This window comes from Vigna unguiculata, chromosome 11 (assembly GCF_037176805.1).
Source record: "Vigna unguiculata cultivar grain cowpea cultivar isolate G323 ecotype 2 chromosome 11, ASM3717680v1, whole genome shotgun sequence".
In the NCBI taxonomy this organism is placed as follows: domain Eukaryota; kingdom Viridiplantae; phylum Streptophyta; class Magnoliopsida; order Fabales; family Fabaceae; genus Vigna; species Vigna unguiculata.
The window spans coordinates 43,938,375-44,079,951 of NC_140802.1; the positions used below are offsets into that span (position 1 = coordinate 43,938,375).

The following is a 141,577-nucleotide window of genomic DNA, read 5'->3' on the forward strand; positions in this document are numbered from 1 at the left end:
ATTTTAAAAATTCATGAATTTCAACCACACTCTTTGTTGAGTTAATTTGTTGAGATCTGTTATCAAAATTTCTAAAAACGCTATATCACAAAAGAAAAAGTATTACAAATAACTATGACACCAAAACCAAAAGAAGTTAAAAGAAAAGAAAAAATAATAATTTTAAAAAGATATTTAAAGAAAAAAAATAAAAAATGTACTAAGAACCAAATGAAAATGTGCTTAAAATTGTAAAAGCATCGTTCAACATAGTTTATAGATTTAACTAGGTTATGCATTGTTTGGGTTCTACGTCAGTCGTCCTTGTAATCATGGTTATTCAACATAGTAGGTTATGCATTATTTTATAGGATAAATAAAGTTCAAATAAATTCAAGTTTATATAAATCTAAATAATTATAAAAATAGATATAAAATAACATAATAAAAATTATTTAATTAATGTTTAAATTAATAAGTCGATTTTTTTCTGATTAATTTTTAAAAAGTAAATAAATAAAAAATCATTAACAATTTATATTGTAGTTTATTTTTGAATGAAATATTAAAGAAATTATTAACTTCATCCATATCTACAAATTGCAACATTGTACAAAGTTTTATGTTGTCCAATTTTAATCTAGAAGAGTCTGAAAACATAGGAAGTTCATTAAAATTTTCTAACAATTACTTAATTAAAATATTTAGGTAAAAATTTTAATTTCATTACCTTTCATGGTCCATAACCAGTCTTGGAGACACATTAATGCCCCTACAGTATTTAGAAGTAATTTATTGCCATGTGGGGTAAAAATCTGACCACCATTACTCAATGAAAACTCAGAATGTTTTTTACTAATATATATATATATATATATATATATATATATATATATATATATATATATATATGAGGATATTTTTGTGAATTAAAGTTTAGTGGGTATGGATATCCACAGATAAGGATACTATGATATCCATATCCATCCCGTTAACATAAATACAAGTAGCCGCGGATAAGAATTTCTTTTACATCTCTAATCTAGGTTCTGCATTATCGAAAACTCATATAGTTAATAGATTTAACTCGATTATCTCATATCCAATAGTTGATTTTTTCATTTATTTTCTTTATCTCATTATTGAAAAAAAAATTAATGTTTTTAATAGAACATAATATACAGATTACTTGAGTAAATCACCTACGGTAAGTGTGTGAAGACACAATATGTGTTGGGTCTCAGAGATTGTGTCCCGCCTGATAAAGGGTGTTACTGTGGGCCTAACAGTGACCACCACAACTGCTTCTACTGTTTCATAATTTGGTACTTTAAACATATTATAATTTCTGTAGAGTGATATAAACAATATTTTAAAAATATATCATTCAATTTTCTTTTTAAATTATTTAATAGTGTGAATCTTAGTAATATTTTTTATATTAATAAATGTATTAAAGTATGCAAATAATTTGTTTAATGAAGAGTTTATAACAGAAAATTTTTTAAAGGTTTAAATTTAGTTCTTAAAATCCATCTGTATCTAATCAAATACAATTAGTGGTCATTTTAGTAAATTTTATTAACATGCAGCAAGAAAATTTGCATATCTCCATACTTTTCATCGCATTAATAATAAATAACAATTAATAGAAAATATTCTTAGACACAAAAAGTACCCTGTAACACCTAATATACATGTACAGAAAAAATAAAAATAATAAATTATATAATATAATAAATAATAGAAAAAGATTAAAAATAAACATATCGAGATGTATATCTATCATTTTTCAATTAATATATGCATATATTACACTCTCTTCTAATGTGATAGGAGATGAATCTATTGACAAGTTTTCTAATTTTGTAAATATATATATATATATATATATATATATATATATATATATATATATATATATATATATATATATATATATATATATATATATATATATATATATATATGAACTTATTTTCTAGCAAAATTTTCTACATAATAAATTGGGTTTAGCTAGCAAATAATAAATAGATTCAACTCAAATACATATGGATCAAATGTACTAAATAAAAAATAAAAAAAACTAATGAGATTTTGATTTGTTAATTCTAAGACCATTTCATAATAGTTTTTTTTTATTGTGATTTTGAAAAGTTGTTTGAATTTGATTGAATTAATGTAGACTTAATTTATGAGACACTTCGAAATATGTAAATTGTTCATGTTAATAATTTATTAATTAGGTGTTTGTTTAAAATATATTAAATTATTGGGAGTGAAAGAAACACATCATTGATCACAAGAACGCATCATGGATTGTCCAATGTGTTTTATTATTGTTGTCGTCGTGATGCTCCTTTTTTCTTTCCTTTTATAGAAAAATATCTTCTTTAATCCGACAGGATCCAATAAATCTTGTCTTATTATTCATTGATGTACTTTTTGTCCCAAAGATAATATATTTAATTCGATGATTTGTTTTATATGTAAATATTATTCGCATCACCTACCATATAATTTTACAGAATAGTTATATCGATTAATAATAATATTTTAATTAATTTATTTTTAATTTATCACTTCAATCATTATTAAATTATTATATTATATGATAAAAAAATTAAAATAAATAATTTAATAGTGATTACAATACTGAATTAAAAATAAATCAAAAAAAATAAATTAAAATATCATTTCCTTCTATATATGATTTATTCCGGTCAGCAGTATCAAAAGAAAATCCTAAGATATAATTGAAAATTAAAGAACAAAAATGGTTTTGAAGCAACCTACGACGTACTATAGTATAATTAAAGGTTTAATGCGTCCCTTTATATTAAAGGGGTGGGTTCAAATCATTTTATATGAGGAGCCTCCAATCATCTTGGATCGTGAAACATATATCTGTTTTTTATGAGTAAATAACATTTATGGTGTGCTTAAAAGTGGATCTAATACTCCATAACATGAGTCTATAAGGTGACATCCTTCCTCTTATTTTGTACATAAAAAAAAAGGCGAAAAAGGGGAGACAAAGTCTAAAATATATTATTACTAATCGTGTTTTAAAAAATAAATAGAATTGAAACCCTTTTATCTTGCATTGTAATTTCATCATTTACATTTATTATAAAATGTTTAATATGAGGAAACTTTTTAGTTTTTTAGGGATCTAAAGTTAGCAAAGATTACTTTTCTTGTTTGGTTGATTTTTTTTTTTTTTAAATTAAGTGGAAAGGGTTCACAAGAGATAAAAACAGTTTATGAAAATATTGCTGTTATCAGCTTGAAAAATTAAGGTTAGGTTGAATAAACGTATTGACAAATACTTGTAAATCTAAGAAAATATGAGATCAAATGAATTAGATTTCTTTCGATATTAAACAATTAGATTATCAAGAAATTAAACGAAAATTTTCATAATGTGATTTATTTATTCTTTTTTCCCACGTGAATACTTATTGTATTAGAGTTAAGTACAAACAAGAAGTTTATAATTAGAGGCACTTTTTTTACCTTTAATTCTAAGAATTGTGTGAGAAATCTTATAACTGAATCCTCTCCAAAGAAGTTATAAGTAAGAAGACAATGAATGATTGTCTTCATTCTGGTGGACCAATTATATGCTCTTTCTCAATAATTTTCTAGCTATTGTTGAGTTTGAGCATTAATTAATTGAAATATGAATATGGCATAATATGACATGGTGGCTATAAATAGCAAGTTGATATCTTCCGACAGTCATAAAAACAACAAACAAAGAGGTTTTCTATAGTATCACACAATGAGGTCTTCTCTTGCTATGTTTTCTCTTCTATTTGCTTTCTTGGTATGTTCACCTTCTTTCACACTTTTTTATTATTCTCTTGCTTTATATTCCACATCCTATTCACCAGTCTAAATCAAAGTGGCTAATCAACAATAAATCATTACTTCATCTTTTTCATACCATTGTTGCATGATTAAAATTTTTTAATTCTTTTATTTTAAATATGTATTATATATAGAGAGATTTATCAGAATCATAGAATAAATATAACTATTCAAAATCATATATTCAAATAATTTGGAGTGAATGAATTAAAACAAGCGTGATAAAATATGAGGAAAATTTGGAATGCCAAAATGATTTGTTTACTGTGTTGAACTATGCAAACGTAGTCCAAGGTTATTTTTAACATATATGTCGTAAAATAGCAATATCTATTTATCTAATGTTTTCGCCATGTTTATAAAGTATAGCTTTATTTTTGTTCTTAAAAACCTGATTTCATACTAATTAGTGACGTAAGTTAATTATATTAAATTTTATTTTCCTCTTAATATTATTTTTAGGGTTAAGTATGTTTTTAGTCCCCGAACTTTGACTCAAAATTGGAATTTGTCCCTATCTGAAACTTCGATACATTTTGATAGTCTCCGAACTTTGACTCTAGCATTTATTCTTGTCTGAAACTTCCATATATTTTGGTCCCTAAACTTTAAAAATGAAAGAATATAGTTCTTTTAACCCAATTATGTTAAGTTTTTTTGACGTGTCAAACACTTTTTATATTAGTATGGGAGTTTTTTACATTGTTTGACACATCCTTGGTTCAATATCTACTGAGAAATATGTTCGACACTTCAAAAAAAAAAAGTTAACGTAACTGAGTTAAAAAGACTATATTGATTCATTTTTAAAGTTTAGGGACCAAAATATATTAAAGTTTTGGACATGCACGAATTTCAATTTTAAGTCAAAGTTCAAAGACTAAAAACATACTTAACCTTTATTTTTAACACATTTCCTTAAAAGAATTACAAAATATAAAAGTGCAATAATTATAAGTTAAACATTAATTAAAAGTGCTGTTAAATAAAGTGCATTTCAAAAGTTATCTGCATTTGAGAGAAAAAGGGTGTGTGTTTTTATTGTTTATGAATGAGAGAAGATAAAGTATAAGAAAAATGTACAAGTCATGATCGAATTATATAAATTATATTGTGATTCGATATATTGAGTTGGGGATTTACACAACTTTTTGACAACTTTTTTTCTCTCTAATGGATAATTTGTGTGGAGAAGTTAAGTGGCACCATAGAAGCAAGGAAAGATCCTGAGGAGTATTGGAAAGAGATAATGAAAGACCAACAAATGCCAGAAGGACTTCAAGGCCTTCTTCCATTCCAATCTGAAAACAATCCCAAGACTCAAGAGCAACTTGTTAAAGATTCCAAGCATGAATGTGAAGACCCTCTTGATACAAATGTTGTTTCACAATATGGTGATTTTGAACTCAAATTAAGTGCTAAGAAGGATAATATTGAACCCAGACCAAGTGCTAGTAATTATGGTGATTTTGAACTCAAGTTAAGTGCTAGCAAGAAGGGTGATATTGAACCAAGACCAAGTGCTACTAACTATGGTGATTTTGAACTCAAGTTAAATGCTGGCAAGAAGGATGATATTGAACCAAGACCAAGTGCTACTAACTATGGTGATTTTGAACTCAAGTTAAGTGCTAGCAAGAAGGATGATATTGAACCAAGACCAAGTGCTACTAACTATGGTGATTTTGAACTCAAGTTAAGTGCTGGCAAGAAGGATGATATTGAACCAAGACCAAGTGCTACTAACTATGGTGATTTTGAACTCAAGTTAAGTGCTAGCAAGAAGGATGATATTGAACCAAGACCAAGTGCTACTAACTATGGTGATTTTGAACTCAAGTCAAGAGCTAGCAAGAAGGATGATATTGAACCAAAACCAAGTGCTACTAAGTATGGTGAATTTGAACCACGACCAAGTGCTACAAAGTATGACGATTTTTAACCAAGACAACGTACCAAAAAGTATAATGATTTTGAACTAAGACCAAATATTTCCAAGTATGATAATTAGCTCCTAAAATAAGAAAGTCGATTGAAAAATATCGCACTCTTATCTTTGTATCAAAAGATAAGGTTGTAGAAAAATGATTCCATGTTGCTTGTTTAGAGTAAAAATATATTTTAAATTTGTAATAAAAAAAATTATGTTTATCGTTGTGTCGGTGTAGATGTTCAACTTTATTTATTTTATTTCAATAATATTATTATTTTTAATTAAATTTCAAGTTTATTATAAATTTTGGTATTTTTAATTTAATTTTTGTGATTAATTAATTATTCAAAAAAGTTATATTCTTTAATTAAGTCACTATTTTTTTCTCTTAGATTGATAATGTGACTTTCACTTTCACTTGTTCAAAAATGTGAGATTATAATTATTGTGAATAATGTAAATCAACCGGAAACTTTTATTGATTAATTGAAATATGTTGAATAATAAGACGTTGTTTGTAATTCCTCGACTATTACATAAATAATTGTTATTTGATTGAAATTTATAATTATTATTTTTTAATAAGATTTTTTTAAGAACATTAATCATAACATAATTATATATATATATATATATAATACCTTTGCATAATATATCACAAAAACATTAGAGATGACAATGTGGGATGAGCCATGCGAACAAGATGGTCTGTAGCCCCGCAAGAAAAAGTGTGGATGGATTGAGTATTTTTATGCTTAGAATTTAAGTATGATAGAGTATATAATGAAGCATATGTTTTGAATGTATTGTATTGAAATTTTTTTCTAAAAAGGATTCATGAAACATGTTTTGTTATGGTGTTAGAAATTATTATTATTGTTGGAAGTCTCACATCGACTAGAGTTAAAGTCAATTCACAATATATAAATGCATGCAAATTTTATCTTATAAGCCAGTTTTGTGGGATTGAGTTAGGCTTAAAGCTCATTTCTTAAAATGGATTCAGAGTCATGTCTTTAAGCCTCTATCATAGCAAAATTTATTGTTTGTTAGGTGTATTATTTCATTCGTTATCGTGTCGCTATCAAACCACCTATTAATATATATCTCAACACAAGGAAAGTTTGTTGGAAGTCTCACATCGAAGAGAGCTAAGGCTAATTCATAACATATAAGTGCGTGCAAACTTTATCTTATAAATTTTTCAGGGTTGAGTTAAACTTAAGGTTCACATTTTAACAATTATTGTGATTATTGTGATTATTGTGATACTTGTGGTTAAGAAATATTTTTGCCTAAAAAAATGGGTCAATATAAAAGGGACTCATATTTGATGAAAATATCATTAGTGTTCGAATAACGAGTTGGAAAGAAAAAATATTTTACAATTAAAATGAGAATAAGTAAGCAACAACTATGGATTCTTGACCCTTTAGGTTTAACATCTTTTAATGTGTTTACATTTTTTAATTATTGGTTGGGTTGGGATTTGTTTCTCTAATGTGTGCATATGAAAAACTCCTTAACTTATGGTATGTCCATCTAAGCTAAGTGTGTGAATAATTGTCATTCACTTTTTTGGTTGGTATATATTTATTGGTCACGTCCTTATTTCTTTGAAGAGTGAATCTACCACCTTGAGTTTTTAAATTTGAGTTTGAATATAAGATTATGCTCCTTACAAGTTTTGATCTTAGTTGACTTCATATATTATTGAAAAGATTTAGGTTTCCTCGACACAAGCTACTATTCTTGACATCGATAATAGTAGCATTATTCAACCTATTACCAATCTTGTGTTCATGACGAAGGTAACAAATACATTAAAGTTGATTTTCACCATATTCTTGAAGTCCAAAATGCATGTCTCATTAGTCTTTCTTGTGTATCCATTTGTTTTTCATATTATTAATATATTTATTAGAACTTTATCCTAATATTACCATATTTTTTGGTTGAATGGTAAATTAAAAAGGTTAAAAGGTGATTTAATAAAAAGAAAATTCAAGTTATATTTAGTCAATTGACAAGTTATGTTTAATGAATTGAAATGTCTAAAAGAAATTTAACAATAAATATAATATAAATGAATCAAAACTAAATAAATCATAATATTGCATACGCTTTTTTAATTAATTGATAAAAGTTGTATGGATAGGAATTAATTGCCAGTATTAAACTCATTTTCATATATTTTAATGTAATTTTCACATTTCTTTTTATTTAAATATTTCAAATATTTTTCAAAATGTTTTTTTAAGTTTCGTAGAATATACTGATAAGTAGCATACTAGTGAGGAGTCAATTGTACTGTTAGTGAAAATTTATACGAGGACTAACGTATTTTTTTTCTTTAAATAATGTAATTATATTATTTTAATAAAGATGTATGAATTTTGATAGAAAGTTTAGTATTTTTATGGAGAATTTTTTAAAGTTTTGAGTTATAAGAACTTAAATTTGATCTTATCATTATGATATATGATAATAAACTCCATAATTTATCACTTATTTTCACATCTTTGTTATAATTCTTTAAATTGAATATTAGAATATCTTCTATTTTCTCCCTCTTATTTTCTCACCAATTGATACTAAAGCTTCGAGTGATATTTCTTTTTGACTTTCAATTTTTATTTTGGACTTATGCATATATAAGTCCTAAAGTTTACTTCTCGATTTAATGGATATCATAAATATTTTATTAACGAGTTTCACATATAAAAAGGAAAAGAGAAATTCGAGAAGAGAAAAAATAAATAAAAGAAGGACTAGAGGTATTAAGATAAATTGAAAAATCTTTGTTGAGTATTGAACAAATTGAAAGAAAAAGTAGTGAAGAAAACAAAATTAAAGAGAAAGAGGTGAGAGAAAAAAAAATTAAAAAAATGATTTAAAAGAAAAAGATTAAAGTGAGTGAGTTCTTTGAAAAAGAAAATGAAGAAAAATAGTTTAGAGAAAAAGAAATTAAAGAAAAAGTATAGAAGAATAAAGAGCATAAAAACTCTCACATTTGATTTTCTTTTTAAATTCTTTATTTCAATATTATTTATATATTTACTAATCCTCTAAATTAACTTTAAGATTTTTTTCTGTAAGCGAATATTTTTCGCTATTTCTCCTTGAAATTCATAGCTTTCTCAATAAAAAATAATAGTCTCACCCTAGAAAACATCATAATCCACTTCAGATACATCTCAACCAAATTTGTTAAAAATAACAACATTTTAAATTTATTATATAAATATATATATAATAATAATTTACTTTAATAATTATCAACTTTGAACTAATTTTCCAATTATTAATTATTGATTATTAGTTTAAGTTTCAACTAATTTTTAACAAACATAAGTTAAAAGTTTTTAAGAGAAATGTAAAACAATAGATTCATAAATATAATACAACAAATTTATCGAAATAGAATATCATGAGAAAAAGGGTACGTGATCATAAGTCTATCGAAACCACTGTTATATATGTAATTCACCGTCATCTTTCTAGCTAAAGTTGCCTAGTTTGCGTTGTTTATTCTTTTGTCAACGTTTATACTTAAGATTTGACAATTAAAAAATATAAAAACAGTGAAGAGTAAAGCTAGCTTTTGTTATATTGCCACTTAAATAAAAAAAGTTACAATTGTTTAAGGACGCATCACTAAAAAAAATTCTCCAACAACAATTAACAATATAGTTTTAAAATTATTATTTATTTAACTATAGTTATAACTTTAAAGTTTCAACAATGATTCTTTAAAATGATTATTAGGAAATTGTTGATAAACTAAAATTAGTTGATATAGTCTATATGGTAAAAAATTGTACGTCCTAAAAAGAAAAATATTAAATATTAAAAATTCGAAATTAACTTTCATAAATTAAAATTAGCTTACACATTTCAATTGTTCCTCTATTTTTCTCTCATTATGAAAAATTATGGATAATCTTATCCAAATATCGTGTTATATGAATAAAGTGACTAATTGAAAGTATCATACTAACTTATACTTAGATTATGTTAATTATCATCGTATATTTTTGTGATTTGAGTGATAGAGGATCATTAACTTCCAATTCTTTACTTGTAGTTTAGTGTACAACCAGAAGGTGCTTAGTGGAATTCACATAGTCTAAAATTGCTACACACTCATTTTTGAAGCTTTGGGTCTGTTGTTTTAATATGTTAATCTATACCGTGATGCTATCCATTAAAAAATTAATTAAATATTTTTTATTTATATTTTCTGTTTTTATATATGTATCAAGATTAACATGAAAGATTATAATATAATAATATTTTGAACTCAAATATAAAGGTTTAATCATCGAGACCTAAAACAAGAAATAGATGTCAAATATTTTTTTATTAAAGGATACGGAGCAACTCAAATCCTTTATTTATATATATATATATATATATATATATATATATATATATATATATATATATATATATATATATATATATATATATACGTTACTGATAAGAAAACAATTAGTAATCAGAATATTTAAATTTTGGTAAATTTTGCATCCAAGTTAAAAGTCTGAAACTTTTTCTAAAAGGCTGTATTGCTCAAATCATCGGCTTTTTTTATTTTAGGGTTTTTTTGATAAAAAATTATAAAATGAGATTCATTGATTTTTTTTTAAATTGGGTCAAGTCGTTATCGGGAAGGACGATTTCTGGGATGAAGTAATCCTCCCCAAGCCGGTTTCGCATTTTCTTTTTTTGAAAGTAATGTCGTTGCATCAAATAACGACTTCTATTTAATAGAAAAGTGAAAAGTGAAGCCGTCCTATAATATGACGACTTCACTTTTCATTTTTTTTTTAAACTTTTCAGTTTTTCAGTTTTAATTATTATTTTTTTTATTTTAATTTTTAAATATTTCATATTTTTTTCTCTTTTTTAATTTAACGATTTTGTTTATTTTTTATTTTTCAGTTTTGATTAATTTTTTTATAATTTTTCAGTTTTTGTTATTTGTCTTTTTTTTTAACTTATCAGTTATTAATATTTTTTGATTTTTTTTTCAAATTTTGTTAGATATAAAAATTATATTGATTGTATTTGTAGTTATTTTTATTCCTACAATAAATTAACTTAATAAAATAGATTAGATAATATAAAATTACATAATAACAATTTTCTCAAAGTCATGAACATGAAGATGATGATCATGATTAACCACACCAAGAATAATCACCAACACGACCAACCAGACTCATAAAACGACCTCTATGTGGAACTGGAAGACATAGATAATTTTCTACTAACTTAATTGTTGTATTTTAATTATTAATCAATGTTAAAATATATTAATGATGTTTATTTCTATTCTATTAATTTTTTTACTAATTATTCTTCTAAATCCTAAAAAATAATCAAAATTCATTTATTAAAAAAAATGAAAAAGTGAAGTCGTCGTATGTGAGGACGACTTCACTTTTTCCTTTCAAACAAACCGTTTCTCCGCATGACACATCACCTTTTTTAAAGTTAAAATTAAGAAACCGGTAAGGGAGATGACGACATTACCTCTAATGTTGTCATCCTCCCTGACGACTTGACCTATTTTTGCAAAAAATAAAATTAACAAACCTATTTATACAAATTCGAGTTCCAATAGACCCTAAACTACAAAAAAGCCTCAAATCGTCCGATCAATCATGGAGTCACAATTCCACGAGACAATTGGTAGAAATTACTAAATAATTATTAATAGATGACATAATTCTAATTTATATAAAATAATTATAATTTTTTTCTCTTATTTTCATCAAAAAGGACTATATAACTCGGTATATTATAGATTATTAAGTATTTTTTCATGACTTATTACACTCTTGTAGTTGTACATGCCTGGTCTCTTGTTCATAAGAAGTAGACAACTTACACATACCCATAACAAGTTTTGTATTAACTATTAGCTCCAGACAAAGCATTTATTGTAGGAATCAAACATAACGTAAGCACAACACAATCACATCACATGGTTGCAAGACCGTGATGTTGAGGTTTGGGAACAACGAAGATGAGATTATCTGCTGGGAAAAAGTGGCACACAGAAGTGGTTCCTGGTTGAACCTTGAGAACTTGAAATGAAACATGAGAATGACCCCAATGGGAGGTATCCATGTGACAAACAACCATAGCTTCCACCCTATCCCCGTTTTCACCACCAAGTGCCACCTTATACATCTTGTTCTCACTTTCTTGGCTGTGACAGTAGAAAACAGCATAAGGGTAAGGCATGTTGTGGCATGCCACCATCTTCGAAGCTGGGATTTCTACTATCTTTTCCAAAGTATAGTTTTGGAAAGTGACGCTGGATTTGGTTTGGTGAGAGGTGGTGAAAACTTGAAGTTCGTGTGTGAAGCCCAGAATGGTTTGAGCAAAGTCAAGCATGGATTCTAAAGAGGTGGCGCAGAACTTTACCTCTCCTTCGATGGGTTTGGTTTCACATTCCCTGAGGGTGTCTTCCATGGCTTTGGCTTGGGGAGAGTTTGGAGAAAAAGAGAAGACTTTGAGGAGGTTTGGGAGTTGGTTCAATGAGAAAGGGAGTGACTCGGCTTCTTCTCTTGGCCATAACTTTGGGGAGGTTGCAGGGTCCCTCTTTGGAAAATAAACCGCCATTGTTTTTCCAACCTTCAAATCTTTGAAGGTGAGAAACACCATTACAGAAGGGTCCAAGTGATCCATGTGGGTATGAACATGTGCATGTTCTGTGTGCACTGTTTCATGATTTTCGTCAGAGATTGCTTCCATGATTTTGTTTTCTGTTCCACTTCCAACCAATTCCCTGGCTCTACAACACTGCAAAAGTTCAACAAAGAACACTGGTTATTAGCGGAAGAATAATTAGCAGTGGAAATTGGAATGAAAGAAGATCTCAAGAAGGAAAATATTGGCGTCGAATTATGTACTGCGATTATCAGTAGATGAAGAAAGATGATCCATGGTTTATACTTTTCACCCATGTTTCTGCTTGCATGCACTCAGCACTGTCTTCAACTATGTTTTGAAGAACAAAACCAACCACCATGGTGGCTCCAAATAGATCCTCGTAAAGAATTGCACCCGGACCAATCATATCACATTCGATAAATGTTTTCATTAAGTCATTTTCTCCATACTTTTCATAGCATTAATAATAAATAACAATTAATAAAAAAATATTCATAGATACAAAAAGTACCCTATAACACCTAATTAACATCATTTTATTCTTTTTGAACCAAATTATTATCTATAATAAAATTATAAAATATTTATATTTATTTTTATAATAATAATAATAATTTTATTACTTTTTCTATTATATAAAAAAGCCAACAACACGCTAGTATATATTAAAATGAATTTGTTCATAAAAATGTCATTTATTTTTATAATTTAGTACGGTGATAATGGAATTTTGTGATAAGGGAATTTTTATTGTCTATTACAGCATTAACAATAGTTGCATAAATACTTTTTTATTTTATTTTGTAATCTTACAATATAATATAAATTTAAGTAGTATTTATTTTAATATTAAGATGACTAATGAAAATATGTCTAACTTATTTTTGTAGGTTCTGATTGATTCATACACTACTGTTGTTTATATACAAACAAAATAAGCAGTATCACGATATAAACATTTTGGTTAAACACAAAGTAAGTTAATTAATATAAATAATCATCTGTAAAGATGATCTTGACGAATAGATACATAAATGATCAATATTAAATCAAAAAGTGATATGATTTATACTCTACAAGTCGTATCATTATTAATTAATGATATATTTTGTCCTTGTTGTGAAATCACACCTACTACCATTTCCTATAATAGTAGGAACAATTATTGAGCAATTAACAATATAATTTTTACTTATTAATTAAATTAAAAATTTGGTTAATTAAGAGTAATTAATGTTATTAATTGAGTATTTGGATAAAAGATTTTAGGTCCGTGACTCATAACCTGTATGTTATCTTTGTAACTAGTATTTGTCCAGGTATAAACTTATTTTCGACAAAACTTTTCTATATTATTTGTAGGGTATAGCTAGCAAATAATAAATGGATTCAACTCAAATATATTTGGATTAAACATATTAAATAAAAAAATTAATGAGAGTTTGATTTGTTCTAAGACCATTTCATATTAGTTTGTTTTTTATTATGATTATTAAAATTGTATTTTATGAATTTGTTTCTGAATTCTTTTATAAAAAGGGATGATAGATGAGTTTTCATAATATTTTCTTGTGAGTTTTATAAAGTTCTAAGAAATATTCGTAAAAGAAACTCTTCGAAATATAATTTTGTTGATAATATTTTGATATAACCATGATTTAATTATGTTAATTGTTTTGGGTATAGGGACCAAGTACGTATCTCTAATAGTTAAATTATTTTCTTTTGTGCGACATTCCACCGTTCGATCTCTCGTTCTTGCTCCTGTTCGATTTCTTCTTGCTTCCACCCGCTCGGTTGTCCAAACGATCGGGGTATAGGTCTAAAAGCCTCTAACGCTTAAGTCAGCTCAAGTCCAATTAGAAAAGTGCAATTAATGTCGTAATAAATGCGAAGTAAAAGTCTCCACCAATTTATCTTGACTTGTATTTATAGTTTTTGACATGGCCCGATTAAGGTTTTCTTAATCATGGCCCAATTGTTTTTTCAAATTTGATTACTGACTTATATTACTTTAATTTACTTTTAACTTACTCATTCAGATTTGGTGTGGCCGCCTGACCGGAGAGTCGTGCGTCCTAGCGAAAGTCGTTCGGTTGCGAACTCCCTTAAAACACTCTAGAGAGATTGTCACATCAACAACCTAAAAAATCGTTTGTCTGGATAATCTGCGACTATTTATTCTTAGACTGTTGACCAATGGTCTGACTGGATGGGGATAGACCGTATAGTACATTAATATTAATATTTTAGTTATTAAATATATTAGATTATTGGGAGTGAAAGAAACACATCCTTAATCACATTAACCCATAATCAATTGTCCAATTTTTTTATTATTTTCGTCGTCGTGATGCTCTTTTTCTCTTTCCTTTATACAGAAAGATCTTCTTTAATCGACACGATCCAACAAATCTTGTCTCATTATTTACAGAAATATAGATATTGATCTACTCACTGTCCAAAATATAATATATTTAATTCGATTATTTTGTTTTATATGTAAATCTTATTCACATCACCTACCATATAATTGTATAAATTTACAATGTAATTGTATAATATATGATTTCACAGTCAGCAGTATCAAAAGAAAATCCTAAGATATAATTAAAAATTAAAGAACAAAAAAACGTTTTGAAGCAACCTACGACGTACTACAGTATAATTTAAGGTTTAACCAATCATCTAAAGAAATCATTTATGGTGTGCTTAACAGTGGATAAAATACTCCATGGCAAGAGCTATAAGGTCACACCCTTCCTCTCATTTTTTACATAAAAAAAAAGTGAAAAAGGAGGAGACAAATTTTAAAATATATCATTACTACTTGTGTTTTAGAAAATAAATAGAATTGAAACTCGTTTATCTTGCATTGTAATTTCATCATTTATTTATTACAAAATGGGTAATATGAGGAAAACTTTTAGTATTTTTAGGATCTAAATTAGCAAAGATTACTTTTCTTGTTTGGTTGTTTTTCTTTTCTTTTTAAGAAAATATTGGTGGGAAACATTTTGATTTTTTTTACCTGTATATTTTATATTAAATTGTTCACATTGAAAAAAAATAACTTTTCTGAAGTTTTATCAATTACTGTATGGGTTAATTGTAAAAAAAAGGTGATTTTCTTAAACTATTTAATGTTTGCTTTTAGGGGCTAGTTTGATAAAAAAGAATAACTATTACTAATTATGGATGAAAAAAAATTGTTGAATTCATGGATAATAATATAATAAACAAGTTTCAGTGTACGATTAAATGTCAATTTAATGATATTCCGAGATAAAGGGTATATGACAAATATAATGTGTAATATAATAAGTAGAAAGATTCTTCTTGAATCAACCAATCTATTATATTATCAAATTTTACAACATTTCTTTAATAAAATAAGAAAATACAATACATAGGATCCACAAGATCTTCTATCACTACTTATGAAATCTTCTCACCAGTAACCCTCCTGACAATTCTAGTCATGATCAAATAAACTATGTAATTTAAAAAGAAAAAAACAATATCACTTGAAAAGTTTAAGAAAAAATATATGAAGGTGAACTTCTTAAAACTAAATATTTGAGCTAATAAAATACTAAAGCAATAATGTTCTAAGAATTATTTTAATCTCATGTTAAATAATATTCATTATTATAGAGATTTCATATCGATCAGAAATAAGTAGAAATATTTATCTTATATATTAGTTTTATAAATTTGAATTAGACTTAAAGTCTATTTTTTAATATGGTATTAAAATCATTTGAAATCTATCTTAATTATATTTGTTCTTTGTTAGGTTTATCATATATCATGCATTACCATTTCACCCAATATATAATTTTACGTTCGATACACATATGTCTCAACATAAAGGAGTGTATCGAAGACTATACATAAATTAAATATAAAAATATAAAACTGTTTTACATTATATAAGTGAATATAAATCTCATTTTATAAATTAAATTTTGTAAAAAAAAGTTAAACTTAAATTTCACTTAGAAAAAATGGTTAAGGAAACACCTACTACAAGATTAAAACCGTAAAATACAACTCAAACTCAAAATCAACATTACACTTACATCATAATCTACTTAGCACAAAGGGGTTGAAAATTAAGTCTTTAAACTTCAACCTTCTATATGTTGACATTTAATAAATAACTAATACTTTTTAGAAAGTTTATATAAACTAAATCTAGAAACCATTTATTTCCAAGAAACATACATAGTATTATTCTTTAAGAAGATATCAATTAAAAATTAGATAATGATATTTTGATTTACTTTTTTTGACTCACTTTTAACCTACCACTTCAATCACCTTTAGATCATCACATCACATTATTACAAAAAATAAAAATAGATAATTGAATGATGATTGAAATATTAGGTTAAAAATGAGTAAAAAAAGTTAGTCAAAATATTATTATCCTAAAAAATTAATTATTGGTCAAAATCATAATACTATTATATTAAAAAAAGTATGATCGATACACGTGAATATTATATAAAGAATGGTTCACAAGAGATAAAAACAGTTTATGAAAATATTGCTGTTATCAGCATGAACAATTAAGGTTGGGTTGAATAAACTTCTTGACAAATACTTGTATAAGAAAATATGAGATCGAATGAATTACATTTCTTTCGATTATAAAACAATTAGATTATCAAGAAATTAACGAAAATTTTCACAATGTGAAAAATGCACAAGTTGCATTTAGATTATAAAAAAAAAAATGAGTTAATTATCTTCTTTTTTTCTCATGCGAATACTTATTGTATTAGAGTTAAGTACAAACAAGAAGTTTATAATTAGAGGCACTTTATTTCCTTTAATTCTAAGAATTGTGTGAGAAATCTGATAACTGAATCCTCTGCAAAGAATTTATAAGTTAGAATAGAAGACGATGAATGACTGTAATTAACAAGAGAGAGAGAAAAATTAAACATATCGTTAGACACTTGTTATCCTCGTATTTGTTTAATCAACATATGATTATATATTCTCTGAATAAAGCCTTCGGTTTAAATAATCAAAGTGGGAGAAGTTCGTTTGTTTCCTAATGAAATAAATACACGTGTTTCTGTTCAGCTAAGCACTAAAACAAATCACAATCATCAATTTTTTATACTCCTTTAAACAATTTTTGAAAGAAAGATTAGAGATAATTAAAGTACTAGTGTCTTTTTTTCTTTGAAAGAATTAGATCTACAATAAATTACATAAAAAATTAAAGAATGACAGTGAAAAAATTAAAAAATTATAATATCATTTTCTTTTAATATATAAGTTGGGTTGTTCGTATAACTGATTTAATATTATTTTAAATATAAAATCTCAAAAAGGTTAATAATTTTTTTATATCACTAGGATATGATATCTAATCAAAATATGAAATTTTTAATTTCTTTTTAAATTCTTAATCTTATTTCACAATTTTTAAATAAGTTAAATATGTTTTTGTCCCTCAAGTTTTATTAAAATTTAGAATTAGTCTCTCTTTGAAACTCTTGACCAATTTAGTTTTTCATCTTTAGAAATGTGTAAATTTAGTCATTTTAACTAAATTTTGTTAAGTTTATATGACATTTCAAACACAATTCATAATGGTATTTGAATTGTTTACACCATTTGATACATTTCTGCTTCCATGTTAACTCAAATATTATCATAAAACGTATTTGAAAGTTCAAATAAATTTAACAAAATTAAATTTTGTTAAAAAAATTAAATTCACGTATTTCTAAATATCAAAGATTAAATTGGTCAAAAATTTTAAAAAATAACTAATTTCAAATTTTACTGAAAGGAGAGGGACAAAAACATATTTAACCTTTTTAAATCATTACCTGCAGTGTCATTTGACAGACTTTTAATGTGGCTAAACATTATCAATACCCAAATTTAACACACTGATATGTACATTTCAACAAACCAAAAAAAAATTCCTCGGAGAAAAGTTCTGCATTTATTTATTATTATCTTCATTCTGGTGGAGCCATTATATACCAGCTCTTACAACAATTTTGTAGCCATTGAACATTAATTAATTAAAATATGAATATGGCATCATATAACATGGTGGCTATAAATAGCAAGTTGATATCTTCCTACAATCATAAAAACAACAAACAAAGAGGTTTTCTATAGTATCACACAATGAGGTCTTCTCTTGCTATGTTTTCTCTTCTATTTGCTTTCTTGGTATGTTCACCTTCTTTCACACTTTTTTATTATTCTCTTGCTTTATATTCCACATCCTATTCACCAGTCTAAATCAACAATAAATAATTAGTTCATCTTTTTTCATACCATTGTTGCATGATTAAACATTTTTAATTATTTTATTTTAAATATGTATTATATATATATATATATATATATATATATATATATATATATATATATACAGATTGATCATAATCATAGAATAAATATAACTATTCAAAATCATAGATTCAAATAATTTGGAGTGAATTAATTAAAACAAGCGTGATAAAATACGAGGAAAAATTGGCATGCCAAAATGATTTGTTTACTGTGTTAAACTATTCAAACGTAGTCCAAGGTTATTTTTTACATATATGTCGTAAAATAGCAATGTCTATTTATCTAATGTTTTCGCCATGTTTTTGTAAAGTAAGTATAGCTTTATTTTTGTTCTTAAAAACCTAATTTCATACTAATTAAAGACGTCAGCTAATTATAAATTTTATTTTCCTCTTAATATTATTTTAAGACATTACCTTAAGAGAATTACAAAAGATAAAAGTGCAATTATAAGTTAAAAATTAATTAAAATTGAAGCATTTCATGAAAAGTGTTGTTAGATATTGTGCATTTCAAAAGTTATTTGCATTTGAGAGAAAAAGGGGTGTGTAATTTTGTTGTTTATGAATGAGAGAAGAGAAAGTATAAGAAAAATGTACAAGTCATGATCGAATTATATAAATTATATTGTGATTTGATATATTGAGTTGGGGATTTACACAAATTTTTGACAACTTTTTTTTTCTCTAATGGATAATTTGTGTGGAGAAGTTAAGTGGCACCATAGAAGCAAGGAAAGATCCTGGGGAGTATTGGAAAGAGATCATGAAAGACCAGCAAATGCCAGAAGGACTTCAAGGCCTTCTTCCATTCCAATCTGAAAATAATCCCAAGACTCAAGAGCAACTTGTTAAAGATTCCAAGCATGAATGTGAAGAGCCTCTTGCTACAAATGTTGGTGAACTCAAGTCAAGTGCTAAGAAGAATGAAGATATTGAACCCAGACCAAGTGTTACTAAATATGATGATTTTGAACCACGACCAAGTGTTACTAAGTATGGTAAGTCTGAGTTCAAGTCAAGTGCTACCAAAAAAGATGATATTGAACCCAGACCAAGTGTTACCAAGTATGGTGATTTTGAACTCAAGTTGATTGCTAGCAAGAAGGATGATATTGAACCAATACCAAGTGTTACTAAGTATGGTGATTTTGAACCACGATCAAGTCTTATGATGTATGATGATTTTGGAGTCAAGTTAAGTGCTAACAAGAATGATGATATTGAACCTAGACCAAGTGTTACCAAGTACAGTGATTTTGAGCCACGATCAAGTATCACTAAGTATGACGATTTTGAATTCAAGTCAAGTGCTAGTAAGAAAAATGATATTGAACCTAGACCAAGTCTTACAAAGTACGATGATTTTGAACCAAGACCAAATATTTCCAAGTACGGCGATTTTGAACCTAGACCAAGTATTACAAAGTACAATGATTTTGAACCAAGACCAAGTATCACAAAGTATGATGATTTTGAATCAAAACCAAGTACCACAAAGGTTGATGATTTTGAGCCAAGGCCAAATATTTCCAAGTATGATGATTAGCTCCTTTTAGAAAAGAAAGTTGCTGAAAAATATCGCAATCTTATCTTTGTATCAAAAGAATAACTGATGTGTAAAATATTATAATTTCTAAATAATTTCAGCTATCTTTCTCAAAATTAACTTATACAAATTTTAATACTATTTTACAAATTTCAAAAAGAATTTGTAGTCACAAAAGTGAAGGAAATTTTTAACAATAATTCAAACATACCTTAATAAATAAATAAAAAATAACAACATCCATAATAAATATACTATTGTTGATATTCTTTCCTAATCATGGAAATTTTGGGAGGATATACATTTTATTAATTATTTTTATGATTTAATTGAAATAAATTGACAATGTATATTAATATTGTTATATAATCACAAAATACATGCATGTAGGTGAGACTATTTATAACAGTCATCTTAAAAAGGCTTAATTATGTTTTTAGTTAGGAATAAAATTGAGAATTTTTAATTGAGTCCCAATTAATTTTTTGTGATTTATTAAGTTCTCAAAATTTTAAAAATTTTCAATTAAGTCTCTGTCATTAGATCTTATGGTTAACAGTATGATATGATAATTACCTTATATTATCATTCATCATTCTATTTAAATGTTGTCACATAATACTTGATTACAAGAGACTTTAATGGCAAGGATATGCTTCAAGAGTTAACTGTATTTAAGAAAACTTATTCTTAAAATAAATTCAAATTAAAATATTTTAAAATGTAAAGTTAAAAGATAAAAAATATAAAAAATATTAAATTATTAAATAAAAATAAAATTTTTTTAATTTCAATTTTTAAAACTTTTAATTATCTAATTTTACAATTAATATTTTTATATTCCATAATTAAACCATCATAAATTTATAAAACTATAAAATTATAAAAATAATAACATTTTATAAGATTATAAAATTATAAAATTTAAAATTATGATACTATGACATTATAAAATTATGAAATTATAAGATATAAAAATATAAATTGTAAAATTAGATAATTATAAAATTATGAAATTAAAATTACAAAATTCTATTTTTATTTTATATTTAATAATTTCACAATTTTACTATTATCTAATTTTTTTATCTTTGAATTTCATATTTTTTTAATTTTATACTTTTAATTCTATAATTTTAATTAACTTTTAAAAAACGTCGTTAACGACATTTAAGTAGAATAACCGTAATTGCTACATCATATATTTAATAATGAATTCTAACTACAAATATTCAATTGAAAATTTTTAATATTTTGAGGATTCAATCGATTAAAAAAAATTAAAATTTATCAAAATTCAAAACATAATTCAACCTTTTAAACATATTATATTGGTTATAATTTTTATATGATTGATGATATACAAATATTTACATTGATAATACATTAATGTGTTAAAAGGTAAGTATATTATCTTCGTTAAATAATAAAATATTTAATCCATGGATACTATGTTTTATAATTTCTAATTTATCATAATTTGAAATAGATGAACAAAGAATATTATTCGATTAGAAGATGGGATAATAAGAGTGAAAATGAGATCAAATAAGAATAAGGTTGTAGAAAAATGGTTCCAAGTTGTTTGTTAAATTTAAAGTATATTTTAAATTTCAAATGAAAAAATAATTAAAAAGTTTATATGTTATGTTGAACTTTATTTGTTTTATTTCTTTATTATTATTTTTTAATTAAATTTCAAGTTTATTATAAATTTTAGTATTTTTAATTGTGTTTTATTAAATTTTTATGATTATTTAATTACTTAGAATTTCTATATTCTTCAACTAGTCTTTTTTTTTCTTTTTTTTTTGTTAGATAGGTAATGTGATTGTTATTTTACTCGTTATTTTTCTTAGTTATCTCCACTTGTTAAAAAACTGTTAGACTTTATAGTTGTTGCGGATTATGTAAATTAACTTAGTACTTTTATTTTTTAATCGAAAACAACTTGAATGATAAAGTATTGTTGTAACACCTCAACTATTGCATAAATAATTGCCATTTAATTAAAAATTGGATTTTTAAAAAAATATTTTTTTAGAGAAAACATTACTCATAACATAACTTTATATATATATATATATATATATATATATATATATATATATATATATATATATATATATATATATATATTAACATTTTACACATTTAAATAATATATTACAAAAATATATATTTTATACATTAAATAAACAACAATATGCATATCTCACAAAAATATTAATATAAACTCTTTATAATAGTCAACATTTTGAAGAAAATCTCTCAAAAAAACTTTCAAACAATTTTTGTTAAGCACATTCCCTTTCTACTCATACAAAAAAAAAAAAAAAATATATATATATATATATATATATATATATATATATATATATATAAATTTATACTCGTAAAATAGATACATATGAAAAAAAAATGCAAAAATAAGTGAAACTTTTGTAAGTATTAAATATACAATAAGCAGTGATCCACACAATAATGAAGGTTAGTTGTCCCTTATTCACCACATATTACAAATTTTCAGGTGTTTAAAAGTTTTAATTGACGCCAACATTTTATACTAGCATAAACAATTCATGCTTTATTCTTCTTTTTGAGATTTTTCTTTTTTTGTTACGGTCCTTTTATTGTCAATTTTTTCACAAGGGTATCAACATGAAAAGTTAGCGGGGTTTCTCACTGCACCCCCAACCTTTCTCCTGTACATCCAAAAATTATCCTTTTAACTTGAATTAATTTTTATCTAGCTCGGTGGTTGAAAGTGAATTTACTGCGCTATCGATCTCTTCTTTTTATCTCTGCAAAGCCTGCATCCCCAAATATTTCCTCTTTCTGTTTTCTTCGTTATGTTTTCTTCTTCTCTCCGTTTCTTCCACAATTCTTTATAAAGTGTGGTACCTGTGGTGGTCCCTTCCTATCTCTATTTCAAGCTCCTAGTGGTCCCTGCCTGGTGCTGCTCCAAGCTCCCAAGGTCCCATACGTTGTTGAAGCTCTTTCTTTCTGACCAACAATGTTGTTTCATTACCCTTTTAGTTGTTCTCTTCAAAACTCTTCTCTTCCATGTTAGTTTTCAGTCCATTTTAATCATATTACATTGTTGTTATGACTGGAATGTTGGAATGTTGTTTGTTAGGATTGATATAGTTGATATTTAAGTTTTTTACTATTGCGGATGTCGACATCTGCTTTAGAAAAAATGTGAAACGGATATCGACATCTGTTTCGTTAATTTGTTTATTTTTGTGTTGCGGATGGGGACATCCGTTTTAGAAAAAATGTGAAACAGATGTAGACATTCGTTTTGTTATTTTTTTTTTGTTTCTTTTTGTATTACAGATGTCGACATCCATGATGTCAACATCTGTTTTCTTATTTTTTTTAACTCATCACATTAAACATGAAGGCGTTGATAATCCTTTGTGGGTGAGCCGAGAAGCCTCCTTGAGAGACTAGTTGTACGGTCAAACACATAGACATCTTTTAGAGTACCAAATTCTGCTGCTTTTTTTAGTATCATCAGTGCATGACAACTCTGGATTTATACTAGGATTTGTAGAAGATTGAAAATAAAAAAAAAAGAAAAAAAAAAAGGAGGAAGATGAGATGAATGAAGAAGAGAGAGTACATGAGGCTTTCCAGGCGTGACGGAAATACATCCAATACAACCTTGCTATCGTTTGAAGAAAGAAACAAAAAAAAAAAAAAAAAGCGTCGTTTGAAGTGTGGACGTCGACATCCAGTGTGTTGCGTTGTTCTACGGATGTCAACATCCGCCGTAAGGATTGTGTTGTGTTCTGTAATAACCTTTTCTTACATTTCAGCTTACTTTATTTATTTGCTACTTTCTCTTCCCATCTCACACTTCCAGATTCACACATCCCAATCTCCCAAAGCCATAGTTGGCGGCGAGCCACTTAACAAATTTCTTGGCTGTTATAACCCATTCCTTGACTGCAGTCTTGTCGGAGGACAACTTGTTGTTCGGCTTCCTGCAGGAGTGGTGTAATTTTCACATTCCTTCTCAAATTCCTCAAGTTGAGAAATCCTTTGGCTTGTGGCACTTAGAAAGTCAGAATAGATATAGCAGCTAGAGGAGTTTTATAGGTTATGTATACGCGTCACCGAGTGAATTTGAGTTGAGAATGTACTATACATGTAACTTTCTGAAATTTTAGTTTATCTCTTGTTCTCATCAGAGTTCTTCAACTTAGTATTAAGAAAAAGAGGAGTTTGACACTCATCCACTAAAATAACACTCACCTTACAACTGTTTTAATAACATAATAATATATATTAGCATTTTAAATTAAAAACAAAAAGGATTCAATTAAAATATTAGTCAATGATTATTGTACATTTTTTATAAGAATTTGTTTTCATATATTTTAATATTCCATTGCTTTTTAGTACACATATTTCAGTTCTTAGCACCGTCATTACTATAATTTCTTACACGACGGTAATGATATGGTACATAAACGAGACTACAATAATAACGTTATATTTACTAATAATTTAATATGATTTTGATGTATTAAATTTAAATTAGTTTTAAACCTCCTATAAAATCAATTAAGTGACTTTATTTATTATTTTAAAACTTTTTTATTCTTTATTTTCACTTCTAAATTTATTCCTTTACTTTTAAACTTTACGCGCTAATTGAATCATCTAAACAATTTAGAGGAGTTCATCCCGCTCCTTGCGATAAGTAACGAACCAAAGGGGGTATGATTTTGTGAAAGAGGGTGACGTTCCTTTGTAGGAGGTTCAGCCTGGACTCGCCGTGGATTTGGTGGGCACCGGCGGTGACAATGCAAAGGTCGAAGCCCGCAGTGACGGAGTAGTCGGTCAAGGCCTGAATTCTGGTGCGGGGGAGGAAGGCAGCGGCGTGCTGGAGGTCGAGCATCTCGCCGCGGAGTTTATCAGGAATTAATTAGAAATAGAAATAATAATAATAAAAAAAAATAAATAGTAATAACAAAAATAAAAGTCCAACTTTTATTTCTAACCAAATCCTTATTTTCTTTTTTTCACTCCAAAAATTCTTCTTATACAAAACTGTCACGTGTCGATTTTTTTTTTAACATAATTTTTTTTTCACACCCGTAGGACCCACACTACACTCAAATTTCTTTTTTCTCTCTCACACACCCATTGGACCCACACTTCATTGACCCATTTTCATCGCCTCACCCTTTTTCTCTTTCACAACCCTCATTTAAAATCACTAACGTCCACACCACACATTCACACTACACACTCTCTTTTTCACTCTCACGAAACACATTCACTCGAACTCACATTGCTACACACATCACGTACCAACACTCCTCCCTCATCACACTATTCTCGCACCACGCTCACACCATCACGCACGCACACCCGTCACTAAAACCCGCACACCACACACTTAATTCACCCACATGGTCCTTCGTTTAGATCCTTTTGGAACATTCTTTCCAACCGACACATGCACTTATTAAACACTGTAACTGACATAACAGAAAGGGGTTATCCATTCGCTTCCAAAGACTATAAAAGAGACCGAACGAAGATGATTTGGGGTTTTTTTGGGGGCAGAAAGAAAAGAACCCGACAAAGAAGGAAGGGAGTTGGGAGATTGGTCGAGGTTCTTGGAGTTCTGGTAGATTTCCGGGAGGAAAGGAGAGAAAGAATCAAGAAATCGAAGAAAGGCAGAAGGAAGAGGAGAAATGATCAAGAATCACGGCAACGGAGGTTCTCATCCTTACCTTTTTTAATTTAACTTCGCCATAGAATGAATGTTTGTTGCACTTGGTTCCGTTTCTGACATTGAGATAATATTGCAATTGCTTTGTTTCAATTTCGGTGATGTTGTGTTGTGATGGTTACTGAATTCACTTCGAATCATCCTTTTGTCCACGTTAGTGTGATATGTAATGGTAATAATGATCTGTAATTTCTTCGCTCTCTTAAACTAGGGTTTCCAATTTTAATCCATTAGAGCGAGATGTTTGGGAAGGCACCAAAGAATAGAGATAACCCGTGTGAGAGTCCTTTTGGATCAGGTGGTAGTTGAGATGGAAGCCGTGAGTATGCAAGAGTTAGGGTTCGGGTAAAAGTTGAGATGGCATATTGATGAATTAAGGTTCTGGCTTTTAATTGATTTGGAAATAATTTTAGTTTAGTTTCTTTTGTTTATTAATAAAGATAAGAGCATAAGCGGTTCAAGGTAGTAATGGGAATGAATGAAGGTTCTGAGTTTTTAATTAGAAAAATGATTGGTTGACATTTTTTTTACTACTTTTTTTACCACCTTATGTGGAATGAACGGTAGCATTTTTATTTTAATTTTTAATTTAGTTTTAAATTGCCCATGCGGTCACTTGAGAAAGAAATTTTATTTCGCGTGTGGGTACCAAAAGTGCATTCTCTTTCCCTCTCTTTCAACCCCATTTCTCAACTACGAAATCCCATTTTTGAAACCATTTTCACATTCTTGAACCCCAATTTGGAACCCCGTTGTATTGCCATTATCCAACCCCATTTTTGTGTCATTCTCTTATCCTGAACCACGCCTGCAGAACCCTTCTCTTGTAGTCTAAAAAATTGCCATTGTTGAACATCGAAAGCTGCCATTGAAAAACCCCAACCCCATTTCTTTGCACCCACGAAGGCTTCCAACGATTGTGGGCATTTGGGGAGGTTTTAATTTGGTTTTCCCTCACCTTTTGTTGACAACCCCTCTATATGTGTGTGAAGTATTTTTGCGTGGTTCTTGTGTGGCATAGGGATTCTCATATTCATCTTCTTCCTCTGCAAAGATTTTAAATGTATGTGCATATGTTATTGGTGTGCACAGGCTGGAGTCCAACAAGTATGGGAAGAAATTGTGTTTTCAACTATACTTTCCAAATCTGTGATTTTATTTTTGTGCAAAAAGTCACTTGTGGATTGCAACGTAATTGGTCTTGGGTTGCAGGTTAATTTTGAAAATGGGCCAGGAAAGTTTTTCCACAGATGCACATACATTTAAAATCTTTGTAGAGGAAGAAGATGAATACGAGAACCCATATGCCACGTAAGAACTCCACATCCTCCTTGAACCTCCACCACCACAACCCACCCAAGCTCGCCGCCACCACCACCCTCTCCACCAATCTAACTTCTCTCTCAACCCCAAACATTGTGTCATCCACCACAGGCCTCACCACCATCCTGGCCCAAGCCTGCGTCGTCTAGTGCAACCCCACCAGGAAAATCACTCTGCTTAATAAGCTTCTCTCAACGCTAAAACTCGACTCATCAGAATCGTATAACCCCGCCTCAATACTCCCCTCAATGCGCAACCCAACGCAAACTTGGAACGTGCAAAGGAGAACCAACACAGTGTAGAGACGAGGTTGAACAACAGTACTGGATGGTGGTGAAGGGTCGCTTAAAGTGATGACTTTCTGTAAAAATGGATGACATTGAACAAAAAAATTGAAACAGATGTCGACATTCGTTTCTAAAAACATTGAAGCAGATGTCGACATCTGCAATGTACCAAAATTAAAAAAATAAATTGAAACAGATGTCGACATCCGTTTCTGAAAACAATAAAGCGGATGTCGACATCCGCAATGCACCAAAATAAAAAAAAAAAAAAACGTATGTCGGCATCCATTTCTGAAAAATATGAAGCCATCCAAAATTTAAAAAAAAAAAAAAAAACTGAAACGAATGTCGACATCCGTTTCTCAAAAATATGAAGTGGATGTCGACATCCGCAATGCATCCACAATAGCAATTTTTTTATAAAACGGATGTCGACATTCACAGTTATATTTTTCGAAGCGTATGTCGACATTTGTAATGGCACCCTTAAGTAAAAAAGATGGACCACCTATGACACAAAGCACACACAACAACATTCAAATTCATCAATCAAGTTGATTATTCAAGAAAAATCAATAAGCAAAGTCTTTGGGGTGCAGGCTGCAATAAAAGCATATTCTATTTAGGATGGAGGGGTGTAGTGCAAGGATGCAGGATTTTCTCTTTCTTCTTTTACTTTTTGACGGAGAAGCTCCCAGAGTTCATTTTGACCACCTTTTTATTTTATTACAAATAATGAGGTTTTTAATTGAGCCCATTAACAAGCTTCTGTTTAGCCAAAATGAGGGGGCTTCTCCCTACACCTCCAATAATATCTTCAGTACCCCCAAAACTAATTTTATTCCCAAGTTTGCCCATGGTAAAAATGAAGAGTTACTGGATGTCTCTTTTTTACCGCGTCTCTGCACCCCAAAAGCACACAGCACACACTCTCGCCGTATGCACCCCCAAAAACGTACCCCTATAAAGTAGAGGAATCAGATTCCCTGCACCCCCAACAGAGAATCTTGTTGACCTAGGTACGCGTAACACTCTCGCCCTCTTCTCCCTGGTCTTCTCCCACGCAGACACAGTCTTCATCTTCTTCGTCTTCTCCCAGACAGCGTCCACTCTCCCCAGCCAGCATTATTTTCTCCTCCAAACCGTTCTTGTTCCGAAGCTGCCGCAGCACCCTTTTCTCCTCCACGCAGCCTTCTTCTCCCCTTCTCCGGCAGGTCCGTTTTCTCCATTGGCGGAAGTCCTCTTCTCCATCTTTTACAGGTAAGTAATGCTATTTTAATATTACTACAGTGCATGCATGTGTAAGTAATTGATTTTACACTTAGATTAGAAGATCGTGTTGGTTTGATTTATTTTCCAGATTTTCCACGAGCATGCCTGAAACGGAATTCAAACCCTTTTTTTTTTAAGGAAACGAAATTTGGAATCCGTTTCCCACAGAGCTGAAACGGAATTCCAAATCCGTTTTCGTTTATTTTGTTTTTTTTTTTGGAAACGGAATTTGGATTCCATTTCCCAAAAAGGTGAAACGGAATTCCAAATCCGTTTCTGTTTTTTTTTTCATTGAAACGGAATATGTATTCCGTTTCTTTTTTTTTTTTATTGAAACGGAATATGTATTCCGTTTCCATTTTTTTTTATTGAAACGGAATATGTATTCCGTTATGTTTTTTTTTTATTGAAACGGAATATGTATTCCGTTTCTGTTTTTTTTTATTGAAACGGAATATGTATTCCGTTTTTTTTTTTTGAAACGGAATATGTATTCCGTTTCCGTTTTTTTTTATTGAAACGGAATATGTATTCCGTTATGTTTTTTTTTTATTGAAACGGAATATGTATTCCGTTTCTATTTTTTTTTTTTTTATTGAAACGGAATATGTATTCCGTTTCTGGTTTTTTTTTTATTGAAACGGAATATGTATTCCGTTTCTGTTTTTTTTTTATTGAAACGGAATATGTATTCCGTTTCAAGTTTTTTTTTGTTTTTCTAAATCTCGTTTTAGCGTGTTTTAAATTGGTTGGTGGAGCGTGTTTTAAATTGGTTGGTGGAGCGTGTTTTAAATTGTGTGATTTCTTCCATGAAGTCTAGAAGCCGTAGAGGAAATTTGTCTTCATCACGAAGCAGTAAAAATTTAAATTGAGAAGTTGTTACCTTTGCTACGACAGAAAGTGCATTTGTTATCGGAATTTCCGTGTCATTTGTTGTTTATTTAATTTATTTTTTTTTCCAGAAAATTTGTATTGGATTCTAATGTTTCAAAATTTGTATTGGATTCTAATGTTTCAAAATTTGAATTACAGATATGGTGAGGACACGAGGAAATATATCTAGACGTGGTTCAAATGATGCACCCGAGAGTTCCAGACACGGTGCTGCACGAAAGAGACCGACAGCATCGGCTCGTAGAAGGGGTCAGCATGAGGCTAATGTCGTTGAGGATGACATTGTTGAGAATGAGGTTCCTGACGTTCATCGGGAGGACGAGCAGGTCATTGATAACGATGGTGGAGGATTTCCTGGTGGGCCGTATGATACATCTTTATTGACGCAGTACCAGGATCATGTTGCACGCATGATATGGGATGGTCAGGTCAGTAAGAAGTTTTTATATAGGTTTAATTTTATTGTTGTTAAGTATTTTTATTGTTGTTTGTTTCTTCTGGTAGGATCGAGCTGTGAAAGTGGTCTCCCATATTAAAAAAGTTAAGAAATTAGGACGTCCTCACCCTGCTGTTGCACCTTTTGTGTTAGCTTCTGGATTATCGCCTTTGTGCGATATTTTATATGAATATATCGATCTTGGGTTAGTATTGGGTTTCGTGGAGAGATGGCATCCCGAGACTAATACTTTTCATTTACCCATTGGGGAGATGACCATCACTTTGGATGACGTATCGTCACTTCTCCATCTTTCCATCAGTGGAAACTTTTGCTCCACTGAAAATCTGGAATATGAAGATTCTGTTCAGATTTTGACGACACTTCTTGGTGTTGACCGGGCCATGGCATGTGTGGAGCTGAATCAAAGTCGGGGTGCACAGGTCCGACTGAGCTGGTTGAGAGACTTGTATCACAGTTGTTGTGAAAACGAGCTGTGGGAGTTTGCTGCACGTGCATATCTTTTGCACCTTGTAGGGTGCACTATATTTGCTAACAAAAGCGCCACCTATGTTCGTACACATTATCTCGAGCTATTTAGAGATCTTTCCACATGTCGTACATATGGTTGGAGAGTTGCTGCTCTTGTCCACTTATATGAGCAGCTAAGAGATGCCAGCTTTGCAAATACAAAGCAATTAGCTGGATATCTACCTCTTCTGCAGGTACCCATTTATATAACATTTTATTCTTTATTTCACTTGTTTTTAGTTTTATATGATAATGGTTAAATGAAATATTATTTGATACAGGCTTGGATATACGAGCACTTCCCTACATTGGGAAGGAAGCAAGTACGGGATACATATGTGGAGACCGAACCCCGTGCTCTACGTTATGTCACTGGACGCGCCATTTCCGCTATAGCTGATGTTAGAGTCCAGTTGGATGGCTTGACATATGATGGGATGATTTGGAACCCATATGTAGCACACAGAGCTGCACGACAACTGGTAACACATAGCATGTTTTCTGGCTTCCTGAGGGTTGGGACCGTCGTACAACGTCATTTGCCTGAGCGTGTGTTGCGACAATTTGGCTTCATCCAGCCTATTCCACGACCGCCTAGTTCGGTTCCCATGATGGACTTTGAGGCTATTGATGATCGGTGGAAAAAGCACGAGCAGTTTGTTGTACATCAAGTGGTCCAAGCACCAGCTCCCTTTTCATGTTCGGATGGATATTTGCAGTGGTTTAGGAGAGTCTCTCATCCATACATTTTACGTGGAGCTGAGGCCGACCGACCTAGCCTTGTGCTTGTGCCCCGACTTCGTCGGAATTTGCCAGATGACATAACAGTTCAGAGGACGTCACCGTCATCATCTTCCAGTGGTTTATTGATATGTCACACATTTAGTTGTTAATATTATAAGTAACTATTAATATTTGACATTAACTTGTTATTATGACAGGGTCTCGTGAAACGCATTGTAGGTGGTCTCCAGCGGATGATAGACTGTAGAGATGTTACTGAGGGCACAGTTGCCTGGGATCGCACTCATGAGTTATTGCAGATGGCTCAAGATGTACTTGAAGAGGAAGAGACTAGAGGAGGACGTAGAGTTCGAGGTCGACGACCATCTACGTCTGGATAGTCGATTTATTTGTATTTGATGTTAGAGTTGACATTTGTATTGGATTTTGTGTTAAGATATTTCATCTATATATGGTATTTTATATTAAGTTATTTAATGTTACCAATGAGGCCAAAATATATCCGTCCCTTGGCCAAAGGAGTTAGAATTTTATATATTGGTAAAATAATTACAAACTACAACAGTGAAATACTTAAATACAATCAACAAATATCAGTCTTCCATGAGATCTACATAACTACGATCCACTATGTGTAAATCTAGGAATGCTTGCATCCTATCTCTATAAAATGATGCCCACCCTTTTGCCTTTGGGTAACAATTGCTAGATGATATGATATCCACTGTCGGTAATGGACAGCCTTCTTGTAGACGAACCTGTAAATACGCAATTAGTCAATAGAGAAATAAAGTTATTTATAAAAATAATATATATATATATATATATATATATATATATATATATATAAACATATATACCTGAACAAAATGAGAATTGTAAACATGTCCGATACAAATTAGTCGATGTTGACTTTGCGAAGTAGGTGGGGATGTACGAAGTGGGAATATAGTCAAATTCTGAACTGATGACAAGCACACGAGGATTACATTATACCGATTAGCAATCGCATACCCCATGTCTGGTATAGTCATCCACTTGTCTCGATTAGCCTGTATATAATTAATTAGATTATAATAAAACAAAATCATAAAAAACTTGTAATACATAAATTTCAACAGTGGTGTATAGAAGTTATACCCCTGATGGTGATTGAACTAGCAAAGACTTTCTCAGTTCTTCCAGACGATCATAGTCTCCAACTAACGTTGCATATTCATCTCGCCATTGGCTAAGTTCTTTGTATAGATCATGTCTTATTAGAGGCCACGACTCCTCACCCATACCCAACAATGCAGCAATGCATCTATATCCACAATGACCGTCCGCCACAACATCGACAACATCGAGTATATATGGATGAAAAACAGGATTGAACTGTTCTAGCATGGGTATTACTTTCTCTTCAATTACACGTTTGCTCTTCACCTTGTTTTCTGTTTTTGCAACAAATGTGTCTTGTGTTGAGGACTCTATGAAGGCGTCCACATGCTCAAAATAGGAGGGATCACGTTTGGTTGACTTCTTTGATCTATGACTCTTAGCTGCACCTTTCGTCTTAACTTTACTCGGTGGTGGTAACATCGATGTCATGGAAGGGCTAACTATGTCAAGTAATTTATGTTTTATGGTCACTTTTCCTGCAATATCAACTTCTTTGAAAAGATTAAGCAGTAGATCAACCTCCCTCTGAATAGATAATTGCCCTTCAGATTGTGAAGACGAGACATTGGAGAAGCTCAACCTAGTCCACATGACATGAATTTCTTGGAGAGGAATAATCCCAGGATCATATCGTGCTAATTCACACGCACATGGTAGACCATAAGTTTGTCTGAGAATGCAGCCACAACGACTACTATCGAATCCAATCTTCTTTACTCTTTCCAATTCTGGAGCAAGGAGTTCTAAGGCACATCTAGAAATATTACCCACTAATCTTCTATAACTCAATGCCTTGTAAGAGTCACTGATCAGATTTATACTTCTTTCAAAAGACGCCTTAATTTCGTTGTGTTGCAAGATAATAACGTTGTGAATTCCATCCCAACACGAACAAAGGTCTCCCATACTACTTCCAAGAACTTTCTTCAGACTCTAGTGAGCAGACTCAACCCTAGTACAATTTATACAAGGAAATCATATAAACCATTAATAAAAAAAAATTTAATTAATAGCAAAATACAAACATACCTGTTTGATGTTGTATTCCCCAAATGCATAACTTTGTTCGTCCATGCCTTCACAAAGAATTTCTTATAAGGAATGATCCACGAGTCGTTAACATATTCAAAGAATACAGGCCATGGCTGGCTAACAAGCTCAAGACGATGAACACACTCGTTGAACTTTAATTCATCTTCACAGTCCATGACATTCTCCCAGGCTTGAAGTACAACATCCCATGCGTCAATAGAATTTACTAACATTTTGCACTTTGCCTGCACATTTTTTTGAATGTGGAAACGGCATAGAAGATGATAACACTGAGGGAACACCATGCCAACAGCATTCATTAGAGCAAGATCCCTATCAGTTACAATGACTTGTGGACCACCCTCGGACGTCATAAATAGACCTCTTAGCCTTTCAAGAGCCCAAATGAAATTATTTTGCTTTTCACTAGATAAAAATGCAAAAGCGGCCGAGAAAGTTAATCCCGTTGAGGTCACACCAACAATCTCAAGTAATGGCAACCGATATTTGTTGGTTTTATAGGTACTATCCATTAAGAACACAATGTTGAATGAATTTAACAACTTCACAGCATCAGGATGGGTCCAGAACAAATCGCTTACCACATCAGATTCATCAAGACATCTACTAAAATGGATGTAGTGATCACGTTCCAACATCAACATTAACTGTTGTAACTCAGTTCTTGAACCTCTTATTGAACGTTTGTACCTATATCTTGCATTATACACTTGCTTCAGAGTTGTAACATTACAATCATCTTTTTCTTTCAAAGTGAGAAGTATATTTGCAGGTTTGACTTGACTTTTGGTCATATCAACAAGCAACGACTGTTCAGTAGACTTCAACCTACCCGCATAGGGGTGACCAACTAGAGTAGAAGAGACATCGTGATTATGGTAACCACATTTTACGTTCAACACCCATCCCTCCCCTTGAGAGATGGGTCTCCCTCTCAATCTAAAGGGACAATCACATTTTCTTGTCCCAGATAAACTGGGTTCTGCATCAGACTTGTATTTTCTATATTTTCCACCTCTTTCACAACCTAATAATACATGGGTCTTTCTTCCTGGTTGTCCATTGTATTTATCCGATCTTAGAATAATAACGACAAACCCAAGATTATAAGCAACCCCTCTAACCCATTTAATTAATTCTTCACGTGTTGAGAAAATATCATCGGTTGTAAAATGAGATGTATAATCTTGTTCGCAGATATCATGAACAAAATCAGAAAACTCTGACATGAGACTACAATTTTGTTGAGAATCCGCTTGAGAATCCAAGAAACTCAAATAACTAAATTCATGCTCTTCCATAATGAACTATAATAAAAAAAGAAATTTTAATAAGTAAATAACCCATCCAAATGCATAAAGAATGCAACACGTATCACAGAAAACGAGTGAATGCAACACGTATCAAAAATTGAAAACTAATTGCATGTTCATATTCAAAAATTGAAAACTAATTGCATGTTCATATTCATTGCATAATTTAAGTTAGAAAATTCACCAATCACACAGACTCACATTAAAAATTCACCAATAACACAATATACACACCAACACACAAAATCAAATTATGAAATTGTACAAATTATGAAACGGAATACCATGAAACGGAATACAAAATCCGTTTCAAACAGTATGAAACGGATTCTGTACTCCGTTTCCAAAAAAATTTGCAAATTTTTTTATGAAACGGAATACAGAATCCGTTTCAAAAATTTTTTTGGAAACGGAGTACAGAATCCGTTTCATACTGTTTGAAACGGATTCTGTATTCTGTTTCATAAAAAAATTTGCAAATTTTTTTACAAACGGAATACAGAATCCGTTTCATACAGTTTTGAAACGGATTATGTATTCCGTTTCACATACATTTTCAATTCCAAGCTAAAACAAATTCAATTTACAAAGTATGAAGGCTAACCTGACGGCAATACCACTTGGAGGAGCTAACGCAGTTACTTAGAAGAACTTCCTTCACAGAATCAACCTTCAATCACAATAATAATCACAATAATGCACTCAGTGTGTGACAGAATGAACAAAACAATAATCAAATGCATGAATAAACATACGAGGATACAAACCTCTTCCAGGGACCACCAACGAACGAAGATACGAGGGACCACTGCAGAGAATGAAGGCTGAAGCACGAGTGAGAGGGACCACTGCACAGAATGAAGGTCTGAAGAAGCACGAATGAAGGGCTGAAGTACGTATACTAAGGTTTTGGGGGTGCAGCGAGGTTGACGCAGTAAATGAAAATTTACTGCGTCCGTACCACTTCCAACCATTCTCACACCATATTAAATAAGGGCAGAAATGTAAATTTTGGGGGTACAGGAGATTTCTTGGAGGTGCAGGGAGAAGGCCCCCAAAATGATTGCATGGGCTGTAAAGGCCCACTTCATACAGAGCCTAAACCAGAAAAAAAAAAAGAAAAAAACAACACGCAACACAAATATTAAAATAAAATTATAAAAAAATGAAATGCATTAAAATGTAGCCAATAAAAATGAGTGATGAAGTATAAAAAAAAGGTATAATTCTTTTTTTAAACAATATCGCGAAATGAATATTGAATGATTGAAGGAAAGTATAAATTTTATTTATTTATTGACATATTAAGCTAATATCATTCTACAAATATAAAATAATCTCTATATATTTTTACACACGTACGCACACAAAATATCAATCTTTTATTGAATTATATTTTTTTAAAATACGTTGATATTTGTTTTCTAGCTTGTCCGTATTCTCTTAATATTTATGTTTCTTTAATAATTGTTATCCCTTTTGAATCAATTATTTATTTCGGTAACCAACTTAAATAGGTAATTGTATTGAATTATATAAGTAATCATTATTATTGTAATACTTGTATCAATGTAAAAGAGAGACTCACATTTCATAAAGATATTAGTGTTTCGATTGACAAATTGGAAAAAAGTTATTGTACAATTCAAATCAGAATAATTAAGCAACAACTATGTATTTTTTTTATCCTTTGGTTTGGATTTGTTTGTCTTAGGTGTGCATAGAGAAAACGTCCTTATATCTTTGAAGAGTGAATATACTATCTTGAGTTTTTGAATCATCCATTGAGTTTGAATGTATAATTATGTTTTGTACATGTTTTTATATGTTGGGTCTTTTAAAGAATTTAACACCAATGAGACATGAATATAACTCACATGTAAAGAATTGACACAACTCTTAACCCAAAATTTTAAGACAAGTTTATGGGTTTTAATCCTTCAACTTTTTTATTTTTACTTAATGTGAAACTTATTTGATTTCATATATCATTGAGAAGAGTTAGGTTTCCTCTGGACAAGGCTAATACTCTTAACATTGATAATAGTACGTTATTCAACTTACTACCAATCTCGTGTTCATAAATATAACAAGCACATTAAAGTTTATTTTCACCATATTCTTAAAGCCCACGGTGCATATCTAATTAGTCTTCCTTATGTATTTGATCTTCTAATTACTAATATATTTATTAGATCTTTATTTTGATCTTGCCATCGATTTTTGGTTGCATGGTAAAAAGAGGCTTAATAATAAAAAAATCCAAGTTATATTTAGTTAATTGACAAGTTAATTATGTTTAGTGAATTGAAATGTCTAAAATAAAATTTGACTAAATTTATTAAAACTAAATAAATCATAATATTAATCATCACCTTGGTGTTTTAACATACATATATTGAGTGTATGACTATAATTAATTGGTGATACAATAACGATTTAAAAATAAATAAAACAATAGACCCAACAAATAATAAATTATTATGGTGTTTTTGAACGCAACTATTGGCACCATGGCAAGACACTAGATTGCATGAAAGAAAGCGCGACGCTCGACGGATTTCAATGATGGAGAGGTCGGCTAGCTCATGATAAGGAAGTGCGAGGAAACAAAATCATAGGCCTAAAAACCCTAAACTCATGTAACGTTGGACTGGGACTTTTTAGACTCTTTGTTGGAATTTTTGGAGAATGAGACTCCTTTTTGGGGTTCCATAATTGTTGTTGAAGAGACATGTGACTGGATTTTCTGTTGGTTCAAAATTGGGTTTGTTGGTTTTGGGAGAGTTTAGTGTAGTGGTTTTTGGAGCTCGATGTTTTGGATCTTGGAGAATTCAGTGGACAAAGATGTACTTTATGTGTGTAAATTTTGAAAAAAAGGGATAACGTTAAAGTATTATTAGAATTTTAATTTAATTATTTTATTTGTTGTTTACGCATAGATTAAATAATGTTATCCATGATTTTTTTTTGGGTTAAGTATGTTTTTAGTCCTTGAACTTTGGTCCAAAATTGAAATTCGTCCCTGGTCGAAACTTTCATAAATTTTGGTCCCTAAACTTTAAAAATAAATGAATATAGTCCTTTTAACCCAATTTTGTTAACTCTTTTTTAAGTTTCGAACGCATTTCTCAGTAAATATTGGAGTTGTTTATGCAGTTTGACACATTCTCGACTCAATATTTACTGAAAAATGTGTTCGAAAAGTAAAAAAAAGTAAAAAATATTGGGTTAAAAGGATTATATTCATTCATTTTTAAAGTTTAGGAACCAAAATTTATCAAAGTTTTAATCAGGGACGAATTCCAATTTTGAGTTAAAGTTCAGGGACTAAAAACATACTTAACCCTTTTTTTTTCCACGAAGCATCCATCAGTAGGTAAATGTTTTAGTTAGGTTATTTTTACCCATTTTTTATCCGTGGATAAATTTCTTAAATAACAACAATTTGCATACAAATTTTATTTCACGGGTAATTTCAATTTTTCTTTTTTGGGTGTTAAGAGATAAATTCAAAATTGAACTCAATTTCATAAAATTGACTTATAAAGTGAGATTTATATCAACTTATATACCATAAATTATATTGTTAGATACATAATTTAATATTTACTATATAATTTTGGATTAATTAACTTCAGTGATCAAATTTGGGAGAAGGTTTTAAAGTACTAAAAAAAACTCATTAAATAACATTAAAGATTGATGATTTAATAGTTAAAAGTTGTAAAAGAAAAATTATCTATTGTTGTATTTATCAATATGAAACAATAAATATGTCAACACGTATTTAATATTTAATATGTGCATACCCATTCAAGTATATTTTAAGTATATTTTGTTGTAATAGTTATTGTTTATATATATATATATATATATATATATATATATATATATATATATATATATATATATATAGATGACAAATAAACTCGTCCCCGTGGGTATTGTCCGAATCCGTCCCGTTTTGACGGAGAATCCCCGCATTGACTGGGTATGGGTATGGGTATGGAGAATCCCCGATTTTTTCAATTGGGGATGGGGATGGGGATGGGGATGAATATATACCCGCCATAATATCCGTCCCCGCCATATCTCCATCCTCATTTAAATCATTAAAATATTTATAATTAATTAAGTAACCCTATATATATATTCTTTTTATTTTTTATTTCTTCTAAATATTTGGTTTGTCATGAAACTCATTCGCATCTCCAATATATTTTTTATCTTATCATAACTTTTATGTAATTATGTTAAAATGATGTATGTCAATTAAAAAAAAAAATTTATGTCTAACATTTGAATATTTCTATTATTTTTTAATATTTTTATTTATTGTATATTTTCCTTTCACATGAGAATGTTTAATACTCTTAGTTTAAGTGTTTAATAGCATAAACATTTCATTTACTAGGTAATATAAAAAAAATCTTTACTTATTATTATTAATTTTTGTTTCATTTGAAGAACTATTTTATTTCGCTAAAACAATTTTTGTTATTTTTCAACCATTGAGTATATATGTTGATATTTGAAAAGTTTTCTTAGAAATCTCTAAGATATTTTTCGTCTTATCATACCTTTAATTATACATTTGTTTTTCTTAATGCAATTCCTTCCAATAGTCTTCAAATTGTTTATAAGACACACATTTGTTAATTTTTTAATATTTTTTTTTGTTTATTTTCATCATGTAGAATACTATTTCGATAAATTTTATCTAATTATTTTTTATTTTCTACTCATTACAATCATACTTTAATTTTTTCACTATAATTGTATAAATAATTTTTATTTACTACAATATAAAAATTTAATGTAATTGTCATGAATATTTTTTTTATCACCATCCAACATATATTGGAGTTTAAATATAAACTTTTATTATGTTTATTATTTGTTCTTTGCGTCCTTTGTGTGATTCCTTCCAATAGTCTCCAAATTGTTTATAAGACACACATTTGTTGATTTTTTAATATTTTTATTTTTTGTTTATTTTCATCATGTAGAATATATCTAATTATTTTTTATTTTCTAACTCATTACAATCATACTTTAATTTTTTTCACTATAATTGTATAAATAATTTTTATTTACTACAATATAAAAATTTAATGTAATTGCCATGAATATTTTTTTACCACCATCCAACATATATTGTGGTCCAAAAGATACAAGATCTATGTTAAAATTTTATTATTATGTTTATTATTTGTTCTTTGCGTCATTTTGATCAAGTGATGTATTATATTTTTTATTAGTGTATAAAAAATAGATTCATTATAATTTAAAAAATTGAAGTAAACAAACATTTAAAATATATTTTAGGTTTAATTACTCGGATGGTACCCACTTTGGTAGGAGGGTGTCAATTTGGTACCCGCCGAAAAAAAAAATGTCAATTGCGTTCCCACTTTTGAAAAAGTGCATCAAGGTCCCTTTCAGAAAAAAATAATTAACGCCGTTAACGGCATGCCACGTGTCACTCTCACGTTTTTTTAATTTTTTTTAATTTTTTAATTTTTTAATTTTTTTTTGCAAATTTTTTGTGTTGCCACGTGTCAAGTTCCTGTTTTGACACGTGGCAATGTTAGTGTCACGTGACAGGATAATGCCACGTGTGACAATTGTCATTGTACTGATCTCAATTTAGTACCCATATATACCTGATTGTTTCAATTTAGTCCCCATTTTTTGTGCCTTTGGTTCAATTTTATCCCAATTTTTTTAATAATTGAAAAAGATTTTTTAAGTCATTTTTTTAATAAGATTAAAAGTAATTAAGTATAAATATTTTTACAACATTAAGTACTCTAATATTTATATTAAAATTTACATGTACAAAAAATGTTATACTAATAGAAGAATATAATCATCTACTTTTCTTTCAAAGTAAAACAATATTGTTTATGTCAAATTCAAGACCAAATCTATTATTTGTATAAATGTTATTTTAATTAAACCTATATTTTAATTTAAATATTTTTTCCTTTTATATTTTTTTAAAAATATTTTTAAAATTTATCAACTAGGTTTCATTAATGTTTGCAAATTTAATAAATGTTTTGATTCTCATTAAATTTTATTTGGTATTCTAATATAAAAAATGTAAACAATTATAATTTATTTCAAAGTATTTGATATCGAAGAAACAACCATACTCCTAATATTGAATATTTGATAATATTATGTTTCTTTTACCGTAATTTTTTATTATTTTATAAAAATTAATTAAAATTAATACTAAAGTAGTAAAAAAATGGGTATGGGTACGAGATTATACCCGTTACCCGGTGGGGATGGGGATGGGGATGGGACAAAAGTTTGATACCCGTTGGGTTTGGGGATGGGGATGAATTTTTTTTACGGGGATGGGTATGGGATAGTAAAACCCGTCCTCGCCCCGCCCCGTTGTCATCCCTATATATATATAATAGAAATAAAAAGTAATGGATTATTATTATTATTATTATTATTATCATCATCATCATCATCATCGTGGGGTAGTTGTATAAAATTTTATGAGAATGATATAATTTAATTATTTTATTAATTAATTTGATATTACATTAATATTAATCATGTCCTATTAGTATTTTATTATTAATATATTTTATTTTTCTTGATACAATGTATTTTTTGAATTTTATTATATCAAAAAATTTAATGGATAAAAAAAATTTAGTTCAAGTATAAACATACTACCAAAGAGAGCATAACACAAAATTAAATTTTATTTATGAAATAAATTATTTCATTCACACAAGATTACAAAATGTCATATAACTGTACTCACGATAGGTGAGATCACACTCATATGAAATTATATTATTCATGCTAATTACACCTGACAAGGTTTACATTTCATCCATGATGCAATTCAATATTCAATTTAAAGCAATGCATCAAGGATCAACGCATGCAGTAATCTTTATTGAATTAATGTAAGAGTGTTTTACCAAAGAGATCACATGGACCTCTCAACGGATTACTGAACCGTCAAGTTCATCACAGATCATTCATTGAACAATTTAACCTATCACAAAGCTCGTTGATCAGAAACTCAAAATTATATATTACACATACAATAATAAATTATGTGCAATATAATTAATACTAACAAATAACTTAATTAATGCTAATCCAGAATAATAACAAAATAGATAATAATAATTTTATATAATAAAATTATATAAAATATAACAAATATATATATATATATATATATATATATATATATAATATGAAATTGTAAGTTATAAATTCATAGAAAAAACACGTTTCTTATTGATTTTTTTTCTGAAAGAAAAAATTATCCTCGTATATAATACATCCTTCCTGTCCAGGAAGCCAATTAAGTAAATAACTTTGAAAAAATGTAAACATTGAATTATTTGGTATCACTGTCCTATTTTAGTCGTGTTCATCAAAAGAACATGTTAATAAAAAAGTTGACAAGTAATATATTTGAAATTAAAATACTTGGAAATCTAATAAACACAATTAAAACATAACAAGCTAAAACCTCATGTTTAACTCAATTAACATGATTAGAATTTGAATAACTATAACAAAACTATACAATGATGTTGAAGAACTAAAACCATAATTAAACTTCTGTAATCTTGTGATGTCACACACTGTTTTTAGGAAGAAGAAAAAACGTTGGAAACCAACCAACAAGTTGAAAATAAACAGAAGTACTTACTCGTAATAATTTGTCCCATTATCATTGTTCTTTGTGGGAACAATACATTTTAAAGGACACTTCGGATTTGACAACAAACTACCATGTAGTCCACTGTTTGGTTTCAGTTGCAAAACATGGCAACTGCCACAGATATTAAATAAAGAATCTTTGACTCAACTTGGTTTTTGGGGAACTTGAATTCAGAGTGTATCTGTTTAATTTCAACTACATCACACACGTGAAATCATCATCATCATTATTATGTATACATCAGAGTAAAGGAATGTGTAATATTTGTCGACAGTTTTTTGCCACACAACACATGATTTATCCATTATTTCATCTCAATACTTTTGTTGATTATGTCATCTCATTATCCTCTTTTGCCCTCTCTTTTTCCATCCTTCACACCACTCACCAATCACCACCATGCATGCACTCACTTTTCATATATCTCTATGAATTCACTATCTGTATATATTTGGTGTGGCATATTATATATCAAATATAAGTTTTTTCTTAAACAATGAAATAAGCTTCTTAAATAGTAAATGCATTATTTAGTTTTTGATGTTAAAAAAAACAATTAGTTATTGACTTTTTTTGTTATAATTGCCAGTAGTTTAATCTCTAAAATTAATACTACCAATTATTCGGTCTCCAATCTTATTTAAAAAATAAATAAATAGTACTTCTAATTTTTTTTACAAATAAAGATATTAGATTCACAAGTGCAGGAACAACTATTTATACCAATTAAAAAAAGTTATGTATAAAAACACAAGGTATATAAACTATGCTTTCTATAACAATTCTAAAGTCGGTATAAAAAATTCACTTGGAAAGGAGAAATTATGTATAAAAAAGATAACAACTTTCTTTTAACTCCCTGTCACATATAAAAATTGCATATATAATGTCCAGAAACCACGTACAACACCAAAACAACCACAAAAGATATATTTTCATTCAAAGTTATAAAATATAATAGTCTAATACTTACATGAAATACAATCCTAATCTAATATTTTCATGAAATATAATCTAATATGTGTAATACAATACTATCTTGACCTATTGACTTTACATTCTAATATTTACATGGAAACTTATAAAATTCTTAATATTATCTTTTATAAACACTCGAAAGAAATGAAGTTTATTGTTCACGAACTTTGTTTAAGAATTCTTTTTCCATTGGAGACGCATACCACAATGAACATTTGAGTCAACAATCTTTTAGTGATAAGTAGTTAAGGTATGAGTTAAAAATATATGTCTTACCAAATCCCATGAGTCAACAATGTTTACAAATATGATTCTATGCATGTGTCTCATCACATAATATCCACATTCAAAACTCTTTGGTTGACACGAGTACTACAAGTTAAATTCACATAATATCATAAACTTGATAATTGTATTTCAATAGTTAGAGGATGAACTACCTATAATTGGTGCAATGGACTGCAATTTCTTTTTATAAGTTATTTGTGTTCCCTACAACCTCGAAGAAGCCTCAACCACTATGTGAATGTTAATGTACATTGAAATTGCACTTATTACGGAGCTTAATAAAATTAAGTTATATAACACAAAAAATAAATTAATAAAAAAGTTACCATTGTAGTGTACTTTTAATTGCCAAAGTGTGAGGTTTATTGTGTAATGAACACAAGACAACCACAAGAAACTTTTTAAGAACCCTTGCATATTCAAATAATATTAGATACAATTAAGTTTTACATAAATATAATTTAATTTATAAAATACATACTTATTGTTGCAAATAAGGTGCTAATTTTGTTTTCCTTTTCAAATGTCTGTAATAGGTACTTATGCACCTTTTCACCTTTATTCCCAACAAATAAAATGGCAATAAGGTCAATAAATCCGTATGTGATCATTCTTCTTCTTAATACATCTACGATGTAAATATCTTAGATATTGAAAATAAACAAGGTTAGAATAACATACTGAATATATTCAAACTTGATAAAAGTAATAAAAGTTTACTTACAATAACCAATGTTGTATTACTAATATGCATAACATATAAGTGCTAGAGAACTTAAAAAACATCATTTTGACATAAAAAAAGGTTGGAGGTCTTGTTTGAGACTTCGATAAACATTTGTAATTGTATAGGTTGCAAGGAGATAGTTGGTTGTGGCGGCTATGATGGCGATTCATTCATATCTTCCTTGGGAGTCAACCTGGCCCACCATAAGTTTGAATCAGGTTAAGATGAAAATTTTCTAGTTTTTTAAATGTGGGTTGACCTAAACCTGACTCAATTAACTCACGAGTTATACAGCTTGAGTCAAGTTGAAAGTGGGTTGACCCATAACCTACCACCACCAACATTTTATTATTTTTTTCAAATTTTTTAGAAGTTTTTTATTATAATTATTTACTATTTCTAGTTATATAGACTCACAATTTGATCCTTTTTAAATATTAGAATATTATTAGATAATGTTTGAATAAAATTGATGTTTAATTTATTTATTTTTCAAGTTGTATACGTTGATACTTTGATTTTCTACAACTATTTCTATAATAATATTTAAACAATTAGGTGAATATTTTCCACTTTTGTAAAAAAAAAAAAATAAATCAAATCAATTTACTCTCATTATAAACAATAAATATATAAACTAAAGTATAAAAATAAAATATTTGTAAATGAAAAATTCCCCGACTTATAATGAGTCAAGATTAATTACAAAATATTTACTCACCGAAATGAGTCAAATTAAACTAAACTCAACCCATAATTGTGGTTTTTAACATTTCTAACCACATAAAAAAAAAGAAAAATATTTACTTTGATTATGATTGAAGTGTATGTTACACTTATATAAACAAAATTTAAGTATAATTAATGCAATACAACAAATTTAATATTGAAATATTCTTTATTTGGACTTTTAAACATTTGTCTTATATAAGCCGAAAAGAAATACCGACTGGATACTACGTTCAAGCATACTTTAATTATATTCCCTATTTAAGATTTATGTATAACAAAATCATATAATTAGTAAAAAATATATTTTGCTTAGATATTGTTTGAAACATGAAAAATATAAAAATATAAAAAACTAAAGTTAAAAATTGAAATGTCAAGGGTTCGAAAGATATATAAATGGAAAATATTAAAACAAAAAACTTAAATAATATGGAAGCAAGATAAAAGATATTTGTTTTTTTTATTTATCACCTAAAGGAAAGAGAAAAGTGTATATTTTTTTATAAGAGAAAAACTTAGTTTCATCCCCCACTTTGTGTTGAAATCTAACCGTGCCACTTCTCTTTGGGCATGGATTTTTTTTTTCAATCAATAATTTTTTTTAATTAACATATATTAAGAAAAAAGTAATGTAATAAAGTTATTTTTTATGAAGACAAAAAGATTTTTGAAAGTAGTGTACGAATATACACATTCATTCAATTTTTATATGTTAGGAAAATAATATACTTAGGTCGTGATATTACATAGGCACACGTACGCAGGGAGTGGAGTGTGTGTGGCGGAAGCAGTAAAAGGCTAGGTGGAAATAACAAAAGAGGGAAATTAGATAACGACGACGTATTAATGTGTTCCAAGGCAAGGGAAGGGAAGCACCACCACAGTTTCACATTCACTCACCCAATTTTATTTCTTCCCTAACCCCTTTCCCTTCTCCTTCTCTTCTCCATGGAGGAGAAACGCCGCGAACCTGCTCCCTCCGCCGCAGATTCCCCGGCATCGGAGCCCGCATCGTCTCGCCGCCGTGCCGGGGCCAACAAGCGCAAGTCCGCTGCTCTCAACGCCTCCGGTTCCTCTTCCGCCCCCTCTAAACGCGCCGCTCGCGACAAGGCCTCGCCGCTCCACCCTCCTCCCCTCCACAATGGCCCCCTCACCCGGGCCCGCCAAACCCCCAACTCCCTCGCCGCCGCTTCCTCGTCCGCCGCTGCTTCCGCTCCCGCCGCCGTCAAACACTCCGAACGCACCCATCCCTCCGCTGCAGACTCCGCCGCGCTCGCCGAGCAGCTGAGGAAGGAGAGCGAGTGGGAGACTCTGGAGGCCGCGATTGAAGCGGAATTCGAAGCCCTCAGATCTCGCGGTGCCAATGCGCACGTGGTTCCCACTCATTGCGGTGAGACTTTGGGCACTTTCTCGAACCCTAATTTGGTTATGCTTATCTTCTGGGCTTCAATTGTAGCAAATAGTATGAAACACGCCATGTGTTCGATTTTATGCCATTGTTGTTCACTTGATGTTCGCGACGAACGAGTGATTCCAACGAACTGGTGCATGATAGATTCTCTTAAGTTATGTTTTTACCATTTGCGGTTTGCTTTTCTTCCTAATTCGCAATTTAAATTACGTTACCCTAAGTAGGTGTAATTGTTTGAGAACTCAGCTGCTTTTCTAAATTACATCAGAGATTTGATGTGGGAAATTGTGTGTAATAGTTGTATATTCTGAAATTTGACCAGACCAAGCTGACCTTATGACCTAGCTGAATAAGTGATGACCAGAGGCGTGCCCGAGGCTCTGACTAGTGGGGGCAAACAATATAACTGTATACTCTTATTTTAACATGAGTCTGTCACTTGATAATGGAATCACTATATAAATTTGTTGGGAGCAAAAAATTAAATTTTCATGTATTTAATTGTAACTTTACAAAATTAAGGGGGTGTCCATCCTCAAACCTTCTAGGTCTGCCACTGCTGATGATGACAGTGTGACTTTTAACAAAATAACAGATGACTGTGGACTTTTGTAGTAGGTAGCAAGGAAAGGTCAGGAATAACTGTGTGGAAGCTGATTGAGTGTTTCTGTTTTGTTTGTTGGAACTTTCTTAACCCTAAACAAGAGAAAACTGCACTGCAAGACATATCATCCTTGCTGCTGGTTCAAAAGTATGTTGCATAATTTAAAGAACGGTGCAGTATGAGCATTAATTCCTATCATGTAGTTATCCAACAAGATGCTGGAGATACTTTTATGAAAATGTTTGGTGACCCAGGTGTTCAAATTTTTTATTTACTATTTCAATATGTAATTGCAATGAGCGTTTTTAGGTTTTGGCCCAAGCTAAAAGAGGTTATTCTTAAATTAGTCATTTACTTTGAAATTTAATTTCAGGTTGGTTTTCATGGTTGTATATTCATGAAATTGAGAAGCAAATGTTACCTTCTTTCTTTAATGGAAAAACTGAAAATCGGACGCCTGATGTATACATGGAGATACGAAATTGGATAATGAAGAAGTTTCATTCAAATCCAAATGTGCAAATTGAAATGAAAGATATGTCACAGCTTAATGTTGGAGACATGGATGCTAGGCAAGAGGTAATGGAGTTTCTGGATTATTGGGGTTTAATTAACTTCCACCCATTCCCTTCAATGGATTCTGCTGTGGCCACTGCCAGTGATGATGGAGAAGCAGAAAAGAGTTCTTTGCTTGAAAAATTGTATCACTTTGAAACTCTGCAATTATGTCGACCTGTTCAAAGGTCTAGCCAAATGACTCCAGCTACAGCCTCTGGCTTGTTTCCAGAGTCTACTATTGCTGAAGAGTTGGTGAAACAAGAGGGGCCAGCTGTTGAGATGCTTGAGTACCATTGCAATTCATGTTCTGCTGATTGTTCTCGCAAACGTTACCATTGCCAGAAGCAGGTTGGTATCTATTACTTAAATTGAAATGCACCTTATGGTGATATGCTGAAGATATGGTTTAACTTTAAATATATTATTTATCATTCCTTGCGTACCACTCAAATGCAATCTTGTCCCAAACTTGGTGTTCTTATAAAAGTTGTAGTCTAAGTTCCATTGGTTTGTATATTTGTACTATATCTCACACTTTTAATGAATTAATATATTAGCACATTTTATGATGTCTACAATAAATGTTTTCCGTTGTTACCTTTGTAGCTTGATGGTGTGGAATCAATTTACATTGTTATCCGAGTTGGGTTATAGATTTTTTACTTTTGTTAAATGCCACCATAAAAGGACATTTCTGGAGTAGTGTAACAGCTACAGTCAGTTTTGAAACCTTTTCAATTGCCATTGAACTTACAAAAGAATCAATCATCAAGAGAGGCTAAGTGTTTATTTACTCAAAGGGTCATTGTTTATATTGATTGATTTTGAGGGCGTAGTGGTTTCTGTAACTTAGTTAGCAGCAGGCTGGTTGTCTATTTCACTCTTTGTTGAATTCTCACTAATACATTGTTGGCATGTTGTTATTCATGAGTTTTTAAATTTGCTCCATTTCATCTTGTATATTTTATCTATTCTGTGATGTGTCTGACAGGCAGATTTTGATCTGTGTTCCGACTGCTTTAGTAATAGAAGATTTGGCTCTGGCATGTCTTCATTGGATTTTATACTCATGGAACCAGCTGAAGTTGCAGGGGTTAATGGTGGAAAGTGGACTGATCAAGAGACCCTTCTGCTACTTGAAGCCTTAGAACTTTATAAAGAAAATTGGAATGAAATTGCTGAACATGTTGGAACAAAAACAAAAGCTCAGTGCATATCGTACTTTGTTCAAATGCCAATTGAGGATACCTTTGCTGAATTTGATGATAATATTGATGCTGGTTGCAAAGAACCAACAGATCCAGTTGCAACAAACAATGACTCATCTATGGACAAGGATGCTTCAGAGTGTATTGAGAATGATACTAGTGATGGCATCAAAGACCAGGATAAAAATTCCAAGGCTGAGGACGTTGAAGTGAAGGTGAATCAGGAGGAGAATCTAAAGTTACAAGAAGGTAGTGATGAGAAAGCCAGTGAGGGAACTTCCAAATCTGAAGATGCTGTTAAGGTGAAGTCTGATCAGGAAGCAGGCAATGAATGTGCTATAAATGCTCTCAAGGAAGCATTTGCTGCTGTTGGTTATTCTCTTGGACCTGATGGACCTTCTTCATTTGCTGAAGTGGGTAATCCTGTCATGGCACTGGTAAGTTGAATGCTTTGATGCATGAACAGTAACATTAATTCTGTGTATTTTTGGGGTAAGCTGGTTTGAATTATTTAATTCAAATCTCCTTTCTTTAGGACAATAATTTTGAATCACTTATATTTTTCTGTAAGTTTGTAACTGCTGTGCCATGTCTTTTTGCTTGCAGACCACAAAACTGCGAGCGTTTGTTACACCATTAAACAATACTTACTATTATATTACATAGAATCTTTCTCGTTCGTTGTGTCATTTCATGTTATTTCTCATGTAGTCTTGCACACTCTGTCTTGCTAAGTAGTATTTTGTGGCTTTCTTCTACAGGCAACGTTCCTTGCACACTTGGTGGGTACTGATGTGGCTGTTGCTTCAGCTCATAGTTCCATAAAATCCATGTCAAGAAATTCTCCTGGCACTGACCTTGCTGCAAGGTGTTGCTTTCTTCTAGAAGATCCGCCAGATCATAAGAATGAACCAACTAGTTCTGAGAAGTATGTGTGGTAGTTTTCACTTGGTAGTTTGATATGAAGTCCACTTCTTGTTGATTGAAACTTACAATGTTATTACTGTATTTTTTATAACAGGGATTCTAAAAGTGAGGGAGATCAGGATGAAGTAAATGTAAAGAAGGACAAACCAATGTTGGATGATAAAGATTTACCGAATGATCACAGTAATATGAAAGTTGTAAGTGACACTTTAGAAGACAAGGGACAGGCGGCTTCCACAGATGGTGCAGCCTCAGCAGAAAAGCCAATTTCTCCGAAGGAGCAACCAATGGTTAATCATGAAAGTGGGCTTGACAATTGTAATGTTCCTATCAGTGCAAAGCTATCCAATGATCAAGCACCAGACACTCTGCATGATTCAGGTGGTTCAACATCCAAGGCTGAAACTAAATCTAATTCTGACCAGGTTCAGGAGGGATCCTTAATTGAAGAACCTTGTCCTGCAAAGGTCATATCTGTGTCTGATTCTCTTCCATCAGAGAAGAAAGAACTTCAGCCACTTAAATCCAATTTACCAGAAGAGTCTCCAAAGCTAGTAGAGACATCAAAATGTGAGATAGTCTCTGACTCTATTCCCCCAACTAAGAACAAGTCTCAAAATCCACAATCTACAAATCCAGTTTGTGAATCTGTAGAAACAACAGACTCAGCCATGGATGTTGAAGGAGTTTCTAATTCCTTGCCGCCAGAAAAGGTTGACTCTCAGGCACTATTAACAACAAAATCATCCCAATGTAATGGGACAGAAAAGGATGTAGATATGTCACCATCAGATCCAGTTAGACAAAATTCTGCTGCTGAAAATTGTGCAAATACAGGTCTCTTTCTTTTCCTTCCTCTCGTCCACGCATGCAGGGAAAAAATAAGTGCCATATTTATTCAGAAAATGTAATTATAGGTCTATCTCTATAATTTAGCAGATTTTGATTTTGATCCACAAAAAATGAATAATTTCAACATACAGGGACAGGTAAAGATCATGCGGATAATGGAGCAAAAGTGGAAGATAACGATACAAGGATTAAACAGGACAGCAATTTTGAGAAAATGAAACGGGCTGCAGTTTCTACACTTGCTGCAGCCGCAGTAAAAGCAAAAGTTCTAGCAAATCAGGAAGAAGACCAAATCCGACAGCTTACTTCCTTGTTGATAGAAAAACAGGTAATCTCATGGCCTGGTGAAGATATCGTTGCCTTGTACTTCCTTGTTGTTTTGTTTCTGACTTTCTTGGTAAATTCTGTCTACTTACAGTTGCTCAAGTTGGAAACTAAGTTGGCTTTTTTCAATGATGTGGAGAATGTGGTGATGAGGGCAAGGGAGCATGTAGAGCGATCGAGGCATAAGCTTTATCACGAGCGTGCGTTGATTATTGCATCGCGGCTTGGTATACCAGCTTCGTCCTCTAGAGGTATACCACCAACTATATCAACTAATAGAATTCCTACAAATATTGCGAACTCACTCCCAAGACCACAAATGATGATGAGTCCACAAAGGCCACTTCTTTCTAGACCTGCAGCCACTGCAGCTACAACTCTTCAAAACCCATTAGCATCTTCAACTGCGGTAGGAAATTCCGTTCGGCCATCTAACCAGGAAAAACTTTCTTCTGTTGGGACAAAATAAAGGTTCAGTACATCTGCTAAAAAGTTATTGTCTTCATACGTACTGATCTCTCGCCATCATTTTGACAATGTGAGTATGCATTCTCATTTTGTTGTGGGTTTTCTTTTAGTTGAGGTCAAGATGGTATATTCCTTATAGCAGCTTAGTTGAGTGTTATATAGTAGATCATAACTGGTAATTTTAGTAAACAAAGTAAATAGAAAAAAAAAATTACGCAAAAATGATAACTATTAGGAAACGAAGTGAAAGAAACATATGGAGTTCAACTTGGGAATATTTGAGGAGAAAGCATGACAGTCCGTTTCCAATTTGAAGACATGAATCTGTATTTTGACCTTATTTTTTATTGGATTTTGCTCTTTCCTATATTGGGAATTCTTATGTGTTAGTTTTTTTTTTCTCTTTTTGTCCTCAACTCCCTGTTTCTACACATAAAGCATTCCATTCAATAGAGTTGATCGATTATGATTTAAATACTTCTTTTTCTAATTCATCTTACAGAATGAACTTTAACCTTAATTCAATTTTATAAAACCTACTTATAAAATTAGATTTAGGCACTTTTATATTATAATTTAGTCATATTTCTAATCGACCAGTTATTTTCAACATTTCTCATTGCATTAGGAACGTTTTTATCATAATTGCACAGGCTTTAGAGATAACTTGACTCCTTTGTTCAAAGCCATACCTTTTTTGGTTGTTTTTAGTGAGAAGCTAATCTTATTTAATGGATACCGCGCTCATCTTTGTAAGTTTAATTATTCATTTACTTTTTAGTCTCTATATGTAAAAACAAATCATATTAGTTCCTACTAATTTAATCTTAGTTCATATATATGTGTGTACAATTTTTTAGTTCACTGTTTTGAACTCAAAAACGAAAAGGGATTATAAATAATTTGTATAGAAGTTAAACGACGATTCTTAAATATAGGGACTAAAATTGATTATTTTTAAGTATGAGGGCTATAAGAAAAAGGTTGTTCATCTATAAGAATCTATAGAGTAAATTAGTATTTTTTATATTGACTGAAGTTGTTTGATTGCTTATCCAAATTGCTTGATTGCTTTTAATTTAGTTCCTCCCTTCAATAACAGTATGACGTGGATGAAATTGAAAGGGTTGCAGCATGTTGAAAATGAGTCACATGTAGAGATCAAAATGTGTTTAGTTCCAGTATAGTTCCTTGTTTTGGTTGAATTATTAGTAGTTCTAGCTTGTTGCATGCATGGTAATTAATTATCGGATGCCACTTGATCCAGTCAATTGTTTCAAAGGTCAAGTGCTGGTTAGGACTAACTCCAAATTGACGACAATTGGAAATTCAGTGAGCAGAGTAGCACATTGCAAGTTCATCCTTACCGATATAAGGAGCCGCCGGAGTTGAGAGGACGGAAGTTTACTGATATTTTGAAGTTGTAGAGCCATTTTTTTAAAATTTATTTTTCAAGTATTTAACTTAAAACAAGTGGATAGTTGTGCAAAATTTGCGCGTTCAATCCTATAACTTCAATGCTATTCACTGCATTATTGGTTGAGAACATATTGAAATTTGGATGACTTCATAAAGAATATATAGCAATCTCGCAATGATCAAGAATTCGCTACGTTATGGCTATGCCTCATTTTACCTCATTTCTTTTTCTTCACTCGCTCTTGCCTTCATAGTCACCTTATCTGCGGATCTTAAGAGGGCTAGTTTCTTTCTTTCTTTCTTTCGAATTAAAATCCTTCTATCCTCGATCTATAAAACAACAGTTTTTGGATGACTACTTTTAGCAATCAATTTATAATTTTAAAATTTAGAAAAAAGATTAATTCATTCCACATTTTTACTATAAATATTTATAGGACAATTTCCATCTATTTAATAACATTAAAAGTTATATTTCTTTTATTTCATTCACAATCGATATTAAAAGGAGTGAATAATTATAGTAAAGTCAAAATATATACGAATTTAGAAAAACCAGTGGCTGGAGCTTATTCGGCGGTAGTTGTTATTCTTGGTTGCTTGCTGGTTTTGGTATCAACGATTATGCTTTGACCAAAAGTCATACATCACTAATTACTTTCAGTCTGCTATTCAGAAAGATCATTCCACTCCGTCAAATTTGTTTTTTTCAAACCCAAGGAAAATCCACGGCAAAAGTAATTTATAAAAAGACAACAAAGCTTAAAATCTAAAATATAATGTGTTCAGGCCGTCTTGGTTTAAATTATAAGGGTAAGAAAATTTGCACACCATGTTGATATCGGACAAACCAAAAATATAAACTGTTAGGTCTGAAGCTTCTATTTCCTTTTATAGAAAATCACCATATCTTAAGGTTTCAATACCTCGAGAGATTTACCCAGAAACGTCTGAATCCCAGCAAACAACTGCGTTGTGAGGGTCCATCAACAAAGCTCGAATCATGACCAAAACAATCAATCATGGTTCACAAATTTGTGGAATAACGAAAACAGTCGTACAAAATACTACCGATGTTGAGTACGAACAATGAGCAATGCAATATATAACTTCAAAAAGATCTTACGCAGTTTTCTTTTACAATATCGGAATAGCATACATGAAGAACAACTAATATGATCAATTATAACATACCAAACAAGCACCAAATATAGCATTGGACAAATTTGTTTCTTGAGCAAACACTAATGTACAATGACGCCTCCTCATAGACAGCAATGGCTAAACACAGTGAAATCATTTTGAAGTAATGTACTTTATTTGTTTTGAAAAGAAAACCTATATATTCAGCACTCGCACCCTGTTGCCCGTGGCTGACTGCTGTTTCCAACATCAATTGTGTCTGGCAGGTATCTTCAATAAGCACGGACAGCAAAATCCAAAATGTAATATCAATAACACATGAATGGATAAATGAAGTTTCAAATAATAAGAACCATAACCAAGAAATAGAAATATTGCAAACAAAATACACACCAATAACCAACCAATTGCAGGACTTAATTATATTAGACAAACTAGCATCTCCAAAACTAAATCCCGAAGCAGTCGTAGTAAGCAGTGATCTTTCAATATTACACAAAAATTGTTCCATTTTACCAACAAATAAAAAACAGAAACATTAAAACAATAAGCTTGCAATTAATAATGTATGCCCATGACCAATTTTTTTTGGGTACAGCATAAAAAATGGTTTGTCTCTAATATCAATAAGGAAACATTAACCATAGATAGATCTTCCAATTTTAATATATGGACATTGTGATTTAAGACACTGATGGGTTCAAACTATGCTCCCTCAAACAATGAACACAACTTCATAAAGTGAGACATCTAGTTTATTATGACTCTGGTGATAAGTTCAGTTGGTCAGTTGACAAATACGAAAGAAGAGATGCTCAGCTTTAGGAACTTACAATTCTTCTTCTTCTCCACTTTTCAGGGCATTCTTTGCTATGCATTGGAATGCTTCTTCAACATTAATGCCTTCTTTGGCAGATGTCTCAAAATATGGAATATTTCCTTTTGATGCACACCAAGCCCGAGCCTTCTTTTCTGATACCTGCACACAGGAACTTGTCGAGTTCATATCTTTAGCATTATGCATTATAGGTATTTTACAAGTCTTAGAGTGTCTGGTGGGGATATCTTTTGAAAAATAGAAAGAAAAATTGAAGACAGCAAACTCGGGGGGAAATACCACTCTGCTGTTCCCACCATCAATATCTATTTTGTTTCCTATGACGACAAAAGGAAAATTCTCTGGATCGGAAGGACTTGCCTGACAAAGTGATCACAAATATTAGAAGTTGCAAATTCTGTAAAATAGTGCTTGCCATAGTAGATAAAAACAAAAAAATTTACACATTTGGAGGAACATAAGCATACTTGAATCAGAAATTCCTCCCTCCAGTTGTTAAGGTTGTCAAACGATTTCATTGAATTAACATCATATACAAGAACACAACAATCAGCGCCTCGATAAAAAGCAACTCCAAGGCTTTGGAATCTTTCTTGGCCAGCTGTATCCCAAATCTGTAAAGTTAAGAACAAACAATTAACAACAATAAAATTTTGACCATTACAACTTATTTAAAAATACAGAAATAGAATGTGAGAATAGAATAAAGCCCAAAACTAATATCCACTACGAACAAAGTTACACAGGCGTCTTGCACACTGCAAGGGTGTGACAGTAGTACGACTACACTTGTCACTCACAAAATCACAATCTTCAGCTTTAAAGCCTCCATTAAGGCTCTTAAGAGAGCAACAAAACAATTTATCCTTTCATCATTACAAATCTAGTACTCTTTAAAATAGTTTAGTTATCTATCCCATCAGATTCCATCTATACAACATCCCAAAGATGCTCAATGATATTAATAAAAAAACATTTTATTGTATACTATACTATGAAGTCCACGTTAAGGTCACAACTGTCACATGTACAAAACATACTATAATGACATGAAAAATAATGGGATGATTAGTTTCTGAGAAATTCAAGAAAATGGTACCCTGCACTACCTACATCCCATGTACAAGAGCATTTCCATAAAGTCCAAGAAACTATATATTTCAAAATAATTTGAGTGTGTCTGAAACCTGTCTGATTGGCGTTAAATGGAGGTTTACACGTTCTTATGCACAAGTAAAAGCAATGCAAGAGTTGGATTGGCGTTAAATTGAAAGTGGAATTCGGTACACACTTAAACATTCTAACATTATTAGGAGTAATGACCAGAGAAACTTAATCCAATGGGCTAGAAAGCTTAGACTAAGTACGATGTGAACGTATATACGATGCCTCGGAAATTAGACAATTTGTTCCACAGGCTTTATAGCTTGCAAGATCAATATATGAAAACCATCATTAAGGAGTTTACAATCAACGAATTCTTCCACCAAATCAGTACATACCACGACACATAATAAGATAGGGAAACCTAGGTACTAACATCAGGAAGGTGAGACTCCAACATAATCAGTATCTTCTACCCCCTTCCTAGCATCCGAAAAACCCACCATCTCACCCAAACTTAAGGCCCAAGCATGCATGCACTTCCACGCATAGCAAAAACAAGCTAAGCACTATCGACAAACCTGTAAGGTGAAAAGCCTATCTTCGAATTGCACTTCTTTAGTCAAAAAATCCGCTCCAATGGTTGCCTTGTACTGATTACTAAACTTCTTATTCACATATCTAAATTACATAGGTTAGGGAAATACATAATTTCCATACTGAACTGAGCACTAGAAAACAAATAGCATCGAAGATTAAAACAATAATAAACAGAAACAAGGAGTTCTAGACAGAAACCGAAGGATACTGGTTCATCAAAGACGTCTTCCCCACCCTGCGAAACATCAACAGCAGCATCATACAGTGATTTCAAAATAAATAAAGAACTAAAAACCGGTAGAAATGGTAAAACTCTGCAACTAACAAATCGACTAAGCGCAATTGCAAATGCGAAAGAGATTTAAGTAACGGAAGCAACGGTTGTTGTGATCCAAACAAGAACATGAAAAATTCCACAATATAAACCAATCGGAAGTAAAATGAAATAACATAACGAAATTATCGAAGGGAGAGACAAGAAAGAGGTTGAAAAGTGCGAAGAATGAAGAGATCTGTGTAAAGAGAAACCCTAGAAATGGAAAAGAGGAAGAGACAAACCCACTGTCACCGAGAATGATGACTTTCAGGAGAGTTCTTCTTCGGGAAGGCATGGCGGTGGCGAGTGATGAGTGATGCGATCGGAGAAAGTAAGAATTGAAATAAAGTGTTATAGAGTGTTTGACTGAGTCGTTGCGGTGCGCTACGCTCTCTCTCTCTCTCTCTCTCTGTGCACCTCCAAACTCAACTTCTCTCTCGTCTCTCTCTATGCAAAATTGCAATTGCAAACGCCTTCTTCTTCTCTCTCTCTCTCTTCGCGAATATTCCGTCGCTGACAGCTGGACCAGTACAAATGAAAATCGACAACTATTTCTTTCAAGTTTATTTATTTATTATTTATTGTGCACCATATAGATTCATATTTTTATTTTATTTCAAAATACTAATTAAATAACTATATATACATATAAATAAATAATAAGGAAATGTTAGAAACAGAAAAAACCTGGTTACAAAAATATGTTTTGAAAGATGTTTTCATTTATTTTTTTGGATAAATATGTTTTTGTCCTCAGTAAAATTTAGAATTAGATATTTATTGAAATTTTTTATCAATTTAGTTTTTCATTTTAATAAACATGTAAATTTAATTTTTTAATTAAATTTTATTGAATTTATTTGAAGTTTCAAACACATGATAATATTTAAATTAACATTTAAATAAAGATAGATCAAATGATATAAATAATTCAAATACTACCATAAAATACATTTGAAATATTAAATAAACTTAATAAAATCGGATTAAAAATATTAAATTTATACATTTTAAAAAATAAACGACTATATTAGTTAAAAATTTTGAAAAATGACCAATTTTAATTTTGACTGAATTTTGAAGAACTAAAAATATTTAACTTTTTTCTTATTGCAAACTACTAACCGTTGAACAAATCAATAATGGTATGATAGTACGATAAATGAATCTAACTTATTAAGTTGATTTTGGTAAATCATTATGTGATATTATGATTTGATAGTACTAATTAAATTTATTTTTACTTTTGATAAAATGGATAAATTTTTATGATACTTTTTAGAAAATCAATTCCTAATATAATTCAGAATATAACTCACGCTTGATGCAGATGAACTATACTTTCATAATATTTTATTTTATTAAATACGAAAATAATTAATTGGTACCCTATGATATAAATTTAATTATTAAACTCAAGTGTCCAAAAAAATGTACACCAACAAATTAATCTGTTTAGGTAGAAACATCTCTTACACAATTTTTTTTTTAACATCTGAATATCTCGAACCAACAAAACAATAATAGTAATATAACAACAATATTAATGTATCTCTTTAAAATTTGTTCCTGTACTGTCGTTGAACTCGTGTCATCACCGTAAAAGCACACTACACACAAAATTCAAATTCTCACCGTCTAAGAACTGAAATAATAATTCAAATATGTAAATAGTATTTCATAAAGTAACCTCATAATTGAATATTTCATCTACCGAGCACATGAAATATGTTTGGCCGTAATATATCTCCAAAACTAGTTTAATTAATAAATTAGAGTATTTATAGTAAAAAAAAGTTTATTAGTTTTTAAATATATATATATATATATATATATATATATATATATATATGATTTGTGATAAAACTTTTTGAATTTATTTATTCGGAAAAACTAAATTTTTTTATAATATTTTATTTTACAACTCTATTTCAATTTTAAATAACTTTATTTAATTATATGTACAAGTGTATTACATATACCTTTTTATGGTTTTTTCTAACAAATAAAAATTGTGTTTTGTCACATTCTTTTATTCATATAATAATACAATTACATGATATAATCATGCGTTAATTTATAACGAAAATGAAATGTGAAAACATACGTGAATTTGTCATCATATAAATAATGATATCAACAAGGTATGTGATATTTCAAATATAAATATGTTATTTAGCCTTTTTTTGTTTTTTCTCCTAATAAGAATGAACATAACACAAGATTGTAAGTTGTTGGAAAAATAACAAATAACAACCACAAACAAAAATCAAATCAAAATTTTCCTATACATAAATAACATGCAAAACAATGAGACGTATGGGAAAAAAAAAAGAAATCAAGAGTCACAACAACTTTTTAAGTGGAAAAATATCAATATGGATGAAAAATTAATAAGACATAGTCTAATAAAAACTTTCACTAATAATTAACGAATATACCGTAAGTTTACTCAAAATTGTTCATTAAGCAATAGAAAAACATTCTCTTTATCGACGAGGTGGATAACAATACAATAAAATCTCTTTAATGGTTGTTCTCTTCTTCTTCACTCTTTGGTGGGTTGTCTTCTTTTCCCACTAAAGACACTAACAACATTTTTCTCTTTGTTCTAAATAAAGACTAAATCCTCTCTATTTTGTATTTTCAAAAGGATTACTAATCTTTGTATTTTTTAGAAATCCTTCATTAGTGGTTATGAATGATATATTTTTCTCGATCTCTGATTTATTTCTATGAAACCAATATGAAAAACATCAAGAATAAGAAATAAACCATGTGATTTGATTTGTTCTCAATAGCCACGAGATTATAATCTCAGGTGATCCATTTGTTGACTAATACTCTATTATACTTGTAAGGTGAGATACCACTTGGCAGAGTTGGAATTCTAACCTCGTGGTAGTAACTATAGGCCGAAGGACTGTATAAGGTAGTCAATTTTTATGGAGTGTAGGTCTCCCCAAAGGAAACAAATGTTGGTTGACTGCAAGACCAACATGTTGAGGAGTAGGGAAGAAAGTCGACCTTAGTGATATTGTGGTGCTAAGTGGAAAGGTCGTTCAACGAATAAAAGTTACCCTAGGGATAACAAGTTGATTTGTCCCTATAGCTCATATTGACAAAAAGATTTGGCACCTTGATGTCAGCTTTTTAGTACTCAGGATTGTAGTATGTTCCAAGGGTTGAGTTGTTTGCCCATTACAATTATACGCGAGCTAGGTTTATAACATCATGAAACAATTCAATCCATATCTGATGTGGATGTTCGAATATTGAGAAGAATTCTCCTAATACGAGAGGACAGGGGAAAAAAGCACCTTGTGTGTCAGTTATTGTGTCCAAGGTAAAGGAGTGATAAGGTGAATTAGTGGTTAGAATGAAGAGAATGGAGGGGAAAGTATTGAGTTTGATCCTTCCTGCTAACAATTTGAAGAAATAAGATTGGTTTGGTGAAGTTTAAAGGAAGGGTGGGAGAGGTTGTGGGTTTAACTCCCCCACTAACAAAAACTAACAACTAACAATTGTCGATAAAAAAGATTATGCATGCCTAAGATACGCGTGAGTAGCTAAGAGAATAGCGAACAACTAACAAAGGCTTTGATGAGCGTGTCTGGTTTGATGAACAGTAATAGTGATGGTTAGCGTAAGGAACTGCTAATGGAAAATGACTCAATTTTTAAAAATTTAAGTGAGTTTAAGTTTCACATTAAATAAATTTGATAAAGTTGAATATCATATAAGGAAAAAATACTTATAAACTTATTAGTTTATGATATTAAGTTGGAAGTAGTGTCACCCGAGTGTCGCTCGTGTGTTTAGGTGTAATAATATAAATAATAAATAGTTGAATCAAAAGAAAAATAATTTGAAGAAAAAAAGAATGGTATAAATAATATAAAAAAATTAATGTAAAAAGTATTTTAAAAAAATAAAATAAAATAAAGTATCAATAGTTAAAAATTAAATTATAAATGTTATAAGTATATATATATATATATATATATATATATTAATACATAATTTATATATAATAAAACATACATATTTACTGTACTTTTGCTGTCTAAAACGAAATACGTGTAACTTTTGTCAGCAAATTGTATCATCTATGCAGAAAAAAGTTTTAAATGAAAAAAATTTATGTATAAGCTGTCCAAAACGAAATACGTGTAACCTTTTCATCTATGCAGAAAAAAGTTTTAAAAGAAAATGGTGTTTCGTTTTTCATAATTTTTAATTATTTAATTTTCTTCACAAATCGCATGCAGAAAAAGAGTTTAAAATCAAAAGTGTTTCACTTTTCATATTTTTCAAGTAATTATTTCTCCGTTTTTTCAACTTTCTCTTCTCTCTTTCTATTCACGCATTTTTGTTTTAAATTTTATATTTCATTCTATATTCAAATTTTATTTTTCATGTTTTCTTACAGCTATAGACTTAAAAAAGTTTGTTTGAGTTTATTTTTTATTCACTACATTTATCTAAGCATTTTTTTTTTTGAAAAAAAGAGCTGAAGAATGTGTGGGAAAAAAAATATGCGAGAAGTTTAAGTCAAATAAAAAGTGAAAAAAGGAAATATATATTTTTTAAATAGTTTGATTTTTTTATATACTTGACATGTCAAACTATATTAACACTGTAAAATACAATCATAACTTGTTATTACATGAAAAATCTTATTAAAGAATAGTAAAAAACAATGAATATACATTGAAACCAAACCAACTTACCGTGGTCGGAAATCGACAATTATGATCGATGGTCGAAGAAGATTTATCCATATATAAAAGAAGTTTACGTGTTAACTTATATTTTTGTTTCTTTATGATTTCATTTTTCTTCTAATTTATGTTTTTTTTTTGTCACCATTTTCATTTTCTTTATGATGATGTGAAGCTATGCATGTTGACATTAGTATAATGCCATAGTTACACAATGCAAGATCACACTAACAATTTAACATTCTTTAGTAGAGTTTCACAAACTAAAAATGGAAGTTTGGAACTAATAAAGCTGATTTAGAAAAGAAAAGAAATTAAAAAAACAAAGAATGAAAATATCATATATTATTTTGAATACATTACTTTTTAGTTAGTTAAGTTTTATTACAAGTTATAAAAATTATAAATTTGATATATTTACAAAGAGGGAGAGGGTAACACGGTAGGAAGCAGTGGGTAGTATCCACTGAATCTAATACTACGACTACAAAGCCTTGTTCTCTGTTCTCTGTTCTGTTGACGATCCATTCTTCTTCTTCTTCCTTCTTCGTAAACTTGAGTGGTGCACTCGCAGTGCAGGGGCAACTAAAAAGTTCAGATTGCGCACTTTACAGATCTCGTAGATTTTGCTCATGGCGCAGCCGCTCGTGAAGAAGGACGATGACCGCGACGACGAAGGTGGTTAATTCATTCTTCTGCTTTTCTATCTCGCAATTCGATCTGCTATTTGTTGTGTTTGTGCTTTCTGTTCAGCTCTCTATTTGTTGCCACTGCCGGATCACTCTCTCGCTTCCAGATCCAATGTTTAATTTCCCTTTCCCATTGTGAATGCGGCAGGGTTTGTTCAGATCATGATGGTTGGATTGGATTTGAACTCTGACTCATCTCTCATATGTTGTCGTTTTAGAAACTTCAATTGATCCAGGCGTATAGGTTGCAATGCAGATCATTAATCATGTGCAAATTGCAATTGCTTGTTTGAGTAGTTTATGTGATGATTGACGAATTGATACTTGATATATAGTCTTTATTTTTGCTACTTTTTTTCCCTTCCTTTTTCGGTCCACAAGTCAGGCTGGTGTATTGTGATTACCTGCAGATATTATAATTGACTCAATGCTTATTTTTATTAATTAGTTTTGATTGTTTAACAGCTGAATATTCTCCCTTTGCGGGAATTGAAAAGGGAGCTGTTCTTCAGGAGGCCAGGGTTTTTAATGACCCACAATTAGATGCCAGGAGATGTTCGCAGGTTTTTCTTCGTACTTTTTATTCAATCGTTATCTTGTAATTCTTTAATTCAATGGCTGAGTTCGACATTGCATATGCTTGTTATGTTTTGTTTTTTTCCAGGTTATCACGAAACTTTTATACTTACTAAACCAAGGAGAGACATTTACAAAGGTCAAGATTTATTTCAGAGATTTCTGGTTGTTATAGAATGACTTTGTTGTACTATGCTAGAGTTGTATGAACCCCTTTTTAATAGTCTGTTCTTGCTGTAACTTCGCAGGTAGAAGCCACAGAAGTTTTCTTTTCTGTGACTAAGCTTTTTCAGTCTCGAGATCTTGGGTTAAGGAGAATGGTCTACCTGATAATAAAGGAGCTTTCCCCCTCAGCGGATGAGGTTCAAAATTCTCATAATTTTTATTAACAGTCAGATTCACATATATGGTCTGCATATGGCATACAGAGATTGTGACTGTTCTGTCTCCCTTTTTTTAATAGGTTATTATCGTTACAAGCTCCCTCATGAAGGACATGATTAGTAAGACTGATATGTACAGGGCTAATTCTATTCGTGTCCTTTGTCGCATCACAGATGGAACACTCCTCACCCAAATAGAGCGATATCTGAAACAAGGAATTGTGGATAAGAATCCAGTTGTTGCAAGTGCAGCCTTAGTTAGCGGCATTCATCTGCTTCAGGTATTAATAGAATTTATTCCTCTATTCTGTATATTTCATATATGTTGCCTGCTTATTTTGCGGCCCCTTATCAGACATCTCCAGAGATTGTAAAAAGGTGGAGCAATGAGGTTCAGGAAGCAGTTCAATCAAGGGCAGCTCTTGTGCAATTTCATGCCCTGGCTTTGCTCCATCAGGTATGTTACCTGAATGTGTTTTTGAATCTTACAATTCAAATGACGTGTCTGATACAAATGGCGTGTAATGCACTACGTAATAATTTTAAACTTAAAAATCATAAGTGTGGTCACAAAACAAAATCTCAAATCATACTTGAGCATGTGAAGCCTTTATTTTAGAAGATTAAAGGAAGAACCTAGTATAGTGCATAAAACAAATGAGCGACAATGTGAAACCACATTATAGAAAAATAAAAATGGAGATCTGAATAGTCAAATAGGGTGATCAAAGGTGTTCCTTTTCATTCAACTGTTTAAGCTTTATCAAACATTCAATTGCTTTGATTAGAAGCGGTAAAATTTAGCTTGAAATATATCACATAAACGATGTCTAATGCTCAACATAATAAGTTAAAACTAAAAAAATAGTCATGAGTTTCACAAAACAAAGTCATATGTAACATATTCTTATTTGAAACCATTATTTTAGAGGATTAAAAATAGAGCAATGAAGCAACCAATATAGTGCCAAAAGTGTCCTTTAGGTTTCCTTTCATTTAACTGTTTAAGCTTATCAACTTAATTGCTTTGATAAGAAGTGGTAGAAGTAAAGTAAAATAAACAAAAAAAACAGTGAATTGTTGAACTGCATCATTTATATTATTGATGCAGAATCATTCCAATTCATTCATGCATTTAAAATTTATGGTTATGTGTGCTTCTTCTCATGATACGAATGATGACTAGTCTAATTATGTGATTCACATCATGAATTATAAGATTCTAATAATTATGTCTCTTGGTGTATTACTGTAAATTTCACTTGAAAACCAAAATCTTAGTTGCCCTGTTAGATCATTTTGTTAATCATTTGTAATAGAATTCATCAGCCACTGGTATATGTTGCAAGAGTACTTTTTTTATAGTCTGCTTACACTTTTGGGATAATTGTTTCATGACAACCTTTCAATGATCTACCGATCAAATACATTTTTACTGGTAGTCAGTAGCGCAGTAATGTTGCACCATGTGGCATGGCACCCTACCATTCCTCCAATGGATGTTGTATTGCATTGTCCTTGGTCAGAGAAGGGCCTTTTACAGCTAAAATTGTGGCCCAAGCAGCTGCTAAACAGAAGATGCATTGAAACTTGCTTTGCTTCTGAAACCAGCATTGTTTCAGGAATTTTCTTGGGATCTTGATTCCTGAAACAAGTCTTGTTTTGTGGTTGCAGTCCCTTCCGTCTCTTCCTTCATCTGCAATCTACATACACACCACAAATCTGTCTACATTTTCCCTCCATTTGCAATTTAATCTTCTAAGAAGCGGAAGACCATGCCTATTTTGCTGGGGTCTTAGGGTTACAGTAAACAGTGTTAGGTTGGGGGGATTGGGACAATGGACCCCCGCAATGTTTTTTTTTATTGAATTTTCTCCTCTTTTATTTTGGTTCACTGGCATCATGGAGTCCAGTTTGACTTTTTTATTTAAAGCATATCAATAGGATATACTAAACTAAATAGTTATAATTATAGTAATTGAGTGCATACAATAATAATAGTAATGGACATCATGGTCCATGATTTTTGTTGGTACTTATGTGTTTTTCTTGAAAAACATTAATTTTCATTATTTTTTATGATTGTCATAATTTGAGTAATTTTAATCATTTTTTTAGAATTTATTTATTGTATATAAACTGCGAAAATTTTGTTGGAATACTGGCCATCTAAATATTTGCCACCTTGATTTGGTGTTTTTGGGGTCAGCTGCTATGTGCTACGATCATGCATTGGTAACTATCCATTTTTATCTTAAAGATTTGACTTCTGTATAACCTGAATAAGTGATTTCACAAAAGATAAAGGAAAGACAATATTTTTCAGAACAGAACTACAGAGTTTGTATTGATTTTTTGGTTTCTCACCCATGGTTTGGGTTTATACTGCCTCCTCTGACTTAGAGCTTGGCATACTCCTTTTCGTACCCTTAGCTTCAACTACAGCTGTAGTTTATAAGTGGCCCTATCATGAAAAGTTTCGGTATCACTTAGGTTTATATGCTTTCACCTCTAATGTAAATTAGTGTAAACCTTACACATTGATTGTATGTCTTGTATACTGTTTGAGCATGATTCTGATGGAAATTCTACATCTCATAATTTTGATTTTACCTTCAGAGGATCCTATTTCGGTTATTGTAAAAAGAAATAATTTAGTATTGACATTGACACATGGTTACATACAACATTGCAGATACGGCAGAATGATCGACTAGCTGTTAGCAAACTGGTTACCAGCTTGACCAGGGGAAATGTTCGTTCTCCTTTGGCCCAATGCCTTTTGATCCGCTATACAAGTCAGGTGCGTTGTCCTTAAAATTAGTAGCCCCAACTGAAATGTTATTTTTTCCATAATCTTTATAGAGCATAAGAACTGCAGGTAATCCGGGAAGGAAATATCACACAATCAGGAGACCGCCCCTTCTATGATTATCTTGAGAGTTGCCTTCGTCACAAGTCAGAGATGGTGATTTTTGAAGCAGCCAGGGCAATTACGGAGCTCAATGGAGTAACTAGCCGAGAATTAACTCCTGCAATTACAGTTCTTCAGCTCTTCTTAAGTTCGTCTAAGCCAGTCTTGAGATTTGCTGCTGTCCGTACCTTAAACAAGGTTAGCATTTTTTACTGACTTTAATTTAAATGAAAATACCTTTTCATTCTGCTGTACAATTTGATAAAGTATACGACAGCCTCCATTCTGATGTAGAGCATTTTTGCATTTTTGCCTGCTATGATTTTGTGGAAGTTGATAGAAAATCATTAAATCTGCTCATTTCCCTTAACATATCGATGTAGCTAATGTCATAAGGTATGTTACACTGGATTCATTGTTTTATTTACATGGTTGAGTGTGGCTATGAACTTTGCAGGTGGCAATGACACATCCAATGGCAGTGACTAACTGCAATATTGACATGGAAAGTTTGATCTCTGACCAGAACAGAAGCATTGCAACACTTGCCATCACTACTCTATTGAAGACAGGAAATGAATCTAGTGTGGACCGACTTATGAAGCAGATTACGAATTTCATGTCTGATATTGCTGATGAGTTCAAAATTGTTGTTGTTGAAGCAATAAGATCACTGTGCTTAAAATTCCCTTTAAAATATAGATCTCTGTGAGTATATGTCATTCTGTATGTCCCTGCCCCCACCCCCCAGTAGTTACATTTTTTATTTGAATGTTTTCCTAGATAAATAATCTAAATTACTGATTTATTTTCTCTTATTATTTTCAGGATGAATTTCCTAAGTAATATTCTTAGGGAAGAAGGTGGTTTTGATTACAAGAAAGCAATTGTAGATTCAATTGTGATTCTTATCAGAGATATCCCTGAGGCCAAGGAAAGTGGGTTGCTTCATCTTTGTGAGTTTATTGAAGATTGTGAATTCACTTATTTGTCCACACAGGTAGTAACTTTGGTTTTGTCCTTCGTCATTTACTCTATGCATTTTTGGATTTTTATCTTGTTAATTTTTTTCTCTATCCTCTAGATTCTGCACTTCCTGGGAGTTGAAGGGCCAAAAACATCCGACCCCAGCAAATATATTCGTTATATTTATAACAGAGTACATCTTGAGAATGCAACTGTTAGGGCCAGTGCTGTTAGCACAATGGCAAAGTTTGGGGCTTCTGTTGATGCATTAAAGGTGTTACTCTACTGTGTCTATCAATAATTTTCTCTACATTTCTCCTATACTTTTCTGTTTTAGGTTAATATTTGTGATTAATTTAAATTCCATAATTATTACTCTTTGCAGCCTCGCATATTTGTACTGCTAAGGCGATGTCTTTTTGACAGCGATGATGAGGTGATTTTTGGTCATAACAATTGGTGACTCTGTAGGTGTTTAAACTTTAAAGCTATCACTTGCTTTGATTTATATCTGAATGATTTTTATTTTTTTGCAGGTCCGTGACAGAGCAACACTTTATTTGAACACCCTTGGAGGTGATGGTGGAGTGGTTGAGACAGATGAAGATGTGAAAGATTTCCTCTTTGGGTCATTTGATATCCCACTTGCCAATCTGGAGACTACTTTGAAAAACTATGTAAGTTCACCCTAGTATATTCCCTTTCACTGGTTAAGATCTCACTGTCATTTGCATGTTTTTAATGTGAATGCAGGAGCCTTCAGAAGAGGCTTTTGACATTGGTTCAGTGCCCAGGGAGGTTAAATCTCAACCTCTTGCAGAGAAGAAGGCCTCTAGTAAAAAGCCTACCGGTTTGGGTGCTCCTCCTCGTGGTCCCTCATCTACTACAGCAGATTCTTATGAAAGGCTGCTTCTATCCATTCCCGAGTTTGCAAACTTTGGGAAACTTTTTAAGGTTGTTATACTCAATTATTGTCACAATCTTTATTTTATTTTATTTTTCTTTCCATATGGATTAAGTATTCTTATGACGTTACTCTTACCAGTCTTCAGAACCTGTGGAGCTTACTGAGGCGGAGACAGAATATGCAGTTAATGTTGTTAAACACATTTTTGATAGCCATGTCGTGTTTCAATACAACTGCACAAACACGATACCAGAACAATTATTGGAAGATGTAATGACTAATACAGATACTGTACAATTTCATTCTATGCTGCAAATCCGATCTTCTGAATCATTTCTTCCTCTTTTCCAGGTTATTGTGATTGTGGATGCTTCTGAAGCAGAAGAGTTCTCTGATGTGTGCTCAAAACCTCTTAGATCTCTTCCTTATGATTCACCTGGCCAGACATTTGTGGCTTTTGAGAAGCCTGAGGGATTACCAGTTGCTGGAAAATTTTCTAATGTTCTGAAATTTATTGTTAAAGAGGTACTTCACCCTTTATCTTTGAGAAGCATTGCGGTTTTTTGTTCTAGACTTAAACCCTGGTGTATATCATGGCGTTTATACTTTTAAACATGAAGCATATTTGATTTTTCTCCCACAGGTATTTTTGTGGAAAATAAAACCAATAATACTTGTGTGGAAATCTAATCATGGTACATATATTGGATATTGACCAGGTTGACCCAGCCACTGGTGAGGCAGAAGATGATGGTGTGGAGGATGAATACCAGCTAGAGGATTTGGAGGTTGTCACAGCAGACTACATACTGAAAGTGGGGGTCTCTAATTTCAGGAGTGCATGGGAAAGCATGGGCCCTGAAAATGAGCGGGTGGACGAATATGGTCTTGGTCCCAGGGAGAGTTTGGCTGAAGCTGTAAATACCGTCATCAATCTTCTTGGTATGCAGCCTTGTGAGGTAAGCCAATGATGTTAATAGCTGCTTTGATAAACGTTTGTGTTTAGGAGACCGGTCCCATTACATTAAAATGGTCATCATGAGTCATTTGTACAATTTTTACTGCATCACGAGGTAATTTTTGTTAAATTAATTTTCTGCTTGACTTGCTTGATAGCATAGACCAAAAGTTGACATTCTCATACACATTTGAGGTTTAATATTTGCTCAGATGTGCTTTTGCAGTGGATGCATCTGTTAATAAACCTAATTCATTTGAAAAAAAATTGAAGTTGAACTTAGCTACATTGCTAAACTGAAGCCACACCAGTACCTGCATGCATGTATATGTATTGACACGGCAAGCAGACGTTCTTTGGTGATTTTTGGATAGGAGAAGAAATTATATCAAATGGTTATTGAAAATTTGACTATATCCATCATGAACCAGTTAATTGAAGATGGCTATCGAAATTATGCATATATGTATATGCATAAAATAATCACTGGTTTTGAGCTTTAAAATAATCAATTTTAAGCCTTAAATTAAGTAAACATTTTACAAATATTGAAGCATAGAACCGTTGTAAAAGTGTACTGAATATAAATGAAAAGACTACACCATCATTATTTGGTGTTCACTATTTGCAGGGAACCGAGGTAGTGGCGCCCAATTCAAGGTCACACACATGCTTGTTGTCAGGTGTATTCATAGGAAATGTGAAGGTGCTTGTGCGGTTGTCTTTTGGACTTGATGGTCCGAAGGATGTTGCGATGAAACTGTCTGTCAGATCCGAGGATGAAACTGTCAGCGACACCATCCATGAGATTGTGGCTAGCGGCTAGTGCACTTCACTCAACTCGGCCTTTCTTTTTTGTTACTGAGATTGGAGTTTAGCTTCCTTACAGATAGGCGTGTGTAAAGAATTCCAAAGCCGTACACTTAGTAAATGCAATTTATTGGCCACCACCCACTGCACGCTTGTTAGACTAGCAACCATACTTGCAAGTCGGGTTTATTGGAGTAAACTTCATCATACTTCATTTATTTGTAGCACCTGTAATACGAATTTTTGCTTATTTTCATAAATATTTGTTTTCTCATGATTTGGATCTGTTAAACAGAAACTATTAGTGCAAAGAAATCTCTATTTTATTGAAATATTTGTGTTGGGATGCACTATTGTTCAATGGTATTATCTTTTTTTTTTTTTCTTTTTTGGCGATTCCTCCAACTAAAAGGATTCTTAAATTCGCACACGATCAGGTTTTTCAATACATGCTACAACTTGCATATAAACCAAAACTTGCATATAAATGAGCATCGAGCATCGCATTTTGATCTACACTTTTCTCCTGGTACGGCATAAGCGATTGAGTAGGTTTTAACGGCCACAATTACGGTTTTGGTGGACAAATACCATTTATATTCATTAAAACAAATAAAATATTTGATTGAATATAGTTTGGGACCCTTTCAGGAAGCTCCATAATCATCATAATTAAGAGGAATTGGTATGTATAGCCGTGCTACGCTGAGACTAGAAAACAAACAGTCCTTCATTTTGGTTTAAGGTATAGTTACCGAAGCGGGTAGTACAATGGAAAAAGTACTATTTAGATCACACGTGAACAAACAGATATGAGCATAAACAAACAGCTGCACTATTTGCAAGCCTAAAATGAAGGGTTATATGACTTCATCTTCAATTTCATCATCCCCTCAATGCTCTTAAGTTGTCTTCCTATGCCCTCCAAAAGCCCATATCTGCAACGGACAAGTAGTTAGCACATAGCCTAAGATTTATTGAATATGCACAAAATACATGCTCACCTTTAAGTTTGTGTCCCAACTTCCTGTACACAAAGCACTTCCATCAGCTGACAAACCTAAACAGCTGATCCTGTCGTCATGAGAGTCTTGGAGAGATCCTAAATTCAAGACCACCTACAAAGAAAGCAAACAAATGTTCTTTTAAAATACTAAGCCGATTTCTTTCATATTGCAGCCAGAAAATGCAACCTAAAATACCAAATACCTTTGCCAGTAAAGTGTCCCAAACATAGCAATCTCCATTTGTGTATCCAGCAAAAAGAAGTCTTCCTGATGCAGAGAATGCAATGGAAGTCACAGGCGGAATGTCATTGTCACTGTGCTGCTGATAGTATACTTGAAGTTGGTGTCCAGTCCTAATGTCAAACAATCTGCAGGTACCATCATCCGAGCCAGTTCCAAATCTATTTCCATCCGGAAAGAATTTAACTGCATTAACATCTCCCTCATGCCCATGAAATGTCCGCACTGCTCGACTTGCCACGCGGGTATCCCACAATCGAGCCGTTGCATCGCAAGAACCAGATACAAACATTCTTGAGTTGGATGCATTAATGGAGATACTGAGAGAGAATAACAAAATAATATATTTCTCAGAAAAGACTTGATATTAACAAATAATATTGAAAAGAAACTCTGTATTTAAACCAGATTTCATAATTTATGTGTGTAGAAAGAAAGTTATAATTTTATGTACATGACTTGCATCTTGAAGCAGCAATGGTCATTCTTTTGTAGATTAGTTTATTCAATAAATCAAAAGCAACAAGAGTAAGTTACTACAGCTTCTCCTTTACTTTTCATCAATAGCACAGATTGTTAGGAGTTGAAACTGAAGTGAAGGTGGAATATGTTGGCAACAGATAAAGTAGTTAGTTCACAAGAGGGGATCAATTACACAGATAGAAGAAAAAAGGCATGCAGGCAATTAACAAGTTTGTAAGAAAGGGGAAAGCCTTGGTCCTTGGAGGATAATTCTTTCTCCTTATTGCTATTCAATTTCATTCAATCAACAAATTCACTCTTTGGATTCCTAACACATGCATCCCTTCATTATGAAAGCAGGCAAATACCTCCATTGAATTTACAGAAATGCTGAAACTATATCCAATATACTATTATGTCAAACAGATTCTTTATCTAACATATTATCATGAATGTCTTGTGGTCAAATCCTACCCTTACTCAGACTTATATACCAAGAAAAAGGGAAAAGATGCAAAGTTGAACACTGACAACATTCAAATCCGCTGCAATGTCAAATGAATGTACTCTTATCTTTTTTCTTCCTCAACTGAAAGGTTGAACAGCGTAGGAAAAATATTTGACCATAAAACAAACATTCATTATCTGACAAGTTCTCTAGTCTTGCCAGTATTATGGAGTTAGTTGTATTGTACAGTTTCATTTTGTACAGAGACAATAATCCTTTTGTAGGTTTTCATAATAGATGGAAGGTAGGCATATTAACCATACAAAGAGATAATTAATTACTGAAACAACAAAAATTGGTTCAAACTAATTCAGTAGACAACTAACACACCTGTATACATCTGCAGTGTGTCCAGACTGGAACTCTCCTCCAAAGACAGATGTTTTAAGGCCAGTAGTTATATCCCATAAAACACATGTCTGATCACCAGAACCAGTAATTAAATGAGTATCTTCATCCGGAACATACTGACAAGAGGAAACATAACCCTTATGTCCACTAAGCATCCGGGAAACAGGTAGATTCCCATCTTTGTCAGTGGGTGAATTAAGATGGAAAATAGAACAAACACTGTCAAGACCACCACATGCAACAGACTGACCGGTTGGCGAAAAAGCACATGTCATGACCCATGCACAAGGAAGCTTTATGGCATGGATTTTCTGCCGCGTTAGAGCATTCCAAACTATTAATCGCCCATCTTGAGATGCACTAACAATCTGACTTTTTTCAGAAGTCCAATCTAATGAATACACCTGTAAATTTGAAACGAATTCCAAGTCAACCTAACCTCTGCAAGTTTGATTGTAATAAGAAATCTACAATAATCACTAAGTAGTATATCAAAGGCATGATGATTCCTCTATGCATACAGACTAAGGCTATCTCTCTCCAGTCACAGCAAGTAAAAAGGAAGCTAGATAGCAGATGATTCCGTCCTGACCAATATGCATCACATTCTAGATATCATTCAAAACTAAAAACAAAATGCAAAGGAGTAGTCTAATAACTTATAGTCCTCATCTATGGTTGGATAAACTTCTCAGAAGTTAAAATTAACTGGTGGATGAGTTAACTGTAAAACCCTCTCATTTTAACATTTCATAAAACTAATATCCTCTTCCACAATGCTTAGGGAGAAGTTTATCCAAGTTACTGAGAGGTAATTAATTCCATAATCAATCAACAACTTAAGAATTGCCTAGTGATAAGCAGCAACTGTGATGTTCTTGAAACCAAGTCAACCTAACAACCAAAATTGAGGAACATGCGAAGTCATGCATAACATATAAAGTAGAAAAACAATACAAAAAAAATAGGGTACCTTGCCCGTGTGACCCTGCAAGGTTCTACAGCAAACCAGATCCGTAGGTCCAAAGGTCACAGGTGTTCTACCCTGAGACCTCGCATACTCACAGACTGCAAATTTTCCATCAAACAAAGTGTTCAATCAGCAAGATCTATGACCAATTATTGGCAACAAGTTCTACAAGTTGAACCTCAAACAAACAAACAAAAATCATTAATAATCTAAAATAAGAAGAAGAGAAAAGGGTTATACTATCTGTGTCGAGCAAAGAAAGACGCTTCTGCTTCAATCGGTGTCTGAGACTGTTGACGGTGTCGATGGCAGCGGAGTGACGCTCCTTGAGCTCCGCAACAGACATTTGGGCTCCCTAAACTCACACACCAATTAAGGAAGAAAGGAAGAGGTTGGTGTTGGGAAGACCATGTTTCTGAGAATGCTTTTTATTTTAGTTTTACAACAAATTAATTGGAAAGGTTAATTATTTGTAAGATGAAGTTGAGTTGAGGATGTTGGAGTTAAGGGAGTGTTTGGTGGGCTTCAAAATAGAGACAGTAGAAGACAATGGAAACGACAGAATATTGTTACATCGATCGCGTGAGAAGTGAAAATATATTTTTTTACAGAAATTGATGAGTTCCGCGCAGTCAAAATTTCGCACAAATGTGCATATAATTGAATAAAAATTCAAATACTCTTGATTATATTTATTTTATATTTTTCCAGTGTATTATTTTATTTTTATTTTTTTAAAAGGTTTTCATCTATCTACTTCTTACTTTCTCTATTTTTCTTCCAGTTAAACAATGCAGTAACAAAGCAAAGAAGTAAGGTGTGGTTCTTTCTTTCTAACTTCTGACACTGCATGTGTGAATCTTTCTTGAGTCAGACAATATTTTGATTCATTGAAACTTTAACATAAACATGTGCATGTTGAATCTTGAGTTGTTATTATTCCAAGAACATGATTATCTTTATTTTTGTTGTTCTCAATCAATGAATTTTAGTTTTGAGTGTGAATTGTAGAAGTAACAACACTTCAAGGATTAATTCATACCAAAAATTGTTAATTAGTTTAAAATGTTCATCTATAGTTTTTAGTTATTGATATTTGTTAACTAATTGATATTTTTACTATTTAACAGTTGAGATATTTATTTTTACAACTTCTTCTCAAATATGAAACATCAAAATTACCAAATCAAAAGTAATATATACAGACTTAACATGGTCTAAAAGATAAGAGATTTCTCTTCAGTTTTAGATTCCTCAATTTATTTTATAGCTGTATCCTTAAAATTCAACCCATGAAAATCTAAAAGGTTTCATTCCAATATTTGACTTGCACAAATTGGTGGCATAAAATATTATTAGAGATTGTTCAGCTTTGTTTCAAACCTACCTTTTTGTTTTCAAAACAAAGAAGATGTGAGAAGGTTATACTCTACAATTGTCTTGTCTCATTCCAAAAGTCAAATGTGAAACCTACCCAATTAGGAGATAAGGCTGTGTGAAAGCCCAAAACTTAGTTTATGTTGTCCAACATTACCTTCTTATCAGCAAAACACACCAATTTTAATTAATAATAAAAAAAAAAAACACACCAATTTTAATTAATAATAAAAAAAAAAGCAAAAACATTCCGTTGCCGGGAATTGAACCCGGATCTCCTGGGTGAAAGCCAGATATCCTAACCGCTGGACGACAACGGAATTCATGTTTAATAAGTTCAACAACATTTACAGAAACACTGTTCCTCGTAGTTTACACCTCATTTATTATCTTTGACTGACTTTTATGCAGTTTAGTTAGAATGAATTCACTAATAAATTTGTAGATTTATAATTAAATTTAACAGTAACCATTATTTTTTGTCAAAAATTTAAGATGAATTAAATGTTATACATTAAATAAAATAAGATAACTAATATATAATTAAAAATATTCATAAATTTATTTTCTTAACATTTTAAATTAAAAATAATATCATAACCTTTTATATAAATGTAATCACGAATAAAAACAAACACTTGTCATTGTCCTAAAATTAAAGACCAAGTTATGATAAGATGGGAGAAATCCTTATATCCAAATACAGAGAGCAAAAAGAAGATTATGGTGATATAAAAGAATTGAAAGGAACATAATTGTAAACTGTGACTTTTATTAACTTAATTTGCATCTTGCTTTCTAACACACTGAGAGATACATGACACAGAGAAGGATAATTGGTATCCATTTAAATTGATTCGTTGAACCTATTTGAAATTAAAATAACATGAATAAAAGAGGCCAAAATGATCGACTCTTATTCCTGGATCCAATTGTAGTGTAAATAAAATTTTGAACAGACAAAGTTGAAGTCTTTTCAGGTACTTCCACCAGGATAAACACAATCACTGTAACCTACAAGTTGGAGGAAAATGAAGTTACAAAGCTAAGACATAGATGAATATATGGCAAATGGTTATATTCCAGAGAAATTGTAAGAAAACTTACTTGGATTTTGAGAAGTAAGCATTGCTGTTTGAGAAAAATCACAGTTCCATGGATTTCTTCCAATGTTCTGGTAGTAGAGATTCATAGCAAAGGTAGCATGAGACAAGACTGTGTTAGGTTCATAACAAACACCTCCTGGCTGAATTGCTCCACAATCTATAGCTAAGTTACCACAGATATAATCAATATTTCTCTGCAATTCATCCTCACTCACTTCCACCTTTGGAACACACCATTGTGTTTCCCTTTCAGGAGTATAAGGACCATAAGGACTGGTCGGTGGATTCTGGAGAAAAACAACTTAATATGTTACTAAAAAAGAAACATGTTAGTCGAATATGTTTTTCATCTGACATTAAAGAAAAATATGTGAAACGATATAAACAACTCAATAAACAACTCAAATATATGAAATATACGAAACACGTTAAACCTTATGGGTTGAGGCAGAGTTGGCTAGGCCAACATCATATGCCATGGTGAGATCAGTTTTGAAGAGGCCAAAGGCTCTCTCAGATGGTGGACCAGGTTTGAGATCCTCATCATAGAGTGCAAAAATGAATGTGTCCAGAGATTTGGCAGGCATGGAAGGAGTGCCAACCATTGATCTAAGATGTGCAATTAGGTTTCCATTGTAGGCTCTTGCGTTTTCAACACTTGCTCCTGCTTCATTCCTGTCCCCACGAGAGGGCCATCCTGTCTCAGCAATCACTATCTCCATCTCCTCAAACCCCATGCTGCTCAAAGCAGAGTGCACTGCATCCACCTATGCTCAACATCACAGTACACCAATCATGCTTCTCGTAGTAACCAGAAATAAAATAAATTTAAAATATTTAAACAAAAGTAAACTTCTTTTTATAATTTAATTGTGAGATTAAATTATTAACTTAGCTTAAAAGATGAATTCATTATCATTAAAACTAAGTAACTGCCATCACATCAAATATTTGAAATTTGGCTTCAGCCACCATACATATTTCAATTTGTCACAACTAGACAGCGGAAAGCGAAGTGGCATGAGGTGGAGAATCTGAGATATAAAAAGGTAATTATTATATTCGCTTTGGTGACCAAAGTTAAAAAAGGAATATTAAATTGAAATTGCGATATACCATATGGAATGTATATGTAATTTTTTTTTTAAATATTAGAAAATAATTGACTAAAAAAGGTCTTAGATGACGGAATAAAGGTAAACTGGAGGAATAATTTGTACAACCAGACTCTTTACACTTATATACCAATTCATAAAAAGATTTAAAATTTTAAAGTTGGTTAAGGATCTTGCATTTTTCGATTTTTGACAACCTAAATCAAAGTGAAGATTATCGGACACGTAAATGCATGTAGGTGGGTACGTGTAAAACATGCCACAATTTACATTGTATTTCCTGCATGCTTGATGAAATTACACAAAAATAATTTTCTTATCGTTACATTACTTTAATCTATTTTAATTCATAAATGTGTTATTCTACTCATTTTATTTGTATTAAGTTAACAAATATCTGTGTAGGAAAAAAAGTTGAAATATAAATTTGATAAGATGCGGTGAGTGAGTATATATAATTTTTGGTGACAAATTTAATAAAATAAGAAAGGGAAATAAGTTGCTGACCTGAGCGTCAAACATGTTGGAATAAATCTTCCCGCTGACCTGATCGACCCGACCCGAATTTGGCTGAAATAGACAGAATGCGAGTGTTTCGGGTCTCGGGTCGCTCCGGTAAGCGAAGAACGGGTATGGGTTGATGGCGAAAGGTGACTCGTTATTCTTCAAAAACGCTACCAACGGTTGGAGGATATCCATCAAACCTGGGTCGAACGACCCGGCCGAGGGAGGCTCCGACCGAGTCAACACAGCCATAGAATGCACCGTGGAAACTTTTATTTTGCCACCGAGTGAGGCCGAGTTGAGGGCATTCTGGACATTTTGCATCGCCGGGAGTAGCTGCGACACGAGGCCATCGTCGCCGGAGCCCATGATCTCATTGCCGACGGCGATCATAGTGATGTTGCTTTCGGGGTAATGTGGCAACACGTTCGCGTTGACCCACTGAGTGGCCGAGTCGGGATGAGATGCCAAACTCGGAATGTCGCCGTTGGCCACGCCGATGACGATTCCAATGCCGGAGTTCGCTAGCGCCTTTATGATCGCCGGATCCGCGCCGTATAGACGTACTTTCCCGACCGTCGTAGATTTGAGAAGCTCCACAGAGGCCTCCGGCGACGGAAGGTTGTCGGCGACCTGGCCGTAGTTGACGCCGATGAAGGGTTGTGAAACTGCAGTACGAAAAAGATTCAGTAGAAAGCCACTACTTAATGACACAATAATTTATACATATTTTCGTGGCTAATATTCACTAATACATTACATTCTTTAAGTGAGACCACTAACCATGAAGCCAAATCAACACTATAATTATAAAGCAGTTTTAAAATGGACTCAAAATCCAACTTTGAGTGAAGGGTTGTGGTGCTTGAGAAACACTGAAGCAGTTGCACTTGAAAACACGTTGTTCATTCGTAATGAAAGAAAACAAAGAAGAAAAATTTAAAAAGGTAAATGGTTAGAATGGATATGGAATTGAGAGAACGTACCAGCAATGCAGAGTGCTGTGATGATGAGGGAAAGGTGGAGAAGGAATGAAGAGTTGGAATGTGTAGCCATGGTGGTTCAGTTTCACAAAACTATTCTCTTGAGTTTGTAGTTCGAGAATATTTTCTTATGAAGGCAACATGAATATGAAAGCCAAAACCAATGTACTCAGAGAGAAAATATATCACAGATCACAGGCATGCAGATAAAGATGTAAAGGAGAATTTCTAACTATAGAAAGAAAGTGCTTTGAAAAATTACTTTAAATACTGACGGGTCCAAGAGTAAGCACTAGGGTTAGGCTGGTGATCGTTAAGAGAATCGGTGATAAGGTCCGTTTTAATTAACGCTAGAATATGATTTTGTAAGATTAAGTTACATCTAAAGTTTACTTTTTTTAATATGATATTTGAGTGTTAAAAATAATAAGTGAGTTAAAAGTTTTATATTAAATAAAAAAAAAATTAAACAATATAAAAATAAAAATTCATAATCTTATTAACTTAAAATTTTTAGATAAAATTGATGTCAAATGCAAATCTCATCTCAAAAACTAATTTTAAAATATTGAATTAGATTTCAAATTCACTAATAATTTATAGTTTTTTTATGTTCCTTTATTTTTATTTCTATTCCTGTCTAAGTAACTTTCTCGCAATGAATGAAAACAAGAAGAATAAGGGGGAGATGAAATGTTTTGAATTTTGATTTTTCAAACATCAAAATTCTATCTTTAATGTTTGAAATGTTTTAGTATGCATGTATATATTAATATATATATATATATATATATATATATTTAACGCTATAACATAACTTTGACACATTATTTTTAACATATGTAGAAATATTTATGTGAAGTTACACTATATGAATGTTGAAAATTATGAGGTTGTGTAGTTTCACAGGCTAGCTTGATTTGATTAGTTTCATTCTTTCACTAAATTTGTTTATGGTTCAGGTTGTGTATTATGTCTTTATATTATTATTATTATTATTATTATTATTATATATATATAGTAATATTTATGAATTTATGAAATAGGCAGTATTGTTTGACGATGGGGAAGAACAGAACATAAATTCTCCGACGGAAGGACAAGGGCGAAAAGAGGTAAAAATATTCGGGGTTTGTGGTTTTAAGCTGGTTTCGCACAAAGCTTCGAATCCGCACGCTCCTTTGAACCAAATAAAAGGTTCCTACAAGACTACGCAGAAGTTTCAACTTTTGCACCCAAAAAGAAAGAAGAAAAGACTAAAGAAAATAAAGAAGAATAAGCTGTGATGTTCATAAAGAAAAAAAAATACTTTTCTTAAGAAGATTGTAGAAGACGCTTTACAAAAAATGTCCAAGACATACAAACCTGCATATAAAGTGTGTGAAAAAACTTTGAACAAATTTCACGGGTTAGAACAATGCTTAATAATTACCTCATACAAAAACAATAACACAAACAAGGAATATATATATATATATATATATATATATATATATATATATATATATATATATATATATTCATTTATTTATTTAAAAGAAGCTGGACTAAATTTTTGTGATGTTCATTAGTTTTATTAAAAGACATCATATTTTCTTTCTCAATAATAGGACATTTCTTAGAGAGCAGTTCAATTTTTAAGTGAATTGTAAATACTACTAAACAAACTGACTTCGTTTAAATACCAAATCTAAAGACTTTTAAACAATGGAAACATTGATATAATTTTTTAAGCAAAACGGATGAATTTAAATATATCTTAAATGAAAAAATCATAGAACAAGCAAAATAAAAAGTAAATACAGATATTATATAACCTAAAAAATATAAAAAGTGTGTGTGTGTATATATATATATATATATATATATATATATTATTTATAAAAATTGAATGCAAATATAAGGAAATTTATATTTGACGTTCAACAAAACAACTATGTTATTATTCTTCCAATTTTTTTTCTCACAATACTATGGTCTGACAACAAAAGTAGATGATCAGTTATTTAAAATAAAAGGAAAACGAAATGAGATATTAGATCATAATTGCCAATTACATATTTAAAAACGATAGATAAAATTGCAAAGGGGAAAGTGATGAAATGTGATTAAACTAAATGAAAAATGATTTCATTTGTTTCATGTATCAATTTACGTAGACTTTGAAAGTGTAAGGAAACAAGAGATGTAGAAAAAGGAGGAAAAAAATATATAATAACCGACATGACAAAAAAAAAAGCATTAATTAATAAATAAATATGAAAGAAGAGTCAGAAGTCAAAGAGGTCAACACTTATATACTTAAAAATGCATTGATGCATTGATGTATAAATCTAGCTAGTTAAAAAACAAAAACCAGGAAACTAACAGCAAATTAAAATTGATAAAAATTACTTATTAACTGTTGATAAAAATATCATGGTAAAATTATATGTTGCATTTTCCTTCATTCACCTTCTTAGTTAATACTCTCCAACAAATTTATGGTTTAAACAATTGAAACATTGAATATTTAAGATATTGAGCAGCATTTAAGAAGCCAGGAACGTCCATAACTCGTCTTTTCTCATTACAAACTAAGAACAAAATACATTTCCGAATGAACCGAGAACATCATCCTTGCTCTATCCTCAAAATACGCAAAACACCAGAACAAACCTAGATATTCAGATTGTAATGGTCCTCTGAAAGCTAAAAACCCGATTGCATGATGCAACTTAAGACAAACATACTCACGCAGAACCAAACTATCAAAACCAAAAATCGCATGGAGGATTCCAATGGTTCAATAAACCCATGGAAAAAACCGCTAGCATAAACAACGAGTACATGGTAAACCTATTCATATGACTGTATTTGTAAATGAATTAACAAAACAACAAATTGAAGCCACTCCCACAGCATTCCAAAATAAATAGAAACTTCAACTTGCGAGTCAATTTAACCTCCAGAATGAGAAGCAGGTGTTGTTTCAAAATGCCCATCCTTGAACAAATGAATGTATTGTTGTGGCAAGGAATGCTCCACCTGAAACAGAAGACGTCGTTAAAATTTCGGTGTCACTTGACTTCGTCCACTACTAATATCTAACCAAGATCACGCTGTTTAACAATTGTACAATTTTTAAATAAGATTCTAACTATAGACGGATTCATCCACCGCTGTGTGAGACGTGAGGATAGGTAAGCAAATTCAGATCGCCAAGTACAGTTGAGGTGAGAGAAAAACAACTTCTAAAAGTACTCAATATCACACGCTAGTGTTTTTTTGTGGTATGCTGTTTCTTCTTCCTTCATACACTGTCCTAATTTTTATCTACTGCATTCTATTTTATTTTCACCATCTTTAATTTTTAACTTTATTGCTGTTTTCTTATTGCTCCTATCTTGACGGTGATTGTGTGTTGTAACATATGACCTATATCATGAGATTCTTTAATTTTTTTGGAGTAAATGTTTAAAAATTATTTAGTTCGAAGAATAATATTTAAGCTGGTAATCATCCCACTTTCTACTATCCCACTAGAGCATTTTTGGGACTGGCCGCCTCACATTGCTATTTTCTAAGTTGTAGTAAACAGCATCTATAACAATCATAAAAACAGACTCTAGTATTTAATTTTCAATTATTAAGACATTGAAATTATCTACAAGAAATTAGGGGGAATACAACACTTTAACTAGTTTTTGCTCAGATGATGAGGAATCAAACTTTTCAACATCAAATATAGAAAATATAGAAGAGGAAAACTAAAACATACCCAATCACCATCAGTTTCAGCACTAGGAACCAGGACATTGATCTCACTTGACTTTGCTGTAGTTATGGATGTTTGTAAAGAGTCTTTGCTCAGATATAGCTGGCAGCCAGAAGTGTTGTCCACTAAAATTGTAGGAGCTGCACCCTATGATTAGTAAAAGAGAGCAGAAGTATAACTAAATCAGTTTTGACATATTAAGTATTTATTTTAAACTCTTATAATGTGCATCTTATCAGTTATATCAGCTATTAAAATATTTACTGGGAAGAACAATATGATATTCAAGCTAACACGCCAACAGCATTGGAAGATGTTATGGGTTGAGGGGGAAAAAATAGAAAATGAAATCTAGGTACCTGGCATTGAACCTCGACCCCACTACTGTTTACAATCTCAAATGCTGCAACAACATCCTACATTTTAAGACAAAAAAAAAAAGAATTTTCATCTCTCAATGAATTGATTCCGTTTATAATATTATTAAATATCAAATTCCATGTTTCACAGACCTTAAATACAACTCCCATCTTTGTGCATTTGTCAATAGTTATATTGTTGACCTTGCCTGCGAATTGTTTAGAAGTGATTACTAGTAAACTTCTCACCAAGTGATAAGTTGGATACCAAATAGGAAAAGAGATGAAAGAATAACTACCTGGAATCTGCAAAACAGAGTTTTTGCATCCATAAACATATACAGACTGTTTTGAATCACAATCTCCAATGACCAAATCTTTCTTCTCAATTTGATTTTCAACAACCCATCTGCATTGGCAGAGATAAGTAGGGTTCAGTTAGGGAGATTGAATAGTGAAATTATTGGCATTCACTTCTATACACATAGTAACTAAAAGACTCAAACACACATATAAACCTACTTGCGGCCCATTTGAAGTTCAAACTTTGGAGGTCCTGCTTTAGAAGGCACACGTGAAGTTGCATGACTTTCTTTTTCAATAGCACCAACAACTCCAGTTCTATCGGTGCGATTCTTAGTCTTCATATCAGCAGTAACCTTTCTCAAACCTATTAGATAAAATATATAATTCATAGATGTTGACTGCTGAATGTTCAATCAACAATGTATAAGTATGAATAAGCTACCTGAAGTGACGTTTCCTTCACTGATTTGATGAAAAACAGCTGACATACCCTCTTTAGGCTTAGAAGATGAAGCCTGAGATGATTGAGAACTAAATAGAGAAGCAGATGGAGGGGGAGGGGCGGCAGGTGCAGCAGGAGCAGAAGCTTTTGATGGAGCATAGACTTTTCCTTTTGGATTCCAAACAGCGCCCAAAGGATGAAATCTCTTGACATAATCTCTCAATCCAGGTAGATACAACTCTTTAAGAGCTTTTGCCCATTCAACATGATTTGGGTCTTTGTTTTTGTACTCTACAAGCACCTAAATATTACAACCAAGAATAGGGCAAGATCATTATCTCAACCCATGAAATAGCAGGTTATATGAGATAGGAAGTGCAACAAATAAGCCTAATAGGCTAGTGCCTGATCTATAATACACAGCCTTCCATATGTAAATGTTGCCAAAAGTAAATGGTAAGTCAGACATTTAAAATCAAATTTCTGAGCCTAAGCATACAAACATTAAGATTGCTGATCGTAACTCATTTCCTTTCTCATCCATTAAGCTTACGTAACTCAGCAAGTGAATACACCTATACATTTGATTTCAAAGTAAACGTGAAACTTTTTAAATGCAAGGATATAGTACAAATTACTAAAATTATCAGGGAAGATCACTTGCGGGGACTCCTTTATGTGCAAGACAAATTAGTAAGATTCTGAAAGTTATCAAGAATACCTTGTTGCAGTAAAACTCAGCCATTTGCCAGCTTTCTTCCACATGCGCAATTGGCATACACAAACCTTGAAAAAACAGAAGAGACATAAATCACTGAAGGATAAATATTCATCCAACAAAAGAATCATTTATCACTCACCACAGTCCTTCCCCGCATATGCAATCCATGCTAGAGCAGAGAGACTGTCAGCAGCAGCCTTCAAGTGATTAAAAAAATCAGATCTCCTTCCCTCTGTCAATTTGGTAGCTTTCGTAACCACATCATTCAATGGTTTCAGAAATGCCTCCAACCCAGCAACGTCAGGCTTCTGCACAGTAAATGTTGACGAGAGATGCTAACTCAGCATTTGCAAATACAGGTGACATAAGGTCCAAAAAAATAAAACATTACAGCACGAGCAACTATATGCACTCCCTTCTCTACAAACTAAATTCGATCTTTCTTGGCGGTAAACCTCTTATTTCATGAGCAATTGCTTCTGAATTTCGCTTTACAAGCTATTGTATACTCAAATACCCAACGGAACATTGAACCTTCACCTTTTGTCAAGCATGACAGGTAAAACAAGCATCGAATCCACAACAACAACTACAGATTTATATTTTAAAGCATATGCAAGACTCCCATAAAAAAACAGTCAGAGAATGCCACCACATTTTGTTCAATCGGTATCAGACTTTTATTCCATCAATATTCTCACTATTTTTTGGACACGACAATATTATCACACACGATGCAAACATCCAAATTCTTCAATCCCACGCCAAAACAAACATTCCTCGCGACACGAAAAACAAAGATAGAGCAATGACGAACCTGTGTTTGTTTGAGCTCAATCACAAGCTCTTTCTGAACACCGAAAGCTTCCTGCACAAGTTTCGACACATCCAAGACCTGTCCTCCGATAACCTCCGCAGCGCGGGAAAACCTAGCGACGTGCTGGTCGATCAGATCGGCGAACGCAACGACGGACGGATCGCGCGCCGCGTCGTCGGCGGAGATGGCCGACGAGGCCGATGGGTGGAATCCGGCTGAGAGCGACTCTAAGCGCGACACCGCCGATTCTAACCGCTGTACGAGCTTCTCGTCCATGCCTCCTCTGCGGTTCGAAGAAATGGCACAGATCTGATAGTACCCTCTGAAGATGATGCTTGAACCGTTAACCTTTTTAAAAAGAAAAACTAAAATATATAATTATGGGAAATGAGAGGAGGGAATTATTGCCCCCACGTGTCATTTTCTTTAGTCCAATTCTTTTAGATAATTAGATAAGTAGAAGTGATTGAGGGAAAATTGGTACTACTATCACACACTTTCCATTTCTATCATTAACCAGTGAAATTTATTGAAAATTATAACATTGTAAAGATTTTAATTTCAATATAGAAAAATTATAAGGTAACAACACAAGTTTTTGCGTTCAATGTGATAATGTTAATATAAAACATTTTTAATGGATAATGTTAATATAAAACATGACAATAAAATAATATTTAACAATATGATTGATATTGTGTTCGGAAACTTCAAAGAATATTACAAACATAATGAATGTTTGAACTTTCCTGAAATGAATTATGATCCAATTAATTGTGAATGTTTTTCTTGTTGAAAATAAGAGGCATGGCCTGATTTATTTATTTTAACTCAAGTTTTGAAGAAGAAGTTTAAAATTGTCAATAAAGTGTTGAATACCAATTGGGCCTGTGTTGTAATTCCTGAGTCAGAGGCACAAATCTAGGTAGCATCTGTCACATTCTCTTATCTAGGGAACGAAGCTTGTATGAGGAACATGCAAACAAAACACAAGCTAACGAAAGTGTACCAACTCTTTTGTGGCGTTATGCTAATTATGCATACGATGTTCAGTACTGAAAAAAGATCAATACCTGCCCCGACAACTCATGCATTATGCAGGGGTAATAATTGGTATGAATCAGAAACACCATTTTTTTTTTCCTTGCAAGAGCAACTTGCGGTGAATCGTGCTTGCAGTACGTAGGACCGTCGTGGAAGTTAAGGAAAATCACTGATTCGTAGATTCGGTTTCATGTCAAACATGGCAGCAGCAGATCCATCATAGTTCATAGTGTCGGAAGCATCATAAAAATAATTGCAAGTTAACATTTGTTTTACGGTGCTGTGAGAAACTAGGAATGAGGCTGAATGTTTAAATGGGAAGTAACGTTAATGACCAAACGTGCTCTAAGGTTCTTGAATGTGTCCACAAGCAGATAAACAAAATTGACAGATTGTGAAGTTCGTATTTACAATAATGCAATACAACAAAATGCATGGTTGAAACCCGAAGGAAATAACTAAACCGTATAAGATATGCACAGCGATTCATATAACTTGTTCATAACATAATGAAATCTGAATACAAATAACTCCATCACAAGAGTTGATTGACCAACAATACAAACAATCATCTCCATCTTGAGTTTTCTACGCTTTCTGCATGCTTTGGTGGTGGATAAGGAACTTTAATGGAAACATCTGCATGAGAAGGCAAAGGATCTTTCTCTCTAACTGTGCGTAGCTCCTATTCAATTCAACAAGTTAAAGTTAGTGATATAAGGAAGATGAAAAACTGAGAAAGAGTGGCTGAGTGTGGTGCTTACAGAACGAAAGGGGAAATCATCTGTTTCAAGCATATGAACAATTTGACCCATCTTTGGTCGTTTAACGACATCCATGTCTATACACCGCAGACAAATTAGTAAAACTCGTTTCAAAGATCTTGGAGAGGGTGGAATCTCAATCAAAGGATCAACTAGCTCCTCACTGCGACGACTTGCCACCATTGCCTTGAACCAATCTACTAAATTCATCTGAATGAAGAACATTTACAAATCTATGTTAAGTCTTCACAGTCACTTCTAAGATAGAAAAATAAGAACTTATGCATGGACTAACTTGTAAAAATGATTTCTTGTTAGCTTAAAATATGATTTTAATTGATGTTCAGGTTAATTTTAGCTTATGGATAAGTTTTTCCACCAAACATGTCCTTAATATATTGATGAAAACATGAACAAAACCCAGAAGCACCTCTCCAGGTGGTCTTGAATAATCAATGGGGCTTCTTCCTGTGATTATCTCCATGAGTAGAACTCCAAAGCTATACACATCACTGCGCTCATTAAGCATACCTGAGCTTGCATACTCTGGTGCAACATATCTGCAGAAAATTAGTGGTAACAAATCATAAGATGATTACCATTTATGGAAGTTGAAAAGCAACTCAGATTATGGTAAGAAAAAATTACCCGAATGTTCCCATTACACGCGTAGTTACATGTGTTTTCTCAGATCCTAAGAGTTTGGCAAGTCCAAAATCTGATACTTTGGCATTCCAGTTTTTATCCAACAGAATGTTACTGGATTTTATATCCCGGTGCACAACTTTGGGTTCTAAGCCTTCATGCAAATAGGCTAGCCTGTTTCAAATGCAGAAACTTTAACTCTTGTGATCGAATGCTTAAGATAACATAATCAAGGATAAAACCACAGAGCATGTGATAACATTAGTCAGAAAGAGTTTCAGCACATTAAACTCACCCTTTTGCTGTCCCAATAGCAATTCTCATTCGAATATCCCATGTCAAGGGGCTAACTGATCCTACATCACCATGCAGCCACTGTTCTAAGTTTCCGTTGTCAACATACTCATAAACAAGCATCCTGAATGACAGTAAAATTGTTACTTAAGAAAATTCATAGGAATTCTGAACTTCTATGGTCTGAATGACATTGAATCAAAAGAATAATAGCCATGTAAACAGAGTAATACCTTCGAGCACCTTCTGCGCAATATCCCACCAAACGAACCAAATTCTTATGCCTTACTTTTCCAATAGCTTCAACCTCTACCTTAAACTCCTTCTCTGCTTGACCCCTGATTACGATACAATAACACACGATTTTTCAATAAATTAACATAAATAAAGACGCTCATTGAATTGTTTCAGGAAACTTCACTTTAACGTGTTTCAGTCACAACTTTGGACGGTAAAGATTAAAAAATATTTGTATAAAAATTAAAACAAGCCCTTCTCACATTTTCTTAATTCATTATGGAAGTTTCAAGAATTTTGGTACAGACAACTTCAATTTTTAGGTGACAATGATTAACTTTAAAGCATTTTCACCATAAATACAAGTTACCGTTATTAACTGAAAGTTATCTTTTAATTTGCTTTTAGAAACCCCAAAACGCATACAAGGTAATTATTCTTCCCATATTAATAAACTAAAGTTTTCCTTGCAAAATAACTACAATAAACTAAAGTTTGGGGGGATTAAGATGGTATCTTAAAAAAGGTAAAACAGAAATTATATACAGACATGATAAATAAAGCAAAAAGTAAAAGTAAAGAGAAAAGCAACATACTAACATTATTACCCAACCAAAAATAACACTATAAATAAAAAAAAAACAAATTAGAAAAGAGGCAAGTGACTATTATTATAGGTTCAGAACGCTTATATTATGAGTAATCATGGTAGTAGTAGCGGTAATATTTTAACTCTCTCAAACCACGCGAAAAAACAAAAAAGTAAACCATTGTTTCTCAAAAGCAAAACAATCAGCCACCAAACTCGCTTCACTTTTCTGAAGACAATTCAAAGCAAACAGATTGCACATTTCCCAGGTTAAGACCGTGTTTGGACGTTTGGAATGGGAGTTGAGGAACGTCAAAAGTATACTCATTTTCAAAGTAACAGATTCTCTTCTTCATTTTGTCTTGAACTTGAAGAACGTGTATTGGAATGTCAAAATCATATCTATCCAAACATATTCAAAAAGAAAATGGAAGCCATTTCATAGATACATAATTGGTAGAAAGTTAGAGAGAAAGAGTTTTCTAGGTTCAGTTGAAAGAAACAGAGGAGTGTAAAAAATTGAGTAACATGCAGCAGAATAAGCATAAAAAAGGACAGAGAAGTAAAATTGAGGTATAAAAAATAAAGTTTGGAGTTTAGACATGTGGGTGTGTAACATACTTGTTGTTGAGAAGATTCTTGACAGCAACGACGGAAGCATCGTGCAGAATTCCTCTGTACACAACACCGTACCCACCTTCCCCAATAACATTCCCTTCTGCGAAACCGCGCGTGGCGAGTTCCACTTCCTTCATGCTGTACCACCGGCCCCACCCTATGTTCGGATCCTCCACCGACACCTCGCTGCGGTGGGCCCCACCACCGGAAACTTCGCTCTTCAACACCGCGTCAATCTCCACCTTCATCCCCGTCTCCTTCTTCGGATCACCCTCCACGTCACCAATCTCGCTCGTCGTCGCAGGGGTGAGATCCGAGGTCTTCACCACCATGATCTCCTTCGACACCAGAGGGATGCTCCCGGAGCTGTGCTTCGCCGCCAGCTTCCGTCGCTTCCAGCTCCGGCCGCCGCGCAAGCACAGGAAGAAGACGAGAACAAGAATCACCACCGCGAAGACGACCAAAACCGCCACCAACACGAGAAGCTTCAAGCTCACACTCGTGGTTTCGCCGGCGTCAGTCATCGGTGTTACTGACTTTTTGTGGGAGGAGAAGGGTGAAGGTTGTTATTTGTTACGAGAAGTGGGTGGGTGAAAAAAAAACTCTTTCTTCTTCTACGATGACATGGTTGAAAATGGGAAGAAAAGTTATAATAAGCATTGAAAAGGGTAAGGGAACAGGGCGTGGTGTTGGCGTTGAGAAGAGTGGAAGTGGGGTTTCAACGGATACAAATGGGAAAAACAGACAGAAACGAAAGTAAGAAACGAAAGAGGTGTTGGGTTGTTGTTTTCTGGGAAGAAAGTGGGGTCATGATTACGAGAATGCCATTTGCTCTCTGTGCTGGATCCTCTTCCTAAGTTGTTACTCTCACTCTCACCGCAAAAACGAATGCAATCCAAAAAAGCGTTGAAAATACCCTCTCGAGTGAACACTGTGCGACGGTGGGGTCTGTTGGGTAATTAGGAGGCTTCATTATTGCATCATTTTCTATTATGCTCTATTTCAAATCCCTTACACTTACTCCATCTTCTTCTCACAAACGCGCTTTTCTTTGGTATTTTAATCTATGTGGGACTTTGAATTGTATTGTAGCTTAATGAAGTACTTTTCTTGTTGGAGCATAATCACTTCCATTGTATATATATGTGTAAAAATAAGTGGATGGTGATTCCACGTGAACGTGATTATCAACCACCACCAAACCATTTTGCTGATGAATGCAATATTCTCTTGCTTCACAATTAATTTCACCAGCATTTATGCATCTCCACTTACTCTACCCCTGCGTTTGGATTTTCCCCATTTCTTAACTAAATGCGTAAGATTTTAGTTTGCGGAATATGACGTTTGTCAGAATCACTGCAACTGCCAACGTTTTATCAGTTTTTATTAACTTGTTCACGAAAGTCGAATATAACCACAGCTTAGAAAAATAATGATACGTGTAGACGCCTACAATACGAATATCATGATACTCACATCTATTTTGTAAATATATAGGTATCAAAAATATTCATGTTCGTAAATAGCATAATCATCTTTAATATCAGTTTCTTATTTATTATATTTTTAATATCAGTTTCTTATTTATTATATTTTTTATCCGTTAATACCCGTAAATACGAATTTTTATTTATATCTCTATAAACATCACATGTTTTAACCTATTGCTTATATCTCACTATTCAAAGTTAGATTACCAACAATGTAAAACGGTTCCCTTTCCAAGTTTAATTTCGTGAAAAGTAAAACGGGGAAATTATATTATCGATACAACGGACTGATTTGAACTCCTTTTAGACACTTTATTAGTTTATTCAACTTTTGACTTGGGACTGAATATTATTTGATTTAACAGAAATAAAAATCAGGGATCAGAGATATTGTTGATATCATTATAACTAGCGTTATTAGATTTGAATGTTTTTGACACATGGCAAGTGTAATGATTCTGCGCTTTATTGCACTGTGCCAAATTGTTGTGCTAAAAATCATTATCATTTTGACTATTGAAACAATACAATTAGTGACCACCCAAACTCTGCCCAATGCATTGAGTAAAATTGAAGAGGAGTGGACCAAAAATTATGTGTTCACCATGAACAAATTTTTAGTTTAAGATTGTTTATTCCTTGAAAGTTTTCTTATGAAGAAGTTGTTCAGGGTAAATACGACTTACTCATTTACATATAAAAATTTAAAATTTTGTCTGTTTCGATAACTTTGATGTAAAATTACATTGGCACAATAAATTTATCCTAATATATTTTAATGATGATCGGCCTTATAAAGTAGAATATTACCTATTTCGGAAGTTTGTCACATGGAATGAAATATCACTAAAAACTATGTATCTCTTGATAGGAAAAAAATGTTAAAGAAAACTAATCCTAACTACTGAAATACCGACGAGGTAACTTATTCAAAGGAGTAAGGTTTCTCAATTCTTTGGGCATATATTTCAATTTTTTTTTCTTAACAACTAAGTTAGTTTCACGAGAAAGAAAAAAAAAATATTGATGCCTGTGGTTCTTAGACAATAAGAAATGGTAATACTTGTTAACCTCAGGGAGATTGAACCTCGTTATCATGTTACATCCAATCATTTTCTTATCTGTGTTTGTCGCGACACAAAATCTTGCAAATATCTCCATAACTAATTAGTCTTAGCACAGCATTGGAGAAAAAAAAATAAAAAAAAAAAAAATATATATATATATATATATATATATATATAACTTTAAAAAATTGGTTGAACAAATCATCTATACTTGTTTTTAAGGATAAAACAAGATAAAATGGTACATTTGTTACCATCTTTTTTCACTAAAATGGAAGAACTATTTTTAAAAGGCAAATGCTAACCAGGGTTAGGACACTGATTATGGAATAAGTAACGTGCATTAGTACCATCATTTTTATGTTAAAAGCTGAAATAATTAAGTACAATACTTAAAATAGTATAAATGTACATAATAAATTTCATAAAGACAAAAATATTCTTTTAAAGTTTTAGACAATAACTTCCTGATATAAAACAAAGACTTTGACATTTTTAAGATTTCTACTAAATAAATAAATAAAATCTCAAATTGACATTAAAATTTTTTTTTTGTTAAATTTTTAGGTGTTTAACACTATTTTTATGTTGATTTTTCTGTTAATTTAAACTTTATTGAGTTGTTTTTTTTTGTAAAATTTTTAGATGTTTAACACTTTATTTATTTTTGGTTCTTTTGTTAATTTAAACTTTCTTGTGTCTAATTATATTTAATTTTTAACAATATTAAAATTAGTTATTTTATTGTTTAATTGTTTTTAACTTTTATTTGTGAACATTAAATAAAATATTAAACACACATTTATACTATTTATGGGCATTTTTGTCCTTTAAATAAAATAAAGTTGCATTAATGATTAGTAATTCATATTTTATTTAACATTATACTTATTTATGTACTTCTGTAAGATTCAATGTATATTAATTATCATTAAACATTGTCCTTAGGACACTAGTTAGTAAAATCTTTTTTAAAATACTTATATAACATATCTTGTATATGAAAAGATGATGTCTTACAATAGACACCAGGAATACAAATAGTTTTAATTAAGTGAATTTTTTTAAATAGCTCACATAAGTTGGTTAGGTTTATCTTTTTAACCTAACGGTCAAATTCAACTCAACTTAATTATAATAGTTATAAAAGAAGGAGAATGATAACCAAGGGATTGGTTAAAGAAAATTAATTTGTATTGGTTTCTTCATGTTTATGTTGAAAGTTGAAATAATTAAAAATATTAATTAAGATATTATAAATGCATATAACAAAATTTATAAAGGACAAAAATATCCTTTTAAATTTGTAGACAATAATTTACTGATACAGATGAATGACTTTGGAATTTTTAAGTCTCTACTAAAAAGAAAAAAAATATGGTGACACTTCAAGAGTTTCTTAAAGTGAAAGTTTCAAATGTGAAGATTGCAAATCTTTGAAAGATATGTCTTTAAGTTTTACAAAAAAAAAAACTTCAGTGATGAAATTATTATACTTTTTTTGTGGAAAATTTTTGTTTTTCTACTATTCCTTCAAATTAATTTTCCTTTTTTGTTGAAAAAGATTATCGAGAAGTCAAAGAAAGGAAATTCGATGAAGTCTCAAATTGATACTTTAGTTGTTTTTTATAATTTTTTTTTATGTTTAACACTTTTTTTTTGCTAGTTGTTATGTTAATTTAAACTTCCTTATGTCTAATTATATTTAATTTTTAACAGCATTAAAACATAAAACATAGTTTATTTTATTATTTTTTAACTTTTATCAGTGAATATTAAATAAAATATGAAATCCATATGTACAATACTTATGGACTGTTTTGTCTTTTAAATAAAATAAAATTGCATTAATGGTGATTAGGTCAGATTTAATTTAATATTATACTTATCTATGTATATTTTATAGAATTCAACTCATATTGATTACCTTAATCAGTGCCTTAATGACACTGGTTAGCAAGACACTAAAAAGAAACTATCAAATTGAATAATTTATAAAATCATGATCAATTATTAGGTTGTGTTTGGATTGAAGAATGGATTTGAGGGAGAGTAAGTGGATGAATTTAAAAGAATGAAGGAGGGATTGTGGTATTGTTTGGATTAAAAGATGAATAATTGATGTTGAAGAAAAGTTTGTGAAAATTTATGAATAATATGATATTATAATAAATTAAATATATTTTTTAAGATTTAATACTTTATAATATTGTTTTCAATACTGGTTTTCATGCACTCTTCTACAAGGAAGTGTGTGAACAAAAGCAAAAGTTGAAAATGGTGTTTTAGGTTTGTAAGTTTACGGAACACAATAAAAAAAATTGCACAGTGCGGTGGAAGGATACAAGTAGAGATGGCAAATAAACCCGTACCCGTGGGTATCACCCGAACCCGTCTCCGTTTTGACGGGGAATCTCCGCTTTGACTGGGTATGGGTATGGGTATGGGTAATACCCGAAATTTTCAACTGGGAATGGGGATGGGGATGGGATATATATATACCCGTCCAAATACCCGTCCCCGCTTAAATTACTAAACTATTTATAATTTATTAAATAATCTAAAAAATATATATAAATAAATAATATATTTACACATAAAATATAATATAATATAATATAATATAATATAATATAATATAGTATATATACATATAAATAAAATATACTTTTATATATATATATATATATATATATATATATATATATATATTTACACATATACATGTAATATAATATAATATAATATAATATAATATAATATAATATACATATAATATATATACATAATAATATAATATAATATATATAATATATACGTATAAAACAAATTAATCATTTAACTAGTGAGATCTTTTATAAACAAATTTATAACATTATAAATTTATAAAAATTTAAAAGAAATATATATATATATATATATATATATATATATATATATATAAAAGCATAAAATATATACGCATATACATATAATATATATACATAATAATATAATATATATTATTATATTTATATTATTATATAATATAATATAATATAATATATACTTAAAATAAATATATATCTATAAATATATATATATATATATATATATATATATATATAAACATAAGATATCCACACATATAATATATATACATAGTAATAATAATATAATATATAATATAATATAATATATATAAATAATTATATATATATATATAAACATAAGATATCCACACATATAATATATATAATATATATATACATAGTAATATAATATATAATATAATATAATATAATATATATATATATATATATATATATATATAACATATTTCTCATTCTCTTTGTTTTTTGTTATACACTTTGTTTACTCTCTCAATTGTCTGGCTTGTTTTTCAAGATTTAATTTTGAAGGTAATTTTTCTTCTTCTTATTACATAATTTTTACTCTCTGTACATGGTTATGTTCAAATAGGTGTTCCTCAATTTCATTCTATGAAATAATTTTTAGGTTACACATTTGATTATCTTTATTTATTTATTTATTTTCATGAAAATGTTTGACTCTTATTTTGTAGCTCTTCTTTTTGTTACTTTGGTTATACACTTTTTTACTCTCTTTTAATTGTTTGGCTTGTTCTTTAAGGTTTAAGCAGATCTTCAAGGTACTTTTCCTTTTATCATAATCTTAATTATACATTTTTTTTTCCGTTATGTTATGTTCAAATGGATATTCTCAAATTTGGGTCACACATTTAATTATCTTTACTCCTTTATGATAATTTTATTTATTATTTATTTTTTGTTTCATGATAATGTTTAATTCTCAATTTTAAGTGCTCAATTGCATAAATCCTTAATTTAATTCAAGATCAAAAGATGAAGAATCTATGTTTAAATTTGAATTATTATTAATTTAATTTTGTTATTTGTGCTATTTCGTTTAAGTGGTATAATATAAATTTTTAATAGTATAAAAAATATTTGAAATATTTTTAAACTTGATTATTGGTTGTCCTTTTATATTTTGTTAAAAAAGAAATTAACCTTTTTACTTTGTTTGATTTTTTTTTGTTACGTATGTTAGTTTCTAGAGAAAATGAGCACAGGAGATCAAGATTTGCAGGTACCAAGTCCACCACAGTGTTCACAACAACCAACTCCCTTTCAAAGTTCCAATAATGACAGTCAATCTCCATTGAATCCATCTACGCAAACACCTTCAGAAGTTCATGATGAAATACATTCAACAACACAAGTAGAGCCTGAGAAAGGGAAATTGAAAAGTGTTGTGTGGGAACACTTTGAAAAGATAAAAGTTGATGGAAAATACAAAGCTAAATGTAACTATTGCAAGAAACTGCTTGGTGGAGAAACAAAGAATGGAACAAAGCACTTGCACCATTATACAAACATATGTATTCAAAAGAAGGCTTTAGCAAAAGGAAAAGGGGGACAAAAAACACTTTTTTCTAAGATTTCAAGTGGCAAAAAGGAATTGGCTTGTGGAGCTTATAATGAAGAAAATGCCAAGAGGGAACTTGCAACAATGATTATATTGCATGAATATCCATTGTCAATAGTGGACCATATTGGTTTTATTAGATTCGTGACAACAATTCAACCATTATTTCAACTTCCTTCACGAAATACGATAAAGAAAGAGATACTCGGCATCTATGAACATGAAAAACAAGTTGTTATGAAGTTGATAGATACAAATAAAGGAAGAATAGCAATTACATCGGATATGTGGACTGCAAGCAATCAAAAGAAAGGGTATATGTCTATCACAGCTCACTATATTGATGACAATTGGACATTGCAAAATATAATTTTGAGGTACACCTTTTTTAATTTATAAATTTTCCAGTAATTTTTTTTATGCACCTCTAGAAAGATTATATGTCTTACAAAATATTGCTTAATTTATAGGTTCATTTATGTTCCCGCACCTCACACAGCTGATCGACTTTGCAATGTATTAGTTGATTGTTTGTTCGATTGGAATATTGATACAAAATTGTCTACTATCACTTTAGACAACTGCATCACAAATGATAGCATGATTGAAAAAATTAAGGATAAGTTGAAGTTGGACACACTCATTAAGAAAGGGTCTTTGCTTCATATGCGTTGTTCAGCACATATCCTTAATTTGATTGTGAAAGAAGGGTTAGCCGTCCTAAAAGAAGGGGTGGAAAAAATTCGAGAAAGTGTAGCATATTGGACAGCAACTCCTAAAAGAATGGAAAAATTTGAGGAAACAACTAGACAATTGCGAATTTCTTTCACTAAAAAGTTAAGTTTGGATTGCCCAACTAGATGGAATTCTACTTACAAGATGCTTGATATTGCCATATGTTATAAGGATGTGTTTTTTAGGTTAAAGCAACGTGAAGCTCAATACACTTCTTTGCCAACTGATATGTAGTGGGAATTTGCAAAGGATGTTTGTCGAAGGCTAAAATTATTTAATGACATCACAGAAATCATTTCTGGCTCCAAATACCCAACTGCCAACATCTTTTTCCCAAAAATTTGTGAGATCAAGATTGCAATAAATGATTGGGTTAAATCTCCTGAGATAACCATTCAAAATATGGCAATACAAATGTTAAAGAAATTTGAAAGTTACTGGAGTGTTATTCATGATATATTGGCAATTGCTTCAGTTTTAGATCCAAGGTACAAGATGGACATGTTAGAATATTATTTTTATAAATTGTATGGTAATGATTTTGATCTGAAACTTAGTAGGATTCGTCAAATGTGCTATGATTTGGTTTTGGAATATCAATCAAAAAAGAATGAAACTTCTTCTTATAGAGCTACATCATTGGAGTTGGGAAAGGATGTTGATAATGATGCGAATGAATTTTTAGAGTTTATGGCAAAAAAGAAAAAATCTAGAACTATAGTTATGAAAACAGAGTTGGATTATTACTTGGAAGAAAATAATTTGCCGGTTACACAAGAATTTGATATCCTATCATGGTGGAAAACAAATGGGTTAAAGTTTCCAACCCTTCAAGCAATTGCAAGGGATGTTTTAGCTATTCCAATAACAACTGTAGCTTCTGAATCTGCTTTTAGTACTGGTGGTCAGATATTAACTTCTCACCGTAGTCGACTTCATCATATTACTATAGAGGCTTTGATGTGTACAAGAAGTTGGATATGGAACTCAAACCATCTAGGTAAGTTACTCAAATTTATTAATATTTTTTGTTAGTATTTTTTGTGAATTCTCATCTAATATTCTACATTTGGTGTTTGTAGGTGTTAAAAAATTAAAAGGAAAAGATGTTCTCATGAGTGAAAATGAATCTGATGAAGAAGGTACATTATATTCTAGTAATTAAAATTTTCAATTTCAATTATTATATCATATCTAATTTTTCATTTTTTTTTCTATGTGTAGGTGGATCGAATGCAAATGAAACCACTGATCATTTGTAAAATTAATAAATATTTTGGTTATTATAAAATTTTAGTAATGTGTAATTTTTTAGCTTTTATATAATTATTTGAATTTTATTTAGTTGTTATTTGATACTTTAATTTGAGATTTATACTATTATAATATTTTTCTTAATATTTGACATCATGAAAATCAAAAAGAGTATGTTATTTTAATATTGAATATTTTGATAGTATCATGATTCCGTTGGTGTGATTTTTAATTTTTTTTATAAAAAATATTTAATTGATATATGGAACAATAAAAAAATGGGTATGGGTATGGGTATAAGAAAATACCCGTTACCCGGTGGGGATGGGGATGGGTCAAAAGTTGTATACCCGTTGGTTTGGGGATGGGGATGGGGATGAATTTTTATTATGGGGATGGGGATGGGATCATGATACCCGTACCCGCCCCGCCCCGTTGCCATCCCTAGATACAAGAGTGGCAATGTCTTTATCTCGAAATGATATGTTATCTATTCCTAAATGTTAAAACAACAACAAAATATAGGTAAACAAGTGAAATAAATAATTTTAAAATAACCAAGAAAATATACATTTTTATTTTTCAAATTTTGTGGAGTATATTTTCTTGTGCACCTTTTGTGATAGTGTACTTGTTTTGACTTTAGTATAGTTTTATAGGTTGAAAGATTATGTCTAGGAGCTCTAGTGTAAAAAACTCAAGTATGATATTTGTTTTTGGTCAACTTCCACCTTATTGATGTTCTATGGTATTTAATGAGATATTGTTATTAAGACATTTAAATTATTTGTAACAATATTATCAAAGAAGTATTTCCGTCAATAAATACAACAAATTTAAACTGAATAAAAAATATTTATGTAAGAAGAATAATCTTCATATATCATATTAAATAAGAGTGATAACGAAGAAAAAGAAAAGAGATTTAAAATACCATGACGTAAAATCTCCATACTTTTTTACTATAATTCCTTCACAAATAATACGTTTTACTGCTAAATTTCATAGTTTTAATTTTCTTTTGGTAGTTTTGGTAAACTCGACGAAAAAGAACGAATAACACAAATATTAATACTTTTTTTCCTAGAAGATCGTATAAATAAATCATTGATACAAAATACTAGTTTTGCTTAAACTGTAGCAATATGTAGCTCCTATCAGTGTATATGAAAAGGGGTACGTTGTGTAATTCAGTTCGGTGTAATTAGTAATTCTGTCTTCAGCGAAGAAGCCTGGTTTGATTTGTTAAGCCCATTGGTAAGGGTAGCGAATCCACATTAGAAGAAAGGCCATAATGCTATCCGAACCCATCGTCTTCATTTGTTCACCTTGTCCTGATTTGAGACGTGGCGGCACGTGATTGTTTCATTTTTTTATTTCTTATAAAAGAAAACAACACACGAGATGAGAGATACCGTCCAAGTGCTGATGGTTTGGATAAGATTGTTTTGATAAAAGAATTCGGTAGGTGCTCCTTGACAGGTCTTTCTTTTATTAGTAATAATAATAAAAATTAATATTTATAATTTCTGCATACTTACAATTTTATCATTTACCTATTCATTTATTGAGTTTTAGAAATTACATGTAGTATTTTTGGACTATAATAAAAATTTACTAAATTCATCCGGTTGTTATTAAAAACAAAACAAAAAGAAAAGTAAAACACACCCATCTTCTCTTAATAAAGAAAAGAGAAAGAAAATATATGCCATTTTAAAGAAAATGATAAAAAATCGGTCACCAGAGAAAGAAAATGATAAAAAAAAGGGAGAGAAAGGGTTTTCACCTCCGTCCCCACTCTACAGAACAATCCTGATCCATTACCACTTTCCTTTTCCATCAATACACTAAAAAAAAAAATCTAAAAACTCATTTCCTCCATTTCTTTCTAATCCATTCCGATGATTCCCAGCGCCGGAATTCCTAAAAAGCGGCAACGAACCGCCGCCCGCCGTTCCTCCTCCACTGTGGGCACCATCTCCTCCGTCTCAGACGTAACCCTAACCGAAATCTCCCAACAACACCACCGTCCCTCTTCCATGGCGGATGACCGTCCTTCGCCCATGACCGACGACCGTTCCTCTTCTTCCACAGATGAAGCTCTCCATTTCAACGACGCTGTCACTGCTGACGTCGTCCTCCGCCTCTTCATGGACTCTCCTTCTCCACTTCAGTCCTCCCCCACCGCCACAGCCACCGCCGATTCTGTTTCCAAGTCCGACTTCCACGTCTATCTCCACTCCGACATCCTCCGCCGCTCCAAATATTTCTCCGCTCTCCTGTCCGACCGGTGGATTGGCAACGTCCAAGCGTCGGATCACGCAACCTCAGGCGACGGCGACCGCGACCGCTTCCTCCTCAACCTCGGTGTTCCGCCCGCTACCGGCTCGATCCAGTCTCATCTCACCGTTCTGGAGCTTCTCTACACTAACGACTTCGCCGCGGTGGTGGATAGCGCTTCAATGGCGCTAGATCTGTTGCCGGTGGCGCTGGAGCTTCTGTTCGAGGAGTGTGTGCGTTGGTGCGTGGATTTTCTGGAGGCGGTGCCGTGGACGGAGGAGGAAGAGAAGCGAGTGGTGAGATTAATCCCGTTCCTGAGCGAGGAAGAGTCGAGGGAGCTCGTGGCTAGGGTTTCTCCGTCGAGAGAGGATTCTTGCGAGGCGATGCTGGAGGGTCTGGTTTCGTCGGCGATGAACAGTTACGGCAACACGGCGTTCGTGAAGGCATTTGTAGGGAAGATACTGAGGGATTTGTCGTCGAGGGAGACGGCGAAGAGAGTGTTGGAGAAGGCATTCGCTAGAAGCTTGAAGACGGTGAAGGAGTCGTTGGAGGATTATTCGAGTCCGGTGTTCAGAGGAGATCACAACGAGACGGAGGCCATTCAGAAGTTGAATCTGCATAAGGCTTCGACGAATGGGAAGCATCTTCTGTGGCTTGTGGAGAGGATGATTGAGCTTAGGGTTGCGGATGTCGCTGTGAGGGAATGGAGCGAGCAAGCGTTATTCACCGCTGATTTGCAAAGGGCGTTTCGTGATGATGCTTGGAGGAACATTGTGCCTGGCCTTCCTGCTGTTATTCTTAGATGTACCTGCAGGCTCGCCAATGCTGTCTCTGCTGGCACTATTCTCGCTTCTAGACAGGTAATGTTTAATGTTCACTTTCCTTTGTTCATTCATGAGTTTTTTATTCTTTGATTATGCTGTTTACTCAAACATACTCTAGCCTTTGGTGAATAATTGTTGGTATTGTTGTGTTTAGAATCCGATCCAAACATGTTGTTTGCAGAAATAAGGGCAATTCAACCTTATTCCTCAACTTTTGTTATTTTCAAATTGTTATGTTTTGCTGTTTATTTTTTGTTGAAACTTAAAGGTTTAGTTCATGAGTTGAGGAGAATGTGGAATTGGGGACATTGTGCTATGTTTGTATCTGGTATGTGGAATTCATTTACTGTGCTCCCTTCCAACATCATATTTGATTCTAAGTTCTGCATATCTGGGTAGAAAATGCTGGTTATAGAATTTATTTTTTATAATTGGAAAAAAGGTATTGTATTGAGGGCCCCCAAAATGTGCAGCTGCTTAGTTGCTATGAAGCATTCAGCACCTCTTGAGGGTTGAAGCATTTGATCATTTTACTTGGTAATTGCAATGCCATAGGGGTAAAAATAGATTGAATGGTAATAATAAGTTGTTCACTTTTGGCATGTTAGACTGACGTTTTAAATGTACCATGTTCAGCTCTAATTTTTATTATAAACATTTTGCTTGAGCAGGTAACTTAGCCAATTAATGCAAAATAGTCAAATATTCACTGTTTTATTCCTCTCTTTTTAATGCACTCTGGCACGTTTCACCTGAAGGCTTTAAAATTATCCGTGTATTTCTTTACGTATTTTGGGTGGTGTTTTTCATCAAAATTAGAGTTTTACCATGATCATTGATGTAAACCTTAAATTTGAGCCTTTATTGAAAGTACTCAAGAAACTGTAATCAAGTTTGTCCAAATTACGGAGCATCCTATGCCTTTGTTATATTAAATAGAAGATTTCACTTGCTATAATAATGATGTTTCCTTTCCATTTAAGATTGATTTTAATCACATTGCATATCTTCTCTACAGATATTATTGTTTAATTTGTCAATATTAGATGTTCTAATTCGATTTCTCCATATTGACGCTTACTTTTTCGGTATCTTCAGGTGAGAAGGAAGCTGGTGGAGGATTGGCTACCCGTTTTAGTTGTATGCAAAGATAATGTTTCGCCAATTTCACCGAGCAACAAATCGTTGTATCTGGAACTGGAAGAAACATTCTTACGTATCATCTCCACATTGCCCATGTCAGATGCTCAAGAATTGCTGCAGCGGTGCCTCAGCTTTTCAACCCGAAATGTTGAAGATTGTCCTCATTTGGTCACTGCATTCAACACCTGGTTCCGCCGTGCAGCCCGACCTCCCAAACCAGATTCTCTGTTTGATCAATGAGTTTTTGCTTCGCATGTTGTCAAATATTGTGTATAAATGTAAATACTATGTTCAGAAACATAACTTTAACATCAACATTGTACATATAAATCCAAAGTTAAACTGTTTTGTCTTCTAGGACAAACCACAGCCCCATTACATATACCATGTCCTGATGCTAGTCACTAATGGCTTTCTTGGAAAACATGAGTTTGGTTCAAGAGTCCATTGAAGATGTGCGTTTTATTCATGAAACTTATGACGTAAACTCAACCGGGACTAACGTGTAAGTTGTTGTTTGAAGCAGCATATTTAGCATGATTTCTAACAGTTTAAGACTACCTGAATAGTTTTTACTTGAAAAATGGTAGCAAGACGTCTACTAGACAATATCTTGTTAGAATTTGACAACTGTGTGAATTTAACTTTCTATTTAATTATGATTTTTCCATTTTAAATAAATTTTAAGTAATATAAGAGAACATGTATTAGAAAAGGGTATATTAGAGTATAAGTAACATTCCTCTTTTTACAGGGACCCCTTTATATTAGAGGTTAACGAAATTGGTAACTTAGTTTCACGTTTGACAAAACAGAGGCTTTTACATAGGAGTTAAATTTTGTGTCATGAGATTAGATGTTTTAACAAGTTCAAAGGTTAATTCGAGAGTTTATCCATCAAAATTACCAGAAGTTGAATATCTCGTCACATCAAAATTTCAAGTATTTAATCATTTGAATTTAAGTAATAGAAATGATGTGCCAGATTAGTTTATTGGATTTGTCGTATTTCATTTATAAATTAATTAAAGATCGTTAATGAATTCAGTTTAGGGCACATTATATACTTTAAATTGATATTTTTTTTAGTTTAGTTGATATGATACTTTCAACTATAATGGTAAAAAGATTTAACATAAAAGATCTTAAAGATACTTCGACATAGAGAAAAAAATTAAGTAGATGTTATGTTAGTGACCCTTTTAATCGAGAATGATATCATCAACTTAGTAATCTCTATTAATCATTTATTAATTTATTGGACCATCCATTGTTATCTAATTCCACGCATAACATATATATGCCTTTATACGAAGGAGAGTGTGTTCAGTATGCCAAAATTTTTATAGTTGTATATAAAATTTTGAGATGTCAAATATATAAAATATATTAAAGTTTAAAAAAATTATATATTAATTTATATAAATCTAAATAAATTTTGGGAGGTCATGATTCTTTTTTGTTATTATTAAAGTTCGATATCGGATGTTTTAAAATTTAATAAAATCTATAAATAAGACCAATTTATAATATAAATGTGAATACAAATTTTATTTTACAAATTAATTTGTAAGGTTGAGTCATACTTAAAATTTACTTAACAATTGTAGTAGAAACTCTAACTTAACATATAAGAAAGTATGTCAAAAGAAAATGTTTAAGAGATGCATAATGATGATGATAATGCTGAAATTAGAGAGAGATTAGTATAAATAAACCAATCTTACAAAGTTAAAGTGGATTTAAAGTTTAATTTTTAAAAATTATAATAAAAAGGTCTAACTTAACTTAGGAAGAAATATGCCAAAAGGAAGTGTCTAAGAGATACGTAATGGTGATTATGAAATTAGAGAGATTTGTATAAATTAAAGTATAGAGGGCATCTTGAGGAACTTTGAATTAGTTTGGATCTTAAAGCTTTTTTTTTTTTTTTTTTCTATAAAAAAAGTAGATGTGAAGCTATTGCAGTGGAAGACTCAAAAGCTGCAGCATTAACCTCGTTATTGGATTGCAAGATTATTTTTTCTACCTATTTGGGAATTCCTATAAAGACAAGTCCTGAAAATCGGATTCAATTAAAGGAGTCCTATTATAAGGAAAGTTTGAAAAGAAATTAAGTCTTCGGAAATATAAGTAGTTATCCTTAACGGGTAGAGTTGTTTTATCAACTCTATCTTCACCTCTTTACTTATTTTGTTCCTATCAGTTTATAAGATTCCAAGTGGAATAGCTAAGAGGATTTAAAGCATTAAAACTAGATTCTAATCGGGAGACAGAGGAGAAGAGAGGAAGATGACATGCATGAGTTGGAAGGATATTTGTTGTCTAAGGAACTATGGGAATTGAGGGTGGAGGATATTAAAATATTGAACCATGCACTCAATATTCGTTCATCTAGAATAATAAGTTTCGAAGTTAAGACGAGTCAAAGAAATAAAATCTATTTGGATCTTAAAATTGAACTTGATACCAACTTAGAATAAAAAACCTTATACACTATGTTCATGTGTGAAGATTTATTATTAAAAGAAAATAAGAAAACATGAGTTGAGATAACAAACATGTTTATTTTCTAGTATCAGTGAGCGAAAGGAAGGAATTGCTAAGATTAATTAATTTTTTCATTTCTTCACATACAATGATTTGAGAGTAATTAATGGTAAAATACAATTATACTCTCAATTCATTTTTACTTTCACAACAATAATTAATATCCAAATTTCTAAACTGTGTATCAAAAATAAATTTAATATGTAAGTATATTGTATTTTATTATTTTTTATTAATTTATTTTCTAATTTATTCATTTAAATATCTTTTATAAAATAAATCTAACTCATCTAAATATAATTTTAGATTACTTTTAATTTCAGGATAATTTGATAATCTTTTCTTTTTAAATTAAATATAACTTTTAATTTATCACGTCAATTAATTCGTTTACATACTTTCATAAACTTTACCTTTAAATTCATTCATTTTCACTCTCATATTCCTTCAAAATAACAACACAAACTTTACCATTTAATCCATTTAAATCCATCATTTTTCCCCTACCAAATCAATCCTCACAAATAAACAAATCCGTGTTTCCTTAAAAAGATTTTGACTGTTAAGAAAGATTAAGAAACATCATTTGAATATGATAAAAGTGTTCACTTGTTGGTATTTAAAAATGAGAGAGAAAGAAAAGTATCGAGGGATTGTCTTGTTAGACAATAAGTTTGTTGAACCATTGTTATTTTCCTAAATATTTGCCGCTCTTCTATGTGCATAAAGATTTCTAATTTAAGTTATAAACATCAGAAATTAGGATTAATTATCATTAATAGTAGTAAATACTATGAATTATTTAAGGATATAAATAAAGAAGTGAAGGGAACAACTAGAAAAAGTCTTATTTTGTAATATATCTGATCATCCTATCTCTCTTTATATGAGCTGATTTGAGATGATTAATGATAAAATGTCATTATATTAAACTTATTTATGTTTTTCATTCATGTGCGTATATGTTTCTTATTTAATTTAAAATTACAATTACTTGTATTAAACTATATTCTTCTTGATTAATCTTTTTAGCTTTTGCAAGTATATTTTAACGTTCACGGTTAAGCCATTGGACCATTTGAAATGCAGGGAACGATGTTGTCAAATTCCAGATGCAGGTTTACATACACAGACAACAGCTGTGAAGTTTAGCATAAACCTTATGCAGTAATTTAACATATGTATTTGGAAAGGGATCATATGTTTATGTTACTGCATTCATGGTTTCTATTCCATTTGTAATAGGTCAATTTTGATACAACTTGAACTTTTTTTAATGAATGTCTTCAATTTGCTTCACACAAAATAGGAGATAAGGTTGAATGTTTGATCTGCATAGCCAATCAACATGCATGCCTACTGCTTGAAGATTGGTCACTATTATGCGTCAACCTCAAGCACCTACACAACCTCATAAATTGCAAGGTACACAATTAATTTGGACCAGAAAGAAGGAAGGTCAGAATAATTCCATGAACAAACTTTGCACTACCTGCTATATCATTATAAGATCAATTTATCATTACTTTGTGGAAGGAGGATTATTACTGTCATTAGGAAAATCAAAACTAAACTAATTCTCCCCTAAGTCAAATAATGTTATCACCACCTTCATAGATAGATACAATAATGGAAAACTTTACTTTATGTCATATAACTCGCACAAAATGGCACTAAAAAAATGAACTATTTTACATACAGCAACTCCAAAGAAAAAAAAACTCCACTCAGTTGGACAAGATATTTAGCCTCTTGCCTCTGGATCAAGAGGGATATGGACAAAAATAAGGTTAGGTGTCTTTGGATTAAGAGGGAGATGGACAAAAAGCAGAGAACTTTTAAGCTTAAAAATAAAACAGCAATTAGAACAACCGTCTTCTAAAGTGGCTAGTGGTGCCTTGGTAGGTTTTAACAAGCAGGCCAACTCCAATGCCAATGCCAAGACAAACACTGAGTCCAATACCAACACCAACCCTAACACCAGCATTGAACCATGAAAGCTCTCCATCTTCACCATCACCATATGTTGTTGTTCTTGAGTACAGGCTGCTATAATCTTCATCTTCGTATTTGTCGCAAAGGTAATCTGGAGCCTGCATGATTGGCATGTAAAAGTATTAAGAAAGATGGTTTTTGATTTGTGAAAAACAAAAATGGAACTTCTTCAAATTGCAATTGGTTTGGTTATCAAATTTCCATATATTCTCGGGAGAAAATTCAACACTTATTATGTAATGCTGATTAGGTAATAGCATTTGTTTCAGCGGGGACCAAACTTAAACGAAGAACTAGACATGAATTGTGTCCTTTTCTTGACAGCTAGCCATAAAAAAACAACACATAAGAGAACAAAATAGTTTTAGGAAGCAAAGTAATACGATGAAAGCAGATCAAAGGTTGTTTTCAGGTTCTGAAGTCCATCAGATACAAATGTTTATGTGTTAAACCATCCCACTTTCAAATGTTTATGTTTATATGCATGGACGAGTTAACATGGCTGATGAAATGACACAGAAAAGGATGAAAATATAAATAAATACAACTTACCTCAAAAACAAGTGCTGAAGAAGGATGCTTTCCATTTTCACTGGCCTCATGCTCTGGAATTACATCCAACATCCCCTTCTTTGCATGCTTTTTCTGAGAAAGCTGCAAGGATTTTGTTAAGATAATTGGAGTACCCAAGAAGGAGCCTGTGATGTAGACCTCAATTGATGGGAGAGTTGAGTCTGGTGATGGCAACTGTTTCCCCTTAAAGAAGCTGGTGCCTGGAACTATGTATGACTCACAGTTCATGCTCCACCTATGTCCATTATAACTTGATTCCCTAACAACACCATTGGTATTCCACAATTCCAAGACACCAGAAAGCAGCAGAACATCTCTATCAAACACTTCAAACTTCACACTCCCACTCATCCTTATGCTATCGGTGCTTACAAAAGTCACTTCTTCAGATTTTCTATCGACCCTGTCTCTTTTGAGAAGTGTTGACATGCCATCAGAATATATGCTAGTTCGAACACCATTAACTTCAAGAAGAGTGTTGGGATTCAAAGGAACATGGTTCAATGTAAGAAACCCAGGAGTGGAATCATCAACCTCACACTTGCACACTCTTACATAGAATACCTTTATGTCCAGCCAAGGTAATGACCCCTTCAAGGAGGGTTGATAAGAGTGCCTCGCAATAGAGTATCCATCCTCAGTTGATCCATTTCCGTTAGCCATAGAAGAATTCTCCATAGCCAGACAGTCTAATTCTCCTCCTCAATCAGATTCTTACATTCCCATTGGAACAATAACTTGTGTCAACACTAATCCACAGGAAGCACAGACGCCAGCAGCAAGAAGTGAATTCAGTTCAGTTTCATTCACAGAAGAAAAATCTGGACATAGGAGGACAAAAAAGACAACCATTTATACATCAGCATGACAAAGGGAAAGGGGATTAAATCTAAAAACAAAGAACGTACCAACCCCCATTAACCTTATGCGACATCTAGATTTGTAAATGAAACAAAGCAAAAGAAATAATAAACTGATAATAAAGTATAAAAGCAAACTAATACTAAAATGAAACAAGCATGGCTCCACTTAACACAAGACGCAGAACCCAGTTGAGAGATAAAGAAGATGACAGCAACCCACACCAAATCAGATAAGATAACCGCAAAAAGAAATGGATTGAGAAACCGATATAGTAGATGAATCGAAGAAACAAAGAACAATAAAATGAATGGTAAAGGTTCAAGGTCCGAACCTGAAGAAAGAATAAACAAAAAAAGAGGATAAGAGGGAGTGAAGGAGATAAATCAATAAACTCCTCGAATATGTACAAATTCGGTGGCTAAATCAGCAGAAAACAGTGTCTCTTTCTATAATCCCGTTGATACCCATTTTTATCGAACAGTGAATTATACCACAACGAAGACAATCCACCAATTTGCCGGAGTAAAACGAGAAATTGAAAGTGTTTAACCACACACGTACAGTGAAACAAAGAGGAAGAAACGGATCACACACAAAAATCCCAAAAGGAAATTAATCTCCTTTCTGTAGAATTAGACAGAATAGCCGGCAAAAGACGACAGAGAAACACGACAAAAGCATCCCTAGCAGGAACCACGCATTGGTGCGAATACATCACCAAAACCGGAAACGCATTATTTAACACCCAACTAACCACATCACAACGCACTCACCAAAGGAAAAAGAAAGGAATTGGTAATGGAGCAAAGGAAAGAAAGCTTTTTGGCTCACACCCAGAATCGGTGGCGGAGGATCTATCCGAGGAAGGAGATCAGACCCAAGTCCTCAAAACAAAGATTCTTCTTTGTTTGGTTGAACATGACAGGATGAATCCAGATTATAGGGAAATATGGGAAGAATCCAGATTTCATAATTTTTTTTTTTTTGGTATTTGGAAGTGATGGATATAAAATAAAAATTGTTATTTTAATGGAGGAAGTGGGGTCCTTGGGTATCTGATATTCTCAAGATCTTATCCACGGAAAATACATACATAGACACAGGGAGAGGAAGAAGAGAGAATGTATTGTATGAAGTTTTAAGGGTTGGTGTGTGGGTGAATTGAAAAAGACGTGAATTCTGATCTGTTTGTGTTTCTCAAACCTCTCGTCCTAATCGCTGTTCAGAGATGGATTTGGATGGATACCTTGCAAAGTTAGAATTGCTAACTAAACAAACACGCTTTCCGTTTGTTTTTAATTTTCATTAAACAGGTCAAACTTCGTCTAAATAAGCTTATTACAGGTGTCTAATTTACCCTTCATTGTCATAAATAAATAAATAAATAAATTATTTACATTTTAAAAACAATTACCAATAAATTAATCGTCATTAATAAATAAAAAACAATTACAATCTAAACTTCCAAAAGGAAATAAAGCAGGTAGAAGTTAGCCGTTTTATACGAAAATAAAGTTGAGGCGATTTTCGTTCGCTAGAGTGTGAATTATATCACGAATGATTAGTCATTTGTTTGACGACATAAAGAAAATGAAAAAGTTGAAATTAAAGATGTTTTTGTTTTAAAAGTCATTTGTTCTAATCAAATACAAATTATTGCTATTCGTGTCTTTCTTTTTGCTTTATTTTATTTTTCCTTTTCACTGTAAGAGACAAAAGTGTATCATAATCTACTACTGTACATAAACTTTAATCCATTGTCCAAGGGTAAAATAAGTTTTGATTTTAACCTTATTTACTCAATATTTGATAAATGTATTAATTTAGTTTTCATGATCACTCTCAGTTTTGTTATTAAATATAAGTATTTTAAGATGATTATATGTAAATAATATTAACTTAAGAGTTAAATTCCTATGATTAAAAAACATATTTATTAAATATTTAGTATTAAAATACTAGAAAAAAATTAAAAATACTACTTTTAACCTAATAATTTGAATTTTTTTAAAACGGACTTAGGTTTGTGCGTATCTTTTTTCTGGTCTTCGTTATGTTTTTTTTTTTTTTTTTTTATCGTTTTGGTTTCGTTTTAGACAACTACATAATAAAACTCGTGGAGAAGACCAATCTTTCTCCGTGCGTTGTTTAACAAACATCTAATAAAAGAAACACTTTCGTTACCCTACATCTGTTTTGAGGCGGACGTGAACAAAATGGTAAACTAACACTCACTCATACTAATAGTTAAAAATAAATTAAATTGCACCATTTGTTAGAAAGAAATAACAATATTTATATTATTATCTTATTCATATTTAATTAGCATAATGAAGAAACGTAAAAAAAAAAACCTCTTAAATTATTAAGAGTTAAGGGTAATATATATTTAAATATTTGTATTTTAAAAATATCTGAATTTAATTATTTGATCAATTATGTGATGGTAAAAAGATATTACTAAATGTTAACTTTATAAATAATAATAACTAATATCGGATATTTAGTTAAATAGTTCATTCTATAATTTTTATTATAAAAAATGTCACTAAATATTAAATTTAGAAATAAACGGACTAAAATTTAATATTTTTAAACGTTAAAAAGACTAAACTCATCGATAAAAAAAACTATTATAAAAATGGTACAATAAATTAGAACATACATTTCCCAGTTATCAATAATATTTTAGATTATACATCTGAAAAAGTGGTTAATGCTTAGAAACACAAATTCATATAGAATGTTGGCTTACCATGGATTGAAATCAACTCATGAGTTCAATTTTTGATGAATCGAAAATTTTGTCATTACTATAGATGTGTAAGTTGACTTATTAACAAATATTTGACTTTTATAATTTATTTTATATATTTATTATAAAAATAAAAATAAAATATTAAAATATCAACACGTATAATTTGATAAACAAATAAATCAAATATTTAAATTATTCAAATATCATTAAACAACATTCTAATATTTAAAAGTATTAAATTATAAACCTATATAATTATAAATAATAAATAATTATAATAAAAAAATTGTAAAAAATTAATAATATTGTTGTTTATAGATTCTAGGTGAATTCACCTTCAATCCAAAATTTATTTAACTTGTAGATCAAGACTGGTTTAGTTTAATCCAATTTTAAGAAAAAAATATGTTTCTCAACTCAATCCAGCCTGAACATCTAGTTAACCAGGATTAATCAGAGTGGAAACCCATCATCTCTTGAATGACACCCGAGATAGTAGGAATGTTGTACTTCATTCTAATGCGGCCCACATGCCTTTCTTGAATTTCCATTTTCCACTAATCCCTCATTAGAAAGTTCAATTCTGGAAAATTGAACTACTCATTTCCCCAAAATTCCATTAAATTTGTCTTTTTAGAATAAATGTTTCTAGTACCTGTCATATTTGCTTTTAATCTCTTGACAAAATATCTCATTTTAAACCTCCTTCATTTATGAAAAGAAGTGTCTATAATATCTTGTAAATGAGAAGTCAAATGGGAACTAGTCTCTGACCTAACTGAAATACCAAGAGAAATTAATCAGCCAACCAAACCTTTTGCTAAAAGCCTCATCCCACCCAAACCAGCACAACACTAAGTGCAATTGGGAAAGTTCGACCCTACCATCTTTAAAATAACACCTCCCCATCCTGTAAGCCCATTCCCATACCCTGGATAAAAAGTTGAAAAAGAAAGGGGGAGGATAAAAGCATGGCTCACATAAAAGTCTAGCAGAATGCTAAATACTATACTAACGAAAAAATAAATTCAGCTAAAAGTGCCCTAAATTTTTGGCCGACCATACATGTGTAATGAAAAAAATCTTCGAAAACAAATATCAAATTTTAAAAAAGTTACAGACATTGCTTTCTGGACCAACGGAACTGGTAAAGTAGCTGGGCATTTTATGAAGCATAACTCGAATGGGAGGTGAAAGATCATTCAGCAAAACTTGGAATCGTTACCTTATATCACAATCTGAAGGAAATTGATAGGAGGTTAAAATTAGTAATAGAACAGTATTGTTTTTCAAACTGGATTTTGATGCTCCAAGGTAGTATGACGGGACTCCAATTCATGTGACAGCCATAAAGGAATTAGACCAGGAGTATGATGTGAGGCAACATTAAGTCTATGGCAACCCAACTAGAATTTGATATGATGGAATCCTTTAGTCTGTCACCGAGGAACTGCAAAGTCTAGGACAAATCAACGAAAAATATGGATTACAATCAGCAGGAGGGAGTAAAATCTAGGGAATTAAGTTTGAAGGAACTTTCATTTTTCTTCCCAGTAGACAAGACGAAGAAAGAAGTTTCAACATGAAAGAATAAGGACGGAAATATCTAACTCGAGAGAAAATGACCATAATAATCTATTATATCCTCGGTCAAAAATCTAACAGCACAAACCATTGCTCTTCTTGACATCATCAACTTCAAAATTTAAATTTAATGTTACAACTATAATGAAATCACGAGATATTTTTGTTATTCACGTATAAGCAGTCCCAGATTAATTTCTGACAATTTTCTGTTCTCAAACTAGTTTCACTTCTCACTGAGGGCTAAATTGGTAGTTAAATAAAATGCCATTATAGCATTAAAGTGGGATCTGTAAAGAGGGAAAATAATTGGACAGGTCATGGCACTTTAACTAGGAACCAACATAAAATAGATTAAATGACTAAATACACTATTTGATCCCTAAAAGATATATATGCAACTGAAACAACATTTTGACATCCTGAAAAAAGCTTGCATCATCATATTGTTAATCCTTCCAAAACCATTTAAGAAAATTCAGGAAAGAGTAATTATAAGCATGTTGGCCATCTATTTTCAGGCAATGACGAAGCTCAACTATAAAATCTGCATTAGGAGAGAATTACAATACAATTGACAAAAAAATTAAATGTTTGAAGTTCTTTTCCCATCCTATGGTGAGACAGAGAGAAAACTTATGATTTTCTCTTTTTCATTTTTTCTTTCATCTTGAATGGATCCAGCTGACCTGTCACAATGTTTTTTCAAGTCCTAATGCAACAAAGTAAAAGAAGTTGTCAGGATGTGCATAAAGAAGACAAAGGTAATTACCACACTAGGTACCCATCTCATAGTGATACTACCACTAAAGAGGTATTTCGTATGTTCTTATTTTTACACCAGCATGTCAAATCATCTAGAATCCTGTACCCTCACATTTATAATGTCAATAAAGGAAACGTAGGATATTCTGATAGCTAAGAACTCCTTCTTGATATGTTACCATAAATGTTTTATAGCAAGGATGGTACTCTATAATTTCAAAGACACTCACATTGTTTTGGAATGCCAAGTTACCAAGAACCCATATACTCACCGCGCGTCAGCTCACCAAAATTGAACCCGTACCACAATCAACTTCATATTTATGAATATGTAAATGGGACTAGTTTTCTGGAGAAATACTATTTGGAAATTAATAATATTACCCTGAACAATTGATTATAATTATCCAGCACGGCAGAACAGTAGCAATCCCTCATTTTCAAAACACTATCACACCGTCAACAATCATCAGGATTACAAAATTGTGATATTGTGATATTTCATTCCGTTTCTCGAAAATTGTGATATTTTCACACCAACTTTCTCTTATTCAACGTCTGATACGCAAAGTGATGAATCGATGGAATCTGAAATCCCATGACCATGCCTCGTTCCATACTTCTAAATTATAATCAAAGGCAGAGCTTGAAATAGAGGTGTGAAACGGGAACGGTGATTCCAAAGTCCATGCAATGAGATTTAATTTCATTTTTCCACACATATTCCTTTGTTTTTAAGACTTACAATTATCACTTTCAACAAAATTCTTCTTCACAAATTGCGATTATATTCTGAACCTGTACAAAACATAATCTAATGGACGCGTACTAGAACATAATTATCACCCGAAAACATCGCTGTTAGCTACAAGCATAATCCAAAACAGATAATACAAAACCTATTGTATCATTATCGAGTCAATTACGAGTAATAGAAGGCGTAGTGCACTTAAGAAGAAGCATAGAAGTAGTACCTCGAGAAAGCAAGCTCCAGCAGGAGGAATCGAAGGCGATATTGGACGTGAGCCTAGCGTTCGCGATAGCACTGTGAAGAGGCATCAACGACTCAACGCTTCTCACAACCGACAAAACCCTATCAAACGCGAAATTCATCCACAATGTCAAGCGCAAAAGGCAATGCAGGTCAATAAGAATAATTGAATGAAGCGTGCTGTACCTTGAAGCTCGAGGGATGCGTGTTACGGAAGACGAAGAGAACACAAACGGCGTCGTTGAGCTCTGGACGAAGCTTCTGGAACGATTAGCGAAGGATCTTGACGCGACCCTCACCGCGGAAGCCATTATGTTAGAACCCCGCGTAACCGGAAGTTGTACTAAAACCCTACACTACTATCACTTACTCTGTCTTGTTTTTTTTCATTGTTATTGGGCCGGCCCAACACAAGTTATGCGGCCCAACACGAGTTACGCGGCCCAATACAAGCGCCGTACCAAACCTATCTCCCTTATTCCGAGGTTGTTTCTGAACGCAGTTGTGTGGTGTGCGGCGAAGCAAGAGTGTGAGAATGGCGGAAGAAGCAGTTCTGGGGTACCTAGAGAAGAACGAGGAAATTACAGACTCGGGTGAGTTCGCAGCTGAACGCGGCATTGACCATAACGAGATAGTGAACGTGATTAAGAGCCTGCACGGTTTCAGATACGTGGATGCGCAAGACATTAAGAGAGAGGCTTGGGTGCTAACTGATGAGGGTAAAACCTATGCTACCGTGGGATCACCGGAAGTTCAACTCTTTCTGGCCATTCCGCCGGAGGGTATCTCTAAAGAAGACCTTCAGGTTATTTATATGTCTGTTCACTCTCCTTTCTGTAAATTTATAGGTTTTGTTAATCGATTTTTTTCTTTTGCTGGTTGTAGAAAAAGTTGGATCCTTCGCTCTTCAAGATAGCTTGTGCCCAGGCTGCAAAGAACAAATGGGTGGATATGGGAAAACAATTGATTTCTAGAAAGGTACGTTGGGTCTCTTTTTTAAGACATTAACATTTTTGTAAGCAAAATTGGGTTTTACGTACTTCATTTGGACTAGGTTATTAGATAGATGGAATGAGTCTCTCTTTATTGTGTGAGTACATTTGCTATAGGTTGCAGAGTGTGTGTGTGTGTGCGCGCTTATTTTCATTATTTCTGTTCTGCAATTCTAGTTTTAGAATTTCTATACTTCGTTTTTTGTGCATTTGCCTGTAGTAGAAATATAGCACTTTTTGTGGGGATGACTTCATGATTTACTGAGTATTTTAGAGAAATCTGTTTCTTGCCGCAGGTTCAACATGTGGATGACAAGGTCAAAGATCTTCTTATCCAAATACAACAAGGGCGGGTATGTGTACTAATATGAATCTGTTTTACTGTAAACTTTTTAATTACTTTCATAGGAAGAAATTTGAAGAACTTAGATCTTTTCTGGGTGGAGAGAGGGTTGTCTCTAAGTTCTATTCATTAAGGAATTGTAGGAACTTTCATGAAATTGAGGAGGTGAAATGTTGTGATGTTCGAGATATGTTAAATCATTAATTGGGTAGACGACAAGGGAAATGTCTTTTGTTGGTATCCACCATTTTATAAATGAAGTTCTTTTGGCTATATGCACTCAAGGTAGGACTTCGGTGTGGATTAATACTTTGGGGGAAATGGCAAGGTTTTACAGAGCAGCATACTCAACTCAACATATGAGACTGTTACAGGAAGTGGAAAGGGGGGATTTATTTTGAACGATTATTGTTGTTGAAATTCTTTGCTTCCTCCTTTTAGAGTTTTTAAGAGAATCTTATAGTTTTCTTCAGCAGTTTTCCGTGTGAAATTGTCATGTCTGATTAGAAATTTGACCATATGTTGCAAATGCAGAACATTGGTTCAGATGAGATCAAAGCACTCAAAGCAAGAAAGCTCATTGTCCCACAGTAATAATACTTTTTCTTGGTTGTGTTCAAGAGTCCTTTAGATATACTGAATGTGCTGTAAAAGATTTAAATATTCTTTCATTATTAAAGTTCTTCTTGGTGTCTTGTGATCTAGAACGTGGAAGGGTTACTCCTTGAAAAAAGGTCCAAATTATGCGCCCAAAAGAAAGAAGGTCGTCACTGACCTGACTCGTGATAATTTTCAGAGGTATTTTTTTTCTTAAACTACTTATAACCTCCGCCTTCATTATTTTCAGAGATCTACTTTGTGCAAGACATTATTTGCATATCTTATGAACTGAATTTTTTTTTTTGTTAGTGGTGAGTGGAAGGAACTCGAGTTTAAGGAGTACAATTATAGTGCTAAAGGTCAGCCTCTTGAGGGTGGCAATCTTCACCCATTGCTGAAGGCAAGGAGATATACCCTGTTCTCATTTCTTTCCCCAACTTTATTTGAAATTTGGATTGAACTAATATTTAAATTGTAAATGTTATAGAAATTTTGCTCACACGAAAAATATTTATATTCTGCAAAACAAACAAGAATATAGTGTATTTTTACATATTTAAATTTTCAATTTGACACTCACAAATTTTAACTTATTTATTTTATAATGGAGGCGATCTCTTCCTGTGTTGGGTTATTTACCTGTCCCTGGCCCCAAAAATTGAGGATGATTGTGCTTGGCTATTATTTTGGCACCGTAAAACTTTGGCAAATCTGTATGATGCAGACAGACAATTTCGTTATGTCATTTCAGCTTTTTATAGAGCACAATGACAATGGTTAATCTATTTAGTGGGTCTCACCTAGAGGGAGAAGACTTTTGTTATTAATAATGGCGGTTCTATGCCCAAAAAAAAAAACTTTTCACAATATTTAATGTGTTTAATACTTTTGATTCTCTGTTTTCAGGTACGATCTCAGTTGAAACAAATTTTCCTCTGCATGGGGTGAGTTCTATCATTGTTATTTAGAAGTACGATGTTTTTTGTGGTAAATATTCAGTTCAAATTAAAAGTTCAACAGTTTTTAATCTTAATTTTTCGTACTTCAGGTTTGAGGAGATGCCAACAAATAATTTTGTTGAGAGCAGGTAATTGTTGTTTCAAAAAATTTATATCAAGCTCCTTGTATCTGTCATCAAGTTTTCTATGTACCCTTTCAACTAAAACAAAATATGTGGTTTTAACTGAGGTTCTCTAGCAAGCAGGTGAAACAAATGTTCAAAGTGTTTGCAGGCAGGTGCCTTTTTAGCAAATCTTCAGTATAACTGAGAATCAGAGAAATGTCCTAGACTTTGGATATTGCAACCGTTAAGATTTTAATTCAGAAACCAAAATTTCCCCCTTCCAAAAATGAGAGAAAAATGTAGCTTTGATTTTATTTTTTTGGAGTATTCAAAGATGATATTATCTTCTGTAAACTGTTTTATTGGACCTTTGAATGACATCAAAGTAACTAGTGGAGCTATTTTTCTTTTGTTATGATAGAGAAATGACTTGGAGACCTGGAGAAGAAACTCTTGTTCTATATGGTGAACAATGCATTACAACATCATGAAAGAAGTTTCATTTAAAAAATATATATTTTCTAAATCTAGATTCATATTGTTAATCTGCGCCCCCTTGATTCTTGCTTATATGTGTTATGTAGATAATGGACTTTATCATAAAGTATTAAATCTAACAGGTTATAACGTTATAAGTTTGCTCTCATCATAAGTTTTATATCTGAATGAAAATCTGCAGCTTCTGGAACTTTGATGCCCTGTTCCAGCCCCAACAACACCCTGCTCGTGATTCACATGATACGTTCTTTTTGGAAAGTTAGTAAAACCTTTCTTGTTTTCATCATGCTAATATCGTCTCATCTGTTTCTATTCTGAGAACCTGAAACACATATCTGCAGCTCCTTCAACAACAAAGGAATTGCCAGACGATTATGTTCTGAGAGTGAAGCAAGTTCATGAAGCTGGTGGTTATGGGTCTAGAGGGTATGACTTTGACCGAACTCAGCACTTATAGCATTGGCTATTTACTATCAATAGAGGGATATGCTTTCTGTAAAACCTTGTAATTTCTTTCTTGGTAGATATGCATATGACTGGAAGAGAGAGGAAGCAAATAAAAACCTCCTGCGAACCCATACAACTGCTGTTTCCTCCAGGATGCTTTACCAACTAGCACAGGTACCCGTCTGAATTTGCTGGTGTCATGTGCTTCTGGGTACATATTATTACATGGTGTTTAGTGCAGTTCAGGCCTCCTACTATTCTTCCTGATGATTTTAGATGAAATTTCTTAATAATGTCAACATATTTGTTTCAGCTGAACTAAGTTATGACACGTACTAAGTTTCTAGCTCTAAATTGTAGCTTGCATGATTCCTTAGTTTGCTCTGCATTTTGATATCTATGCAGAAACCATTTGCTCCAAAAAAATATTTCTCTATCGATCGTGTATTCAGAAATGAAGCAGTTGATCGGACACATCTTGCGGAGTTCCACCAAATAGAAGGTGCTACCCAGTTACTGGCACTTTGATTTTAACTCTTTGGAAATTGTTCATGTCACAAACGAAATGAGATCGCCTTTGATGGTCCTATTTTTATGCATGTCACATTTTTATGTTTTAATTCAGGTCTTGTATGTGATCGGGGACTCACTCTGTCCGACTTAATAGGAGTCCTGCATGATTTTTTCTCACGCTTAGGTAATGTTCTCCTCTACTGAAAAAAGATTCAGATGTTGAGTGTAACTGCCAATGTTAATGAACGAGTGAAGGCTTTAGTAGTAAGTACGATTATTCTTGTTATTGAGCTTAGGCATGACCAAGCTGAAGTTCAAACCAGCTTACAATCCATACACTGAACCTAGCATGGAGATCTTTAGGTGAGCCTTTCTGTAATGATTACTTGGCATGTCCTTGTCTGATTTTGGATTCCTGAGATAACTTATTGATCAAGTACTTTTAACAGTTATCATGAAGGTTTTAAAAAATGGGTAGAGGTGGGAAACTCCGGCATGTTCAGGCCTGAAATGTTGCAGCCGATGGGACTTCCTGAAGATGTTCAAGTTATTGCGTGGGGGCTTTCCCTTGAAAGGTGAGAAGAGCCATACAACACTATAACCATTACCGAGAATAAAAAAAAATTAATTTCTGAAATTTAAATTTTTCATTATAATATTACTTCACAAAATTACAAATGACAGAGCTTAAAAAATGTAGTGCGACATGTTGATTTAAATTGTTTTACCTGGAAACAGGCCAACGATGATACTATACGGGATCGATAACATCAGAGATCTCTTCGGACACAAGGTATTTTTAGGGGATAAATGCAATCTGGTTATTTCTGTCTATGTAGTTTAAATTAAATATTTTTTAAACGTAGATAGTGATTTTTTTTTTGTTTTCGCAGGTGGATCTTGGGCTCATAAAGAAAAATCCTATATGTCGTCTTGGAATTGATTAAAGTGATTCATGTGTATCTCTTGTATTTCTTATGAGTTATAAATTACAGTTTATTTTTCCTCTTAGATTAAACACTACCTGTAGATTATTAGTTCAATTTTGTATGAAGAATTTTGATACGGGAGAAAGTTCGGCTTTTGTGTTTATTTTTTCTCGTGTTCTGAAAAATAATTGACGGAAAAGTTACTAAATTTCAGTTTCTTGTAGTTGTGATTTTACGATAAAGTTATTACATTGCAAGGACAAAAGGTGTCTCTGCAAGAGGTTTGCTTGTGTTTATTTTCCAATGGACATATCGTTGAATAAAAGTTGTTTTTTTACGAGTAAATTTTCAATAAATATTAGTTTCTTTGGAACACGTCGTAAAGGATAAGAACCTGAAATTATGTAGAATAAAATTGGAAATAGAATGAATTTAATAATTTTTCAGTCATTTTTTGTGTAAAAGCATATACGATATACCTCAAACCATCCTAATTATTAACATTTTTCTGCGCTCAAAGTCTAAACAGTTATCATGTCATAAGTTAAGAGATAGTTACTATACAGCTTTAATTTCCAAAATTCAACAACCATTCTATTTTCTGCAGAGTCATCAATTTTTTTTATGCCTGGGGTGTAGAAATATCTTCGGTAACAGCAGATTCAAATTTTCTGCGCTTTCCAATTAAGTCCTTGACCATTTTGTGGAATTCTTCATCAGTGCACGCCAACATATATCTCAGCTTAATATTAATATGGTTCTCCACTAGAACCTTGTGCCTTGGGATGATTCGACCCTCGAGAGAATAACTGAAAAACCTGACAATGGCAAGGGCGACAAAAAAAAAAGAGTAAGAATCAAACACGATATTTTCAAATAATCTACTTTAGGTTAAAATATAATCATGCGATACCTTGGAAACTCAATGACATCTTCCAAAGGCCTGATCATGGATTTTCGCAAATAAATATACTTGGGACGAAGGACATCTGGATTGTATCTTAGCAGCAACGGGAAATCAGTAATCATCTCACCCAATTGCCGAAGACGTATGCCAAGAGATAAAAAATATTTTACATTCACATCAAGCTTATGTACTATATTGCATCCCAAGAGCTCAGGTCCAAGAGCCACAACCTTGCCAATATCTTTCTCCGTGACTCCAGCTTTGGTCATCAAGAATATGACCTATACAATATTCACATTTCAGCAACAGATTCAATTAATGCTTCTAGATGAACCAAACATTTCAATATGGTGATTAACTTATTATGTCCATGCAGCAATGTCTTTTCCATGAAGGAACATGGTTGCAGAAGAAAAGAACACACCACTGGTCTAATTTTCTTGTAGAGGCTGTAAGTGAGTAGAGGTGGAAACTTCACAAGCATGTTGCCAATCCCTTCATTGTGAACCCCTATGTCCTCAAAAAATTTTACCTAGACAGTAAAATAACAAATGTCTCGTTATCTTCAAGAAACAACACAAAAATCATTGGAAACTTTATTTTTTAATCTACTATACTTCTAATGTGTAAGAGAATACAATAACAACAAGATCTCGTGAGCTGAAGGAGTGAAAATAATGACAACAAAAACTAATCCTAGGTATAAAGTAGCACTACTAAAATCACAGAAACAAATAAAAGAGTGTTTGCATACCTTTGGCACAATAGTCTTCTCCAAGTCAGCACAAAAGACCATTGGTTTAATGATAAGCATCCTCTTCATGCCATCTCGAGTGATCCCATAATAATACAGATACTTTACAAGAGGCTTCCAATGTTCCTCAATACTGCACGCCATTAATTGTGGCCTAAATGCAAGCAATTTGCCAACATCCTCAAGTTGAAGCCCAAATTCTTTTAAGTAATTAACCTGAAAATACATTAGCAGCTTCCCACTTTATGTATATCTATATATCAAACAACCATCATCTTGCACATCAAAGTAAAATTTATACATAAAACTTTAAACTTCCTTTGTGTTTGATTTGGATAATACTAAAACTAAAATTAACAAAGCATGAAAGAAGACAGTGAGGATGCATTGCAAGACAGCTTTATTACTTTACAGTATGCTAAAATCTAATGTACCTTTTCATTCATTTCTTCCAGAGAATAGTAACCAAGCACTCTAGGAAAATCAAAAACCATTGTCCCAAAATCCTTCTCATTTAAACCCATATCTAGGAAGAAATGTGTACGAGTCTTCACTTCTTCTAAGCTGTAAGACAATAACTGAGGACAACGACTAATGACATAACCCATCCACTCCCTCCTTACTCCATTGGACTCCAAATACTGAACAATCTCATCCAGCTCCTCATGTCTGCGTTGCAAAATATCATCTCCAGCCTTCAACATTACAACACCAAGAAACTCACCTTTCACACGTACCGATTTCAACCACATGACAAAACTTCTTATGGACTCAGGTTTTCCTCTTGACTTCAAAATGATCTTCGCTATCCGGGGATACGACAGTGCATTGTGCTTCAACCATCTGCACAATCAACAAACAAGCATTTGAATTTGAAATCTCACACTGAAAACACTCGTAAGAAAAAACTAATAAGGATGATCATCCACAAGGTTTTAAAAAACAATCCTTGCCAGCAAGTTAGCATCAAGGATTTTTGTAGTAACTACAATCGTATCACCATTGCAATTGCAGCCACATTGGCCATCGGGACAGCATTGTCACCCCATTTAGTTTCACACAGACAACAGAACAAACAGCTTACCAACAACTTGTCAACCTCGGTCCTTACCTAATAAGTGGCACAACTTTAGACTCATCAATAACAGTTTTGGCGCGTAAATTGAAGGAGGAGTTTGAAAACCCAGGCAATCTTTTCAAGTTAGCAGCTTCAATCATGATGTGATCCAGAAAGCCGGATAACCTGCCAGTCAAATTGGTAGTGTAGGTGATTCCAAACTTTCCCTTCCGCATGGCTTCTTTGAAAACCTCTTCAGTGACCTTTCTTCGAATCTCGAGAGCGCGCAAAATCATCTCCTCCTCCTCCTCTTCCTTCTCATGTTTATCATCAGGGTCAGCACCTGATTGAAAGAGGGTGCGGATAGGGGGCAGAGAAGAACCCACATCGGGGTCGCTGGGAGATTGAGCGTAGATGGAACCGGGAAACTGAGGGGTCCTTTTTCTGACGAGGGAAAGCTCCAAAACCTTCACTTTCTCATCGTGGGGCATTGGGTCTAGAAGCTCGCTTGGTTTGGGAATGGAAGTGGAAATGGGTACCCCATCTTTGAGAGCGAGATGCTGAAGGAGATAGGCGGTGGATTTGGAATTGTGCTTCCGGAGAATGGAGTGATGCTCCTTTGGGTTTTGGCAATTGAAAATGGTGCATGTTGTTGTTGTTGGGTTGTGCAGTGGAAACGAGGAGCAGGGAAAGTAGGGGTTGTATTTTTGAGAAGAAACAAACATCTATTGTTTTTTCTTCTTATACGCTCGATCCAGCACGAAAGAACTCAACGTGAAGATGGAGGTGCAATCAACAATGGATAAGAGGTAACAGATATCACTCTACTTTGGTTACAAGCACTGCTTAATGAAGGACACTGACTGAGCTTTTTGTCAAAAAATATCCCTTTTTTTTAAGAACATCGTTCTGTTTCAAAAAAAAAAAGATAGATAAAAAGGTCCCACCGAGATTTGAACTCGGGTTACTGGATTCAGAGTCCAATGTCCTAACCACTAGACCATGGGACCTCGCTGATAACTTGTATTATTCATTTTTATTTATAAACTATATATAGGTTTTAAGCTTAAAGCGAGATTTAACTCTTCACTCTTTATTAATGTACTAATTTTAGTTTTTTTTTTTAATTTAAGTTTTTATTTACATTTTTTATTCTGTCAAAAAATATTTAAACATAAATGTTACTCCGAGTATAAATTTTATTCAATATAAATAAAAGAGGTTAATAATAAAAAATAAATGATTGAATATGTATTTTCTTTCTCTTAACACTCTAAAAATTAAAATTAGTTATTTTTAAAATTTTATCCAATTTAATCTACAAATTTTAAAAATATTATTATTTAACACATTCTTTAACTAGGTTTAAAATAATGAGATCCTATTATTATTATTATTATTTTAATAATAAACTGCTTATATATAAATAGAAATTTCATAAAAGGATTTCATTATTTAGAAAACATTATCTCTCTAAAATTTCGTCCTCTAAATTTTCTCTGACTTATCTCTAAAATATCTTACCATTCTCTCATCCTTTTTTCAAATCAGAGACCGCCAGAGTGATCACTACGGCGAGATCTCCAAGTTTGTCCGATAAGAACCTTGAATTGAGTAAGTTATAATTCTGTTCTTTTCTCGGTCTTTTCTTGAAAACCTTGCATGTGTTGTAATCTGTATCGCATGTGAGGTTTGCGTATCTTGTAAGAATTCTTTATGAGTATCGGCAATGGAAAAGGGATTTTAGGTTGTTGGCAGTGGATTGTGCGAGTTAATCAGGTAAGGGAAGCTGATAATTGAATTTAATTAGAGGATACAATGAATGTATTTGTGTATAATTAGAATTGATTGTTTGAAGTATGATGGAATGTGAATTGTTTGATGTTTGGTATAAGTGAAATTATGATTGCATTGTGTGAATTGAGGTTGAATTGGAAAATGAACACTTGAATCATGGCTCTAATTGGTATCATCTCACTTTGCTTAAAAACCATTTTAAAAACTAGACAACACTGCCATGAAGATGCCAATTTGGGTTATGAAATTAAGTGAAACATCTCCCAATGAAAACCAGAATATGTGTGGTGTGAGGTTGAGCCTCAAAATTCAAGGCTGAGCCTTGAAAAATGCGAGAGGATCAGCGTCGAGCGCCAACCCAGCGGTGCCTGGCGCTGAAAAATGCGAGAAGAATGAGGTTGAGCGCCAGCCGAGTGGTGCCCCAGCACTGGGACCCCTGCAGGTCTAGAACAAAATTTTAATGCTAAGGCTGAGTGTTGAAATTTGAGGCTAAGCGCTGGCTGCCAGATTTCATGTGTTTGCTATTTTGATATGTTTCATTACATTAACTGATCTGAAATGAATTATTTTGACTGTCTTTGTATGCTTTGAGTGAGATTGGGTGAATATGGACCTGTTGTATGTGAATTATGGAGGAATTTCATGGAGAAATTCTAAGTGTGGATGAGGTAGGGTATGCAAAGACATAAGGACTCAGTTTTGGTTGGTATCTTGACTCCAATAACCATTAAGACTCATATAGAGTATAATGAGTTATGTCGTGAGGAGTAGCAGGAGGTCTTAGCCATTGGACTCGATCAAGTCTTTGGCGCGAAGGAGACTTACCTGGTGTGATGACTGGGTGATAACCCCTTGAGGCCAAACTTTGCAGAGTTTGGGAATCATACTTCGATGTTAATTGCATATATCCGAATAATTGAGTCTAGAGTTGAATGGCGTGGGAGTATTGAAATGTTCCTGTGTGAATTTGTGATAATTGATTGTTATTATGCTCTTACTCTAATGTAATCCAGAGATCTTGTAGATAAGTGTGTTTTGTAGTAAGTGGTTAGAATTTACCTTCCCTTTCTTCTAGAGGTTTTGTACATATAGTATTGTCATTACTTAGTTTTAGATGACTATATAAGATTATACTTAACTTCTATGCTATCTGCTCTGGGTTATCACTATATAATGTTTTATTTAGTAGTTTAAAAGCTATTAAATGATATGTCACGTTTCAAAAATCAAATAAACTTAATAAAATTTAATTAAAATAACTAAATTAATATATTTTTAAATATAAAAATTAAATTAGTATAAAATTTTAAATAATTTCATATTCCACATAAAGGTAAGAGAACAAATGATTTAGCCCAAAAATAAAATATCAACCAAGACATTAATATATTTTAACCAAAAGTGACCTTTTAATCTAAAAATCAAGAATTTGACTTTATTCTTAAAAATAACATACAATTATATATATATATATATATATATATATATATATATATAATAGATGGACATTTGTTTATCATAAATACTGATTGTTACATATCTTAATAAAAAGTTCAGGACCAATGTATACTGATATTTCAATATTTCAATTTATATCACATATTCGTATCTGATACGTATTGTGTCTGATATTTTAGGATACTTCCCTAAATTTTATACATATGTTTATAAAGCACTTCCCTAAATTTCCATTTTTGAGAGAAAAAAGAAGATAAAAAAAATCCTACTTGAAAGATACAATTCAAAATTGGCAATTCCTAAATAAATTCAATTATTAGAGACGAAAAAAAAAATAGAGTAACATAATTTAGAAATAAATTCCTCATCTGTTACATCTACCCTGTGATTTCAAATCAACATAACATAACATGTTTATCAATGAAGTATCTAATTTATAAAGTAATAGTACACTACAATACAATCTTTGAATAATGGCCAATTTTAGTGACAAAAAATAATTAGTCTCTATATAGTGACCAAATTGAAAACTAAAATAGTTCCAAAAAATTATAATCAGTCTCTAAATTGATAATTATAATAGTTTCAATGATAAATTGATTTTTAAATTGATCATTAACATTAGCTACAAAGATTTGACTAACAAAATAATTTGTCTCTAATTATAAAATTTGGATTCACACACTAACAATCATATATTTATTATTGTTTGTAAGAAATATTGTATATTTTCATTATTCATATATCACGTATCTATTACGTATTATATTTTATTATTTTAAAAATAAACATACCGATATATCAGATAGGTGTCGTATTTGATACACGTATTTATACATCATAGAAGTAAGAACAAGTTTATTGATACACTTCTTCCTTCTAAAGAAAATAAAGTATAATAACAATTTTGTTAAGACCAATTTCACTTAAAGAAGTTAATACAAAATCAAACGTAACCAATCAAATGCATAAAGGACGGAAATCTAAAATAAAATATTATTTTTCCAAATTTAAGATTACTAATGTAGATTTATATTAAAAGGATAAAAAATAAAAGATTAATAATTAGAAATAAAATGTGACGTTGAAAGTATAATAATTAGCATTTTACAGTTTTAAATTTGAAGAATAGGGATAAAAAGGTAATTTCAAACATGAGATATTTTGTTGATCGAGATGTATGATATTTTGTATTGTCTCACCAACCGCATTATGTGATGATGGGTCCCATGATCGTAGTCCTTTACAGCACACGTCATCTTCATGCTCCAACTTGATTCCCAACTTACGCCTCTCCATATATTCTTTGAGAGTTGATATTTAGATAGATGTAAGAAAAACATTCTCTTAAAACTCAATAAATTAATATTTTAATTCTTTTTTTCATTTTTTAAAAATACTAATATACATTATAGTATTCTTAAAGATTTGCCATATGGGTGTTTTTATTTGAAAGTGTCATTGTTAAGTTTATTTGTTCTTTTTAAATAAAATGACTTGAACATATATTTTTTAAATTAAGTCAAAGTAGTATTATATGTCTGTAATAAATTATGCATATATAAAGCATCAAAATAAATAAATACAACAAACAAAAATTTGAATTATGAAATGTAGACAAAAAAAATTCTCTTTATATATAACTATATAGATATATTTTTTGATTGAAAATTGTAAGTTAGACAAGAAAATTAATATTTAAATTTCATGTACTTTTTTTCTACCCTAATTACTTAATTAATAATATGATTTTTATATTTATATGTTTGATTTGTTCTGATTTTTATATTTTTCTACTCGATGGACTCCACATTTATAAAAAAAGAAACTCAGAAAAACTCAATTGAATCCTATATTTAAAAAAAAAAATACTCGATTGAGTTTATACTTTAAAAAAGAAATAATCGATGTACATCATATGAAAATGTCATATATTAAATTTAGGTATCAAGATTATAAAGCTTTCAAGAAAGAAGGTGACACAAATTTAAACAAATAACTAATTTAAATTTTTACATGTAACCATTTCCAATAAAATCAAGATCTATTTATTAAAAAAAATCACATTGAGAATTTTTACAAAAATAAAAACTTAATTCTATAAAACATAGATATAATAATTAAAATAAAATTAAATATAAATATAAAAATAAAATTAATAATTAAATATTTTTTATTTTTCTCTGAGTTTAATAATTAATTATAAAAGTCACTTTAAAATAAACGAGTTACACTCTTGATGTTTTATATGTACACTTAATTTTGATTTATTTTAAAAAGACGAGTTATATCCCACTTGTGACTGAAAACAATAAAATATATTTTATTTACAAAAGCAATAGTATCTTACATCAGTTAACTTTTCTCAAATAACTTTAAATAATATTAAAATAATTGTATGCATTCCCCTTAATATAGAGCGAAATGATTATTGCGAAATATACATGAAAAAAACTCTATTTTCCTAATTAAATGTTTTGTCTATTTTCTAATTTATTACATTAAACTTCATTTAGGAGTTAAATTTCTTAAACTTTTTATTTATTTATTAAATTTTAATTAAATTTAATTATAGAACAAAGGTATCAATGGCTTGACCGCGGATTCTAAAATTGTGCTTGCGAAATGGGTACAATTTACGGACAAAATTACCCATATCGGTCATTTTGATAAACTAACTAAAATAGGTAAATAAAAACTCGAAACACAAATTTAATTATCAAATTTTTATTGTTTTATTTTTTGAAACTCGAATGAAATATCATATATTGGAATACGATTTCAATGTCATAACCCAAAAAGGAAATATCATATACTAATCTGAATGGAATGAAATATCTATGGATCTTTGAAGGTAAGGAGTTAATACTCAGATTTTATATATATAAAAAAAGCTTACTGAATATATGGTATATTATAACGAGATCTTGAAAGTTAAGAAGTTTTAAAACTAAAAGACAATTAATTTTTAATTTAAAAATTTAAATATAAATTTAAAATTATGAAAATGTACATATGATGAGTTTCAAAGTTAAAACATTTGAGACCTATTTAAAATATCTTTCATAAAAAAAAATAAGATTTCTTCAAAACTTATAGTATCCTTAATTTGAAAATGTTTTTCTTATCACTTGGATTTTCAGTACGATGTTTTTTTTCATGAATCCGATTATTGAAAACAATTATGGTGTGGGAACTAGAGAAAAGATGGGTACTGGGGTTGTATAATTTGTTAAATGGGTTGGCAATTTCAATGAATTTATTTTCTAACCCCTCTTTTATGTAAAACAATACAAGAAGCATGATTTTGACTAAAAAATGAAAAAATGAAGAAAGACTTCATTCCAAGCACAATTATGGTTAAGAAAATTAAAATAGTTTAAAAAAAAAAATTGGGTGTATGAATAATTTCTAGGGATTGGGAAAAGGTGGGGTTGGAGTAGCAATGCCCAAGAAAGAAATGAATAAAAAATTGGGCCCAAAATTTGTGATGACCTAATTTGAACCATGATTGATTTAACTTTAACCCTGGTCTAGGTCCAACTCATAACCCGTAACCCTGGTTAACAGTCCAGCTGCTATAAAAGAATCCATTGGGGTTCACCCTTTCATCGTGCAAATCTTATCCCTTTACAACAATCCCAAATTTCTAGGGTTTATAGTATTTTCCATGGCAGCAGCTGATGTTGAGTTCAGATGTTTCATCGGTGGCCTTGCATGGGCCACTGACGGTGATTCTTTGGAGAAAGCCTTCTCTGTATACGGCGAAGTCCTAGAATCGAAGGTCTGTTTGTCGCAGGCACCGCATCTGATCTGACACGATTCGGATTCGGAATTTGTCGATCCCGTTCTGATCTGTGATCTCTGATATTTTTTGCGTTACTTGATCTATGATACTTGTGTTACTATATGATTCTTTTTTTACTCACGCCAATAGGTACGTTCATCTTCATCCTTTAATCAAAGGCGAAGATCGATCGGGTTCTATTCGGTTTTGTTTTCGTATTTTTTCTTAGATCTGATTTCCATGGATTTTTATTTTGCAGATTATCAACGATCGTGAGACTGGAAGGTCTAGGGGTTTTGGATTCGTGACCTTTTCCACCGAGAAGGCCATGAGAGATGCGATCGAAGGAATGAACGGTCAGAACCTTGACGGTCGGAACATTACCGTGAATGAAGCTCAGTCCCGTGGTTCTGGCGGAGGCGGCGGTGGCCGTGGAGGTGGTGGATATGGAGGTGGTGGTGGATACAACCGTGGAGGAGGTGGATACGGTGGTGGAGGGGGATATGGTGGCGGCGGTGGATATGGTGGCCGACGTGAAGGAGGAGGAGGAGGATACAGCCGTAATGGTGGTGGTTATGGCGGAAGTGGTGGTTATGGTGGTGGAAGAGACCGTGGTTATGGTGATGGTGGATCCCGCTCTCGTGGCGGTGACGGTGGAGACGGTAGCTGGAACTAGGTTTTGATGTTGTAGAATAGGGTTTATGATTAAGCCGATTGAAATTAGGTGTTCTATTTCGTGTGTTCGTAGTCTTGTTGTTTGTGGTTTTGACCTTTATATGTGGTTTTTTACAGTCTCTTATGAATGAAATTAAGGTGTTGACTTACAGTGTTTATTTTTATCAGCTTTATTGTTTTATGATACTTTAACGGAAATTTACCTTAACTAAGTTTTACCATCTTAAATAAGGTTATCTTAAGATTAACACCTTAGATAAGTTTATCTTAAGATTAACGATTAACGATAGGTGTTACACTTGTAGGTTTTACAAGCCTTTCTGCTTTCGAAAATCATTATTGGCATCACTCGTGACCGGCGGAGAAAATGTTTTATTTTCATCTTATAATAATCGATTTATTACTATTAGCAATCAACTAAGTAAGAAAATCGAGACAAATTTAAATTACAAAGGTTTAATAATTCATTAGTTGCATGATTCATTATTTCGAAGAACCACGCTTAAACACTTCAAAACCTATTTTCTACATTATGTATATTATAAATTATGTACGAGTAATATAATTATTATTGGTACGCGATATTATTATTACAAAAGGTAATTGTTTAATAGTAAGGGTTGAAAGAAATAAATGTAGCAGATTATTTGTAAGACAAAATTGAATTATATATTTCTCCTATTTTCATGTATATCTCAATCATTCAAATAAAATTATGTGACTCTAATTATCACTGTCAAGTCTTTAAAGGTAATAATTTCAAGTTGAAATTATTATAATTAATAAAATACAAATTATTTTATTGAACCGATTGTGAGTGACAATTATTATTTTCTTCCTTCTATGAAGATCTTGAATAATTAAATTTAATGTGAGTAGATCTAGTATGACTCGTATATGTCAAGTAAATTAAAAACCAAAATTTAGTCCCACATCAGTTGAGTTATTTCTTTTCAATTTTACTAAGCTATATAAAAAATAGAAATTCATGTGTTGAATCGAATGTTATTTTTCTCAAAAGGATTTCTTTAATTTTTAGGATGAGTATCACTCCCTTATATTTAGAAATGATTCTAATGATAGTTTAAAAATATTTATTTTCCATCTCCAGGTACATATTATATGTTTCTGTTTTCTTTATTATATTTGAAAATATTTTTATTATTTTTTTATGTTTTCTTTATGATATTTGGAAATGTTTTATTCCTTGTTTAATTTTTTAATATTTGTATTTACCATTTTCATAATATTCGGTAATGCTTAACATTTGTATGTTTCTCAATATTGTTCAATATATTTATTATAAATATAGAAACATATTGTAACATGGTTTGTTGCTGTATTTGAATTAGATGTCTTAAATAGATTATATAAAAAGTTAAATAACTCATTTGGTAGTGTCTTTTAACATAGATTGACACATGAAGTTTACTTTCTCAGCTATTAATACACACAATTTTATATAAATCTTTTAATAAAAAATAACAAATTATTGATGTATAGTCTACAGTAAACATTACAAATTATTAAAATTTTAAGAATCCGTTTTAATAGAACTAGTATGTGTCTTGGAGACACTTTATCAAATACCCACTTAACTCATAACAAAAACTATGCACAGTCATCTCACTCAATTCTCAACTCGCCTTGAATTGGTGCAGAAGAGTATTATATATATATATATATATATATATATATATATATATATATATATATATATATATATATATATATATATATATATATATATATATATATATATATATATATATACTCAAATAAAGAACAAGAAATTCTGGAGACATGTAGTACATTAAGAATACATGGTCTTTATTATATGTTTGGATAAAGTCTTAATCATCCATGTGTTATACTTTGCAGTAGTATTTATTAGAAGTTGAGATTAAACCTACTGAGGTTCATCTTCATTGGTATTTAATACAAAAAGACTTTCTTTTCTATCAAACAATTCCAATATCATCAATTTCTCTCTTGCTACCAACATGAATACAGAAATGGTCAGAAAATTACTTGAAATTTGACACATAAGGTTTCCTTTCAGAATCAAATGGCTTCTTTGCCAATGAGTTACAAAGGAATTCCCTCATCAACAATAGCTACGAGCTCGTACTTTTCAAAAACTTTCTGTGAAACATTTTTGAAAACAAGTCTTTTGCAAACAAGGTTTTTTTTTTTTGAAACAGTGATTAGTAACTGAGGTTGAAATTACTCGTGATTAAGGACACTTGAGTTGAGAGAAAGTGTTTTGTGTCATTGCAATATAAATGAATTATGATTGTGATGCCTCTGCAACATAACTTTTATTGGCAAGGAAAAAGCTAATCCAACTTCTTCACTTCACTTTATAAATGCATCTTACCAAACAAGTGTTGAATTTTGCTAATTTGATCATGTCACACATGAATCACCAAATGATTCAGATTTTTCACAACTCAACATGACAAACTTTGAAAACTTCATTGATGGCTAGGAGAATGAACTTGAATATTGACATGTGTATTAAGATGAAACATGTTGAACAAGATGGAAACACTTTTTCTTTTTTTTTTTCTTTTCCCTGTGAAAGAATTCTTAGACAAACAGAGATTTGAAAGTCTTATGTTTCTCGTGTCATCATTCTAAATGAGGCATTTGGTCAATTTGATGGAAGTTACTAGATTATTATGTCAAAAGAGTGAGTTTTGATTGAAAACTCTAGAGTTAATGAAACAATATTAAGATTAACCTAAAAAATAGAATAAAGTAAATTATTTAACCACAAAAACTTATAAGAATTTTAAAAAATAAATATTTTTTTTAAAAATTTCATACGAAGTATTTTTGTTTGCAAAATTAAAATCATGTTTGAAGTTTTGTTCTTCATCCAAAATCATTCATCAAAATGTAGCATTTAGGTCTAAAATACAATTTCTATATTTTTTTCTCGGTTGAATTTCAATCTTCCAGTACTCAACTTATTTTTGTGTGAATGTAAATACTTAATTTTTACAGGTTAAATACTTTATGTTTATAGTTAAATTAAATGCATAACTTTTTTAATCCAGAAGCAAATTTCTATCAAAAAAGCCCAAATCCCAATTTGTAACGAAATTTGAAATCTTGTAAGGGAAATTGCAAGTTGCAATTATTGTTTTAAAAATTGAACTGAAATTGATTTGGTAATATCTTTAACTCTTATAAAAGTGAAATATCTCGTTACTAACAAGAATGGACAGAAAGTTACTCAAACTAATTAAAATTAAGGAAAAATCAAGACAATATTGTTTGTGCCAATATTTTTTTTTATTTAATGTCAATTATAAAAAACCTTAAACTAAACAGAAAACCTATTTAGAGATTTTAACATGTATAAATGTTTTGCCAATTATTATTATTATTATATTTATCTTGAAAAACAAAACAAAAAAAGCTCAAATCCAAGTTGAAGTAATCTAAATCTTGGACTACACAAATGTTTCACATGATGATGAGGTAATGCTGCACTCAGTTTGATTTATACGAGGGAATATTAAGGGGCTTGGTACAGTTGTACTAAGCTGCAAAATCAAGTTACTTTTCACTTTTCTCTTTTTACCTTCTTTCTGATAAACTTTACAAACTCTATAGCACCTTGTTCAATTCTTTTATTCTTCTGTCATTAATTATATAATTTCAATGCGATTATAATAATAATGAAAAAACAACAACATTTGTTAATCCTTTTTAAAGGGTGTACGAGAATATCCTGATTAAGAATCTGGTATTGTTTTCTGAAACAGGACAATTCATTGAAAACTGAAACAATCTAAATTACAACTGCAGAAAAGAAAACACAGATAAACAAACTAGAGAGACATGGAAATAAAGATATTTCTGGAAATTCAAGGAACACCACATAAATGCTGCTAATAGCCGAGGATGACACGAACAACATCGTTTCCCATCATCAATTCAGCTTGAGATACTTCATAAGCCTGAGACAACCAAATAGTTAAAATAAAATTAAACATGTGTGCATCCTAGAAAATATCGAAATGACACGGAAAACACGACAAAATTTACTGCAGAATGCAAGAGAAGACTTATGGCATTACTCCCTCAATTTGCTGTCACAAAATGACCACATTATTTATTTGAGAAGGACTCGTCACTGTTTTTGTACTGTTCAAGTGTTCAACTATTTGGAAGCTATAGCAATGTGGCATAATATTCTCCAATCAAGGAAAAGTAAGCTTATTGCCACGGAATCTTTAGCCATCACTTTTCGCAAACACTTAAATTTTCACAGTCAAAATTTTTGTTCACAGTAATTTCGGTCCACAAGAATTCTGTGACCTTGTTATCTGGCTTCCATCACTGCAATGCTTCTACCACAGATTCAAAAAATATATTTTGACATAAAAATGTTACTGTGAAAGCAGTTACACCTAATTGCATCAAGCATCAGTTAGGTAGTAGCTAAATAATTGAGTGTAGAAATTTCAACCTGAAAACTCAAGGTCTATAACAAGTAATTTTTCTGTTCAATGACACAAGAAAACGAAAAAAAAAGAAATGTCAATGGTTTTAGTCTGCGATTTCTACCTTCGTTTTCTTGCATTAGAGTGACCCAGTTGCAGAACAATGCTGCATAAATCGTCACCTTCTGCTACTTTTTTTATTCTGGCCACTGATTGTTAACTATCAAACAGTTTTGCATTTTGCAACTGTTTGTGTGATGATTAGACTAGTCAACCCAAGAGGGACGAACAATGGAACGATGATAGATTAGATGATAATGCATGCATGAGAAGGATCAAAACAAGAAAGGTAATGTGAAAAATGTTGTTACTTAAATGACATGCAAATGATTCAGCACACGAAAAAGAGTGGAAAACAGAGATTTGGTTAAGATGCATTACTTGTCTCCATCATCAACATTGTTGGTGGTGGTGGTGCTGCTGCTTCCGGTGGACCTGTATTTGGGAAGAGGAACACGACCAGATTCAATGTGTCTGACATCCTCAACGAGGATCTCATAGTGTTTCTTAACTTCATCAGGTGTTTTGTCACCAACTGCTGCAGCCACATTCTGCCAGCGATCAGGGGTATCCTTGTCATATTTGGCAAGTGCTTTCTCAAACAGCTTGTTCTGTTTTTGGGTCCAAGAGGACTCAGAAGGCTTTTGCTTGGTGAGAGAGCTTGAAGCCATGAGTGATGAAAGAAGAAAGAGACTAAGAGAAAAAAGAAGAAGAAATTTCTTTGGTTGAAGGGAAAGTTTGTGTGAGTGTGAGAATATGCAGGTGGTGGTGATGTGCTTATATATTGGTGAAGCTAGTGGGTTATAGGTGATTAGGGAATCTGAGTATGCAAAAGTTATAAAGTCTCGTGACCCGTTCGCATTGGAACCACGAAATGATGCAGTACAAGAAGATTTTATTGGCCATAGCTCACATTCAGTGAAGGGAATCGGTTTAAAAAGAATATGGTTCCAAAAACAAGACTTGATTTAGCTTGATGGTACCGTTTTGTGAAGCTTATTAATGCATAGGAATTTTCCCAACACACCTTTTGTACTTTCTGTTAACTATGCAACCATTAATCAACTTCTTAGCATCAAAATCAAAATCACTCCAGTAAGGTAAGAGTTTAATGCTTAACACTGATTAATTAATCTATATGATGAAACATGTTAATAACAAACTCTTTTAAAATTTGTGAAGATTCTGATTAGTTTCATAAATTTGAGATTGTATAGTTGGTTATTGAAGTGAGTTAAATATTATAATGGACGAATAGAAAGAATTGAACGATCAAAATCCATAAATTCATTGTTGAATTTATTTAATGTGTGTATCGGAAAGATTTTGAGTTTGAATAAAAAATAATACATTTGAAAGTATATACTAATTTGTCAATTTAGTAGTTGAAATGTGAGGTTTAGTCTTAGTTTCACTTTAAGGTGCATTTGATAGAAAATTACTACCACAAAACATTGCTATGTTTATAAAAGTTTCAAGTTTCCAAATTAGGTTAGGTGGGTTGAACATTTGAAAATTTGTTAGAATTTGAGAGTTATTTGATGAGATTTTTGTTATCATTTATTGTTTTTTAATTGAAATAAATTATTTACGAGTATAACAAAATGTGTAATTTTTTGTTTTTTTTTTTATCAGCATACCATCTATTGAGTAAATATAAGTACTTGCAGTAAGTCTACAATATTCTCTTTGGGATTATCTATATTAAGTTTGTTGTGGCGATAAAACATTCTTTTGATAATATACAACACTTGAAACATTGTTGAGTGGTTAAACTCGAAGGAAAATTTTGACTTTCCTATTTTGTATTTAGTGTATTTTTGATAGCTGCAAATGACCACCTTTATCTCAATCATAAATTTAAACCACAAACATAAGTAAAAAGGATTTTGATTGAACTCATTTATGATTTGATAAGAAGATCATTACAAAACTTACTGCATATTTTTTAATTCAAGAAAAACTACTTCTTACCACTTTCTAATCAAACTGAAGTTTTGAATTTAAAACAATTTCACCTGTACAAAACAGTGGTTGTTTTTTTTACAAAACAAAAATCAATTCTCACTATTCCTCCAAGAAAATCAAACAAAATGATAAAACGTTGCTTTCAATGTGAAAGTTAAAAAGATAATTTTTTACTTTGAGGCGAGGCACACTGAGATCAAACACACCCTCAAAATAATATTGGAGATGGGATCATTTATGTTGTGTAACATGAGATTTGATCTCACTTATATATACTATTATGACTTTGCATTATATTTATTCAATGTAAATGAAATTATTTATGTCATGTAAAGTAAGATTTGTATTCACTTATATATTGTAAATCTGTATCATTTCTAATCAATATAAAATCTTCAACATATGAATTTACATTATTTCTAGTCGATATGAAATCTCTAACACGTGAATCTCTCGTCGATGTGAAATCTTTAACATGGTAACACAGTAATGCTGGTTTCTCACCCTCCCAAATGAATGACATGATGTAAGACAAGGTGGCAGCAAATAGTTTAATTTAAAGTTGGCAATTCATAGTAGTATAGTGTGCATGAAGAAAGTTTATTGGATGGGGTTTTTGGTATTCCATCGAAATTAGACTCAAATATTTGGAGTTAGAGATAAGTGTTCACAGGTATCTAAAAAAGCAGTGGTCATCACTTATCACTAACGTAATCTGAAAGACTGAGAAAAATTTGGCAAGAGGGGGGAAAGAGTTAAATTTTCAGCGTCTCACAAAAAATATTTTATTGTATTCAGTTCGTGAGATATTTAGAGATGGATTTTCCCAACCTTTGCTCAGAGCAACATTCCAAAAGGTTGTAAGGCTACCTGAAACCCGTACTACGATATCACCATACCACGTTTTTTTCTTCATGTTTTCGTAGCATTTTAAATATATCTCTTTTTTTTGTCTGGTTGGGCATTTGAAGGATTGTGTGTCGTCTCATTGGTGCAACAGTGAAGTACCATTTTCATTTCTCCATAACCAGGATAAGCTCGTAAATCTCTACCCTCTTCCACTTTCTTTTTCTTTATAAACCTAACCTTCGCGTTGATCAATGTATTAAGGTTTATTCATTCAATATATTTAATAATTTCACATCGTTTAAGAGTCAAGATCAAGAATAATTTAAATACACTTTCTTTCTTCGTCTCTTTTAAAGATACAACCGTGATAAAAGTTTTAACCTCAAAAATAAACAATGAGATTGGAAAGAGTTATATGAATTTGGATTTTATGCTGAACATGAGGTTGAAAAGAATAATATGAATTTGGATTTTCTATTGGATTTTTCTATATTGTTCCTCTACTTTATCTTCACAATATACTGACGACCAATGATACAAAACAATACCCAGAGAATCTTATTTATGTTTAACTTTCTATGTTGCTTCATTGCATAAGTTCATGTACACATCATGCAGTCACTGAATATAGTTGTGATTTTCTTTTCCTGATAAGAAAATAATTTTATATTTAATTTTGCTTGTATGAAAAATATTAATTGAACTGTGCATGTTAGCCTCATCTTCTTTAAATCAAGAAAAAGAAATTGATTCATTGAAATATTAACTTGGAAAGTTAATTATGTATGCATGGCAATAGATATATGCATTCAAATTCAATGAACTAAGTCGTTTATAGTAGCTTTCATAACACATAGAGCTGACTCATCAGCTCTGTGTTTTTTTTTTTGCCTTCAAATATTTTTGGTTTTGCCAAACAAAAAGAAAGTTGCAGGTTTTATTCAAAAAAGGTAATTCACTAACCTTTTCTTTTCTGGTGTTCTCTAAATCCTCTAGTCATAACCAACCCAGGAAGCACTTTTTGTGAACCTTTGAAAAGTTATATTCATGAATCATTAGTTATTCCCTTTAATGGAACTATATATACTAATGAAGTGGAGTGAGTGGTCCTGTTTCTGAAGGTCTGATTTTTGTAGAATGTAGGTTAAGTTAAGTGAATGATGAGAGTCTACATTGCTCAACAAAACCTAAGGTCCAAGATCATTGGGGTATTTAATGTCACAAAAAGGAACTTGGTAATTCACCACTCACACTGGTCCCTGAAATCTCATGGCAAAGTTTGAGAGAATCTTAAAGGGATAGAGCGATTGAGAAAAGAGAGATAGTGTTCTTTATACCTTGAAGGCGTAATGGAGATAAGTAGATAAAGGTTTCAATTTTGGGAACCAACCAATTAGAATCATATTGGTTCAATAAGAAAAATAACATAAAAATTTAACAGAAAATTTAAATTCAAATTTAGAAAAATATAGAAAAGTGTAAAGGTTTAAAATGACGAGGATTGCACCTGTTAGCGACCTTATATTGGAGGGAATCGAATGTTTCAACATTAATACTATGTTAAGAAATGAACTTTAGACCTAACTCAACTCTATAAAATCGACTTATAAAATGAGAATTGTACCTATTTATATATTATGAATTGATCTTGTATCTGGAACTTCCAAAGTATTGAGACATAAAAGTTCAAGTCATGCCACTTTATTTGGGAGCAAACAATAGGTGTTGACACTTCAATGCAAGGGTGCAGGGATTGATTCTACACTACAAACCTAACAACATTTTTTTCCCTTTTTTAATTGTTGGAGTGAACATATGCTAGTTACAAAACTTAATATAAATCATAATCAATTTTAATTCGATGTCTTTAACATGAATTTTCTTTAAAATATTGAATGAAACCATGGTTGTAGAAAAAAAAAAAAACTGAATTTTAGTGACACTATACTCAATGAATATTCAACTTTAATAGAACAGTTTCATAGGATTCAATGTTTTCTCTACTGTGTATAAATACATGAAAAGGATCTTTGTTTTAGTGGACCACACATGGTTTTCAAACCCATAAAAAGTGGACTTCGACCCAAAATATTTATGTCCATTTACAACTTCACCACACAAACACAAAATGAGAATTGATATTTGTATCTCTAGGTTTTACTATGTACCCCCTTTCTTTATCTCTTTATCAAAATTACACACTTTCCGGAAATTAATTTAGAAAGTCAATCTTAATATAAATTTGATCCCATTAATGAATCTAAACTTCAAATTCAAAATTTGTTTTTTATATTTGGATTTGATATACCTGACATGAATCATCTGAGCTTGTTATTTACACGCTTAATAATGACAAACATTATGTGTAAGCTACATTTGATCTTTTATTGGCGTTTCCCAACCCGCCAATAAAATTTACTGTGATATTAAAGCAACTTGACATGTCGTCGAAAATTTCAATTTTTAATCATAAAAAATCATAAAATAATATATCTTTAAAAACATAAGAAAGGAATAATATAAAAATTTATTAAAAAAAAAATTCAAATTAGGGTAAACTTGCTTCATGGTGATCACAATCTACTTCTGTTTTATCTAACAGGTTTAATGTTCATAATTTATTAAAAGGAGGACAATGACGTAATTACATTATTAACTCATGCATGCAACATAGTTTTTCACATCGGTATTAATTATTATTTGTCAAGTACAAAAAAATAAGGTAGGAAACATTTATATAATGTGTGTATATATGTTAGATACATTTTATGGAATAAAAGATTACTATTTAATTTAAAAGAAACACTTACATTAAATTTTTATTATACATTCACAAATTTAAATTTATATAATTTTTTTTTCAAAAAAAAAAATAAAAGATACTAGTTTACTCACAGTTGGCAACAACTATATTATGGTTTTTGAATCAGTGGGCATTGTTCATTTTATATATTCTCTGTGTAATGGGTCCAAAGAAAAAAAGATGGAGAATAGAATAGAATGTAATGGTTCCAACCAAGCGCGTATGAAGATGCCATTATATTCTTTTCATGTATCTATGTCATTATATAAGCAATAAGTAATATTTTTTTTTTTACTAATTTTATTTTAATTTAATATCTTTTAAATCAGAATAAATATTTATTATAAAAATATTATATATAAAATAAAAATAATTTTTATTATAAAAAATATTTATATTTATAATTAAAATTTTATTACTTATTATTATTAAAAAAACAAACATAAGTGTTCCTAGTATATATATTTTCACTAATAAAAAATAATTTGTTTATGAGTTAATTTGTAAAAGTTATTTAATCTAACCTTTTGAAAAATTTATATTGCTGATGCAAGAAAGTATTAATATTTACATAACAAGTTAGTCTTTCACATTACATATTACATATATAAGGATTACAAATTTATTTTTTATTTTGACATTTATCACTAAAGTTATAGATTAATCTAGGAGATGCAAAGATTCATTTAAAACATTAACATATCGATTTTTTTTTTATCATATATTTGAGATATGTTAATAATACCATTAATATATATAAATTCTTCATTATATATTTCAGAT

General features: G+C 31.6%; 18 protein-coding genes and 2 non-coding genes across 27 annotated transcripts; 7 read left to right on the forward strand and 13 right to left on the reverse strand.

The window, feature by feature from the left end:
• The first annotated feature begins 3,725 nt into the window (after positions 1 to 3,725).
• On the forward strand, positions 3,726 to 6,006 carry LOC114170612 (uncharacterized). The gene is made up of 2 exons (XM_028056126.2): positions 3,726 to 3,811; positions 5,051 to 6,006. The coding sequence occupies exons 1-2, from the start codon at positions 3,767 to 3,769 to the stop codon at positions 5,795 to 5,797; spliced, it is 792 nt and encodes a 263-aa protein (XP_027911927.1). The 5' UTR covers positions 3,726 to 3,766; the 3' UTR covers positions 5,798 to 6,006.
• Positions 6,007 to 11,564: 5,558 nt separating this feature from the next.
• Positions 11,565 to 12,901, reverse strand: LOC114170611 (BURP domain-containing protein BNM2C-like). The gene is made up of 2 exons (XM_028056125.1): positions 12,718 to 12,901; positions 11,565 to 12,607 (listed from the first exon to the last, which is right to left on the reverse strand). The coding sequence occupies exons 1-2, from the start codon at positions 12,769 to 12,771 to the stop codon at positions 11,780 to 11,782; spliced, it is 882 nt and encodes a 293-aa protein (XP_027911926.1). The 5' UTR covers positions 12,772 to 12,901; the 3' UTR covers positions 11,565 to 11,779.
• Positions 12,902 to 18,604: 5,703 nt separating this feature from the next.
• Positions 18,605 to 20,481, forward strand: LOC114170610 (uncharacterized). The gene is made up of 2 exons (XM_028056124.1): positions 18,605 to 18,691; positions 19,529 to 20,481. Exons 1-2 carry the CDS (start codon positions 18,647 to 18,649, stop codon positions 20,363 to 20,365), a joined length of 882 nt encoding a protein of 293 aa, XP_027911925.1. The 5' UTR covers positions 18,605 to 18,646; the 3' UTR covers positions 20,366 to 20,481.
• An 11,702-nt stretch (positions 20,482 to 32,183) lies between these two features.
• On the reverse strand, positions 32,184 to 33,913 carry LOC114170021 (uncharacterized). The gene is made up of 4 exons (XM_028055486.2): positions 33,804 to 33,913; positions 32,751 to 33,726; positions 32,471 to 32,662; positions 32,184 to 32,368 (listed from the first exon to the last, which is right to left on the reverse strand). Exons 2-4 carry the CDS (start codon positions 33,678 to 33,680, stop codon positions 32,204 to 32,206), a joined length of 1,287 nt encoding a protein of 428 aa, XP_027911287.1. The 5' UTR covers positions 33,681 to 33,726; positions 33,804 to 33,913; the 3' UTR covers positions 32,184 to 32,203.
• Positions 33,914 to 46,429: 12,516 nt separating this feature from the next.
• On the forward strand, positions 46,430 to 53,570 carry CHB3 (DNA-binding family protein). 4 transcript variants are annotated; one of them, XR_003600794.2, is made up of 8 exons: positions 46,430 to 46,978; positions 47,977 to 48,509; positions 49,153 to 49,806; positions 50,131 to 50,297; positions 50,391 to 51,133; positions 51,280 to 51,476; positions 51,567 to 52,010; positions 53,208 to 53,570. XR_003600794.2 is itself a non-coding variant. In XM_028053934.2 (7 exons), exons 1-7 carry the CDS (start codon positions 46,537 to 46,539, stop codon positions 51,939 to 51,941), a joined length of 3,111 nt encoding a protein of 1,036 aa, XP_027909735.1. In that variant the 5' UTR covers positions 46,430 to 46,536; the 3' UTR covers positions 51,942 to 52,322. The 4 variants fall into 4 exon arrangements, 1 of the variants encoding a protein (XP_027909735.1); XR_003600795.2 differs by having other exon boundaries at positions 53,223 to 53,570; XR_003600796.2 differs by lacking the exon at positions 53,208 to 53,570 and adding an exon at positions 53,043 to 53,201.
• Positions 53,571 to 54,435: 865 nt separating this feature from the next.
• LOC114170094 (ras-related protein Rab7) lies at positions 54,436 to 57,876 on the reverse strand. Its single transcript, XM_028055579.2, has 7 exons — positions 57,603 to 57,876; positions 57,253 to 57,279; positions 57,026 to 57,125; positions 55,808 to 55,954; positions 55,620 to 55,700; positions 55,336 to 55,481; positions 54,436 to 54,772 (listed from the first exon to the last, which is right to left on the reverse strand). Exons 1-7 carry the CDS (start codon positions 57,653 to 57,655, stop codon positions 54,706 to 54,708), a joined length of 621 nt encoding a protein of 206 aa, XP_027911380.1. The 5' UTR covers positions 57,656 to 57,876; the 3' UTR covers positions 54,436 to 54,705.
• A 4,629-nt stretch (positions 57,877 to 62,505) lies between these two features.
• LOC114169925 (coatomer subunit gamma-2) lies at positions 62,506 to 70,619 on the forward strand. Its single transcript, XM_028055324.2, has 18 exons — positions 62,506 to 62,762; positions 63,239 to 63,336; positions 63,438 to 63,488; positions 63,598 to 63,711; positions 63,813 to 64,013; positions 64,088 to 64,189; positions 66,428 to 66,535; positions 66,614 to 66,844; positions 67,104 to 67,354; positions 67,475 to 67,646; positions 67,731 to 67,886; positions 67,998 to 68,048; positions 68,149 to 68,289; positions 68,366 to 68,566; positions 68,658 to 68,789; positions 68,871 to 69,044; positions 69,239 to 69,478; positions 70,109 to 70,619. The coding sequence occupies exons 1-18, from the start codon at positions 62,717 to 62,719 to the stop codon at positions 70,301 to 70,303; spliced, it is 2,664 nt and encodes an 887-aa protein (XP_027911125.1). The 5' UTR covers positions 62,506 to 62,716; the 3' UTR covers positions 70,304 to 70,619.
• A 380-nt stretch (positions 70,620 to 70,999) lies between these two features.
• Positions 71,000 to 74,362, reverse strand: AGB1 (GTP binding protein beta 1). Its single transcript, XM_028055325.2, has 6 exons — positions 74,066 to 74,362; positions 73,829 to 73,923; positions 72,835 to 73,259; positions 71,497 to 71,854; positions 71,292 to 71,405; positions 71,000 to 71,225 (listed from the first exon to the last, which is right to left on the reverse strand). The coding sequence occupies exons 1-6, from the start codon at positions 74,169 to 74,171 to the stop codon at positions 71,190 to 71,192; spliced, it is 1,134 nt and encodes a 377-aa protein (XP_027911126.1). The 5' UTR covers positions 74,172 to 74,362; the 3' UTR covers positions 71,000 to 71,189.
• A 1,088-nt stretch (positions 74,363 to 75,450) lies between these two features.
• TRNAE-UUC (transfer RNA glutamic acid (anticodon UUC)) lies at positions 75,451 to 75,522 on the reverse strand. The gene has a single exon. It is a non-coding gene; the product is annotated as a tRNA-Glu (tRNA).
• A 432-nt stretch (positions 75,523 to 75,954) lies between these two features.
• Positions 75,955 to 79,132, reverse strand: LOC114169005 (glucan endo-1,3-beta-glucosidase 7). Its single transcript, XM_028054014.2, has 5 exons — positions 78,914 to 79,132; positions 77,931 to 78,595; positions 76,743 to 77,075; positions 76,310 to 76,595; positions 75,955 to 76,216 (listed from the first exon to the last, which is right to left on the reverse strand). Exons 1-5 carry the CDS (start codon positions 78,981 to 78,983, stop codon positions 76,179 to 76,181), a joined length of 1,392 nt encoding a protein of 463 aa, XP_027909815.1. The 5' UTR covers positions 78,984 to 79,132; the 3' UTR covers positions 75,955 to 76,178.
• Positions 79,133 to 81,458: 2,326 nt separating this feature from the next.
• CAP1 (cyclase associated protein 1) lies at positions 81,459 to 85,665 on the reverse strand. The gene is made up of 10 exons (XM_028055286.2): positions 85,313 to 85,665; positions 84,635 to 84,803; positions 84,496 to 84,560; positions 83,775 to 84,075; positions 83,549 to 83,696; positions 83,326 to 83,435; positions 83,180 to 83,235; positions 83,027 to 83,083; positions 82,671 to 82,814; positions 81,459 to 81,937 (listed from the first exon to the last, which is right to left on the reverse strand). The coding sequence occupies exons 1-10, from the start codon at positions 85,586 to 85,588 to the stop codon at positions 81,851 to 81,853; spliced, it is 1,413 nt and encodes a 470-aa protein (XP_027911087.1). The 5' UTR covers positions 85,589 to 85,665; the 3' UTR covers positions 81,459 to 81,850.
• A 1,052-nt stretch (positions 85,666 to 86,717) lies between these two features.
• LOC114169826 (Protein kinase superfamily protein) lies at positions 86,718 to 90,516 on the reverse strand. The gene is made up of 7 exons (XM_028055148.2): positions 89,507 to 90,516; positions 88,293 to 88,397; positions 88,061 to 88,183; positions 87,769 to 87,939; positions 87,551 to 87,680; positions 87,121 to 87,330; positions 86,718 to 87,041 (listed from the first exon to the last, which is right to left on the reverse strand). The coding sequence occupies exons 1-7, from the start codon at positions 90,025 to 90,027 to the stop codon at positions 86,925 to 86,927; spliced, it is 1,377 nt and encodes a 458-aa protein (XP_027910949.1). The 5' UTR covers positions 90,028 to 90,516; the 3' UTR covers positions 86,718 to 86,924.
• A 9,759-nt stretch (positions 90,517 to 100,275) lies between these two features.
• Positions 100,276 to 103,201, forward strand: LOC114169772 (BTB/POZ domain-containing protein At3g50780-like). The gene is made up of 2 exons (XM_028055070.2): positions 100,276 to 101,647; positions 102,710 to 103,201. Exons 1-2 carry the CDS (start codon positions 100,409 to 100,411, stop codon positions 102,992 to 102,994), a joined length of 1,524 nt encoding a protein of 507 aa, XP_027910871.1. The 5' UTR covers positions 100,276 to 100,408; the 3' UTR covers positions 102,995 to 103,201.
• Positions 103,202 to 106,931: 3,730 nt separating this feature from the next.
• On the reverse strand, positions 106,932 to 109,898 carry LOC114169529 (uncharacterized protein At1g01500-like). 4 transcript variants are annotated; one of them, XM_028054727.2, is made up of 3 exons: positions 109,570 to 109,898; positions 107,852 to 108,693; positions 106,932 to 107,397 (listed from the first exon to the last, which is right to left on the reverse strand). In XM_028054727.2, the coding sequence occupies exons 2-3, from the start codon at positions 108,548 to 108,550 to the stop codon at positions 107,167 to 107,169; spliced, it is 930 nt and encodes a 309-aa protein (XP_027910528.1). In that variant the 5' UTR covers positions 108,551 to 108,693; positions 109,570 to 109,898; the 3' UTR covers positions 106,932 to 107,166. The 4 variants fall into 4 exon arrangements, with proteins under 4 accessions (XP_027910528.1, XP_027910524.1, XP_027910525.1 ...); XM_028054723.2 differs by having other exon boundaries at positions 109,510 to 109,897; XM_028054724.2 differs by lacking the exon at positions 109,570 to 109,898 and adding an exon at positions 109,068 to 109,488.
• Positions 109,899 to 112,470: 2,572 nt separating this feature from the next.
• On the reverse strand, positions 112,471 to 115,197 carry LOC114169572 (envelope glycoprotein). Of its 2 annotated transcripts, none has more exons than XM_028054796.2 (3): positions 115,021 to 115,197; positions 114,818 to 114,936; positions 112,471 to 112,953 (listed from the first exon to the last, which is right to left on the reverse strand). In XM_028054796.2, exons 1-3 carry the CDS (start codon positions 115,143 to 115,145, stop codon positions 112,934 to 112,936), a joined length of 264 nt encoding a protein of 87 aa, XP_027910597.1. In that variant the 5' UTR covers positions 115,146 to 115,197; the 3' UTR covers positions 112,471 to 112,933. The 2 variants fall into 2 exon arrangements, with proteins under 2 accessions (XP_027910597.1, XP_027910596.1); XM_028054795.2 differs by lacking the exon at positions 112,471 to 112,953 and adding an exon at positions 113,491 to 113,790.
• Positions 115,198 to 115,318: 121 nt separating this feature from the next.
• Positions 115,319 to 120,427, forward strand: LOC114169571 (phenylalanyl-tRNA synthetase, putative / phenylalanine-tRNA ligase). Its single transcript, XM_028054794.2, has 17 exons — positions 115,319 to 115,639; positions 115,720 to 115,812; positions 116,123 to 116,179; positions 116,704 to 116,759; positions 116,875 to 116,967; positions 117,079 to 117,169; positions 117,676 to 117,713; positions 117,818 to 117,856; positions 118,512 to 118,588; positions 118,672 to 118,756; positions 118,855 to 118,951; positions 119,183 to 119,279; positions 119,403 to 119,474; positions 119,587 to 119,653; positions 119,740 to 119,865; positions 120,029 to 120,083; positions 120,184 to 120,427. The coding sequence occupies exons 1-17, from the start codon at positions 115,370 to 115,372 to the stop codon at positions 120,235 to 120,237; spliced, it is 1,467 nt and encodes a 488-aa protein (XP_027910595.1). The 5' UTR covers positions 115,319 to 115,369; the 3' UTR covers positions 120,238 to 120,427.
• Positions 120,428 to 120,634: 207 nt separating this feature from the next.
• On the reverse strand, positions 120,635 to 123,792 carry EMB2219 (Mitochondrial transcription termination factor family protein). The gene is made up of 6 exons (XM_028053447.2): positions 122,992 to 123,792; positions 122,315 to 122,723; positions 121,881 to 122,096; positions 121,551 to 121,658; positions 121,133 to 121,407; positions 120,635 to 121,037 (listed from the first exon to the last, which is right to left on the reverse strand). Exons 1-6 carry the CDS (start codon positions 123,660 to 123,662, stop codon positions 120,842 to 120,844), a joined length of 1,875 nt encoding a protein of 624 aa, XP_027909248.1. The 5' UTR covers positions 123,663 to 123,792; the 3' UTR covers positions 120,635 to 120,841.
• Positions 123,793 to 123,875: 83 nt separating this feature from the next.
• TRNAQ-CUG (transfer RNA glutamine (anticodon CUG)) lies at positions 123,876 to 123,947 on the reverse strand. Its single transcript has one exon. It is a non-coding gene; the product is annotated as a tRNA-Gln (tRNA).
• Positions 123,948 to 129,724: 5,777 nt separating this feature from the next.
• Positions 129,725 to 130,805, forward strand: LOC114169892 (glycine-rich RNA-binding protein GRP1A-like). Its single transcript, XM_028055274.2, has 2 exons — positions 129,725 to 129,976; positions 130,239 to 130,805. Exons 1-2 carry the CDS (start codon positions 129,863 to 129,865, stop codon positions 130,653 to 130,655), a joined length of 531 nt encoding a protein of 176 aa, XP_027911075.1. The 5' UTR covers positions 129,725 to 129,862; the 3' UTR covers positions 130,656 to 130,805.
• A 3,582-nt stretch (positions 130,806 to 134,387) lies between these two features.
• Positions 134,388 to 136,044, reverse strand: LOC114169170 (protein RADIALIS-like 4). The gene is made up of 2 exons (XM_028054212.2): positions 135,556 to 136,044; positions 134,388 to 134,628 (listed from the first exon to the last, which is right to left on the reverse strand). The coding sequence occupies exons 1-2, from the start codon at positions 135,843 to 135,845 to the stop codon at positions 134,601 to 134,603; spliced, it is 318 nt and encodes a 105-aa protein (XP_027910013.1). The 5' UTR covers positions 135,846 to 136,044; the 3' UTR covers positions 134,388 to 134,600.
• Between the last annotated feature and the right edge of the window lie 5,533 nt (positions 136,045 to 141,577).

Bases quoted from the DNA above. Each gene is read 5' to 3' on its own strand.
- CAP1 (XM_028055286.2), bottom strand. From the start codon at position 85,588: ATGGACGAGAAGCTCGTACAGCGGTTAGAATCGGCGGTGTCGCGCTTA. The intron at 84,804-85,312 runs GTTCGTCATTGC...TTTACTGTGCAG, and splicing joins TTGAGCTCAAACAAACACAG to AAGCCTGACGTTGCTGGGTT. The intron at 81,938-82,670 runs GTATGTTTTAGT...CTTCTGTTTCAG, and splicing joins CTGAAACTGATGGTGATTGG to GTGGAGCATTCCTTGCCACA.
- EMB2219 (XM_028053447.2), bottom strand. From the start codon at position 123,662: ATGTTTGTTTCTTCTCAAAAATACAACCCCTACTTTCCCTGCTCCTCG. The intron at 122,724-122,991 runs GTAAGGACCGAG...TTGATTGTGCAG, and splicing joins AAAGTTGTGCCACTTATTAG to ATGGTTGAAGCACAATGCAC. The intron at 122,097-122,314 runs GTACATTAGATT...ATGTATTTTCAG, and splicing joins TGGAAGAAATGAATGAAAAG to GTTAATTACTTAAAAGAATT.
- LOC114170611 (XM_028056125.1), bottom strand. From the start codon at position 12,771: ATGGGTGAAAAGTATAAACCATGGATCATCTTTCTTCATCTACTGATA. The intron at 12,608-12,717 runs GTACATAATTCG...GAACTTTTGCAG, and splicing joins TTCATCTACTGATAATCGCA to TGTTGTAGAGCCAGGGAATT.
- CHB3 (XM_028053934.2), top strand. From the start codon at position 46,537: ATGGAGGAGAAACGCCGCGAACCTGCTCCCTCCGCCGCAGATTCCCCG. The intron at 49,807-50,130 runs GTAAGTTGAATG...TTTCTTCTACAG, and splicing joins GTAATCCTGTCATGGCACTG to GCAACGTTCCTTGCACACTT. The intron at 50,298-50,390 runs GTATGTGTGGTA...TTTTTATAACAG, and splicing joins GAACCAACTAGTTCTGAGAA to GGATTCTAAAAGTGAGGGAG.
- LOC114169772 (XM_028055070.2), top strand. From the start codon at position 100,409: ATGATTCCCAGCGCCGGAATTCCTAAAAAGCGGCAACGAACCGCCGCC. The intron at 101,648-102,709 runs GTAATGTTTAAT...CGGTATCTTCAG, and splicing joins CTATTCTCGCTTCTAGACAG to GTGAGAAGGAAGCTGGTGGA.
- AGB1 (XM_028055325.2), bottom strand. From the start codon at position 74,171: ATGTCTGTTGCGGAGCTCAAGGAGCGTCACTCCGCTGCCATCGACACC. The intron at 73,924-74,065 runs GTATAACCCTTT...GAAAATTTGCAG, and splicing joins TTCTTTGCTCGACACAGATA to TCTGTGAGTATGCGAGGTCT. The intron at 71,855-72,834 runs GTGTGTTAGTTG...ATTCTCTCTCAG, and splicing joins CACACTGCAGATGTATACAG to TATCTCCATTAATGCATCCA.
- LOC114169005 (XM_028054014.2), bottom strand. From the start codon at position 78,983: ATGGCTACACATTCCAACTCTTCATTCCTTCTCCACCTTTCCCTCATC. The intron at 78,596-78,913 runs GTACGTTCTCTC...TTCGTACTGCAG, and splicing joins CACAGCACTCTGCATTGCTG to TTTCACAACCCTTCATCGGC. The intron at 77,076-77,930 runs GTCAGCAACTTA...TGTTGAGCATAG, and splicing joins CCAACATGTTTGACGCTCAG to GTGGATGCAGTGCACTCTGC.
- LOC114170021 (XM_028055486.2), bottom strand. From the start codon at position 33,680: ATGGGAGACCTTTGTTCGTGTTGGGATGGAATTCACAACGTTATTATC. The intron at 32,663-32,750 runs GTATAACTTCTA...AATTATATACAG, and splicing joins TAGTTCAATCACCATCAGGG to GCTAATCGAGACAAGTGGAT. The intron at 32,369-32,470 runs GTATATATGTTT...GCGTATTTACAG, and splicing joins ACAATTCTCATTTTGTTCAG to GTTCGTCTACAAGAAGGCTG.
- LOC114170610 (XM_028056124.1), top strand. From the start codon at position 18,647: ATGAGGTCTTCTCTTGCTATGTTTTCTCTTCTATTTGCTTTCTTG. The intron at 18,692-19,528 runs GTATGTTCACCT...TGTGTGGAGAAG, and splicing joins CTCTTCTATTTGCTTTCTTG to TTAAGTGGCACCATAGAAGC.
- LOC114169571 (XM_028054794.2), top strand. From the start codon at position 115,370: ATGGCGGAAGAAGCAGTTCTGGGGTACCTAGAGAAGAACGAGGAAATT. The intron at 118,589-118,671 runs GTTAGTAAAACC...ACATATCTGCAG, and splicing joins TGATACGTTCTTTTTGGAAA to CTCCTTCAACAACAAAGGAA. The intron at 118,757-118,854 runs GTATGACTTTGA...CTTTCTTGGTAG, and splicing joins GGTGGTTATGGGTCTAGAGG to ATATGCATATGACTGGAAGA.
- LOC114169529 (XM_028054727.2), bottom strand. From the start codon at position 108,550: ATGGAGAATTCTTCTATGGCTAACGGAAATGGATCAACTGAGGATGGA. The intron at 107,398-107,851 runs GTAAGTTGTATT...CCAATCATGCAG, and splicing joins CTTCAGCACTTGTTTTTGAG to GCTCCAGATTACCTTTGCGA.
- LOC114169892 (XM_028055274.2), top strand. From the start codon at position 129,863: ATGGCAGCAGCTGATGTTGAGTTCAGATGTTTCATCGGTGGCCTTGCA. The intron at 129,977-130,238 runs GTCTGTTTGTCG...TTTATTTTGCAG, and splicing joins GCGAAGTCCTAGAATCGAAG to ATTATCAACGATCGTGAGAC.
- LOC114170612 (XM_028056126.2), top strand. From the start codon at position 3,767: ATGAGGTCTTCTCTTGCTATGTTTTCTCTTCTATTTGCTTTCTTG. The intron at 3,812-5,050 runs GTATGTTCACCT...TGTGTGGAGAAG, and splicing joins CTCTTCTATTTGCTTTCTTG to TTAAGTGGCACCATAGAAGC.
- LOC114169826 (XM_028055148.2), bottom strand. From the start codon at position 90,027: ATGACTGACGCCGGCGAAACCACGAGTGTGAGCTTGAAGCTTCTCGTG. The intron at 88,398-89,506 runs GTATGTTACACA...TATCGTAATCAG, and splicing joins AAGAATCTTCTCAACAACAA to GGGTCAAGCAGAGAAGGAGT. The intron at 87,042-87,120 runs GTAAGCACCACA...TGAATTGAATAG, and splicing joins ATGATTTCCCCTTTCGTTCT to GAGCTACGCACAGTTAGAGA.
- LOC114169925 (XM_028055324.2), top strand. From the start codon at position 62,717: ATGGCGCAGCCGCTCGTGAAGAAGGACGATGACCGCGACGACGAAG. The intron at 63,337-63,437 runs GTTTTTCTTCGT...GTTTTTTTCCAG, and splicing joins ATGCCAGGAGATGTTCGCAG to GTTATCACGAAACTTTTATA. The intron at 66,845-67,103 runs GTTAGCATTTTT...TGAACTTTGCAG, and splicing joins CTGTCCGTACCTTAAACAAG to GTGGCAATGACACATCCAAT.
- LOC114169170 (XM_028054212.2), bottom strand. From the start codon at position 135,845: ATGGCTTCAAGCTCTCTCACCAAGCAAAAGCCTTCTGAGTCCTCTTGG. The intron at 134,629-135,555 runs GTAATGCATCTT...TGGTTGTCTCAG, and splicing joins AATGTTGATGATGGAGACAA to GCTTATGAAGTATCTCAAGC.
- LOC114170094 (XM_028055579.2), bottom strand. From the start codon at position 57,655: ATGCCTTCCCGAAGAAGAACTCTCCTGAAAGTCATCATTCTCGGTGAC. The intron at 55,701-55,807 runs GTATGCTTATGT...TCACTTTGTCAG, and splicing joins GGGAGGAATTTCTGATTCAA to GCAAGTCCTTCCGATCCAGA. The intron at 54,773-55,335 runs GTAAGTTCCTAA...TGCTTATTGAAG, and splicing joins AGTGGAGAAGAAGAAGAATT to ATACCTGCCAGACACAATTG.
- LOC114169572 (XM_028054796.2), bottom strand. From the start codon at position 115,145: ATGGCTTCCGCGGTGAGGGTCGCGTCAAGATCCTTCGCTAATCGTTCC. The intron at 114,937-115,020 runs GTACAGCACGCT...CGCGTTTGATAG, and splicing joins CGCATCCCTCGAGCTTCAAG to GGTTTTGTCGGTTGTGAGAA. The intron at 112,954-114,817 runs GTACTACTTCTA...GATTTGTCCTAG, and splicing joins CTGGAGCTTGCTTTCTCGAG to ACTTTGCAGTTCCTCGGTGA.